This window comes from Lissotriton helveticus, chromosome 10 (genome assembly GCF_964261635.1).
Source record: "Lissotriton helveticus chromosome 10, aLisHel1.1, whole genome shotgun sequence".
Taxonomy (NCBI): Eukaryota; Metazoa; Chordata; class Amphibia; order Caudata; family Salamandridae; genus Lissotriton; species Lissotriton helveticus.
In genome coordinates, this window is record NC_136071.1 from 53,006,308 (window position 1) to 53,150,486 (window position 144,179).

Consider the following 144,179-nt stretch of genomic DNA (forward strand, 5'->3'; position numbering starts at 1 on the left):
ACGGAACGATCTCTTGGCTGCCCCCATCTCCAGAGCGGAAGTGCTTGATGCCATCAAAGCCCTGAAGCTCCATAAAGCACCGGGGCCAGATGGATATACCACCCTTTTTTATCAGACGTTCGCAGCAGAGCTATGTAACTATTTGGTCTCCCTCTTTAACGCAATGGCGGAGACTGGCAGAACTTCCACTTCTATGGCCGAGGCGGTGATCTCCGTTATTCCTAAATTAGGGAAAGACCCGTCTAGCTGCTCCTCCTACCGCCCGGTTGCCCTCCTCAATATCAATGCTAAATTGTACTCTTTCATCATTGCACGTAGGCTCCAGGACTTAATGCCGGTCCTCGTCCATCCGGACCAATCTGGCTTTATCACGGGACGACAGACCCACGATAATATGAGACGAGTGATCCACCTGATAGAAAAGGCCAATAGATTTCGCATACCAGCGGTGCTGGTGTGCCTTGACGCGGAAAAGGCCTTCGACCGCGTGGACTGGGGATTTTTGTTCCACACCCTAGCCGCCTTTGGCTTTTCGGATAAGTTTATCACAATGATACGTGCGAACTATAACGATCCCCGCTCTAGGGTGACGATTAACGGTCACCTATCCGCCTTTTTCTCCCACTCCCGCGGTACCAGGCAGGGCTGTCCTCTTTTCCCCCTACTCATGCGCTGAGCATTGAACCGTTGGCGCTGGCAGTGAGGGGGCACGAGGAGATCCGGGGTCTTCCCTTCACTGGTGAACAACACAAAATTTCCCTATTTGCGGATGACGTTTTGTTATCCATTGGGGATCCTGCTCACTCACTCCCACACGTCCATGCAGTCCTGTCCAGCTTTGAGGAGGTGGCCGGTTTAAAGTCAACTTTGATAAATCATATATCCTCAATCTCACGCTTTCCCCTGCTGAGAAAGAGCGGGTGCGACTATTAACACCTCTGTCTTGGGCGACCACCTCTCTTCTATACCTGGGGGTTCGGCTGACGCCTTCCATAGGGGAATTGTTCTCGCGAACTACCCCCCGCTGCTGGCATCCGTACGGGCAGATTTGGACTGTTGGAAGCCTAAATATATCTCGTGACTGGGTAGAATCCACGCTCTTAAGATGGTCCTCCTCCCCACATTTTTATACCTCTTCCAGGCTCTTCCTATCCCGGTGGACCTGGACTTCTTTCGACGCCTCAAGACTTTGATGCTCCGCTTCACCTGGCAGGGTGGACGGGCGCAGTTTTCCTTCACCACACTACGACGACCGCGGAAGGAGGGGGGGTGGGCTTCCCCGATATGCACCTGTACTATAAAGCAGCGCAACTAAGGGTTCTGGTGGAATGGTCCCAGCAACTCTCGGAAAAACATTGGCTGCACATGGATAGGAGTGTCGCAGGATGGTCCATTTGGGATCTGGCCTGGAAACCTAAGGTAGATAGGCCCAAGAACGCTTACATCAGCACACCCACTAGCACTGTCCTGAAAGTCTGGGACACAGTCTCTGGCGATGATCCCTGGACTACGTTTCCGTCCCCCTTCACGCCAATACACTTCAACCCGGCCTTCCCGCCAGCGATGCAGGAGGGCCCCTTTCGACTGTGGAGAGAGGGGGACTGTAGGGCCCTTACTCACCTGTTCCACGGTTCCACACCGCTCACTTTTGCCAACTGTATGAGGGACTATGGAGTTCCGGCCTCTAAGCGGTTTCACCACATCCAGCTCCTCCACTGGGCTACTTCGGCTGGGGTTGGCGACGCAGCCACGAGACCTCCATCCCCATTTGAGGCCTTCATCCTACGAACCAACACTATGAAAGGGGCTATCTCCTTCCTCTATAACCTGCTACTTACAACTGCTGTGGGACCCCGTCCCCGTTATATGGGGCACTGGGAGGAACTGCTTGGGAGGGACATTACGGATGCGGAATGGTCAGGCCTTTGGCGAGATATTACGGCGCACAACCGCTCTGTGGACCTGCGGGAGGCCCATATTAAGACCCTTATGGAATGGTACTTGTACCCGTCCAAGTTACATCGCATATTCCCGGCCTCCTCGGACCACTGTTGGAGGGGCTGTGGTCTGTTAGGAGACTTCCACCACATCTGGTGGGACTGCCCGATCATCCGCCCTTACTGGGAAGAGATTTTGTCCCATATCAAGGAAATTCTTGGCTACCCAGTAGCTGGCTCAATGGACCAAATCTTGCTGGGTCTTCGGGACCCAGCTCTCGAACATCAAACAAGAGCTGACAAACAGATCTTATGGCTCTGTCTTGGGGCGGCGAAGCTCACCCTGGCGGCGGCCTGGAAGAAACCGGACGCCCCGGCAATTTCCCTATGGCACGCAAGACTGTGGAGATTACTGAGCGTGGAATGAGTGGCGGACATCTTTCTAGGCAACTTCAAGAATTTCATATTTCGATGGGGTCCCCTGGTCCGCTTTCTTTCACGGGGCTTGCCATCAGCAATCTGCCCATCCTCAGTACGCGCGCTCCACCTCTTTCAGATATAACTGTGGCCGTGTGAATGTGTGAATGAATGCATGTGATTGTAACCACCACCTGGGGGGTAGGTAGGGAGGGGGGCTGGGTGGGTTTTGTTGTTGGGTTATTTGTTGCGATACCCACAGAGCACTTGGAGGCTTCAGCGTTCTTCTGCACTGCAGCATTTGCCTTGGTTACACTATTCCTTCTTCACAGGGCTTCTACTCCTCCGGGATTCTGGAGGGGGATTGACTTTGAGTACCCGCCATATTGCCTCCGAGACTGATTTTAGAACGGCGCTGTGGTAACTCTCTATAACACTCTGTCTATAATTTGTGCCTCTTCACCATACCCACTGTGTGGGAAGCATTGCGGGACTGTCGCTTGTTTGCCTTTTTTCCTTGTTTCTCTCCATAAAATCCCAAATAAAAAATTTACAACAAAAAAATCTGTATGCATGTCCAAAAATACACAATCCAGTCAATTTTACACTACAATCGCTCAAAGAGGCACAAAGTCAATAGCATATAATATGCACACTGATCACACAAATTGATAAGGAGATTTGCCTTCATGAAAAATTATTCTTTTCTACTTGATCTTCACAGCCAACGCGTTTCACCCCAAAGGGCTTCATCAGGGCTGACGTGGAAGACTTTATTCCATGTGCCTTGCAAGGCGATGGATAGTCCAACAGAACACAATTCAAGCACAGATACCTTGTCATATTAGACGTTACTGCGCAGTATTAACAATTAGAATTCTTGCTTGATAGTTGGCCGATTTGGGCTCCAGACAGGTTTTGTATAAGTCACTGTCTCCTCAGTTTGTTCTAAAATTCACTATTCTAAATCGTACAGATGTCCCAAAGGTGATGTGATAATCCACCCCGGTTTAGATAACACGAACAAGGTTTGTTTCACCGCCCGTGAGTTTAAATGAGCACCGGCCAATCATGCACGATCCAGTAAATTTCTTTGCTCCTGTTACTTGGTTAGTTGGTTGATTCAGATACCATTGATCATATTGAGTCTTCCAGTTGAAGTTTTCCTTTAATAGTAGCAGGGTGCATCCATGCTAGGATTATGTTGTAAATCGACATGGCCATTTAAATAACAATATTGTAGTGAGTGTTTTTGCTTCCAAAAATCTCTGGGATGTTGGCTCTGGCAAGGCTAGCCGAGTTCTCTCCAAAGCTTAGATTTCCTTACCATAAGAATATATGAAATGCACACCATTTATTACTCGGGTGGGATGCTTTCAGTATAAACATGTGATTTTCATTGAGCCTCTGTATCAGCCATTTTTCAAAGATGGATGTTTCAAGTGTTTGTGAAGATGAAGGAAATGAATTGCCTCTAGTAAGATTTATTAGTGTTTGGTCAGGAGAGAAAAGGCTTGATGGTAGAATTATCCAAATAGAATTTTTTATAATCTTCTGTAGCATTTATAATATGGGGATTGGGGTTAAACCTAAACCTGTGTTAGTTGAAGCTGTTGTGAATGCCTCAGCACCCACAAACAAGAACAAGGTATGGCCCTTCCTTGGACTTTCAGAGTTCAAACCAAAGTGTTTGAAGTATTTTGCTATGAGAAGATTCCACAAGAGCAAAGTTAAATTGAAAAATTTATTTTGATGTTATGAAACTGGAGATTGAGGAGGTTCTCTCCTTAAAGTGGTGTGATCCTACATTTGTTAGCACTATTACCTCAGATGCCAGCTGCAATGAGTCAGGTGTGTTTTTGCTGCAGAGAGACACTAAAGCGAAGGAGGTGATTACTGCTCGCTCACTGCTGCCTTCGGAGGAAAAATACTGCATGATTGAGAAGGAGACTCTTGCCTTTGTTTATGGAAACCTTTCATTCTTTGCAGTGACCCTAAAGCTCGGACAAGTTGATGGTCAAGTTCCTAAGCACAGCGTGCTTTGTGAATAATTCTGCATTCATCACCAGGTTGCCCATGAGGTTGTAAGATTTCACTTATAATGTTATGCATGTTCCTGGTCGGAAGAATGTCATCATGGATATTCTTTCACAGATGACCATGACTATAAAAGAGGAATTTTTTGGGGGGTTTTGAGGAATGGGATGAGTATCAGATTGCCATTATTCATGATAGTGGTATACCAACATTTAAAGGAGTAAGTTCTACTTATGAATATAAAAAAGACTCAGTGTTGTGCGACGTTTAGGTGAATTTGAATATTGTAAGGCTCATTAAAGCTATAAGCAGTTCAGCCTAAAACTATTTTTGGAAGTACAGTATGAGTTGTCTGTTTCTAATGCGATGGTAATGATAGATAACAAAGTTGTACAGTTGAGAACTAGCACTTTTAAACAGTGTCACAAAACACACGTAAGCTTTGTGCAGACAAAGTAGGTGGTGAGGAAATGGTTTTGTGGCTGATTATGGATGTGGTTGTTAAAAGGGTTGTGAGGTATTGCTCTGAGTGCATTGTAGCTGATATGTTATTAAAAGCATTAAGACCACCCATGTGTTACCCGATTATTCCTACTATTGCTTGGCATGTGCTACCAGTGACTTCATAGGTCCAAGGGGGTTCTCTTCTATGTACATAATTTCTCTAAGTTATATTTATTCTTGTCGGCCAGTTAATACCATGTAGATGTCACTGTTTTGGTTCCCGGATTTTTTGATCTAGTTAATATGAACAAAGGAGCACCAGCCCAGTTAATTAGTGACAATGGTGTGCAGTTATCTTCACATAAAGCTAAGACCTATTTGGATAGAGTTGCATGAAAAATTGCACTACCTCTATATAATAATTCTAGTACTGAAAGGTGCCATTCAATTGGCTATGAAGAGTAAGAAGGTTTGGGAATTACAAGTATTGAAGATCGTTTGCAGGTAAAGAACAGCCTTTTATGATGCCACTGCTTTTACTCCTTTTGAAATCATAAGGTGTAGAAGTCTGAGAACTATATGTAATCCAGAATAGATGTTAAAGGTGTGTGTTAGGGATATTCCTGTGTTGGAGCCAAGGGAGAAAATTGAGGATACCCATTTGAAATGTAATTTTTGTTTTGATAATGGATTTGAAATATACATTTTTTTGCTAGTGTGATGTTCTGCTCAGGTTTTGGCTGAGGAAATCCAACTGGTAAAGTTGAAGAAGCTGTGAGAGATGCAGAAGGGGGATCAGTTATTTTTTCAACATTTAAGGGTTGATAAAGTGATAAGGAATGCCATACCTTTCAGAGATGGACAAGGGTGGAAACTTTCCTGCTCCTCCGATACACAAACTGCAAAGCAGTCATAGAAGGATGGCAAAGCCAATACCCACAACACAACCTCTAACACATTCAAATTAATAGGGCAATACACAATTCAGAAATTGCCCATATGAAAAGAGTTATGTAGACTAAGAGACAGAAAATTAAAAAAAAAACATTGACCCATATAAATCAACAATTTGCAACAAAACATTTAATTCAAGCTTAGCAAGACAATTTGTTAAATGTGGTCATTCTAATAGCTAATTAATAGCACTATTAAATTTGTATCCATGCCCAACAGCCATCACAGAGTACATCGACAATAGTACTGGATGCAATTACTCAGTACACAGTCACTGGTGGAGCTCAGTTAAGATATATATATATATTTAAAATAATTCACTAAGATATGATTATTTGAACTTCAATGGATTATGATGTCTTGCATACTATTGGTCTTGGGGATGCACGTCTACCCATTATAATAGCATGAATTAGTATCATATGATTTGTACTGAAAAGGGGAGCAATCCATGTCACAATCTTCATACATTTAGGGCCACCTCACATAGAAAAAAAAAATTCCAATACAGATCTATAGGTGTCTTTGTATTTCTTTTATTAAACTGACACATACAATTATCTTGACATATTCAATTACAGAGAAAAGATATTACAAAATATACTTAGAAGAAGGCTTTCAGATTTATGATTCTATTCAGTAGCTTCCATAGTGCTTAATGCTGGCGTAATATAAATTGTCTACTACAAACACACCCCAGTGCCTTATTCTAAAAATCAATGTAGAGCCAACAGTTGAATCAAATAGTGATACCTTCTACATTCTTGTTCATGACACTATTAAACCTGAGACAGTATTATAGAATTTGTGCATTAGTACATTTGCTCTGTCTATATGTATTTTTTTAAACAACATACTTGTACATCTATGAATCATGAATTTTACACTTCATAAGTCTTGTCATGGGGAGCTAGATAACTGTTAACTTTATGCTTTGAGGGGATTTGGTTTAAAGAGCAATATTTGCATATAGCTAAATACAGCTGTATTATGAACATATTGTATTGTATTGTGGTATTGTGGTATATTTATATAGCGCAAGCCTGTCACCACCAAGGGCATCCTGGCGCTTTGAACCTTGATCCAGCGAATTCAGCAGCTAGCCTGTCCTAGGGAAGAGGTAAGTTTTCAATGCCTTTCTGAAGGCTGAGAGATCTTCGAGACTCCTTAAGGATATTGGCAAGGAGTTCCAGAGTTTGGCCGCCGCTACTCTGAACGAACGACCACCCATCCTCACTCTCTGGAACCGCGGGACTACTAGTAGCCTAGATGAAGAGGACCGAAGAGCTCGAGATGGAAGATACCAGGCAAACATTTTTTGCAGAGGGATCGGGCCCAAGCCGTGGATAGCTCAAATGCACATAGCACTTCATAAATTTGTGAAGAAAGTGACACATGACATCTTTCCACGAATGCATGAAGCACTTTAGGAACTCATGCCTCACAATAGAGGTCATGGAATTTTCAAAGATGTGATATAGTGGTATTGAACGTATGTTTGATAGGTCATTCGACCGTGGATTGATCTACAACTTATGCACTTTATAACAGTATGAATACACTTTATTAAATTAGTGCATGGACACATCTTTTTATGTTCATATTTTGTGTGCGATGATTTGAAAAAACTTTTCCCAAATGCACACAGTCTTTGAATTTATGAAGAAAGGGACACATGTAATCTTTGCATGGCCCTATGAATATATATTTTAGCAATTCTAGATATGCCTCAAGTTAAGGAAAATTAGTTGTGTGATATCAAGATATTGAACCCTTGGAGAAAAGCAACTGAGTCACAACATACCAGCGCCTACAGGAATGCATGTGTCATCAAAGCTAATTGATAATTATCACTTCAGATGACCACTTCTCCACAAATGGCAAGGTGTTGCTTCTTCTAATAAATCCGGGTGCTGGACCCAACTTTATAATCAGGAAATTCCAGCTGGTAAAATGGCATGAGGCTTCAGCTGCAACAGCAGCCAATCCTTGTACCCCCGTCCCTGCAGACCTTTTTAAATGGCAAGGACAGAGCATGTGATGCTCTCCTCCTGCCAACATTTTTTTCTCTTTCCCTGCCCTAACCTCCCAGCTCCCACCATCCACCTCCACTCTCCATAGAAGGCACTGCTCCTGTTTACCCCCTGCGCATAGCATGTGGTAAATGGGAGCGTTAACTCCTAGGAGTAGGTAATACTGCATGAAATGTTTACAGTTATTGAGTTTCCACCCAGGTATTTCCCATTCTGGAGGATTTCACTCTTACTAGATGGTATTCCACATGGTGATACTGGCCATTAATGGCATTTCTGACTGCTGAAAATCTCTGCATTGAATTCTGCTTAACTTATAGTCAGGCCCTTGGTCACATAAGACGTGTCTTAAGTACAAATTTGTTGCAATGATGTGAATATGCTTAAAAAGTCCTACTTTGACACTGTGTCCTTAAAAAATGTATTCACCGCAGCTCACAGTTAACCTGACAATATCTGGTGGGCTAGCGGAGTCAGGTGGTGAGCTTCGATGGGTGAAACAAGGGACTCCTGGCCTCAGGAGGAATTCACAGTACGCTCTTTATTGAAGGGAATATGCCAACATTCACCAATGGGCAAAAAGGTGGAAAATCAGTTTTGTCTCCGTCTTTTTGTTTGACCAGCAGTTGTAATCTTACTCTCATCTCTTGGAACACAAGAATATTATATATGTTCAAGTTGTATATTTGTCTTCTGCCCATGATGTAAACGGCACGTGGAAAATCACTGTATGACCTACATATAGTTGGACCACAAATTATTGAACGAATTGTTATAATATTGATATTTAATTATGGGTGTTGGCACCCCACACATAGCTTTGATAAAGTGTTCTATGGATTTGAATGTCTTACCCAAGCACTAGTACCTGTGGCCTATGACCCTATCCCCATCAGTGTTATTCAATTAATTTGGCTATTAGGTTGGTGCATTCAGATCTGAGGACATTTGATCCAATTATAGAATTATGTTCTGCTACCTTCCATGCAGAAGTTATGACAGATGCTTTCAGGCTACCGGACACTCATAATTTTTAAAACATCTGAATTTGTTGGATAAACAATAACATCTTCCTTTAGATACAGCCAAGTCCCATGATATTACAAATCCAATAACACTCACAATGTTGCTCACTACAGTGCACAGTCAAAATATTGATGTTTAAATATCGACCTACCTTAATATCGAGTTTTTAATATCATAGGGACAGAATATCGAAGTCAAGAATATCGTTGACCAGAATATCGACCTTAAGGTAAGTAATATTGTTTTCTTAAATATCAAAGTAAGTAATATCGAAGTAGTTAATATCGTTAGCAAAAATATTGTTGTCAATAATATCGAGAAAAAAAATGAGTGTTAGTATGTATTTTATATGTATGTTTAACATTTATTTATGTATTTTCATAAATTTTTTAAATATATGTATTAAATGTTTAGAAATTAGTACATTTTTTAAGTACATTTTCGTTTTAGTATCAGAGCAGGTTGTGGGATTATAGGGTGGGAAGTAAATTAATTATAATTGATTAATTAATATGTTTTATGTATTGTTATTGATTATTGATTTATTGTTAATTAATTATTAATTGGTAATTAATTTGTATTAATTGGTTACTTTATAATATTAATTATAATTAAGTAATTGATTTTTATGTATTGTTTTGTTAATTAATGTATTGTTAATTAATTATTAATTGGTAATTTATTTTTATTAATTGATTAATTGATAATTAAATTAATTATGTGATTTTTATGTATAGTGGGTTGTGGGTTTATAGGGGAATAAGGTGGGAAGTAATTAAATGAATTCATTAATATGTTTTTACTTATTGTTATTGATTATGAATTTATTGTTAATTCATTTTTCTTTGGTAAATAATTTTTATTAATTGATTAATTGATAATTAAATTAAATGTTATTTTATGTCTGGCATGTTCTGTGTTAATGGGGGAATAGTGTGGGAAGTCATTTAATGTATTTAAGTAAATACTAATTTAATTTTATTGGTATTTATTGATACTTTTTTGTTAATTAATTATTAATATGTTATTTATTTTACAAACATTATTTAATTGATAAGTATGTTAATTTAACCCCTACGCAATCCTACATTTTCCACACTGTTACACTCACTGGAGTTGGAATAGTAATTTTTACCCCTACGCTATCCAACACTTTCCCTACTGTTGCACTCACTGGAGCGGGAATAGTAATTTTTAAGCCCTACGCTATCCAACAATTTCCCTACTGTTGCACTCACTGGAGTAGGAATAGTAATTTGTACCCCTACGCTAGCCAACACTTTCCCTACTGCTGCACTCACTGGAGTGGGAATAGTAATTTTTACCGCTACGCTAGCCAACACTTTCCCTATTGTTGCACTCACTGGAGTGGGAATAGTAATTTTTACACCTACGCTATCCAACAGTTTCCCTACTGTTGCATTCCCTGGAGTGGGAATAGTAATTTTAACCCCAACGCTATCCAACACTTTCCCTACTGTTGCACTCACTGGAGTGGGAATAGAAATGTTTACGCCTATGCTACCCAACACTTTCCCTACTGTTGCACTCCCTGGAGTTGTGTATTATGTACATTGAAGCTCCTGGCTCAGGGGTTATCCACCAGAGAGATCATTGCTTTGATACTTCTGTGTGTCGACTTGTGAAATGTGAAAATCACTTTTTCATTTAGAGTTGTTTACTGCATCAGTTTTACCCACCTGTCATTCTTTGCAAAGGTAAAATAGAGAAAACAGTAATTAGAAAAGCTCTGTATTGGAGCCGCCGAATGACCACCTGCAGGGTGTGACGTCAGCTGTAGTATGAAGCACCAACCCCATAGAAAATGAAAGCTCAGGGAACTATTCACAAACTACATTTTGCAGTGTGAGAACTAGTACAACTGTAGTACTATTCGCATTCCTACAAATGGCTGTTCACTAACCAGGCGGGTGGACAGTACTATATATTTGGTGCAGAGATCTTCTCAAAAGTAGGCATGTGTTTTTGTAGTAAAAGTGGGAGGGAACAGTCAGAGGGCTGAAAAATGGGGAATGATTATTACTAAATTGGAGGGATTTAATGAAATTTAAGAAGGGGTTTAGGAAGAGGTAATATGGGTTTAGGGAAGGATATTCTAATACAAACGCCAACCTACAAATGTTTAAGGCCATGGCCATTCAAAAACTACTATCATAATGTGCATGTTAAGAAGTGGATAATATGAGAAGATGGCTGCTGGACTAGAAGGTTTTGAAAATTCGTGTGTCCCAAATAAAAAACCCTCATGCACGTGTTAGGAAGGTCGATACAGCGGTATATCTTGGTTCTCCGCTCTTCATACACGTGTGTGCATAATCATAGAGTCAGTTTTGTTATGCAGCCTCCACCCGGAGGATCTTACCCATGGTTAAAAGCAGTAGTGATAAGTGATGTGGACAGTGCTCAATGGGGATTTAAAAATCCGGACAGCCAGATTCTAAACTTTATTTGGTCTGGATTCGGATGATTAACCTCATGCGCGCTAGCGGAATTCTGCTCCTGTGCTGAGATTTTTAAAACCGCATGTTTCATGACGAGCTGGGCTCGTCATGAGCGTGCGAGGAGGCTACCTCATGACGAGCCCAGCTCGTCATGAGCGTCGAAGGGGTTAAGAAAAGTCGTGCGTCCTGTGAATTTCTAGGGATTCATACGCACACAGATAAGTGGTTTAAAAGTGGTCAACGTGTTTTTGCCCTTGATGCCTAGGTAGGTCTAGCGGGCGTTCTTCAGGACCAAGGTGCGTGATGAGAAGTGAGATATTTATAATAGATATTTTCTAATTATATAGAAAAAGCAAAAAATGAAAAAAGAGTGAATTGACCTGTTCTCCTTAGTTTCAAGAGGTTTTCATTGCACCTGAAAAATAAAAATAAACAGTGTATATACATTAGGGGGTGGGGGGGTGGGACACAAACATAAAACTAATCCTGCAACATTATCGCGAGATTAATTGCTGGTTATATCAAAGAACATTATTAAAATGATGCAACTAGAAAATGGCAATACTTCATAGGCCCCACAGTTAATGGCAGTTTCAACTCTCTCATATCTGTCTTTGTGTAATTAGGCTGTTGTGATTTTATCTGAAAGTCGTGATAAATGCAGCCCAATTCATCACTCAAGTTTCCGAGTTTTAAAATATATATTTGGCTCATTCGCACCAATCTTTGGTGCCTTCATTCTTATTAAGGCAGGTGTCTTATTTCTGCTCATATCAACTATCACGTGGTGTCTCTTAGGCTCGGTTTTATCTTAATGGCCGTGCGCACTGTAACACCATGGCGGAGAAACTTGGAATCAGCTACTCAACTGAGGAAATTGATGCGATACTTGCCAGACCCCCACTCTTTTTGGAGAGTGACCTCACTCAGACCCTGTCTAACACCACAGACTGGGATGAATTGACAGAAGTTAAGAGGGAACAAGTTCGAACAGCTGTTCACGGGATCATACGACGGAATACTTGAGGATAAACGCAGCACCCAGAGGACTCTGGGTTACCAATCCACCCCGGATTTTTTTGAAAGACTTGGCGTTCAGAAAAGACTGGTCAGCCATCTCGTGGAAATGTACAAGAGACTATCTAGTCCTGATAATAAAAACAGCGACAAGACTAACAGATGAACTAACTGTGAAAATTGAAATCCTGGAAACCAAACTCAACAACACAGTACACGTAACGGTCTACAAGAAAAGATTAGAAGAAATAAATAAAGAAATGGACGAAACTCAAGAATTTCTTACCCAAACCAAGTTACAGAAATTGGCAAAGGAACTCAAATGATTTACATTGGAACGTGTCCATCCATACAGCAGTAAAGATTATAAAGCTGGCGACAACGCTTCTAATTATGGCTCTAACAGCGGATCCTTAGGAGATGGATCAGACCAGAGTGGAGATTAAACGCCCACGTATGGTATAGGAAGACAACAGAACAGGGGAGGGAATCGTCGAGGTCGCAATACATGGCGACCACCATACTTTCAAATGAATACACAAGGGATGCCATTGCAACCATATAATCCACATTTCCAAGGATGGCTGAATCCTTACTTTCAGGGCCCACCACCCATAAATCCTCACATACAACACCAACAAGGTCAGAACTACCAACAAAGGCTTCCTTTTTTAGGGAATGGCCCAGTAACACAGAGGCCGAGGAGAAGAGGTGTAACATGGTCCGACCAAACTCGACAAGTCCAGACGATCAGTGTGACCAAGGCGAAAACAGGGTTAGGAACAACACCCTCGTTGTCAACCTCACAAGCAAGGTCCTTACCAATGATCAAGAAAGTGTCCTGAACAAAGGCCTCGGATATGTCCCCACCCCGAACCTAAACATCTTCAAATTGAAGTGTGAAGTTGCTGAGTTTTGTCGAAAATTGTATCTAAAAGCTTTTTTCAAGGACCAACCGATTTCCACCATTGATGGCGACACCACTTTGAGGAATAAATCTAACTTTTGCCCATTGAATTCTCAGATCCCAATTGGAATCGTTACATTTGAACAAGCTGTCATGAAAGAGGTTGATGGACTCACTCAAAATCACCATAAACCTTTTCAAAATATAACAAGAGCAGAGCAGCAAGCCCTCAATGAGCTGAAGAATGATGGCCAAATCGTCATAAAACCGGGTGACAAAGGCGGAGGTATAGTCTTTTTGACAGCAGATGGCTACAATAAACAAGGTATGGATTTACTTTCGAAGGAAAAATCTACAACATCCTCACCACAGACCCCACTGCGAGGCTTCAAAGAACTATAGCCTTGATGGTCGAGGAGGCAGAAGTCCACAATTGTATATCGAAAAAAGAAGCGGAATACCTTGAGATCAAGACACCTAGGATTCCCTATTTTTATTCCCTACCCAAAACTCATAAGGCACGAGTAACCCCCCCCGGACAACCAATAGTCTCCGGCATCGGTTCGGTCATAGAACCACTTTCTCAATTTGCTGATCAATACCTAAGACCACTCACCCAACAATGTCCTACGTATCTAAAAGATACTCGAGATCTTCTCAACCGCCTACAACATGTAGAGTTCTCACATGACACCATGTTGTTAGTGGGATTGGATGTTGAAAGCTTATATACAAGCTTACCTCAACAGAAAACTTTAGAGATTTTGGAAACCATCATATTTAACACAGACTGGCCACACAAGACACCCAGACATTTCGTACTCGAGTGCTGCAGAATGGCCCTCATGGAGAATTATTTTCAATACAACGAGACTCTCTATTTACAGTGCCACGGCACATCAATGAGCAGCACATTTGCCCCGAGTGTGGCAGGATTGTATGTCAGCACCATTGTACAGACACACGTCCACAATGAAAATAATCCCTTCCTCCGTCAAATACTGTTCTGGAAACTGTATATTGACAATATTATTCTCATTTGGGAAGGTGATATGGAAAGCCTGAAGAACTTCCATTCATGGATTAACACCAAAGATGAATGCCTAAAATTCACGTACAATGCTGACAACCAAAGCCTAGATTTCCTAGACATCACTATTTATGTTGAGGACAATACCTTGCAAACAAGGACATTCTTCAAACCGACTGCAAAAAACAGTCTGCTGTTGTTTAATAGTTTCCACCCTCGCCCACTGAGGGAGAATCTCCCATATAGTAAATTTTTGAGACTACGGAGAAACTGTAGCAAAACTGAAGAATACAGACCACAGGCTAACGATCTTTGTGAGAAATTAAAAGTGCGAAATTACCCAAAAAGGGTGATCAACAAGTGTAAGAAGAGAGCTCGAAACCAAAATAGGAGTGGCCTTTTGGAGACAACAGAAAAAGCCCCACAAGATGAACTGATCACATGTGTAACAACCTACAGTCCCGTAACTAACAGCTTAAAGAAGATAATCAACAAGAATTGGAGGATTCTCACCTCAGGATCATTGACTTGGCCCAAACCGAGGTTTGCGAACAAGAGGAGCCAGAATCTAAAGGACATACTTGTCCACACGAGACCACCACCCACGAAACCAAAAGAACGCGTGGGTTTTTGGGGCAATCCACCAGTCATCGGACACTTCCCCTGTGGTTCCTGTTCAGTCTGTAACCTAACTCGAACAGTAAAAGAAATACAACTTCTTCCGAACTTGAAATGGACGATAAGGAACCACACAAACTGTAATACCAGTCACGTGGTATACATGAAAACCTGTCCTTGCAATATGCGGTACATCGGAATGACATGCAGGAAGGTCAAGCAGAGGATCTGCGAGCATCGGAGTAATGTAAAATGCAAAAAAAGCGCTACAAAGATGTCCAGCCACTACCTGGAGGCAGCACATACAATTGAGGAGCTGCACTGGGTGGTTCTGGAGACACTGCAGAATAAAGACCATAATGCTGAAAAGATCCTGTTCAAAAAAGAACAGAGATGGATCCATAGATTACATACTGACTCAGTGGGCCTTAATGATAACATTCCATGGCTGAGCCTTAACAAGTGAGTGCACCCTGTCTTCCCAAAAATAATGACCTTAAAAATAATGATCAACAAATGGGGCTCTCCTTAAGCTTTTTCACCTTAACCATCTAAAAAAGCGATAAACAATAAGGCTCCTCAGATGAACAAACAAACTGTCCTTTTTAACTTAAAAACCCAGCAGCTTGATCTGACTCTTTCCCAACGCCAACTTATCTGTCACTTAACTCCCATGAATTCTTATTCTGTGAACGAAAGGTCATTAATCTGACTAAAATTCCTAAAATAACCTATCTGTTACTTAACTCCCAAAACAAACTGATGAATTACATTTTTTTTATTTTATTTCGTGAGAACTCATGAAGCACAATCCCGGCATGCAAATTTATTTTTATCTTTTTTGTTTTTTTCGACCCTTTTTGTACAATAACAATAGCGTTATAATCATTAGCGTCTACTTTGAGATTTATCGTTCACCATATTAATAAATCGATTTGCCCATTAAAAGAAAGACTCGCGTCTACACAAACGAGTCTTTGAGCTGTGTAAATGACTCGAACTTCCTGAAAATACAACCGGAGCTACTCCCTCCCACTTCCGGGTCCTTGGAGGCAGCGTCAGCACAAAAAGTGCTAGAGGAAATTAGGAACACAAGCTCAACTAGCCTTCACGACCAACCGCGAGTATTTATTTACTTATTGTTCCCTTTCCCCACAGTAGGCACCCTCGCCCTTCCCTTGAACCCATTGAAGTGTGGAAATACCATATGTAAGGTACGTCACGAAAGCGCTCGCATTGTGAGATAACGCGCTTTCACCTTCCAGTAAAAGCTATGATAGCGCCGGAATTGTGAACTAACGCGCTTTCATTTTCAAGTTCAAACATGCCCTGATTACAGTGCGCACGGCCATTAAGATAAAACCGAGCCTAAGAGACACCACGTGATAGTTGATATGAGCAGAAATAAGACACCTGCCTTAATAAGAATGAATGCACCAAAGATTGGTGCGAATGAGCCGAATATATATTCTGAAACTCGGAAGCTTGAGTGATGAATTGGGCTACATTTGTCACGACATTCAGATAAAATCACAACAGCCTAATTACACAAAGACAGATATGAGAGAGTTGAAACTGCCATTAACTGTGGGGCCTATGAAGTATTGCCATTTTCTAATTGCATCATTTTAATAATGTTCTTTGATATAACCAGCAATTAATCTCGCGATAATGTTGCAGGATTAGTTTTATGTTTGTGTCCCACCCCCCCACCCCCTAATGTATATACACTGTTTATTTTTATTTTTCAGGTACATAGAAAACCTCTTGAAACTAAGGAGAACAGGTCAATTCACTCTTTTTTCATTTTTTGCTTTTTCTTTATAATTAGAAAATATCTATTATAAATCACTCACTTCTCATCACTCACCTTGGTCCTGAAGAACGCCCGCTAGAACTACCTAGGCATCAAGGGCAGAAACATGTCGACCACTTTTAAACCACTTATCTGTGTGCGTATGAATCCCTAGAAATTCACAGGACGCACGACTTTTCTTAATCATCCGAATCCAGACCAAATAAAGTTTAGAATCTGGCTGTCCGGATTTTTAAATCCCCATTGAGCACTGTCCACATCACTTATCACTACTGCTTTTAACCATGGGTAAGATCCTCTGGGTGGAGGCTGCATAGCAAAACTGACTCTATGATTATGCACACACGTGTATGAAGAGCGGAGAACCAAGATATACTGCTGTATCGACCTTCCCAACACGTGCATGAGGGTTTTTTATTTGGGACACACGAATTTTTAAAACCTGCATACCCTGGTTATGCAGGACCAGTGATCCTTTCCCCCTCTGATCAGTAGATATCTTAGCTCAGGAAGCCGAATGGACCAAGACTTCCTTCTCCCTCACATGATTTAAGTGTGCTGGACTAGAAGTCCACTGAATGTTGCTGTTAAACTCTGACCATGCACATTTTGTCCTGGCTTACCATATGCCTTTCCTCCAATGAACTCTGCAAACTGCCTTTTTTTTGGATATACTTCACTTTTCAGAGGTCCATCCAATCACACAGAATGGGTGCCCACACCCTATCCTCTCATGGTATATATTTAGAGCATCTGCACCTCATTATTTTTAGTATTTCACTGAGTTAGATCAATGGTGGATGTATATAGAGAGGCAATACACAGATGGTGTCCCTGCATGCTCTCCTTTGTACAAGGTGGCCATGAGATTCTACATATCCCAATTGCTCATGACCCCCTCCCTGAAAATTGAATTACTTGTTGGGTTGAGGAAGGTTTCACTAGAGTTTCTATTGCTCCATGGAGGTTTCCTTGCTCAGTGTACTTCCCATGTCCCCTTTTTCTGTGTTGCTGGCCCTCACCTAGCACCATGCCTCTTTCTGCATCATGAGAATGACTTGGGCACCCATTCTGAACATGACCAGCTGTGGGTGGCCTGATACGAGACTACCTATACCAGTAGCCAGTGAAAAGCAAGTGTGAGAAACCAGGCTTTTTGTAGTGTCCTCCCTTTTTTGCCCCCATATTTGACTACCAGAGGCTGGCTTTCCTGACCTCAATGGGCCCTGGGCTGTGCTAACCAGACCAAGGGTCTGTTCTCTGATATAAAACAGGACATGGTAATTAGATATAATTTAAATTGGTAATGAAATCCTAGCTGTAAATCGCTAGTATGTAATAGGGAATTAAAGGTACTTCCAAAGTTTAAAATTACCTTATTTTTACATTTCAACCCTAAGGTCTCCCCTAGGTGCTGCAGTGATAGGGTGCCTTGTAACTATAAGCAGGGACATTATAAAAACATCTTTTATTACCCCTGGTGAAGGAAAAACTGCCAATTTAATGTTCCCCATTGAAGAAAACTAGCTCCACAGCTAACATAGGAATATTATATTTAAGCATAAATATTGACAGGAGCAAGCTGGAAATTTCATTCAAAGACTCAAAATGATAGTTATGATAAAACCAACAACTTGCACCTGTTAGATTTATAATAACGATTACAGAAAATAAGTTATATAACTTTCTTTTCTGTAAGCTAAACCACAGACTTCTAGCTGCCCTATCCCTTATTGGTCAGCCTCTGCCAGGCTGAGCAAAGCTGTCTTAATGTGGTGTTAAGTGGCCTGCTAGAGAGAGAAAGGATTTCCTGTTGGTGGAGAATTCCAGCTACCAATGTAAAAGGCAAGATGGGGGTGGAGTAGCCAAAGTGGCCTTCATAGGGAGAATGACAGCACAGGCTCACCCCCACATCCTGTATCCCCAGCCACACAGGAGTCCCTGTAAATCGATTAGTGAAGGGGTTGGCGGGGAGTGTTCGAGAATCTTAGTCACACCAGTGACTTGGCTTAACCAGATCTAGCCTCCAAGGAGAGACTTCCTCCATTTTGGATTTTGGAAGAGTAGGTCTTTCTGGGGCAAGACTATAGCACACTTTGGATGAAGTGTTCATACACCTGGGTGGCACCCTGCATCCCATTGGTCAGGGGTGTCCCCCTGATTGATGTCCGGGAACACCGCATACATAAGGAAGAGGTGCCAGGCAACTCACATCTACTGGGGGAGAAGGACTTCCCTGCTGGAACCCTGATCTGCACCCAAAAGACTACACTTTGAAGGACTGTACCTGCTGCACAATTTGGTACCACAGCACTAAGGAGTTTGCCTGGCTTCACAAGGATTAAGGAGTGGACTACTTGAAAGCTACATGTTAACAGAGCCCATCTGCTCATCTTCACCAAGAAGTCCCCAGCCTGGAGTGTGTCTCGTGAACTTTTAAGGATTTGGCCAGGTGCAATGTGGGAATTGGAGTCCCACCATCCCACAGACCATTTCAGAGCTTCTGGAGCCCTGGATTGGTGTTGTGGACAATTTGAACCCCCAAGGAGACCTTCTGGAAGAAGATACAGGCATTTGGAGAAATTTGGAGCATCTTTTGTAAAAGGCTTCATAAGTTAACCAGGTGTGTTGTGGGAGTTGTACTCCCAGACCCGGGCAGGAAGACTGGAGAATCTGAACCCTTGGTTGGTGCTTGGGACCACTTCCCAAATCAAAAAACACTTCTGGAAGTAAGTATAAAAACTCTCGACTTGGTCCCGGTCCAGCATGACCTTATTTAACCCTTTGCTTCTAAGCACTAGTTTTACTTGTAATCTTAAAAAATTAATATCTATGGTTCCCTACATTGGATTTTTGTCGGTTTGGTGTCTTTTTATTTATTAAAATATAACCTATTTTTATTGTGGCGTGTGTCTTAATTAATGTACTGTTGTTTTAAATCTTTGCACACCTGTCTCTTAAGTTAAGCCTGCCTGCTCATTACCAACTACCAAGGGTTGAGCAAGGGAATAATTTATTGAGACCTTGACTGAACCTTTTATTGTGATTGCAGCCTTAATACTACTGGTAAGTCCCTACTTATCCCTACCAAAAATCCACTTTCAAACATTTGGTGTTTAGCAGTGAGGATACAGACTTGCTTTTAAATTATACCATACAGTAAATTAAGTTAATATCTTAAAAAATTTGGACTAAACTGATTTTGTTTTGTTTCAATTTTTTTGACTTCTCTAAATTTGTCCTATTTCTGATTTGATAGGTTTTTTGTGGCCTAAAACTAGGGATACTGTGGAGCTAGATCTGGATAACCTGACCAATCTCACAGTGGCTCAGCTTAGGGTTCAGTGTAGGTCATGGGGAATATCTGGTCTCAGTAAGATTAGGAAGGCAGAGTTGATTAGATTCCTTAAGGCCTGGGAATAGACAACTCCAGAGAACGAAGTGAAGAGTGACTTGTCCAACAACCTCCAAGAAGAGGATGATGATGATAACTTTTCCATTGCTTCCAGTACTAGGTTCAGTATTCCAGCTAGGGGAGGGAGGAGAATTCCTTTCACACAAGAACCACAGCTGTCCCTTGCAGAGAGACAGCTAGCTCTAAAAGAGATGAAAGTGACTGTAGCTGAGAAGAAGTGGGCAAGGGAGGAAGAGAGAAGAAATGGTGGTATCGACAATGAGGAAGAGGATGAGATATCCCGGGGTGGTGGGTCTGATCCTAGACTGTCCAAGTGATTAGTTCCCAAGTACCAGGAGGGGGATGCCATAGACAAGGTTCTGGCAACATTTGAAAGAGTCCTTCAGATGAGAAGGGTCCTCTCTAAATACCAGGAGCCTCTTTTATGAGGCCTTGCGTAAGTTGTGCGCTTCCGATGCGTCACTTTTTGGGACGCTTTGGTGGCCTAAAATATGCCCCCTGTTGCGCACTATTTACAAAGTGATGCATCTAAGCAGATGTGTCACTTTGTAAACCCCTGCACTACATTATACCTGCGTCAGGTATAATGTATGCAGGGGAGCATTCCCCCGCAAAAAGCCTCGTAGAAGTGACGCTGTGAAATGAATGAGATTTCATTGCATCACTTTTAGGATGCCATTGCGTCAAAATCTTGCGCCTGGCTCACAGCAGGCGTAAGACTGACGCAGGCCCTTTCACATGGGGCTTGTGAAAGGAGGCATTGCTGGAGCTGCGTCACTTTTGTGACACACTCCAGCAATGCGTCACACTTTTGCGCTTCCAGATACGTCAGAAATACTGACGTATCTGTAACTCTTTACGACATGATGCATCATACATATTAAATATGACGCATCAGGTATGTCGCAGGGAGTGCGCACTGAGAAGTGACACATCGCTGCTTTCACACAGCGATGCGTCATTTCTCATAAATGAGGCCCCAGGTGTCACTCTAGTGGGATTTGATTACAGTAGCTGGGAGGGATAGGCTCTTGACCTTACAGGGGAATGAGGTAGAATCCTATGCACACATGAGCAATGTCTAGGTCAGAAATTTAGTCTGACCCCAGAACTGTAAAGGGTCAAGTTCAGGGACACCCAAAAAGTAAACACACTGCACGGATGGACTTTGTGGACATCTCAGTGAAAATACTAGAGGGCTGGATGGAAGGTAACAAAGCAAGTACTTAGGAGGGGTGCATAACTTAATTTATTGTGCACAAGAAAAATTACACCAGTACCTAGCGGATTCAAAGCTGTCTAGTCCAAGAGAACTAGGAGAGAGCTGATGAGTGGGTCAGTAACCAGGCTTTCAATCAGCACCAGGGAGGAGACTCCAAGAAGGGGAAGGTTAGACACAAAAAACCTAAGGAGGGAGGTGAGAAGACCACCACAGAGACCACCTCAGTATCCCAGAACCCTGAACAAAAGGAGAGGAAACCACATCACAACTGTGATAAGAAGACTCCACCATCAGGCTACTAGGGAAGGACACAGCCACCTACGACTACATGCGTATAGACCTCCGAGGTAGTTGAGGTTCCTGCTGAAACACATTGAGGTGCCACGAGGTACAGGAGAGGCGGGGGTGGGTACACAGCACTTTTGTCACCTGCCTGGAGCCCTTCATGGGCTCCACTCCCTCACCTCAAGCTGGACCACAGTACCTTTTGGGCTGCAGCTGCATACCTGCACTAACAGAGCCACCAATTGGGGCTATCTGTGGACGAGTGCAATGGCTGTAGATAGCCACTGTTCAGTGTGTGCCCTTGTCTTTGCAGAAGTGGCCCAGCATGAGCCACGCCCCGGTTCCCCTCGTTCATCCCATAAACCATAAGCCTGCAGGCCTCTACATCCAAGGGCCTACAGACTGTAAGCCCAGGTAACCCACCTCGCCTGCCAATGTGGACTCGTGCCCTAGGCCTTGCTCAAGTCAAAGCTGGAACTCCCCACTCTATTCCTGCACCGAACCATGCACTTTGCAAGTTTGCTCAGCATCCCCTTAACACTCCCTTCAACCCACAGCTTCCGTAGGCCCCAGAGCTGGAACAAACCAGTCCTGGAGAAGCAGCGAACCCAGGAGACCTTCCAAGAATTGCAGTAATAACTGCTCAAATTCATCACTACATTCCCCCTGCTTCTCAGGCCCCACTCGGTCCACTCCCCCATATCACCTAGACCCATCTCCCTCACGACTAGTGAAACTGTCCACAATCCAGATACAGGAGACCTCTCCATTTCCTTTCATCATAACCTGGAGTTCAAAATATAAAGAACGCTGGTGCTTACTTCAAAATTGTTTAGAAGGCCAGAAGCAACAAGGGAATCACTCCCAGACAAACAAGACACAAACAGGTTGGAGGACTTGCACTCGACTGCCATCGGTTTAGCACAACGCTCCATAACCAGAGCACTGATATGGCAGTCCACAAAAACAGAGCAAATAGACCTCCTCCAGTAGATATTGCAGTGCCTAGTGCACCTGAGCATCCAGATGGAGTATAATGAAAACAAAATTCAAGGCTGCCTGAATGCCAAGATGGGCTTCTGTACAGCATGGCCATTGTGAACAGGTGGGCAACACTCCACAAGGTTTTAAGCGAGCTCATGAACAGAGTGAGAGGCAAAGTTGGCATCCAGCACCAAGCAGTGCGCCCGTCCACTGCCAACAAATCTTGGAGACATCAAACCTCGAGGGGCCTCTCTTCAGCTCAGTCAAAAACCTAACTGACAGCATGCAGCCAAACATGGACACACCTTGCGTCACAACACCGGTCAACCCATCTCCCCTTCCTACGATACCTCGCCCCGCATTATCGCCCAGCAGGTATAACAAGGAGGCACAATCTAGTCTTGTGCCATCAGGAGCAACCCTCTCCAAAATGCCAGGAAAAAGTAGAAAAAACAGCACAAAAAACACAAAAAACGAAACAAGCTGCATCCCTGTCAACCCTGTCAACCACCCAGAACTGGTCCTCTTCAGTTACATATGACCACGCTTTGCTATACTCAATATTCACCTCCAAACTGGGTTCAAATAATCAAACAACAACCAAAGGAATAGGATTTGATCCCAAGACTCCCCTCTCACTAGGAACACACAGTAAAGTGTGGCCCCCAGTATGGCAAAACTACCTCCTGAGCCCACACGCCCCCAATTCAACATCAAGAAGAAGGTGGATGCCAGCACCCAGGCCAAGCATAGATTCCAGTGAGCAGACAGCATGACCCCCCTCCACAACACGCTTTCATTACCTCACAGTTTGCCCAATGCCCTGGTAACCTAGGCATCACACAAAAAGTGCAGTTCAAAACAGCCACTGGGCACCTGTCCATCAAGCTCCTCTCAATTACACAAACTGGAAACAGTAGTGCCAAATGCCGCAAAGGATAAGGTGCGTGCTCAGGAGGTAGCACAACCTCCCAGATACCACGTTAAAGAAACATACAACATCTTAAACAGGAGCAACATATTTTGTCTATCCAAACACCTACTATCCCTTGCCCTCATTCATTCAGAAGGCTTTGCCAGGCTCAGGTTTCAGAGTCTCCAAGGGGACACTCACAGAGAGTCCACTCTGGTAGGATTTCTCCAACAACAAAACAAAATCAAGCTGCTGAGCCCACAGAAGCCCCATAGCTGTCAGAATAGAGAATAGACATCAAGCTCCTCTTGAAGGGAAATATCTTTATGCCCTCTACGCCTCTATCAAGAGGAAAGGGTGCACTATGTCCTGTATAGCACAAATAGCCCCAACAACAACAGGAATCACCAAACCTGGTCCAGGATTTGTAAGGTCCTCAGAATAACATGCACAAATGATCTAAGGGCTGTGTGCCTCTGGCCCCCTGTGGCAGAAAACGCAACTGGGCAAAGTCAACTTCAACAGCATTTCTAACACCAGCTTCAGACCAACACAAGACAATCATTTCCTGGAACGTGGCAGGCCTCAAGAAACTCTCTGAGGATAAATTAGCCCTTGACTACCTTTTCAATGGTGACATACTAGGACTACAGGAGACATGGACTATTGCAACCATGCCCCTTGCAGGGTATTATGTATTCCACATCGCTGCCACAAAACGCTATGTATTTGGTCACCAGTCTGGCGGTTTTTCTATTTTCATCAAGCATGACGGAATAATAGACGCCACTGAAATATCTAGTAACTCGCACGCCAGTCCTTATCATCAAAGTCCTAAAGCTTAACTATCAGGGCCTTCAACTGTTACTAATCACCTGCTACCTTAACCTTGCACAGCAACAGAAGAAAGAGGCACTGGACTTTCTTGTAAGCACGATAGACAAATTGCTGAACAAATATGACTCCTGTGACCACCTCGACCTCGTTGAGTACGGTCGCTCCCTCCTGCCCTCGCTGACTCCTGCCCTGAGCTGCCTGGTATCGTACACATCGCGCTGCTGAGCTTCCTAGACGCCGCTGTTAACTTTCTCTGTTACCTGCATAGCGCTGCTGCCCTCGTTTAGCGCTAGAACGTGCCTGCCTGCTTGTGATAAACTGTGCCTGCATTTACTGATTATTTTGAACTACCTTTGCTGAAACCTGCATTTGCTGACCATTTATCAGCGTTTTTAGCTCATACCTCAGCTCCTTCCTCAAACCGGGTCATAAATCGCGTTATAGCCGCCATTTGCTTCTGTTGTTGTTGTTCTGCCCTGAGACCGCCCCCTCCACCACGCAACCGCCTCCCATCCGATCCTCCCTCCCACTTTGCTTGTAAGCTCACCCCTGTCCACCATAGCGCTGTGACCACCTCGACCTCGTTGAGTACGGTCACTCCCTCCTGCCCTCGCTGACTCCTGCCCTGAGCTGCCTGGTATCGTACACATCGCGCTGCTGAGCTTCCTAGACGCTGCTGTTAACTTTCTCTGTTACCTGCATAGCGCTGCTGCCCTCGTTTAGCGCTAGAACGTGCCTGCCTGCTTGTGATAAACTGTGCCTGCATTTACTGATTATTTTGAACTACCTTTGCTGAAACCTGCATTTGCTGACCATTTATCAGCGTTTTTAGCTCATACCTCAGCTCCTTCCTCAAACCGGGTCAAAAATCGCGTTATAGCCGCCATTTGCTTCTGTTGTTGTTGTTCTGCCCTGAGACCGCCCCCTCCACCACGCAACCGCCTCCCATCCGATCCTCCCTCGCCCCTCCCCCTCCACAACCTCTTATGACAGTTGCTCCCGCGCGCAGCGTTCACGCGCAGCGATCGCGCCCCAGTTGCGCCGAAGGTGCGCCAAAGGTAAGCCTGTCTACGCCCGCCCGCGCCTGGACCGCGCCCAGCGCCAGAGCCCCTGGTCCTCGTAATGTCCACCCCTCCCGCATTACTTACGATGCCACCACCCTCCTAGCCCTTAACCCCGGCCGCACCCCCAACTGCGTCCAAGCCGCTCCTGGACACACCCATGGACCCTTCTCCTGCTACTCCTGCAAGTTCGACAGCACCAAGAACAACTCCTCAGCTACGAACACACAACAGACACCTGACCCCAACCACCTTAATTGCATCCTGCTCAACACCCGCTCGGTCCACAAGCACGCCATTGACCTCTGGAATCTACTAGACACCATCTCTCCGGACGTCGCCTTCCTAACAGAAACATGGATGAACGCCTCCTCAGCCCCAGACATCACCATTGCCATCCCGGAAGGCTACAAGATCATCCGCAAGGACCGCACCGGTCACACAGGAGGAGGCATCGCTATCGCCCATAAGAAATCCATCCGCATCTCAACCAGTTCAGACACCAATCTCGCCAACACTGAACACCTTCACTTCCAGATCCACATCGACCCCAAGTCCACACTCAGAGGCACCCTCCTTTACAGGCCACCAGGACCCCGCGCACAATTTAGTGAAGACATCACGGACTTCATCACCCCACACGCGCTCCCCTCCGAGGAATACATCCTTCTGGGAGACCTCAACTTTCACCTTGAAAAGAACAACGACCGCAACACCACCACCATCTTGGACAACCTCGCCAACCTCGGACTCAAACAACTTGTCACCACCCCCACCCACATCGCGGGTCACACACTCGACCCTATCTTCACCTCCAGCAAACATGTCTCCTTCAGCCACTCCACAGCTCTCTTTTGGACTGACCACAGCTGCGTTCACTTTACCTACAACAAGCCCACATCCAACAACCACCCCCAACCCACTCTGCAAAGAAACTGGAACAAAATCACCATCGACCAGATCTCCTCATCGCTTCTTCTAAACCCCCCAGCCCACTCTTCAAACCCCGACCAAGCAGCCACCAACCTCACCCAATGGTTATCCAACAGCGCCGACATCCTAGCACCACTGAAAAAACGACAAATCAAACTAGGCAGCAAGAAGGCCTCCTGGTTCAACGATGATCTTAAGAAATCCAAGAAACTCTGTCGCTCCCTTGAGAAGGCATGGAAAAAAGACCCATCCACCAACACCAAGGACGCCTTCAAAAATGCCACCCGCATACACCACCGACTGATCCGGAATGCCAAGAAAGCCGCCTTCAAGGACCGACTAGATAACAACGCCCACAACAGCAAGGAATTATTCAACATCGTCAAGGAATTCACCAACCCCTCAGCCAACTCCAACGACATCACCCCCTCTCAAGCCCTCTGCGATTCCCTAGCCTCATTCTTCCACAACAAAATTGCTGACATTCACAACAGCTTCGACAACCGACCCGAAGACCAACCCACCCAACCCCCTGCAGAACCCCCTCCCCCCCTGAACATCCTCAATAACTGGAAGCCAATCTCCACTGAGGACACCATCCGTCTGATGAACTCCATCCACTCAGGATCCCCCACAGACCCATGCCCTCACCACATCTTTAACAAAGCAGACTCCATTATAGCACCGCACCTCCGAGATGTCATCAACTGCTCCCTCAACTCTGCAACCTTCCCGGAAAGCTGGAAACATGCCGAACTCAGCGCCCTCCTGAAGAAACCCACAGCTGACCCCACCGAACTCAAAAACTACCGCCCTATCTCACTCCTTCCATTCCCGGCCAAAGTCATCGAGAAAGCGGTCAACAACCAGCTCGCTGCATTCCTCGAAACCAACAAATCCCTCGACCCCTCACAGTCCGGCTTCCGAGCCAAGCACAGCACTGAAACCGCCCTCATCGCAGCAACAGACGACATTCGAACTCTACTGGACAATGGAGACACAGTCGCCCTCATCCTCCTCGACCTCTACGCAGCCTTCGACACGGTCTGCCATAGCACCCTTCTACAACGCCTCAGAAATATCGGAATCCAAGGAAAAGCACTGGAATGGATCACCTCGTTCCTCACCGGAAGAACCCAGAGAGTGCGCCTCCCACCATTCAAGTCAGAGGCCACTGAAGTCATCTGCGGTGTACCACAAGGATCTTCACTCAGCCCCACCCTCTTCAACGTATACATGAGCCCCCTCGCGGCCATCGCACGCCAACATAACCTCAACATCATCTCCTACGCTGATGACACTCAACTGATCCTCTCACTCACCAAAGACCCTAACACCGCCAAAACCAACCTACATGAAGGAATGAAAGAAGTAGCCGAATGGATGCAGCATAGCCGTCTGAAACTGAACTCAGACAAAACAGAAGTCCTCATCCTAGGCACCTCCCCTTCCGCCTAGGATGATTCTTGGTGGCCAGAGGCCCTTGGAAAAGCACCCATCCCGACGGACCACGCACGGAACCTGGGCGTCATCCTGGATTCCTCACTCTCGATGAACAGACAAGTCAACGCCGTCTCTTCATCTTGCTTCAACATTCTTCGCATGCTCAAAAAAACATTTCGTTGGATCCCCACCGAAACGAGAAAAACAGTCACCCACGCTCTGGTCACGAGCCGTCTGGACTACGGAAACACCCTCTACGCCGGTACCACCGCAAAACTCCAGAAAAAACTCCAACGCATCCAGAATGCTTCAGCCAGGCTTATACTAGACATCCCGCGTAAAGATCACATCTCTGGACACCTGAAAAACCTCCACTGGCTCCCCGTCAATAAAAGGATTACTTTCCGGCTCCTAACCCACGCACACAAAGCGCTCTACGAAATCGGACCCGAATGCCTCAACACAAGACTGTCCTTCTACACCCCCTCCCGCCAGCTACGATCCGCCAACCAAGCCCTTGCCACTGTACCTCGCATCAACAAAACCACCATGGGAGGTAGATCCTTCTCCTATCTGGCAGCTAAGACCTGGAACTCACTTCCCACTCACCTTCGCCTTACTCAGAACCACCTAGCATTCAGAAAGCAACTTAAAACATGGATATTTGACAAGTAACTCCCCACCCTTCTCTAAGCGCCTTGAGACCCTTTGGGTATGTAGCGCGCTATATAAATTTATTGACTTGACTTGACTTGACTTGACCTGTTATCCAATCACAGTTGGGGACTTGGGCAAGCTCTCCAACTCCCACAGTTCATCTGCTGATGTCGAACCCCTAAGAGCTCTCTTTTACAATCACAAAATGATTTCCGCTCAAACCCTAAATGAATCCCATATTCCCCAATGGAACTCCAAACCTACCTTTTGGAATATTTCCACCATTGATTATATCTTCATTAGCAAAGATATGGCCCCTATACTTCAAGACTTTGAAGTCGACAACAGGGACGCAAATGACCATAGACCCTTGCGCACAATTTTGCAATTAATCTCCAAGGACTCACAATTACTATCATCACTCGGGGAGTCACCTGGGGAAGAGCACCACAAGGTCCTTCAAATTATAAAATTATCAGCAAACTTTGGAGGCAAACTTCTAGCCTGGATTAGGAAAAAAGAGTCAGCCATTAAATAGCTCAGTAAATATCTTCCCTGGGACACTGTAAGGAACTCGTTGAAGCTCTCCAACAGGTTTTGGGGAAGGGACAATGAAAACCCCTAAGAAGGAACCCGCCAACTATAACAAATTCCACCATCCATCCAAAGGAGCTCACTGCCAACAAGCACACTCTTTGTAGAGCCATGCAAAATACAATCTGACCAAAACTCTCAACACACTTAGTTCAGACCACAAGCAGAAAGTACAGCAACACAAAAGGGAGCACATTTAAGAGTAGTGGCTTAGGATCTTCTCGCTTTTAAAGGAAAAGAACCTTCCCCATCTCTGGAAATACATAAACCGCCTCTGTAATTTGGCTCAGATATGGTCTGGATCAGCTATGTCAAGCAGCAGTACATAACCGACCACATAGCGCCTCAGATCTCTGGGTCCAACATGCCATCTTTATCACAGAAGCCGCAGTAAAAGCCACCATCAAGACAATGAGGAATGAGGGGGATACCATATCCTAATCCCTGCCTCTGTGTTTAAATCTGGGCAAGATTTCTGGGTCAGGATCCTAACACCACGTTTTAACCACACTTTTGCCAACGCTGCAACACTGATTTCATGGAGGGGGCAATTCTCTTCCCAATTTATTACAAGGGAGGCCGCTCCAGTCTGGCAAACTATCGGCTCACTGCCCTCCTCGATCTGGAAACAAAAGCCTATGTCTGTATCCTTCTGGAGGAGCAGGATTCAGGCCTGAATGCTCCATGATGGACATTATAGTGCATCTATCCGAGGGAGAAGTTAGGAGCAAGCAACCCCATTCTGCTGCTTTTTTGATTACATCACTGCATTCAACAGAATATATCCTCATTTTAAACCTTACACCACTGACTAGGGCACTGCACTGGTAGGTTCTACTTTAATAAAACCAAGGGTGGGACGAGTGCACCTTTCTATCTTGCAGTGTGCAGATGACACAGCAATCATGGATCACTTCAGAGCTGGCTTCCAGAGAGCCCTCAAGGCACTCCACCACTACAATCAAACTACATCTGAACCAAGGGGAAACACGTGTCATCATCTTTGGCAAACACCCACACAAAAAACTGGCTTCTAGAAGACTTACAAACTGCAACAACTTCAAGATATAATTATTTAGGTTTATGGTTTATGGAAGGGGCCAAACTGGCAGCTCACCTAAAGCACATCAGAAACAGTCTATCAGCATCACCCACAGCCGGAAAGGTCTAAGCAACCGCTTACATAGTCCAACCGCTGACCCTATGCTGAAAGTTCTGAGAGAACAATTGATACCGGCCCTTAACTACACCCATTTAGCCATCCCCGGTGCCTTTGATATGCTTATCAAGAACTGTCAGCTCAAGGCGTATAAGAAAATGTTGCTTGCTCCCCAGCAGGCCAGAAGAACAAGGCTGAGATAGGAGCTGGGTCTTTACAGCCCAAACCTTGTGTGTCAGGGGGACTTGAAAAATACTACCTTACAACCCTGTGGGCTCCTGATCTCTCCCTCAAATTTCATCTTGAGTCAGTCTTTGAAGGGGAGCGTACTCCATAGCAAACCTAGTAATCAAAGGCAATCAGCTGTCCGAATACTGTGGCTGCCAACTTGCACTCCCAAGAAATACCATGCATTTCTTGGAAAAAAGCTATGAACAGGCAGGTTGTGCAAACCTCTTTTATGCGGGACAATGAAATGCTAAGGACCATCTCTACTACTGAGTCATTGGACGCATCATACACCCAGGGGAAGGCCCAGACCTACTTTTAACATGCACTCTCGGCCTATGCTCGCAGGAAAATCTTCTACATGAGGCTCATTGCCCTGTCAATCTCCGACTTTAGCCCCACCTGGGCACTGCGAGTTGAGGCAACAACTTGAAGGATACGTAATTATTGCGAGGAATAGTGGCTCCTTTTGCCGTGTTGTTGCCCTAAGCTTGCTTATGATCACCACAGACTGTTACTTCCTCTGTTCTGGGCCAATGGCAGAGAGGCCTTGGATCTGTGCTTCTCAGACAACACCTCTAGGACACTAGCCAGACTAGGAAAATCCACAGATTTTCTCCACATCGCCCTTATCAGCGCTTCCAATGGGGGGCACTGGCTTTGCTGAAGTGTGATGTAGGCCCCTCGCCATCCCCCTACCTGTTAGTTCATTTGGTGTACTGCAATGGCTTCCATGTGCTTCTGAGTGGTGTGTGGGGAGTGCTCCATCCTGCTGTGGTGTGGGACAGGGGGCATGGTGGGAGTAGTGGTACAGGCCTCCCTCCCCCAAAAAGGCTTTCCAGGCAAGATAGCTACCTACCTGTTAGGTGAAGGTGAACAATTCAATGGCTGCCACATGCTTCTGGGTGGTGTGGGGGGAGTGCTCCATCCTGCTGTGGTGTGGGACAGGGTGCATGGTGGGAGTACAGGCCTCCCTCCCCCAAACAGGCCTCCCAGGGAAGATGGCTACCTACATGTTAGTTCGTTTGGTGTACTGCAATGGCTTCCATGTGCTTCTGGGTGGGGTTTGAGGAAGTTTCCATCTTGGTAGGCTGTGGGACAGGTTGCATGGTGGGAGTAGTGGTACAGGCCTCCCTATCCAAACAGGCCTCCCAGGCAAGATGGCTACCTACCTGTTAGTTCGTTTGGTGGACTGCAATGGCGTCCATGTGCTTCTGGGTGGGGTGGGAGGGAGTGCTCAATGTTGGTAGGCTGTGGGACAGGGTTCATGGTGGGAGTAGTGGTACAGGCCTCCCTCCCCCAAACAGACCTCCCAGGGAAGATGGCAACCTACCTGTTAGTTCGTTTGGTGTACTGCAATGGCTTCCATGTGCTTCTGGGTAGTGTGGGGGAGTGCTCCATCCTGCTGTGGTATGGGAGAGGGGGCATGGTGGGAGTAGTGGTACAGGCCTCCCTCCCTCAAACAGGCCTCCCAGGCAAGATAGCTACCTACCTGGTAGGTGAAGGTGAACAATGCAATGACTGGGGGATTGCTACACCATGCTCAGCTGTGGGAGTTGTAGTGCAGGCCTCCCACCACAAAACAGCCCACCCTGGAAAGATGGCTACCTACCCGTTAGGTGAAGGTGAACAATACAATGGCTGCCACATGCTTCTGGGGGAGTGCTACATCCTGCTCAGCTGTGGTACAAGGGGGCCTGGTGGGAGTTGTTGTGCAGGCTGACGGTACATGTGCCACCACTTAAATATTGCTAGGTACATTTGTGCTGAATGAGAGGGGGTTGATTTGGGATCTGTGAGACCTGTTTGGGGGGAGTGTTTTGGACATGAGGACATTTTGTCCTTGGAACAGTTGCTTTATAGTTGTGCAAGATACTACATTGCACTATTATGGCAGGGTTTTGTTGGTACTTACCAGACTCCAATCCACCGTCAATTCCAGTGTAACTCTCTGGGTGCAGTATACCCAGCACCTTCTCCTCCCATGGGTTGAATGTTCTTGGTGGGATGGGAGGTCCACTGCCAGCTCACGGTTCTTGCTGTTCTTCTCCTTGACCTTGCTCTTGAGGTCAGTCCACCTCTTCCTGATCTCCTTCCTGCTGCGTGGAACTTTCCCTACAGCATTGACTCTGTCCACTATCCTTTGCCACATTTGACTTTGACTGGCTGCTGGGGTCTGTTATGCCCTGCTTCCTAACATGTATGGCTCTACTCTTATGATCTCAACAACCATGACTGACAACTCACCATCAGTGAATGTTGCCATTTTCTGTGCCATGATGTGTGATGTGCTGAGTAGTTAGGAGTGCAATTGTGGGTGGGGGTGATGATGATGTGTATGGTGTGGGTGTGGGTGTGTTTGTGATGGGGGATGTGTGCAGGTTTGGCTTTCGTTTGTGTAATACGGTAGGGCCCTTCACTTCTGGAGTTTTGCTGGGGATTGTGGTAAGGCAGGGGCTGGTTTTATGCACAGCTATGTGGGTGTGTTTTAAGGGAGTATTCATGTTAGGTGTGTTGTCTGTGTTGAGCTGGGATTTGTAGTTTATGTGTTCCAGAGCATCTGTCAATGGGATGTGTTACTTGTTTTTACTGGCTGAACCAGTTGCACGGCCACATTAGTTGGTTTTGTGCTGTAGTTGCCTTCGACTGCCATCACTATTTCCAATGCACTGCCGCGGTCGGACCACGCTGGTCCGGTCTCCGGGGCTTAAATTCATCATTGTTGACAATCGCGGCGGTCGGTAACAAGTGGTCGTACCGCAAGCATCACGGTGCCATCATACTTGCACTAGCGGGAATTCCGCTGGTGTATTGGCAGTTTGTGAGCTTGCCGTGGCGAATTGGACCACCGTGGACAGTATTTCAGCTTTTCCGCACGTGCAAGGCGGTGTTTCATGGATTCCGACCGCGGCGGGTATTTTTTTCTCGCAGTCCATCATAATGGGACCGGCGGTGCCGCCGCAAGCCATACGGGCGACCTTTTCCCATTGCCATGATGGTACGGATGATGTTCCACCTGCCATTGTAATCGGCCCCTTTATTTGGTGTGCTACCAGCGTTTTTTTCATTCTAATTTTCCCAGCATCTTCGGCGGATTACCATTAATTTTCGCCTTGGCTGCCGGTGTGCTGCTTTTGATTTGCTTGCTCAAAAATGGCTGCACAGTCTGTGTCACAAGACAGCCTGTCCCGGCTGTTCCAGCTGCACAAACAAAGGCTTGAATATTATGGAACGCAACCTCTGGCCACCTGCCACCTTGAGTGTAGTTTATTGATAATCCTTCCGGTTCTCATACTTTACTTGCGTGCAACCTGTTTTCCATTGCCTGGATTGCTGTTTTGAGTAGGCTCTGGATTTTTGTCTCTGCAATTCGGTGTCTCCTGCCCCGGATTATGACCGACTGATGAGTCCCTTAGTGGTTCATGAGTTGGACTGTTCTGGTGTCGGGATTATGGCCTGCGCGGGGGCGCATGGAGTTCTAGGGAATTGGAATATATGTGCGGCTGCACATGACTTCCTGGCATGAAGTTACATAAAAGAAAACGTAAGTTGCCCTCTGATGGTGCTAGAGGCTCCAGCTATCGAAGAACATGTATGTTCGTTCAAATTATTAAATTGGATGGCTGAATTATTTTCTGATGATAACAATGACTTCCTCTTGGAGGCGGTTGCAACATACTGTGCCTATAGGCTGATGGATTAAATTGGCACACGTCCATTATCTCCGCTTACAGTACTCAATAATTTTTTTTTTACTATTTTTCTCCCCTTGATGGGCTGTAGGCTGCCCTTGCCAGGTTTTTACTTTTTCTTCCTATTTCAGACGTATCACTTCCAATTATTCAGTTTGGCAAAGTTTGAACTTGGTTCTGTCTCACTCGAACTTGAACTCTGCGTTCCTAAAATTGCTTCCCTTTGCGTACGTGGTCCGATCAGGGGAGGGTGTAGTGAAGACAGGGCCCTGCTTGCACACATTGCTATGTTAGCATAAGCTTATTAGAAATTTAAACGCCTTTTTGCCACTTTGCAGCTTTTGTACATGACACTACATGTAACTGTTGTTGTAAGTTAAACTGCTTGATTTTCCCTGCATGAGAAAGGTCAGTTTTTCACATCCCTAAACTTACACCGTGACCTTAGTCTGTACACTGTGTGCAGAAGCCTTCAAGGTCATAATAAGAATGTATGCTGTGATTCAGGTTTATCGGCCCACGCTCTAGAAACACCACGCACACAGCTGCAACCAACTGAAATTCTAGTGACTTTAATACTGCACTGCATGCATGATTTGGGCACGTGGAGAAAAAACCTTTCCAGAGACAGAGAGCTTTGCTGATCCTGAGATGTGATTAATCTCCTCTGATCTTGGAGGTATGGGGTTCCCCATTCAAGTCTAGGAGACCTTCTATTATTATAAAACCTAGGGCATATTAGCAAGAAATAGCGATATTGATCGCTAAATGCGCTTGGCGCATTTTTTTATCGCTGCCTATCGCTGGATATGTTAGCGAGGAAAACCTGCTATTAACAATGTTTTTCTCCATTGTGCAAAAATATCCAGCGATAGTGGCGAAATGCGTGAATATCGCTGGAAATCCAGCGATATTCACGCATTAACACCAATGGGGACTTAACCTGAAGATCCACCTCCCATTGGATAAACATGTTTTTAGCAGGCGTTAGATTATAGCGATTTCTTTTATCGCTTCGCCTGCCTTGCTAATAGGCGATAGCTGTGTTAGCGACTGTTTTCAGTCGCTAACAGTTTGGGTACGCCGACTGTGCATGTCGTTAGCGATAAATATCGCTGACATGCAAAGCGGGCCCCAAACCGCCTAAAAGCTCTCGCTAACTGCTGTTAGCGACAGCTTGCTGATAGGGCGATAAATTATCGCTGGTTTAGCGGCAAAAAGTTCAGCTAAAGCGGCGATATGGCCCTTGTTAATATGCCATCTAGTTCTTAGCAGGGGAGGGTGGTTCACAAGGTGCTGTATGACCTGTTTCCACTATCATTGTAACATGATTTCTCCCTTTGTATTTTATGGAATTGTAACAATGCTGATTGTTTTATTTCTAATCATATGCCTGCTTATGTTAGCCAAAATACTGCATCTTAGAGCACGTAGTTAAAAATAAACATTTTAAACTTTTCTGTGTCTCTGATTACTCATGTTGTGGACTGGTATGAGAATACAATGAAAGAGTGTTCTTGATTCCCACCATTCCTGAGAGTACCCTAAGTTGCATGTTCTGGGTTGTCTAATCATTGGTAGCTTCGCTTTAGGACAGAGAGCTAATGAGACACTGATGCTCATCGGATAGGGGTTCTGGGTACTGAGGTGAGTTTTTTGGTACACCACAATTCACTGAGTTCCTGGTTTCCTGTGCATAGTTCTGCGCATGAGCAGAATCCCGGCAACCAACTTTAAGAAGGAGATGGAAAATAAAATATGACCAAACTGGACACCCAAAATACAAGGCAAATAAATAACTGGGAACCAGCTATGTAAACGAACAGTAAGGAAATAGTTTTATGGGATATGAAAATAGTGCCCAGGATTTGTGCAGCCAACCAAAGGGAAAACAGCCAATGAGTAAAGTGGGCATGACTTTGTTTTAGAAAAACAATAGTCTAGCGAGACAACTAAGGCTATCTTGAAGGCCAAACCTAAAATAAAGACAACCTCAAGACAAACGAGAAACATTGCATGATGTTTGTTGTCTTAGGGTGTCTGAGTCAGTGTAGGAGAGTTTAAGAGGTTGTTTATGAGAGAATATATAAGAGAGACATGTTGGAGATGAGAGATCGTCAATGACTGTCCTTGATCTTCATATAACAAAGAATATCTGTTCTTGGTTTTGTTGTTTGAAATAAAGGGAGGTGTGTAGCAGCCTGTATGTCCCCAAAGCCCGTCTGCGCCCGTCCGCGCCCGGCAGGGACCAGGGACCAGAACCCCTGGTAGTTTTCATAATACTCTTACCTATAGTGCGCAAACACTAATGGCTTTAAGAGCTACCCCAGGCCCTAATTGTTTACACTGTTGTCCCACGGCAATAATTCCTTAAGTTGCCCTCACTGCAACTTTAAACCCCTTTTTTATGGCAAGGAAGTCCCAGCGACCAAAACTCCACTAACATTTTTCCTTTTAAATTTTCCCTCCCTTCCTAAACACTCATTGGAACTGACACTCCTGATGGAGGATCTTAAGCAGGATGCTCTATTCCTGACCGAGACTTGGGTACAGGAGGAAGAGAACCCGGCTACCACCCAGATCCTACAAGTGGGGTACTCACTACATAGAGTGGACCGCAAGTCGGGAAGAGGTGGCGGTCTAGCCATAATTTTTAAAGACAACTTCTGTTGCCGGTCCGCTGCTGAGGAAATACCTGACTGTGAAGGCATGACCTTCTCATTAGAATTTTCACAGACTAGTTCCTCCGGTCTATTACTTTATCAGCCCCCTGGACCCATAGGACAATTTCTGAACACCCTTCCGATGCGTGTTGCAGAATTAGCCCAAATCCATTCAACTTCACGGTTATAGGGGACCTCAATATCCACCTGGATGACCCCTCTAACCATTTGGCCTCTGAACTTCTAGCCAGTCTTTTGGCACTTCAAATCTTGCAGAAGGGCTTTGCCCCTACACACATCAAGGGCGCACCTCCTTGACTCTGTGCTGAGTAATGCTCAGAATCTCCTAGTTGACATGCCTATCCCCCTTCCGTGGACTGACCACTTGCTAGTCCCTCTGGCTTGGGAAGCCGCTGTTTCACCTGCTGTACACAGCGCTGTTCCACTGCTGGAAAGGAAGTGGTCAAACCTTCCCGTTAACCAGTGTTTTTCGCTGTTAGGTGCCTCCACTCAGACTCAGATCCTGATAAGGCTAACAGCAACGTCAATCTCTGGATACAGAAGTCACTTGACTCATTACTCCCAAAGAAACCTTCCTATAAAAACTTCAAACATAAACTGGCACCTTGGTTCGCCCTTAAACTAAGAGAGCTTAAACAAATATGTAGGAAACTGGAAAGGAGCTGGAGATTACATTTAGCAGACGATAGGAAAAGTGCATCAGGGAAGCTATCAGAAATTATAAGGCCAAAAACAAGATCGAGCTATCCTCATTCTATGGTGACAGAATCAGCTCTGCTGCAAACGCTCCTAAGAAAATATTCCATATTGCCAAATCTCTTATTTCCGCTCCGCAGAATCCATCAATCCAGAGGATGCACAAGCCAGATGTTAAAGTCAAGCGGAATATTTCCATCAAAAAAAATTCAGGTCATATCCCAAACCTTTCTATCTGGCCAGACCAGATCTACTATCTCGTACACCGAGAGTTCCTATTCTGATCCACAGTGTTCTATCACGGAGTTTCCCCTGTTAGATGAGAGTTTGCTGAATAGACTCATTGCTCAGGTAACCTCAGGTTCTCCCACGGACCCTGCTCCGCCACAACACCTCACGTTAGTTACCGATGTTATCCGTCCGGTAATCCTGAATACTATTAATACCTCCATCTCCTCAGGAAAGGTGCCCGTGGCATGGAAATGTGCTCAAGTCAGAGCTCTTTTGAAACAACCTAGTTTAGACACGTATAACATGGCCAGTTATCGCCCCATTTCCCTTCTCCCCTGTCTGAGCAGGCTAACTGAGAAACACATAAACTCCATCCTAGTGAAATGAAAGAATGAAAGTGGGTTTTATAAAGCGCAATACTACCCGAAGGCCTCGTAGCGCTGAGGTTGCTTACTTCTAGAAGAATGCCGATCTATGTGGAAAAAAGAAAGGTTTTAAGGGTTTTTCAAAATTTTAAAAGGTTGGGCTCATTCCGGAGCAAGAAGGGTAGAGAGTTCCAGGTAGTGGCCGCATTGAGGGAGAAGGAGCGTCCGCCCCACCTGGCCCGATTCATTTTACGTGTCGATGCTAAAAAAGCTGTGCTTGAACGCAGTGATCTTTGGGGATAGTAAGGTGTGGCTAAAGAGCAGATCATTGCGGGAGCATTTTTCCACATGGCCTTATGCATTATGCACATCGCTTTGAATTTGACTCTGGCTTGGATGGGCAACCAGTGTGATTTTCTTAAGGCAGTGGTGCCTGAAGGACTACGGGGGAGGCCTAGCAGTAGACGTGCTGCTGCGTTCTGGGTGACTTGCAGTATTTTAAGTGTGCTGCTCGGTGCGCCCAAATAAAGGGCATTCCCGTAGTCAAGGCGGGACAGGATAATGGCCTGGACCAATATCCTGCGAGCCTGAAAAGGGAGAAGAGGTAAAATTTTCCGCAGCATGCGCATCAGCCCAAAGCAGGTGGCGGATAGTATGGTGGCTTGCTGATAGAAGGTAAGGGTGTTGTCTAGCCACATACCCAAGCTTTTAATTTGTTTTTTTGGTTCTGGGGGGGGCTATACAGGGTGGCCAAGATAAGGTGGGGCTGGGGTGGGCTGAGTTCCCCAGGAACATCAGTTCAGTTTTATCCCCATTAAGTTTTAGATGGGAGGAGGCCATCCAGTCTGTGACTGCTACCAGACAACTGCTGAGGTTCGAAGAAGTGTGACCTGGCTGATTCAGAGCTAGCACCAGCTGAGTGTCATCAGCGTAGGTCACAATTTCAAAGCCAAAAGGGTGAACAACCTCTGCCAATGGTTGCATATAAACGTTAAAAAGCGTGGGGCTCAGGGAGGAGCCCTGAGGCACACCTTGGTTAAGAGGCCAAGTTTTGGAATGGATGTCCCCCTCCACCACCTGGAATGTTCGGTTTTCCAAAAAGGATTGGAGACATAAAATGGCACTTCCCGTCACTCCGAGATGTTTTAACCGGGAGAGGAGGATGTTACTGTTCACGGTGTCAAAGGCGGCACTTAAGTCTAACAGCATTATTGCTGTGGTGCCACCTTTGTCCATGTGCCTGCGGGCTAATTCAGTCACAGTGAGTAATGCTGCATCTGTCCCCAATTTAGGGCGAAATCCAGCCTGAGAGTCGTGGAGCAGATGGTTCGCTTCCAAATAAGACATGAGACAGATGTTGATATGTTTCTCAAGCAGCTTAGCCACCCAGGGAAGTAGTGAGATGGGACGGTAGTTAGTCAATTTGCTGGGGTCGAGATTGTTTTTTTTTAGCAGAGCCTTAACTTGTGCACATTTCCAAATTTCTGGAACTCTTCCTGAGGTGATTGACCTATTTACAATGTTTAGGATTACTGGTCTAATGGAATCTGCAATTTTCAAGAGCTGTCGTGGGGGAGCCGGGTCTAATGGGGAGCCTGTTGTAACATCCAGCATGAGGGAGTTAAGCCGGTCTTCCTCTAGTAGTGGGAATTCAGCTAGTTGACTACCAGTGTAGGGAGGAGCTGAATCAGTAACCACTAGATGTTGGCTGACCTGAGTGAAAGAAGAGGAAATGATTTGGATTTTTTGATAGAAATACTCTGCTTGAGCGTCGCAACGAGCTTGGGCTTCGCGAGAGGCTTGCAAAGTGGGGGGAGTACTAATTAGGGATTTTACTATCCGAAATAGTTCCCTCGAGGAATTGGCGGAATTAGTAATTTTTTCCTCAAAGAACAAGGCTTGGACTGATATGATCTTAGCTTTATATTTTTTGATGGCCTCTCGATAGCTATTTTTATCTTGTTCATTGAGAGTGAGTCTCCAAGTTCTTTCGAGTTTCCGGCAGATGCGTTTTAGCTCTTTTAACTCTGGAGTAAACCACGGAGATTTTTTGGACTTGGTTTTCTCCTTAAGGGGTTTTTGAGGGGCGACTGTATCTAAGGTGGTCTGTAACCAGTTGGCATAATGGGTGTAGAGAGTATTTACGTCACCCTCCGTAAGTCGAGGGGTAGTGGAGAGCAAGTCCACCCATAGGTCTGTGGGTAACTTCGTCCAGTCCCTACCTCTTAGTGTGGCTCGGTAGGGCGCAGGGCAGGGGCTGGGTATGTGCCAAAGGAGTGGGACCAAGAAGTGATCGGTCCAAGGGAGGGGAATTGGGTTGCTAGTACTGAGTCTCAGGTCATTACTTAGAACCGTGTCCAAAAGGTGACCCTTAATGTGAGTAGGTTCGAAACCCTTCTGAACAATCTGAAGGGCTGCAAGACCACTCAGAAAGGTACTAGCTAGGGGGTCCACGGGGTCATCTAAGTGAATATTCATATCGCCCAAGACTGTAAAATGAGGCGATGAGACAGCCAAGTCAGCGACCATAGAGGGGAGCTGATTCAAAAAGTCGCCTATTTGGCCCGGGGGGCGGTAGATAAGTAGGCCAGATAGGGTTAATGTAGGGGATAGGTCGAGTGCGAAGTTCATGCTTTCGCAAGAAGGAATTGTCGCAGGAGAGGTTCTGCATTGATAGTAGTTCTTGAAGAGTATGCCTAGTCCTCCTCCTCTGCCCTCTACCCTGTCAACCCTTTGTAATCCGTATCCTTTGTGTAATATGGCGGTAATGTCAGGGTTGACTTTGTCTTTTAGCCAGGTTTCCGTAAGGAAAATAGCATCAGGGTTACTGTCCTCAAGGAGAATTGCCATTTCTGCCGAATGTTTGGTCAAGGAGCGACAATTTAAGAGAAACAATTTAAAAGGAGTACCAATCTCAGGTTGCTCCAGTGTAGGACATAGTGTAAATTGACAGTGGGAACACTTTACCTCGGGTTCATCCAGACGCAAGGAGTGGCAGCATAAAGCCTTTATGTCGAGCATAAGAGATTTTAATAAAGCAGGGGCATACCTTATCTGAGTGGGCAGGTCATCTGAGAGTGGAACAGGGGGCCAGGTCCCAGGGCGCTCTAGGGCGCGGACGGGCGCAGACGGGCGCAGACGGGCGCAGACGGGCTTGCCTTAGGCGCGCCGTCGGCGCGCCCGCTGCGCCCGCCCGCTGCGCGGACGGGATGGCCCAATAAATTTAACCATGATCCGGGGGAAAGAAGGAGGGTGGGAGGGAGGACCAGCTCGCCTGGCAGCCTTAACCAACCTAAGATGGCGGCCAAGCTGGATCGAGTAGATAGTTTCAAGCGCCTAGCAACAGCAGCGCTTTGTCAAGGTAGCTCCAGAGCAGCCTCGGAGCGAAGCAATCTCGCGCCGAGGTGAGCAAAGTATTTTAAAACAATACTGTCTAAAATATTTACATAGGTTAAAACGCGTTATTTTTAAATCAATAACGAGTTACATTGCAACACAAAGGGACAGCAAAAAAAACCCGGCTTTCCGCCGACACAGTGTTTCGCTCTAATTAGAGCTCTTCAGAGAGGTATAGCTAGTTCACTATTTAGAGTCTAACAATCTACTTCATGGCTCCCAGACAGGTATCCGTCCCAAGTTAGGGACAGAGACAGCTCTCGTAGCAGTTACAAAGAAGCTAGGAGAATCAGGGCGGCGCAGCAGTAATTATTCTGCTGGACCTTAGTGCCACCTTCGACCCTGTGAACCACAACATCTTAGTTGAGCGACTACAAAATCTTGCAGTAACAGGCCTGGCCATTACCTGGCTTCAGTCCTTTTTACAGGACCGTTTTTTCCAGGTCTCTGAGGGCATGGCCACCTCTATTCATTGGCCTTTGAGCTGTGGGGTTCCTCAGGGCTCCTCCCTGAGCCCCAAGCTCTTCAATATCTATATGATGCCGCTGGCTGGTATAGTGCTTCCATTCGGCATAGAAATTATTACCTACGCGGATGACACCCAGTTGGTGGTTGCATTGAACCACCCGAAGGGTCATTGTGCGACTTAGGCATCTGCTTAGAGGCGGTTGCCGAGTGGATGGCACTATCCCACCTGAAGCTGAATGGCGACAAGACAGAATTCATGTTTCTGGGCAAGTCTCCTTCACCCTCGTCGGCCCTCTCCTGGCCGCCCTGCCTCAGCACAATGCCTGTTCCAAAGCACCAAATTAAGAGCCTTGGTATATGGCTCGACAGCTCCCTTTGCTTTAACTATCAAGCCACCAAGCTCTCTGCTACCTGCTTTAGCCTGATGAGAATGTTGAGGAAAATCCTTCCCTTACTCCCCTTCTTGGCTCGAAGGATTATGGTGCAAGCCATCATCTTGTCCCATCTGGATTACGGGAATGCACTGTATCTGGGAGCCCCGCAGGCCACCATCCAGAAATTTCAGGTAATCCAGAACTGTGCGGCCCGCCTTCTCTTTGAGATTCCACGGAGACAATCAGCGAGACCGGCTTTGAGGAAGCTCCACTGGTTGCCAATCCAGTCCAGAGTATGTTTCAAGGCCATGTGCCTGGCCTACGGATCTATCTGGAAAACTGGACCTGCCATCACCCATTCTCTGGTTACCCCTTATCAACCATCTAGGAGTCTTCGTTCCAGCACTGCCTTCCTCGCAACTACGAGGAGGGTCCGCATATCCAGATGGGGTGGTCGCTCCTTCTCTTGGAATGCCTCCAGTCTCTGGAATTTACTTCCCTCTACTCTCCACAGGGAATCCAATCTACAGATCTTTCGCCGACTTCTCAAAACACATCTCTTCACGAACCCCCTCTAACCGGTCACGCCTTGCCCCTGCTCTGTCCGACCCTAGCGCTATGAGGCCTCAGGATAGTAACACACTTTATAAAACCTGTTTCATTCATTCATTCATTCATTCTATATAAATCTGAGTTGATGTCTTGAATGCTGAGAGTGAGAAATGTACTAACATGTTGGTGTGTAGGGTGGAGTGGAAACTAGGAGATAAGAGATAGGGACGGTTGGAGACAGGATGGAAGCCTGACAAAACCCACCTTTTAATAATGAAATTGTATGAGGACCCTGTCCTTTAACTTCACAAGCACCATAAAATACATCTTTGGATTATAATTTCCCTTAATTTCTAATTCATATCATACATTTTAAACGTAGGCATATGTTAAATATTTGTAGCATGTACCACATCTCTGCAGGTGGTGCTTGGATACTGGTACAGTGCCCAGACATTAGAAGCTGAGAAAACTACAAAAAGAAGTTGCCTAAAATAGGCTGATATTATCATCTGTGGGGAGTGTTTGATTACAAATGTCTCAGCTCATCAGGAAATGAAGGATACCAAACAACATGCTAGCTAACACTTACAATATGAAGTGGATTATGCATCAAGGGGGAATGGGGAATGGCCTTTTAGCAAGACAAATACACCTGCTCCATCTCCATCCAAGCAAACAGTAAAGAAACATCTTCAAGTGAAACCAAAAAGAGCATGTCACACAAACTGTGCAAGCACTAGTGACAATAAGTGAGCCTCTTAAAAGGACTAAGGGGCAGATGTATCATTACCATCATTTGCGATTCCCAAATAGCGATTTCTTAGAAATCGCTATTTGGGAATTGCAAATTGGAATGTATGTAGAAATTCGCAATTTTTTTGCGATTTCTTAAAATTCCTTAATTGCCATTAGCAAATTGCTAATCACAATTAAGGAATAATTTCCCATTCATTTCTATGGGCCAGGAGGCCCATAGGAATAAATGAGAAGTTATTCTCAATTTGCGATTCTCAATTTGCTAATCGCAAATTGAGAATAATTTCAAGGGTGCAGGCGTGTCCAAAGGACACCCTGTTGCACCCCTGAAATATGCATGGGTGCACATGTGGCGCACATACATGCCCTAAGGGCATGTATATGCGTCACATGGCACTTTGAAAAATGCAAACATTTGCATTTTTCAAGGAATTCGCAATAGTTGAATGGCATTTTGCTATTTTTGTTTTGCTACATACATTGCATTTAAGGAATCGCAAAATTTGCGATTCCTTAAATGCAATTGCAAAATAAGGAATTGCAAATTTTACGATTCCTTATTTTGCACCAGATTTTGCTTCATACATTCCATTTAGCAAATTTGCATTCTGCCTTTGCGAATGCGAATTTGCTTGATACATTTGGCCCTAAAAGTAAGCAACAAATAAGCTTTTTGGGTGAGACAAAACTCTGGTTAGTCTAATTTCAATATTAAGTGAAGCAATGACAACTACAAACCATTGACAAGTGAAAGAGTTGTCATATTTACATACTACAGTGTCACATACAGAAAAAGAGAAAACACGTGAAGGGAGAGACGTGAAATTGAGCTAGTGAGTCGTGCACAACAAATTTGAATTAGAAATTTGATGGGAAAAACATGACTGTGTATCAGCAACACACTTTTTATACAAAGACGAGTTTGACTAGGTTAGAATTAAGAGATTGATGAAGAATTCGGTTTGAAGTTAAATAATATCTACCCTAGCTTTGGCTTATAAATCGGAAGCAAAGACACAACTTTTAGAAACTTGCAAAAGAAGATGCATGTACACATACTTTCTTTAACGCTTTTTTCATCTGTTCATTTCTTAGGCTGTATATGAAAGGGTTTAGCACGGGGACAATGATGTACATCACAGTTACTCCATTTTTCTTCTCCAGTGAGTAGTTTGAGCTTGGCTGGAATTCGGTAAATATAATGTTCACATAGTACAAGCTGACAACAATGAGGTGTGAGGAGCAGGTACTGAAGGCTTTACTCCTCCCCTCACTTGAGTGGATACTCAAAACAGTTGAGACGATACGAATGTATGAGAATACTACAGGGACAATGGAGAGCAGGAGTAGGAACGTGCCCATGGTGAAAATCAGGAGCTCAATGATGGTGGTGTCTGAGCAGGAGAGCTTCAGAAGTACAGCCACGTCACAGAAGAAGCCCTGGAGCAGCTTAGATGCACAAAATGACAGTGTCATGATCATCATACTGTATAGCAAAGAATTGAAGAGACCACCTATACAGGCACCCACCACCAATAAAATGCACACATTCTTGCTCATTGCTATTGAATAATGCAAGGGCCTACAGATGGCAACATATCGGTCATAGGCCATTGCCCCAAGTAGCAGATTGTCAGTGGTCTCCACACCAGCAAAGACAAACAACTGTGCAATACAGCGTGAGTATGAGATGATCTTCCTCTGTGAGATGGTGCTGACCAGCAGCTGGGGCACTACGGCTGTCAATACGCAAATGTCCACTAGTGACAGGGTCCAGATTAAGTAATACATAGGGCTGTGAAGCTTTGAATCATTAGCAATGGCTACCATGATGGCACTGTTGCTTACTAAACCAACAAGGTATATTGTAAGGAAGAGGAAAAAGAGTGCAGTCTGATGCTTTGGATTGTCTGATAGGCCCTGGTAAATAAAGTAGATCACTCTGGTCTGGTTCTCCATGTCCATTCTTTTATCTGCAAACATCTGCAGGTGAAAAGTGAAGTCATATTTTAAACAAGAGAGTTAAGAACATTCAGCATTGACACCCTGCCAATATGTGAAACAAAAGTCTAATAACATGATAAAGTCCTAAAAGTGACTTTGCTGTGTCTAAAAATAGAAAAGAAACAGGGCTTATTATGACTTTAGCGGTGTGGTAGCAGGCTGCCATGCCAGCGCCCTGCTGCCACACTGCCAAAGCCATAATGAAACCGCTAGCAATATTCCAACTGGAACCCAGATTGTGTGGTCCTGCAGCAACTGGCCCACAGTGGTTTAGTGGTAAGGCTCAAATGTCAGCCTTAGTACTACAATGGGAAAGCCATTGCACATTCCTGCAGGGTATGAACCGTCAAGTCCATGCCCTGCAGGAACTGGCATGCATGCATACAATGGGGGCACACTAGGTGCTCCCCTGCATGCATCCCCTAATGCAGAGGCGGGCACACTGCTATGAAATCTGTGGTGGTGAGGAAATTCCTAATATGCTTGGTGGTGCTGAAGCTGCATCACAGCATATTAGGGTTCGGAGACAGCTAAAATACTGCCAGGGTTCAGTAGCAGCAGTCCCATTGTGATCCAACCCCTGTACTTGTCATAGGGAGGGTGGACCGCCAGTGACTGCCACTGTGGGCTTGAGGGCCCATCGTACAGCCAAACGCAAAATAAGGCCCACAGTATTAGTAGGGGTAAAAGTTCCCTTGCACATGTATTAAAGCAACAACAACTAATCTACAACTTTTGCTGGAAACCTCTCAAATGTACAAAATATTCAGGAGAGTTGAACTTGCACCTGCAAGTAGCACTGCTCAGCACCCTGTCAAATGACAATAGGAGTGACTAGCTTTGCTGTGCAAATGGTTTATTGAGGGGATACAGTACTAGACATGTGCAGTGCAGCTTCTTCCTTGTAACCAGCTCTATAACTCCACTGCTATCAAACAAAAACATTCTAATATGTGACACTGTAGAATCATGCCATCACTCCAGATCTAATTAAAGAGCCAGAGACATTACATTTTCCCTACGTTTTAGAAACTTACATATACTCTAAACAAACACAGAAAAGAATCAACAAACAGGTTGCTCTTCAAATTATTCCCTGCTACATCAACGCAGTCCTTACCACTTTTAAATTCATGGTTATGTTTCAAAGTGTTTAATTGTCTGGGTCTCACAGCATCTCCTCCATCTCTATATTATCAGGCAGAAGTGTATCTTCTTCAGCTTGATTGGATTCCAGATAACCCCATATTCATTATTGACTTAATTATGAGTTTACCGCCAAATACACGGTGGCGCAGCAGTGGCAGTCCAGCCACCGCTGTATCAGTGGTCTGTCTGCCTGATTACAGCTTGGGTGCCCGGACCGCCATAGCACCGCCGCAACAACCAGGGATCAGAGATCCCTGATGGTGGTACGGTGGTCTGGGGGCCGCAATATGGGCATAATTAACTTAGGTCCTCAATTTTTAATAAATGCCTTCAGGATTTACACCCCCAGCAGGTCTCTTCGCTCGGCATCCAACTATCTTCTTCCTCTTCCTCGCACCAGAACAGTTGCTTGGGGAGACAGATGCTTTTTGGTAGCTACGGCTCTCCCTCTTACCATCAAGACCAGTCCAACCCTTTTAATTTTCCGAAAACAACTGAAAACGTGGCTCTTTGATCAATAATTCATTTTACATTAATTCTGTCATTCTATAATCACCTGCGCCGAGACACCTTCGGGTATTTGTGCGCAATACAAATGTAATAAAGAAACAACAAACAAACAATAATTATGAGTCTTCGACCACTGAGCTCATGGAGGCGCAGTAGTGGCAGTTTGGTAACCGCTGCAGCGGTGGTCTGACCCCAGGATTACAATTTGAGTGGTCGAAGTGCCATGGCATTGCAGCAACCTCCATCCCTGGTGGTTGTGCTGCGGTCAGAGGACAGCAATATGCTTGGTGGTGCCCTGCGTCACTGCCAAGCATATTAAGACTTTCCTCACTGCCAGCATTCTTATTGAGGTTCTTAGTCCATGGAACTGCAGGCCTTGAGAAAAACACTTGTTCCTTTGCACGGGGATGTATGCGGGGGGGCCTATGCTGTGCCCCCCTGTGTGCTTGCACCCCAGTTCCTGAAATTTGGTGTTCCCATAGTGGTGTCAATTTTCAGAGGCGCAGCTGTGGGCCCGCAAAACAACATGTATTTAAGTCATAATCGGACCCTATGCTTGGTGGTGCCCTGCCACATATTATGACTTTCCTTACCATCAGCAATCACATGCAGGTTCTTACTCCATGGAACTGCTGGCAGTAATAAATGAAAGTTGGTCATGTGCACAGGGGTGCATGCACAGGGGTACAGGTTGTGCGCCCCTGTATGTATCCACCCCAGTTCCTGCACAGCATAGACTGCAAGGTCCATGCCGTGCAGGAGCTGCCTTTGGAGCTCCCATTAGAATTCACTTTTTCAGATGCACCGTTGAGGGACCACCAAAGAAATGCCCATCAGACACAAGAAAACTTGTAATCTGGTGGGAGGTGCTCACACAGCTTTGGTAGTGGGGTGATTGCCAAAATCATAATCGGTCCCATAAAATGAGACATGGTTCTTGTTATAGATTTTGACAAACCTGTAGCAGACACCTTATTACCTTTTACCTGAGTGATTAATAGCATGTGATACATTGTGATTGGTCATACTGATAGGTCACCAGACTATAATTTCACCATACTCACCTGGGCCCATAATCATATACACATTTACTTAATCAGGCAACCTTCGCTCTACTACCAGATATTTTACCTACTAGGTCCTATACCATTGACTTACCAATCCTTGTCACTAGTACCTATGACCAATTGGATCAGGGAGTTAGTTTTAAAGTAGATAGCCAATAACATAATAGGTAAAATAACATTTCACTCATATAATAACCACAGACTCAAGGAAGTTTAAAATCTTTATCTAAATTTCATCAAAGGTCATGATCCAAAGATTGAAAGCATAAGACTATCAATAACCAAGATTAGAAATAGTGTATAACTATGCAAAAGATATATTATGCCAATCATTATCAAAAATAAAGGGAAGTTAAGACCAGGGAACATGCTATTTCATTGAAACAGACTTGCACAATTTGACTAAGGGTAGGTAAAGAAAAGGAACATGCTAAATGACGCAGTTTAAGCGATTATCAAGGGGTAGGTGAAAAGAGGGAACATAATATGCAAACTACGAAAACAATTTGAGCATATAACTATAGGGAAGGTAAGAAATGGAACACACTATTAAATCGAATAACCAAACTTGATCACTTTCAAAAGGGAGGGTAAAGAAAGCAAGGAAACATATGATGCTATCATGCGAACTTTTTAGCATTAATCTATAAGGAGGGGAAGAAAGAGGAACACGCTATTAAATCAGCAAATACACAAATTTACCATTTACCAAAGGAAGGGTAAGAAAAAGGAACATATGCAATCAAAACTTTTAAACGATTTCGGGAGGGTAAATAAAAGAACGCAGATTATAATAGCAATTACCCACACAGATTTATATTTACCTAGAATGATGTGAAGACCAACCCTGGCCATGGGTCAGTTAAGGACAGAAAAAACCCCAAAGAATGCAGTCGCCAGTATGCCAGCCGGTGCAGATTAGAAATCAGGATTGTATAAACCAGCTTTGGATCAGGACAGGACCACCAAAGGTTAAGACCAGCACCCGCAGTTCAGTTGCAATGCCTGCGCTACTCCCTCTCTGCAAGGAATCAGCCAAAACCCTGATTGGGTTACAGCATATACCAACAAAGTGCTTTGCCAGCACTTCAGCTTCCCAGAACCCCGATTGGGTCAGCAAATCTTCTGACAGAGTGCTCCGCAGCCCTCTGCTCTTAATCACCTATTGAGTGTGTTGGGTCAGTGACAGGTCAGCTCTTAGGACAAGTCGGACAAATTAACTAGCTGAGCCTACTCTAGTTATACCATTTTCCAGGGCAGTGTACCACCCCCCAATCTTGCAAGTGTAAGGATCCCCAATTTTGATTGGACAAAAGAGGAGGAGAGGTCATCACACCACCCCAAATTCTGTTACTTCAGCGTTGAATATAAATTCTTCGTGGTTGTTCTATTGACAAATACAAATACATTGTATACAATTTTGCTTCTTCTAGCAGGGTCAGAAGTCATCTTCTCAGGCGCATCTTGGCTGTGACTGTCTTTTGGTTCAAATTCAATGACAACGAGTTCAGTTCCTGGCCAGGCTGGGTCATACGCAAAAGGACTTTCAAAATGGAGTAATAGCACCTCCCAGGCCCAAAGATTGCGATACATGAAAAGTAAAAGGAAACAGTTTTAGAACACAGAAATAAATTATTACACTGTATACCATGTATTTCTACTCTATACCCATTATCTTAATTTTAACTGTAGCATTAGGATAAGGCAGAACTAACAGCTTAGCAAAAACAGCAGTGCAAGCTTCTCGCATGTGAGAACATAGAGCAACCATATTAACACTAGTGCGCAGAAGCGACAGATTCCCTCCAAAGAAAAGAGTACGTCATGTCACGTGGGAATGACAGACGCATGCGCAGTCGATACCCTCGCGTAGCAGCAGCGATCTTAGATGCAAGCGTATTATGATTAGTAAACACATAAGCAAGCTTCTCTCGGACACCCGATTTTGATGTAAAAGGTGCAAAATGAATAAGACAAACATGTTGGTTAATTCGTTAACGTTATTCGAGGTTCATGAGTACAAGCAAGTCGCTTCATTTGCGAAACCTTGCTCCATCAATCCCCTCTTTGATGATATTTTATATCATAACACATTATTTATTTATTTATTTATTTGTCAGATTTATAGTGTGCATGGCTGCCCCAGCGACGGGTGTCCCAGCGCAGGTCACAGACTCCAGGACAAGAACCAGAGAAAAGAGCCTAACCTGGAAAGAGCCAGGTCTTTATGGCCCTCCGGCCATAAAGACAGATGCCGGATGAAACAGTTGCCAACTTGTCACATTTCACCCAACTCAATCTCTTCAAACTTTCTATTTTGCTTTTTCTCATTATTACCATGAGAATTCTTCATTTTCTTATATATTTTGCTATTCATTTCTTCTAATTCAAGCTCATCAATATTTCTCTTTACTCCTCGCCTATTTACGGAGTATTTCTTTTTATACTTTCGACATTTGCAACAAATTATTATCACTAAAACTAGTAACCCTATTCCCATCATTGGCATTATTATTTTACCTACAATACTCTTTCCTACATTAGAAAGCCAACTACCTACAGAGGAGAGACCATCAGTAAGCCTCTTCCATGCACTATCAACCTCCGGTGGTTTAAGCACTTTTTCCAAATTAGTAATGCTCCGTCATATACCTTTTAATTTCAACACTTTTGTCAGGTATGTAAGTGCAACAATGTTGCGCCTTCAACATTCGCAGACTTCGCCCTGTTTTGCCAATAATGTATCAAGAGCATGTAAAACCAGTGAGCCGATCGTAATCAATTCGGTATTGACCATCAAGAACCCTCCAGCAGTGTCAGTTGATAACCGATCCACTACTGTTGACAATTTGCAGATTCTGTGTGTATTCAGAGCCACTCCCACTGTAGGTATCAATGCACTAAATATATCACCTACTATTTCACCAAAACGAACGCTTTTACTACGTACTAATCCATTAGTTTCTTCATTGCTTCCAGTGATTTTATCCACATGATATATCTTCGGGAAGACGATTCCAAAATAACAACTCCCATACCAGTGATCTGGTAATTTGTAATAAGCCTTGTTCCCACATATATAATAAATTCCGTGAAACAAAGGTTCGGTCCCATTTTTGAAACCCCAACCCCCAAATTACCTTATAATTGTGTTCACATTCACTGGAACCAATGAATACATTGTTATAATAACTAGTTGTCTCTCTGTGGAGACAGAGTTTCCCCTTCTTTTCAAAATCCAGCAACATAGCAGCATTAGCCCCACCATTTTAGGTGTTCCCTATACTTCCAGCCCATTTAGGAATTTTATGAATCTTATAATTTGCTTTTCTTTGGAAATTCTCTCTCCTTTTCTCAACCATGTTCAAAAATATCTTTTCCCTTTCTTGTAATAAACATGTTAGATTATTCTTGTGTGCGTCAGCTATATCTAATGTACCTATAGTTGGAAAATATTCACTCATGTAACGTGCTACATTTCTTGTAGTATGTACAGGATTCAAGTCTCTACGTATAGGAAGTTCAGAAAATATCACGTCTAGATTAGAATAATAATACTATAAAGGTCCTTTCTTATAGAATAAACTAGCTAAAACACTACAGGAAATTCCATATGTTAGTGGCAAATGGTGGTAGGTTACACCTTCAGCTACTGAAGTAGGCAACTTCATACAAATGTAGCAATCTTCTATTTCCATCGCTTCTACATAGTGTACTAATAGGTTTGCAAATACATTTAAGTAATTGTATTATAATGCAGTCCTTCCTCATCTGGTGCTCCTCAGTCTACCTTCGTTTGTCTAATCCTAAGTGCCTTCTCTTGTGTATCTACTCTTTTTGGTGTATCTCTTGTTTGTAGCTCTTCTGTATCTTTTGGCAATTGCTCATTAGGGTACAATTGTGTGTCTTTACTCATCATGTAAGGAATAGATATTGTTAGTCCTATCCAAACTACAAGTACTATTGCTATACTACACAAACATACTCTGCAGCATGTCTTTAAACAGTTTCTTTTCGGTCTTCCATTAACAGTATGATCAGCCATTTCTGACTAAAGGACATTCAACCCCTCTTTGTTACTTTTACACAGATTTTACCCTGTACGAATTTCAGGTTGGTCTGACTTCTTCGTCAGTTTGATCAGTAATCAATTCTTCATCACTTCCGTCACTGATTTCCAGGTTTTTAAAATCTTCCAAAACAATGTAGGTCCACTCAGGGCCTTTGTATTTAATATTCAGTCTCTTTAATCTGAACTTCTCCTTCTTGGCTGTATCACAGGTGGATTAGTTTTACTTGTTATTTCATTTACTTGTTCAGGTTCTTCATTTATTGTCTTTAAACGCAGTCTCAGGCTTTTGACAAATCTAGGCCACTTGTCTCCTTTTCTGAGTCTTTTAGCTGGCACTGTGCTTTGGCTTTCTTCAAATGCTCTTTTAGTTTCATTCAGTTGTGGCACATCTATTTCAATGCTTTCTTCTGTTTCCCTCTCTATCTGACTAGGTCCAGGTCTTATTTCTGTTTCTTCTGCCTGGTCACTAATCTGGCCTTGTTCAGGTATTTGCTGAATTTGATTTTTGTTTGCTTCACCTTCTTCGTCCTGAACACAATTTTCTACTCCTGTCTGGTCGTGCTCAAGCTCTTCGAACCCTTGATTTTCTTCTGTTCGAACCTCCGCCCTAATCACTGTCTGTCCCTTTTCCGGCTCAGGAGTTCTTGGTGGAGTGTCGATTATTTGACTTTTCCCTATCTGGTCCTCCTCAGAATCACTTATGTCTTGGATTTCTATGATCTGAGTACCTTCTTCTACACCTGTCTCGTCCTCGCTATCACTCTGTCTATCTTGGTAAGTTTGACTTCTGGTTCTCACATATTCTGCAGGTCTGTTGATTACTGGAATCTAATCATCCTGACTGGTGCTCGGTTGTTCGTCTTCAGCTACTTCAGGATCGATTACTTGAGACCCCCTCAGCTGCACAACCTTCAGCCTCAGTTTCTTCAGGTTCAGTCACCTTTTTCGTATGACTCGCATGAATCCAGTGTGGAACTCCTGCACACCTTACAGCTGTGGTGGTAACCAAAATTACTTGTTGTGGTTTTCCCCACCTTGGTGCTAGGCAAGTTTTCCGAGTATGTTTCTTCAGCACCACCCAATCACCTGGTTTCAGGTCATGTGCTGGAGTTGCTGGTCTGGCGACAGCGTCTTCCCCAACCTGGTGAGAGATAGAACGCACCTGGTCAGCCAGTTCTTTGCAATACTCCAGTACTACATCATCAGATATAGTTAGCAGCTTGTGTCCTGGCACCCATGCTTGCCTCATTGCTCTTCCCATCAGTATCTCATGGGGACTCAAGCCTGTGTTCCGGTCTGGAATACTTCTAAGTCCCATCAGAACAAGCGGCAAAGCATCTGGTCACTCCAATCAAGTAGACTCATACATCTTTCCCAGTCTTGATTTGATTGTGCCATTCAATTGTTCTACTACTCCAGAAGCCTCTGGGCGATATGCACAGTGCAGTTTTTGCTTAATTTTGAATGGTTCACAAATTAGACCAATTATTTCATCATTAAAATGGCAGCCTCTGTCTGATTCAATTGTTACTGGAAAACCAAAACGTGGTATCAGGTCTCTAAGTAAAAGTTTGGCTGCAGTGATGCTATCATTCCTACGTGTGGGGTAGGCTTCCACCCATTTTGAAAACAGCCAGACAATGACAAGTACGTATTTTAATCCTCAACAAGGGGGTAACTGAATGAAATTAATCTGTAAACGTAAAAAGGGACCCTCTGCCTTTCATGGTAATACTACTGTTTTCTTTCCTGGGTTCATTTGCTGACATACCAAACACCTCTGGCAGAGTGCCTCTGCTACGTTCCTGAATTTCGTATTAAACCATTACTGTCTGAGCAGACATATCATAGCATCCCTTCCCAAATGAGAATCTCCGTGAATCATCCTAGCCATAGGAGCAAGCAGACAGTCTGGTAACACTGGCATTTCATCAAGATAAACAATGACACCATCCTCAGCCCTTCGCTGACAACCTGTTTTCCTCAATTCTTCCTTTTCTTTTGGTTCTGTGGCATTTTGCAAATCTCTCACTTCCTCCCATGTATTCACCCCTTCTAGCAACATAAGTTGGCAGCTGTTTCCACACACCTCAACTTTCTTGTTAACAGCCATTTTATATTTTGCGCAATGTTGGGCTAACTGGTCAGCATATCGATTACCAGCTGTCACTTTGTCATTTCCAGATTTGTGAGCAGCACACTTGACCACAGCCACTTCTTTTGGCAACTGGATTGCTTCCAGTAAATCCTTTACATATTGACCATTTCTGATTGGAGTACCTGAAGAAGTCAGAAACTCTCTTTGCATCCATAATTGTCCATAGTCATGCCCAACCCCGTAACCATACTGGCTGTCAGTATATATGGTTACTTTCCAATTTTTCCCAAATTTACAGGCCTTTGCCAAGGCAACCAATTCGGCTACTTGTGCAGACTTGACCCCAGGCAAATGGGATGCTTCAACTGGACCTCCCAAGGTGCACACTGCGTAAGCAGCGCTCAGACCTCTATCCTCATGTCTCATACACAAGCCATCCCCAAATAGCTCATAATCTGAATCAATTAAGGGCTCTACTCTTATGTCTGGTTGTGGTTTGGTGCTGTATTCAGTCAGGTCAATGCAGTCATGTTCAACTTCTCCCTTCACTTCTGCAGTATGTGAATTAGGTAGCAGTGTTGCTGGGTTCAGAATATTACACCTAGCAATGGTTACATTTCCTGCACCTACTAGAATTCTCTCGTACTTAGTCAGACGACTAGGTGTGAGATACTGGGTCTTAGTTCTGGTTAGCAAAATTACAACTGCATGTGGAACATACACAGTTACAGGATGTCCCATAATAATGGACTCACTCTGCTCAAGGCTTATGCAAGTTGCAGCTACTGCTTTCAGACATCCGGGCAATGCAGCTGCCACTGGGTCTAATGTGGATGAAAAATATGCCACAGGACGTTGCACTAATCCATGAATCTGAGGCAAAACTGAAAGTGCACAATTATCTCGTGTGTCACAAAAGAGTGCAAAATATTTTGAATAGTCAGGCATTCCTAATGCTGGAGCTGTACACAGACATTCTCGTAATTTTACAAAGGCAGGCATGCTTTCGTCATCTCACTCTACTGGGTCCTTGGCTCTCTTCTTTGTCATTTGTATCAGGGGCTTTGCTAGGACTGCAAATCCCACAATCCATTGCCTGCAATATCCCACAACTCCAAGAAACATTATGATCTCTTTTTGAGTTTGAGGCAATTTCATGTTTCTCAAATATTCTGATTCTTAGAAAGGGGTAACTCTTCTGACAACTTTTTCTCTCTGGTGCCCCAGATAATTCACTGATGTGGTACAAAATTGTATTTCTCTGGTGACACTTTATGTCCTCCTTCACCTAAATGATTCAGTAAAGCAATGGTATCGACAACACAGTCATTCCAAGTTTTAGATGCCACCAATAGGTCATCTATATACTGAACCAGGACTGACTGTCCAGGCAGTACCAAAGACTTTAGGCACTTTTTCAAAATCTGATTAAAAATCGAGGGGCGTTCTGTGTACCCCTGAGGGACACGATTCCAAACATAAACATGACTGTCAAATTCAAATGAGAAAAGAAATTTGCTATCTGGGTGTAATGGAATCGAGAAAAATGTGTGACACAGGTCAATGACAGTGAACCATCCAGCCTCCCAAGGTATCTGATACAGAATCACTGCAGGGTTCGGCACGACTGGACAGCAAGGAACAACAATCTTATTAACTTTTTGGAGGTCTTGTACGACCCTGAACTTGCCACTCAGTTTCTTTATACCAATTATGGGAGAGTAACATGGGATGCTCATTACTTCTTGTAAAATGTCTGCTTCAACCAAACGTTTTATTTCTACTGCAACACCTGCTTTTATTTCTGAACTAATTTTATACTGTCGAGTATTTGGGTAAACTGCATCTTCTTTTATGGTCACTTTTATTGAGTCAAGATTTGCCATTAATCCTACATCTTTTCCAGTAAAGTCCCATACATCTGGTTTTACCGTCTGTTGCAGTTATTTTGGTAAGTCCTTGTTATACTTGTCCCTGCTGCCCAGCATAGAATGTGTGATGCAAGAGCCTGTTAGAATGTTCTGTGGGGATGTCTGGCAGTTGAATGTGGGCTGAGTGGTAGGAGGTCACTCCTGGTGGGGTTTCTCCTTCTACTACTTGACTTACCATCTTACCTAAATAAAGGAGCATCAAGAAAGTATATGGACTAAATAGCATTTATTTATAACATTTTTGGCGACGAGGGTGGGATTCGAACCCACGCGTGGGTTGGCGACATTTTGGAGAATCTACAGCGTGCAGAAAAGAGCCTATCTACAAGAGAAATAAGGAACCTACTAGGAGAAAAGAATTTCAACTTAATGAAAAGAAAAATCAAAGGTAACAAAAAAGAAACAGAGGACTTACAAGACAAGGTAAAACGCTACAGTTTTTACTCTATTTGGCACTACTAAACCCCACCAGTGACCCTGTAATCGGTCGCCCTAAGATCGCCAAATTAAGCATACATGTTTAAGGTGAAGTCATCTTTATTGGCGTTGTAATTAGAGAAGTGTGTCATTTTCTGCTGCCTGCTCGTGTTTGAACTGGAGCTGTGCTGAGGAGTGGAGCGGCAAGCTGTTACTGAGAGCAGCAGATAGAAGTGCGATGTGGCAGAGAGGAGCTGAGAGAAGAGAGGCCTTCGTTTACTGGAGCATAGATCAGCTGGTGTAATCTGAGGAACAGCTGTGTCGAGGTGAGAGCCTGCTGCCAGCCTGTGTGCTTTCTTCAACGTTTATCTGAGTCACTGAGAACAAATGAGTTGCCCAATGTTTTAAAGAATTTTCACCCTGCGTGTCAGAACTTATCTGCATGTAGTGGGCCTATGGACTAGAAACCGGATACCTAACTTCTTTGGAGATCGGGCAGAAACAGCCTCTGTTATTTGTTGCACGCAGCTCAGGATTAATGTTCATTTAAAATTGAGTTTGCGGAAGTTTGTAGGAGGCGGCACACAATTGGATATGTGGACAACCAGCGCTGGAATTAAGTTCTAAATAAACATTGGTTTATAACACAGAGGTTGATACTTTTTATTTTAAGGTGCGCAGTACTTCGCACTTCAACTGTCATTCTATTTTTAAACACAACGCGAGCAATGTAATGCACTTGGAATCTACCTTTTGTCTTCGTTCTTACGTTGTGGGAGGCTGGCGATGTCAATGATGCTTTCTCACATTTGTCAGGCACCTGCGTGCCGAGAGCCACCCGATGCGACGTGGTATGCGTGCCACCATATTGGTACCGACGTCGCATTGCATCGCATTAGTCTTTACAGTCTGTGTAATCATCACCAAGGGAATGTTCTTTCGCGGCAGATACAAGACTTTTGGGATATGCTTTGAACATTGCAACACAAAGGACTGGCAGAAAGTAACCCTTTTAAAACATGCAAGCCGTTTTTGGGAGATGTCGCGAACTTTGGAGTTTGTTCGTTTTCATATGGCTTGTGCTCAGATACCGACTGGACATTGCAAAGAGTTTACAGATACCGGCAGATTAAGGACAGACATCTCTACTTCTATGAAGACCTCGGGTGAGAGATCGCTCATCAGACCACGAGACTGTTTATAACATTAATTTTGCTGGTCATTGTAATGTTATTTTGTGTGTGGGTTTAAGTTTAAATTGGAGTGTAAGGTCTGGACTCATGTATGTTACGCTGAATGCTCATCCTTGAGGAGGTCATATTGTTGGTGTATTTTGTCCTGTGGTGACAGTTAATTCATGGTGTGGTTGGAGTTTCACTTTTAAATATTTTCATGGAGTTTGAGGGAACTTGGATTTCCACTCTTAGATATTTTCATGGAGTTTGAGGGAGCTTGGAGTCCCACTTTTAAATATTTTCATGCAGTTTGAGGGAGCTTGGAGGTTCACTTTTAAATATTTACATGGAGTATGAGGGAGCTTGGAGTTCCACTTTTAAATATTTACATGAAGCTTAGAGTTCCACTTCTGGATGTTTTCACTTCTATGTGGAATATGTGGGAGCTTGGAGCTCCATTTTTTTTGTTGCTTACTAGACTTTATATTTGACATTAGTGATGTGAAGGTTGTCTCTTATCTAAGTGTTGTACTGTTACGCCGTGAGTTGGGACCTTTTTGCCTCTTACTGGCCTGGCCAGTCGGTTTGTTTGGTTTCTGGGTTGAGTATGTGATGCGTGGGCGTGATAGTGTGTTGGTTATTTCGTTGTGTGAGTAATGTTTGTTTAAGGAAGAGAGAAGGTGGTGTGAATGTTATTTATTAGTTTGCGGGATTGGTTTGTGAAATTGCTAATCTTATCTGATTTTACATTTATGTTGAAATTGCGTGATGTGACTTGTGATCTCACTTAATCTCCAGAATTTCTATTCATATCTCTCGTTCGTCAAATTAAAGAAGAGAGATGTGTTATACTTGTCCCTGCTGCCCAGCATAGAATGTGTGATGCAAGAGCCTGTTAGAATGTTCTGTGTGGATGTCTGGCAGTTGAATGTGGGGTGAGTGGCAGGAGGCCACTCCTGGTGGGGTTTTTCCTTCTACTACTTGTCTTACCATCTTACCTAAATAGGGGAGCATCAAGAAAGTATATGGACTAAATAGCATTTATTTAATCTCATGCTACCAGTGCTTTAACAATGTCTATGATGTTGAGCTTGATCTGGCACTCTTGATTCTTAGGGCGACCGATTTCTTGGTCACTGGCGGGGTCTCCTAGTGCCAGTTGGCTAAACACACGCAAACGTAGAAAGTCTTTTACCTTTTTTTAAATCTTCCGTTTCTGTTTTGTGCTCTACTGTCAGTCTATAGTTGCTGTCTCTTGTTTTGCTAACATTAATTTGTAAAGTCCATCTTCGTCTGGGGTTTGAATTTCAACACCATTTGGAGTACAGAAAATGGTGCAATTCATCTTGCACAGTAAGTCTCGACCTAACAGGTTTACTGGACTTGAATCACAGACAACAAATCTATGCATTTCTTTAAAATTACCTATTCTGACTTCCATAGGTTCTGTGACTGGGGTACTAATTTGTTTATTAGAAACGCCCACTACTTGGATCGCTTCTCCCGCGAGGGGTAGGTTTGGAACGTCTGCTGTTCTCACAGTAGAACGGGTAGCACCAGTGTCCAACAGAAAGGTGACATCATTTCCTTCAACATTTCCTTCAATGTATGGCCCTGACTGGTCTACAGGCAAGGAGGCGCCAAGCACAGACTCCTCGTCCTCCCCCCTCAGGCACCGTCAGTACGGTTCTTCACAAATGATATATCGCTCAGAAGAAATTGTGAAGTTGCTGTATCTCTTCTTTCCCTTCCTTCCCAATTTGTGGTATCAACACTCTGTTGTGCTTTGCTGCTGTAATTTGGCATAGGTGCAGGGGGTAACTGATTTTGTATTACCTGCTGCTGGGTCTTCCGTGGTACCTCATTCTGCGTCTGTGGATTAAAATCATTAATTTGCACATTACCACTCTGCACAGCCTTACACTCGTTCTTCCAGTGCCCCAACTTGCCACACCCGTGACATGGAAATTTCCTTTTCGCATCCTCTCTATTGAATTTTCCCCACGGCTTTCCTCCATTTCCATCACCATGATTCTGATTACTATTCATCTGCTTTAACTGTTGTTCTTTTTGCTCTGCTAATTTTACTTGTGCCCACATGACTTTTTCTTTTAACTCTTTCAGTTTATTTTCTAGCTCATCTTCACAATAATTGGCATATTTAAGGACTTCGTCTATGGGCTTAGCCTGCCAACAAATGTTATTATCTTTAATCCATTGTGAAATTTCCGGTCCTAATCCTAACACAACTCGATAAATGAAATGCGTCATATCCTTCATATCTATGTTGTCCAATCCACTGTAATGTTTGAATACCTGCAATAAACTTTCATAATATGCATGCACAGACTCATCTTTATTCTGAGTGGTTCTATCTATTCTTGTCCATTCAGTCTCCTTTGCAGGCACCTTTCCTTTAAGATAAAGTATTACCTGATTGTACTACTTCATGACATCCTCGGAAGGTGCCCCTGTCTTTGGGTCTCTAGGGTACTCATCACTAGGCCAATCAACAGAAATTTTACATTCTGTCCACAAAGCTACTGGAACTACAATGTTGAATAATCCATCTAAGTCTTTCAAAAGACACTTTGAAACTTTTACAAATCTTTTAACTTGTCTGTACCACTCTACAGGTTTTTCTGCGAAGTTTTGGGAAATCATTTGTAAATGACACAGTATCTTGTCGGGACCATGGAACATACACATAACCTCCACCTGGTACCTCTCGCATAGGACATCATTTTTCCACTTTTTCTGCTTCTTTTAAAACATACTCTGAAGTCATTTGTTTTGATCGAACCTCTTCTTTTTTCTTTGCCCACCTGGCTTTCCACTTTTCTAATTCTCCCCATTTTTGTAATAATGCTAGTAGCTCTCTTATCTGCACTTTTCTTCCTGACACATTCATGTTTTCTAAATATTTGTCAGAGAATTCTGCTCGATATTGTTTTTGCAATGCTTTAGAATTACCAATGTCAATTCCCATGCTGGCTGCGGTGTCCATCAATTTTTCATGGAACACCCTTGTATTTCGAGTAATGCTTTTACAAATAAATAATAATTCATCTTCACTAAGAGTATTTAGCCTGTCCAATCCCACATTTCCAGCCATCAGTTCCTCCAATTCAATTCTCAATTTGTATATATCCAATGGCTTTGGCTGTGCCTTCGGTTTCTCTATTTCTCGTGTCCATCTGTCTATCTCTTCAGGAGTTACTACAGTTGCACTTCTCGTACCTGAGGATGTCTCCATCTGCACCTCTCTTAAATTTAAAGGAGTGGTTTTCCTAATTGAACTATCTCTGGTTCCCTAATTGGTAAATCCATTAAGGAGATTACTGACTCGCATTCATTTGCCTGGTCATCAACTATCAATGGTTCTCTTTTTGGCTGCACTACCAATGTAGTTATAACTGGAGCTTTTGGACTGGCTTGTTTATCTCCGTACAAAGGAACAACTGGGCCAATAGTTACTGGTATTGTCAGCGCTTCGGGACTTGTATTTAATTGAGAAATGTTCTGAATTAATTCACTTCTCTGTTTATTTAATGCTTCTCTTTCTCTCTCTTGTAATACCCTTTCGATTGAGGTTTCATGTACCACTTGCGGAATCAAAGGTGGTTTTAAAAACGGGGCATTTGGATTCACTGTACTTGGTCCCTCATTATAAGGCGGTGGATTTTTCATTAATAAATCCTCCATATACTCATCATCTGAATCACCACTAGTCATTAAATGTTTTGTTTTCTCAGTCCTTTTACTTCCAATGAGCTCTTCTAAAGTTAATGCAGGATATAATTCCTTTCACTAACATGTTCTGTCTCCATTGTTCGTTGAACTTTAGGGTAGAATTTACTCAATCCTTTGTCAGTTCTAGGTTTGTCTCGCTCAAGAGCCTCAATCTCCCATTCTTCTAGTGCCTCATATTGCATTAGTCTAGGTCTAGGATGTAAATCATTCATTTGTGTCCTTAAATTTAGCAAAATTCTGCCATTAAATGTGCCATCTAAGGGAAATGCCAAAATTCCGTCATCTTTAGTGTATTCCACCCAGTTCTCTAACCATACACAAGTGTGGTAACCCCTGTCAAATATCATAAATGATGCTGGAGTATTTGGAGGTGGAATAATAACTCCTTCTCTAGTTTTAATCGGTTTATATTTTTTAAAGTAATTCTTAACTCTACTTATGAGTGACATTTTTCTTTCGCTTCCATACATTTTGTAAGGTCTGCCTATTGTCATCTGTTCCCTAGCAAATCCTAAATATCTTCGATCAGGTCGAGTTTCTGGATTATTTAAATGCCACATATATTTTGCAAAAATTCAAAATCGTACACTAACACTCCACTTTTGTTTACAAATTACTTCCAATACTAGTGTGTCTTTTATCGACCAATCAACAATGCAGTTTCAAACAAAATGTAACCAATGATTGCGCAGCTTTTCTCGCGAGACGAGTTCCCACGCTCCTGTGCTCACCTCTCCTTTACAATCACTATTTCAGCTACACGCCTGCTGGCTCAACCAATACCAGCGCAGCTCTGAGTGACGTCTGCGCAGCTCCACAATTGACTCCCTCCTTCACAAGGTAATGAAAAAACTCAAATCTTTTAATTTAAAGTGCAATCCTCTTTTAATCAACAACCACTGTACCCGAGTGACTAGATAGAAAAGATGTGTTTCACTGCAAGTAAATCCCTTCCGTTTACATTTCATATACTATGAGTAGATCCCTTTCGCCTACCCTTCACACAAGCATTAGAGAACGTGCTACTCCTTTGGACTCATCCACTCCGGGATATATACTAAGGCCAAAGTTTCACCAGCGAACCCCTTTGCTATCAACCAAGCTCAGACGAACCTGCTACTCCTTCTGTGTGACCCTTTCTAGGTGATATCACACTAAAAGTTTTGCTACCGAACTCTTTGCTTTCATTTATTCACACATTCATACAGAAATCCCTAAATAATGCTTCCGGTTCTACCTAACCATGCACTAACTTCCTGGGAGTAAGTGACCTCACTGCGATGTGGCTTCCATTTACCACCCGCTATTCTGCCCCCGGGGATTCCAGACAAACATATAACAGGTACGAACGATTTTTGTTAATACATAAAATTCATGAAATATCAACAATTAATAAAATTTCAAAACATTTCAAACAATATCACATTTGATCGATCAATCATAATAATTATAATTTCATAACCTACTAACTACCTATCTTTAACTAAACCCTAACCTTTCCACTGCTACCAAAGAAATATACCGATAGAGCGCGCAGGTCACCCTACTATAATTTCACCATACTCACCTGGGCGCATAATCATATGCACATTTACTTAATCAGGCAACCTTCGCTCTACTACCAGATATTTTACCTACTAGGTCCTATACCATTGACTTACCAATCCTTGTCACTAGTACCTATGACCTACTGGATCAGGTAGTTAGTTTTATAGTAGATAGCCAATAACACAATAGGTAAAATAACATTTGCACTCATATAATAACCACGGACTCAAGGAAGTTTAAAATCTTTATCTAAATTTCATCAAAGGTCATGATCCAAAGATTGAAAGCAATAAGACTATCAATAACCAAGATTAGAAATAGTGTATAACTATGCAAAAGATATATTATGCCAATCATTTAGCAAAAATAAAGGGAAGGTAAGAACAGGGAACATGCTATTTAATTGAAACAGACTTGCACAATTTGACTAAGGGTAGGTAAAGAAAAGGAACATGCTGAATGACGCGGTTTAAGCGATTATCAAGGGGTAGGTAAAAAGAGGGAACATAATATGCATACTACAAAAACAATTTGAGCATATAACTATAGGGAAGGTAAGAAATGGAACACACTATTAAATCGAATAACCAAACTTGATCCCTTTAAAAAGGGAGGGTAAAGAAAACAAGGAAACATATCATGCTATCATGAGAACTTTTCAGCATTAATCTATAAGGAGGGTAAGAAAGAGGAACACGCTATTAAATCAGCAAAAACACAAATTTACCCTTTACCAAAGGAAGGGTAAGAAAAAGGAACATATGCAATCAAAGCTTTCAACGATTTAGGGAGGGTAAAGAAAAGGACGCAGATTATAATAACAATTACCCACACAGATTTATATTTACCTAGAATGGTGTGAAGACCAACCCTGTCCACGGATCAGTTAAGGACAGAAGAAACCCCAAAGAATGCAGTCATCAGTAGGCCAGCTGGTGCAGATTAGAAATCAGGACAGGATAAACCAAATTTGGATCAGGACAGGACCACCAAAGATTAAGACCAGCACCCGCAGTTCAGTTGCAACGCCTGCGCTACTCCCTCTCTGCAAGGAATCAACAAAAACCCCGATTGGGTTACAGCATATACCAACAAAGTGTTTTTCCAGCACTTCAGCTTCCCAGAACGCCGATTAGGTCAGCAAATCTTCTGACAGAGTGCTCCGCAGCCCTCTGCTCTTAATCACCTATTGAGTGCATTGGGTCAGAGACAGGTCAGCTATTTGGACAAGTCGGACAAATTAACTAGCTGAGCCTACTCTAGTTATACCATTTTCCAGGGCAGTGTACCACCCCCAAATCTTGCAAGTGTAAGGATCCCCAATTTCGATTGGACAAAAGAGGAGGAGAGGTCATCACACCACCCCAAAGTCTGTTACTTCAGCGTTGAATATTAATTATTCGTTCCCACCCCATCAATTTACTTTCACATGACATCTGCATTTCACCTAACAATAGTTGTTCTACTGACAAATAGATTGAATACAAGTTTGCTTCTTCTAGCAGGGTCAGAAGTCATCTTCCCAGGCGCATCTTGGCTGTGACTGTCTTTTGGTTCAAATTCAATGACAACGAGTTCAGTTCCTGGCCAGGCTGGGTCATACGCAAAAGGACTTTCAAAATGGAGTAATAGCACCTCCCAGGCCCAAAGATTGCGATACATGAAAAGTAAAAGGAAACAGTTTTAGACCACAGAAATAAATCATTACACTGTATACCATGTATTTCAACTCTATACCCATTATCTAAATTTTAACTATACCATTAGGATTAGGCAGAACGAACAGCTTAGCAAAAACAGCAATGCAAGCTTCTCGCATGTGAGAACATAGAGCAGCCATATTAACACTAGTGCGCAGAAGCGACAGATTCCCTCCAAAGAAAAGACTACGTCATGTCACGTGGGATTGACAGACGCATGCGCAGTAGAAACACTGCGTAGCATCAGCCATCTTAGATGCAAGCGTATCATGATTAGTAAACACATAAACAAGCTTCTCTCGGACACCCGATGTTGATGTAAAAGGTGCAAAATTAATAAGACAAACATGTTGGTTAGTTCGTTAATGTTATTCGAGGTTCATGAGTACAAGCAAGTCGCTTCATGTGCGAATCCTTGCTCCATCAATACAATGCAAGCTTGTGGCATACCTTACTCAAATATTATTATGAGAAAACAATAGCTCCAGTCAAGGAACCTACCATGTCTATTAAGAATGATCCAGGATGTCGCTCACCTTCAGCCTTGGCAGTCTTGTCCTTTAGTTTTTTAGGTCCTGATGCAATTGGGGACATCCAAGGAGCTGTGCCTGAAACTAGTTCTATGATATTTTGTTCATGCAAAATTTTAAATTCTTCTTCAACCTTATGCTGAAGATGTATTGGCACTATCATATCATGGTGTGCTGTGATTATCACTGGTTGATTCATATGAAGAGTTATTAGGAATACTGAATGTTCCTAAACTTTAAAATGACTTAGGGAATTGCTGTGCTATTTGATGATCATCTGTGATTCAATACATTAGGACCACAAGAACAGAGAGTGAGCAGTAACATTACTCAATAGAGATGTGGTGGGAATTTCACTCTTCAGCAGATGTTTTTCCTCTGGGACTCCCATATTATTTCTCAAAACTTTCCAAAATGTACCACAGGATTACATGCTCCCCATTGGAATATAGTAATACTACAGCATTTGAGTGGAAGTGTCTTTTTGTCATATTCAGTTATACAGATTAGGTTGCAGGTACCCCCACTATCTGGCACAAATGTTGAAATGTGTTGCACTAGTTTAAGTTGTATTGTAGCTCTTTATTTTATTCCAGTCAACATAATTTATTCTTTCACCAGTTTTGTATTCCATCATATATAAACATTCTGTGAATTTTCGAGGGATATCTCGTCCATATTTTCTACTTCTAGATTATCCATTCTGCTGACATCTTGCTTATTTTGCTTGCCACCCTTTTCATACACAATATTGTCTCTAGAGTCAAACTATCTTCATTTAGTTGTATAAACAGATTGGACATTGTGTACCCCAAAATTTGTGTCCGGTTTGTTTTTGCTGGCTGTAGAACTCTGTGTACTTTACCTCTACTAACCAGTGGTAAAGTGCCTGTGCTTTTCTTTTCAAGATGATGCTACTGGCATGCCCCTCAGTGACATATGTAATATACCTCAAGTCCCTTGTATATGGTACAAAAGTGTACCCATTGCCTCAAAGTTATATGTCACTAGTAGACTGTAGCACCCATTGTGCCTACCACTAGTGGGAGCATAAATATGACTGCAGGCCTACCATAGCAGCATGGTTGTGGCCGTTTTAAACTGCAAAACCCTTCTGACAGGTCAAAACCTCTATTTTAAATATTGATAAGTAACCCTTAAGTAATCCTAACTGCCCATAATTCAAGGTGCATGGTACGTAAAGGTAGGACATGTAGAAATGTAATGTTACGTTAATCCTTACTGTAAAAAAAGCCTCAAACCCTTTTTTCATGTAGCAAAACTGTCTATTCCATAGGGAGGCATTGGGATGCTATATCAAATGTAACAATGTTATCTCTAAATTGAAAACAGATAGACCTTTCTGGGACTTTTTGAAATATGTTTTCATAGTTCATTACACTTTTGAAGTCGGATTTATAATAAATAATATTGAAAAGGTACTTTTTTAAAGTTACATTTTCCCAACCAAAAGCTTCTGGAGGTAAAGGGGTGGGCGTAATTTGTGTAGTGGTGCTACGCAAGGCTGCGCGAAATGGTAAAAAATCTCTGGGAGTACGCAAAAGTTCCACGCACATGCGGAATTGCTTGTTCCGTACGTTCGCGCTGCCTTTTTCCTGTTCGCGAACACTTTTTGCAAGCTCAGGGAGAAATATTTTGCGAACACGCATTTTGCAAAAAATTCAGCGAAGATGCAAAAGCAAAATTACCCAAATTCCGCAAATTCTGCAAGCGGAACGGAATTTACCACCCAGGCCTAGAGGCTTATTTGCATTAGCCACCGGCTGCCCTGATTAATGTGTCAAAATTGCTACCCGAGCAGGAGACAAAGGCTTGGGTATGGGGAGGTGTTTTTGTTCCTATGGCATGATGACCATTTGGGCAGAGCCCAGGAACTGGATTGGCTTTAAAGAAGGCCTATTCTGTTAAAGGTAAATGTTAGCTGACATGTGGGCAAGTTGTCTTTGTTCATCCAGCCAGGCAAGCTCCTTTTGCCGTGGAAGAGAAACTGTTCCCAGAACTGGTTTAGAGTCAGCGACCACAGAGGAGGGGTGGACATTTTTCTGGCCACACTTCTGGGATGGGTACACAGACTTTGCACAGGAGATGAAATGTTTTGCTACCTTGGATTTACACACAGAGGGGCACAGTGGTATTGTTTGCTGTGTAGGGTACACATGACCTGCTGCAAAAGTAGGTAAGGTTACCCCTGGGAATGTTTACCAGGGAGAGGCCAGGAGTCACTTACATCCACAGATAGGTGCTAGGCATATTTGTAGTATCCATAGCACTCTCTACTCAGAACACTACTTCACCTGCGGAAGATCAGAAGAGGATTGAACCTGTTGTCTGAGACCTGAGAAGACTATGCAACCAATGGAATAAACTCCCGTTCTCTCTCCGCATGATCCAGTCGGAACCTGCATTCCACAGATCCCTTAAAACCTTTCTTTTCTGCTAGGATCCTCTTTCTTGTTCCCACCAGCTGTCTGAGCTTTAGCGCCGGGACACCCCGTTGGGGTAGCTGCGTGCTTTATAAAATACACAAATAATAATAATAATAATAATAATAATAATAATAGGACTAGTCCTCTTTACCCAGGGCAACCCAAGACAAAGAAGTGAACTCCAAGGGTCATAATGCTGACTTTCTGTTCAAGCTTCAGGGACAAAACAAGCTAGAAAATGCCTTTTCCTGCTGCTATTGCCCAGCTGACCAGCGTCAACTGGACCTACCCTGGACCCTGCTGGTTGCCTCTGATGGAGGTAGTAGCCCCCAAATGCTGTTTCTAAGGTCCCGGGACACTTGGCTGTGCCAAACAGTACTGCTCATAACGTTGAAAACCACCTCCCTTTTCAAAAACCTGGGACATGGCAACTTTTTGGCTCCAAAGACATCCAGGATCAACCTGCCAAGCTGGTTCGATGAAGGTACGTTGCGGCAGGACTGAAGATACATATAGCTCTCACACTAAGCTTTTCCACAACAGGAAATTCATTTCAGCAGGACTATGCAGAGAAGATATGTGGCCTTGTCGAACCCTCTTCGGCCACAGTCTGCAACCTTGCCCTGCTGGAAGAATCTAAGCTTCCATAAAGTAAGCCCAAATGTAGAAATTTGAGTGAAGGCGTAAACTCATACAGCTAGCTATACTACAGTCTGGAGCCCCCCTCAGCCACACCCTGCAGCTTTCCCCACTGAGGATTTGTGACTTCCATTCAAGCGACTTAGGGGCTCATTAGGATGGCGGACGGACCTGCGTCCGTCTGCCACCCTAGAGGAGGAGGGACCGTCCGCAGGTGCAGCGGCGGTCCCTCCAGTGCAATTAGGATGTGACCGCCAGCCTGGCGGTCACATCCCCAATATTTAACATTGCGGCGGGTGCTGCTTGAAGCAGCACCCGCCGCAAGGTTAAATATGCATGCTTAGCATTTGCATGTACAAAGCGGCAGGCACCGCGCGGTGCCTGCCGCTTCGAGCACGCAAATGCAGGGGAGTACCATAGGTACCCCCCATGTGCACCCCCCACCCCCCCACTCACCCTGGGGCCCCCCAAAGATTTCACCGTATGCCTTTCCATGGCGGAGAATCCGCCGCGGAAAGGCATCTGTTTTCCGCCATCCTAATATGGCTGGCGGTGTCTGATACACACCGCCAGCCATGTTAGAGCTTTTCCGCCGCGGTCGGAAGGTCGGAAGGTCGGAAGATTTTGAGACCCACCGCCATCCTCATTGGGGGTGGGTCTTTTGTGCCTCCCCAGCGGTTTTCCCGCATCCTCCGGGCCAGCGGTGGCTTCCGTCGGCATGGAGGATGCGGGAAAACCGCGATCCTAATCGGCCACTTAGGGCCTGATTTAGATCTTTCAAGATGGGCTATTCGGTGATGGATATCCTGTCCGCCAAAATTAAATCTTATTGGATATACTTGGATTTATACTTCTGTGGATGGGAAATCAGTTATAAGTTCAAAGGTAAGACTTCTGAATTGGTTGATTCTGGTTTCTGATTATTGGAACCGTGCACCATAGTTTTGGCCTTAACTTGTGCCTAGTCATTGGTCAAGTGCAACTAGATGATCACAGTTGGAGGTTAATAGTTCTTGGAATTCTTTTAACCTTAAACTTTAAAAACGTATAGCTCTAGTTTCCCTAATTGGATTTTTGTCATTTTGCGGTAATTTGTTTTACTAACTGTTAGAACTGGGGGTCTCTAGTTGGCAATAGTATAATCCTTTGACCAAATAGGGACCCTTGCTTCTAAATCAGGGAAAGGGGATTACACTCCTGGATAACCCCTGCTCACCCCTTCATAGCTTGGCACAAGCAGATAGGCATATCTCAGAGGCAGTGTGTTAGCATTTCTGAATACATACGGTAATACAGTGAAAACACTACAAATAGATACCACACAGGTTTTATAAAAATAAGTATTCTTTATATAGACTTATCACAAGACCATAAATGACAAAAATCTACAATACTGTAATCAATAATAATTCTTCAAGATGGTAGGAATGGTTTCAAAATAGTTTATTTACTTAAAAATAGTCTTTAGCAGCTAATAACCCCAACGGGAGTTATCATGCCATCAAGGTCAAAGAAATTCCAAAGTACAGCACTGACCGCGAGGTGCACGGCGGCAGGCCCAGATTCATAGCAGACCCACAAAGAACAGTACCTTGGAAAAGCGAAAACAGCTCACAGCGTCGGGGAGATACGGCGTCGTTGGCGCATTGCACTGTCGGTTCCTTGCTTAGGGGGAGTTGATGCTTCGGGACCTGGATTCTTGCGCAGGCAGGTGAGGCGTCGGTTCCTGACCGGAGACAGGGTGAGGTCACGATGGGGCTGAAACCACAGTTCAGTACGATGTCACGATGCCGATGGGTTCTTGAACACCCACGTCGACGATCGGCACCGCACTGATGTTGGTTTCAGAGTCGATGCGGCACAGCAGCAAGCATCGGGCCTAGTACACAAGTTGAAGCAGTGCTGACGGCTATGGCAGGCTTATGATGTCATTCGCTGGCGTCGATGTGGCATGGCGACCGTCGTCGAGTCTACGTTGCAAGTCGGAGCAAAGCTCACAACTTCATTGCAGATTACGGTGTTGCTCGCCGGTGTCGGTTTTGCAGATTTCTTCTGTAGCACTAGAACAGCAAGTTCCAGATGGAAGCAAACAGAAGGGCTGAAGTCTGGTATCCCTGAGACTTCGGTCAGGAGGCAAGCTCAAATCAAGCCCTTGGAGTAATATTCTGCAAGATGATGAAAGTTCCTTCTCCTTTCCTTGGAAATGAAGAGACCACTGCAGGCCAACCCAGCAAACAGCACATTGGCAGATTGCAGTCCAAACTCCTGCAGCTTCCTTGGTTCTTCTCCTTGGCAAAAAGTCCATCTTGTTCCCTGAAGTGATCTAAAGTCTTGGGGTCTGGGTCCCCATATTTATACTCAAATTCTCTTTGTTCTCTGAAGTCAGAGAGGCCTCCGCCTAGTCCAAACCAGTCCTTGTCAGCCCTGGGGCACTTTGTTGACAATACTCATTGTTTCCTTTCACAGTGTAGGCCAGGGTCATAAGACACACCACAGGAGGTAGAACCAGCATTGTGGAGGGAAGGCACAGCCCTATTCAGGTCCCAGGTGCAACTCCTCTCCCCCATCTACATGCTGGTCTCTCTATTCAGCCTTGTGCTGACTCACCCTGTCTCCTGGAATCCCCCAACCCCTGTCACACAAATTCCAGACAAGGAATACACAACCTAGCAGAGGCAGGCTCGATAGTTAGGCAAGAAAATACCTACTTTCTAAACACAGAATGTTACAACCAACTTCACTAAAAGATGTATTTTATCATTCTGATTTCAGGCATACTAAACTCGAATTGCTAACTCGTTCCCTGAGCCAATTAGGATCATAAGATGTAATAATCAAACTGCCCATTCTGGCCTATGGGGAAAAGGTTGCCTTGCAATAGTGAAAAGCGAAAATTGCTGTAATTCACTATTAGGACCTGCCACACACACCAGGGCATGTCCTACCTTATACTTACAATGCACCCTGCCCTTGGGCCTACCAAAGGAGTGTCTGATATGAAGAAAAGGGAAGGTTTAGGGACTGGCAAATGGTTGCACTTGCCAAGTCGACATGGCAGTCACAGACTACACACAGGCTCTGCAATGGCAGGCCTGAGACACACTTTACAAGCTGCTTCTGTGGGTGGCACAACTAGTGCTGCAAGCCCACCAGCAGCATTTGATTTACAAGCCCCGGGCACACATGGTGCACTGTACTAGGGTCTGACAAGTAAATCAAATAACCCAATCATGGATTCACTAATTAGTACATCAATTTAACATAGGGAGCACTTGCACTATGGCACTGAATAGCAGTGGCACAGTGCCCAAAGCATCTAAAACCAGCAAACAGAAATTAAAAACAGAGGAGGCAATGAGAAAAAATGGAAGGGAGACTCACACCAATGATACCAGGTCTAACATTAACATATTCTCTTTTTTTTCTAAATTGTTTTGTGATTTTTTTGTGTTGTATTGTGACTATTTTACAGTTTTTTTACAACATAAATACTTTACACATTGCCTCCAAGTCAATCCTGTCTGCTATGTGCCATAGCTACCAGAGGGTTGAGCTCATGTTAATTTATTTAGTTCAGTGCTGGTTATTGCTTAAGGTAGAAAATTCCCCCCTCTGACTAAAAGCCCCAATTTCTTACAGAGGTGATTATACTTTCCACACTACAGCAATTTCGTCTTTCCTGGACATACTTCTGGCTGCCGAAATGTCAAACTCCGTTTACAACATGTCTCAAGTATATTTTCTTGTCAGACTTTCCATGAAACCTCTGGACTTTCCCTGTCTCTTATTTGCATCTTTCATTTTTGCTCTGCAATTCTATTTTGCTTTACCTCCCTTCTTGTTGAATGTTGTAAATTTTCTGGTATATTCGTTGCCTCTTTCAGTAATTGTACTCTAAAATCAGTTCAGTAACATCCTTCTATTGCCTGCAGTCTTAGGGCTTCTTTTTTATCAAACTTATGGAAATAAAAGTAGATGATTTGTTTGCAGAGGTCTGTTTCAAAATTATCGATCATTTCATTTTCTTTGTGGCATGCCACACTTTCATAGTCAATTTTCCTGGTGATGCACCGTTACATCGCAACTTTTACAACGGGAGTCTTTTACAACGGAACTATTACAACGCAGGATCCATTACATCGGATGCCATTACAACGCATGGCATTACATAGCAGATGCTATTACAACGCATGACATTACATCGTAAGTATAGGTAAGTATTTAATTTTTTTTAATTTTATTAATATTAATTATAATTAAATATATTTATTTATGTTTTTTAATATTATTAATTTATTATTTATTATATTAATTAAAGTAATTTTTTAAATAAGTACAGGTGTACAGGGGTGTTTTTAGGTTTCAGGGTAGGGTTTGGGTTTTGGGGTACAGGGGTGTTTTTAGGTTTCAGGGTAGGGTTTGGGTTTTGGGGTACAGGGGTGTTTTTAGGTTTCAGGGTAGGGTTTGGGTTTTGGGGCTACAGGGGTGTTTTTAGGTTTCAGGGCAGGGTTTGGGTTTTGGGGTACAGGGGTGTTTTTAGGTTTCAGGGCAGGGTTTGGGTTTTGGGGTACAGGGGTGTTTTTAGGTTTCAGGGCAGGGTTTGGGTTTTGGGGTACAGGTGTGTTTTTAGGTTTCAGGGCAGGGTTTGGGTTTTGGGGTACAGGGGTGTTTTTAGGTTTCAGGGCAGGGTTTGGGTTTTGGGGTACACGGGTGTTTTTAGGTTTCAGGGTAGGGTTTGGGTTTTGGGGTACAGGGGTGTTTTTAGGTTTCAGGGTAGGGTTTGGGTTTTGGGGTACAGGGGTGTTTTTAGGTTTCAGGGTAGGGTTTGGGTTTTGGGGTACAGGGGTGTTTTTAGGTTAAATTAAATTAATTATATTATATTAATTACATTTCTTAATTAAAATAATTAAATTAAATACATTATTTTAATTAATTTAATTTAATTACAATTAAAAAAATATTTAAATTAAATTAATTTCATTATATTAATTAAATAAAATTACAATTTTTATTAAAATTAATTTAAATAAATAGATTTAAATTTATTAAATACAATTAATTACTATTTTAAAACGTATTTTAATTCAATTAATTAAATTAAATTAATTAAATTAACTTAATTACATTTTTTATACTTACCTATACTTACGATGTAATGCCATGCGTTGTAATAGCATCTGCTATGTAATGCCATGCGTTGTAATGGCATCCGATGTAATGGATCCTGCGTTGTAAAAATTCCGATGTAACGGAATGCGTTGTAAAAAACCGCGATGTAGTGACACCAATCCAATTTTCCTCAGTGGGAAACACCATTCTGTTAGACATTTTATTTTTCCTTCAAAATAATCTGAATGTTCAGTAGGATCTGTAATTAAAACTTCTTCAACTTCATCTCCTACTAACTAAATAAAAAGATCTACTGCTTCATCATCAGTACACCTTTTATATGTTGCTTGCAAATAGTGCCGAAAGTATGATTGCATTGAAAAATGTGTTTATGGACTACACTCGTGGGAAACCATTTCACCTAAACTGTTTATTCGAAATTTGCTGGATGAATAGCATTTACCATTTCATAGGAACTAATACATAGAATGTATGTTCTTTAAAAATGCCATCTGCATGTTTATGTTCTTTAAGGCATAAAAGCAAAAGTTGCAGGTCTTACTTGACCAGGAACAACTTCTGAGACACAGCAATAAAAGGCTTATAGTGCCCCATGGCCCATAGGGAAAACATTTTTCTCAAAGTTAGCATGAGCACGCTGCAGCTTGCCTGCTACTTTGCCCATGTTACTGCACAACTTTATTTTTGAAATAATTTTTAGGACGTGGTGATGGAGATAACGAATCACTCACATAATATCGGAAGACACATTATCGACCTCCAAAAATCTCGATACAAAAATATCTATTACATTAATATCGAATTCCTATACTTAACTAAAAAATTACAAAAATATCGGATACACAATATCGACATACAAAAATATTGAAATCACTAATATCGACAACATAAATATCGAAATAACAAAATATCGACCACCATTAAAAAATATACACCAAGTAAAAAATATCGGAAACAACATTATCGACAACATTAATATCACAAATTAGAAAATATCGACGACATACAATCTAAAATAATACAAATATAAAACTACAAAAATATTCTCTCATTACTATGAATAACAAAGATAAATATTAATTTATAAAAACAATAATACTCCATCAAAAAATAAGTAACACACAAATAATAAAGTATCACTAAAAACACTACTACAATAAATATTATTAACATTATAGGGTCGATTCCGATCTGTTAAAATGCACTCCGAATAGCTGTACGGAGCGTATTACCCGTACGATCTGTACACCTTCAGCGTCCCCGTACGTACGAGCAAGTACGATCCAAAACCAAAGCATATCTCCCTATGATTCGTACCTAACACCGTACGACACAAAAATACATACAATTTGTATCCGGGTCACGCAGTACGCTACGACGGTACGTAAACAAGCAGCAGTTTCTGGCCCAGCAAGTACGATTCGTCACTGTGACACTCCGTATGACCCTTTTCCTACGGGACCCGAAAACAGCCGTAAAAGCAGAGTCCGGCTCGAACCGCACCCTGGTACGCGACATACACACCATAAACCCCATTGTCCGTGTCATCCCAGTCCTGTACGCCTACAACCTGGTGCATAGAAACCGACAAAGGCACAGACGGTAAGAACAACGTACCGCAACAACGGAAGTGAACATGTACGGTGCCTCATACACACTCGCATATACCACCATTGCAATAGTGATAATACCCGCACACACGCCATGGATGTTGGGGTACGGTGCGTTACACATGAGGTGTTTGTGGATATGACTCCCAGCAGTGCCCTACAGTATGGGGGGGTGTGGATATGACTCCCAGCAGTGCCCAGACAGTATGGGGGTGTGTGCAGAGGACTCCCTGCAGTGCCCAGACATAAGAGGGGTGGGTGCAGAGGACTCCCAGCAGTGCCTAGACATAAGAGGGGTGGGTGCAGAGGACTCCCAGCAGTGCCCAGACATATGAGTGGTGGGTGGATATAACTCCCAGCAGTGCCCAGACATATGAGGGGTGGTTGGATATGACTCCCAGCAGTGCCCAGACATATGAGTGGTGGGTGGATATGACTCCCAGCAGTGTCCAGACAGTATGGGGTGGGTGCAGAGGACTCCAGCAGTGCCCAGACATATGAGGGTTGGTTGAATATGCTTCTCAGCAGTGCCCAGACATAAGAGGGGTGGGTGCAGAGGACTCCCAGCAGTGCCCAGACATATGAGTGGTGGGTGGATATGACTCCCAGCAGGTCCCAGACAGTATGGGGGTGGGTGCAGAGGACTCCCAGCAGTGTCCAGACCTATGGGGTGTGTGGATATGACTCCCAACAGTGCCCAGACAGTATGGGGGTGTGTGCAGAGGACTCCCAGCAGTGCCCAGACATAAGAGGGGTGGGTGCAGAGGACTTCCAGCAGTGCCTGGACAGTATGTGGATGTGTGGATATGACTCCCAGTAGTGCCCGGACATATGAGTGGTGGGTGGATATGACTCCCAGCAGTGCCCAGACATAAGAGGGGTGGGTGCCGAGGACTCCCAGCAGTGCCCAGACATATGAGTGGTGGGTGGATATGACTCCCAGCAGGGCCCAGGCAGTATGGGGGTGGGTGCAGAGGACTCCCAGCAGTGTCCAGACCTATTGGGGTGTGTGGATATGACTCCCAACAGTGCCCAGACAGTATGGGGGTGTGTGCAGAGGACTCCCAGCAGTGCCCAGACATAAGAGTGGTGGGTGCAGAGGACTTCCAGCAGTGCCCGGACAGTGTGTGGATGTGTGGATATGACTCCCAGCAGTGCCCTGACATATGAGTGGTGGGTGGATATGACTCCCAGCAGTGCCCAGAAATAAGAGGGGTGGGTGCCAAGGACTCCCAGCAGTGCCCAGACATATGAGTGGTGGGTGGATATGACTCCCAGCAGGGCCCAGGCAGTATGGGGGTGGGTGCCGTGGACTCCCAGCAGTGCCTAGACATATGAGTGGTGGGTGGATATGAATTCCAGCAGTGCCCAGACATAAGAGGGGTTGGTGCAGAGGACTCCCAGCAGTGCCCTGACATATGAGTGATGGGTGGATATGACTCCGGCATACTTTGACATATCCCCACATATATGTTTTTGAATCCTGGTAAATAACTTCAACATCAATTTCACTTGCGTTGATTTTGTTTATTTATCGTTCTTGTGCGGTAAACTTGAGTTAGTGATGGGTGCTGCACAAAAAGGGGGGAATCCAAAGTTCACAGAGGGAGATGTGATGCCTTGCAGTTTGAGTCAACAGAGTCCAGACCGCAGTGCTTGCCATCATTGGTCAGACTGCAATTAGCAAGTCCATGTGGGAGAGTAGGACAGTCAATGAGGTGATGCTGTTGCACACAGACTCCATATGCCAGACAAGGTGATCTGAGAGATGCGCATGGCCCGCTGCTTCTCAGTGTCTCTTCCGTGGACGACCCACCTTCCTTGGGGGACCCTCATATGCAGGCCTTGACGATGCATGGGATGCTCCGTCAGACGATTCCTCCTCCTCCTCCCTCCCTGTGCCTGGTGGCAGTCTTTGCCTTGAAGTGTCTTGCCTGGTGACACAGGGAGGGTGCTGCATGTTGTCAGCTATCCGACGGAGTGAATGGCTTATGTTCCTTTGCACCGCCAGGAGCTCAGCCAGTCTTGCCTCCATCCGTCCTTGGTGTTGTTGTTGACTGGCGTGTTGCTCGGCCTGCAGGTTTTTGATCTCTGTGAAGGCCTCCACTACCTGGCTGCCCTCCCTGGTGTCCCGCCGGTATGCCTCCATGATGTTGCTGAGTTCAGACATACCGGGCCATGCAGCTGGCTGGTCAGGTTCCCGCCTCCGCCTGCTGCCACTCCCACCACCCCTGCCCACATGAGCCTGGCATGCCCTTGTGGGAACATCGGCTCGACAGGACCCCTGAGTGCCCGCCGAACCTTGTCCCTCATTGACTGGCTCAGTTCTTGAGTGTGGGATGGGCTCCGAGCTGTCTGCTGGGATGTGGCAGGAATGGTGGTGGTGGTTGGCGCAGATGTCCCTGGTGCAGGTGCTGCAGGGGTTGGGGCACCAGAGGTGCCAGGTCGGTCGGGGTCATCCGTGAAGTGGTGAGAGGCGTCGCTGTTGGTGGGATCAGGGTCCGGCAGAGCCTGGGACTGTGAATCGTCTTCCACATCGTTGGGGTTCCATCCCGCACGTTGCCATGTGGGTGTGAGAGACAGACAATGTTAATGCCATTTAATGCAACATACATTTTTCATACAGATTGTACTTGGCACTGTTCCACCTAGTAGTTGTCCATTCTTTGGATTGTCCTCTATGTTCACTTGTGGATGGGTATGTTGTGTGGTACGATTGATATGTGCTCCAGAGTCATTGACATCGGTGGGCATATTTACAATGACTGGTACAGCCCTGCATATCAGCAGGGATTCACCAGTCATTGTGCACCACAGTAATGCCAGCATGGATGCAACACATTCACATTGTGGAGCACCATGGTGGAAAAATGGCACAGCTGCATCACACATCTGTGTCGTATGAGTAGGCGCATTGCTGGAGTTGCGTCACCAGCACAACACAGCTCCAGCAATGGTCTGTGGGGTCCTATCTGCACAATGTTGCTTCAATCCTTACACCTCCATCAGACATGCACAAAGTTTTGACGCAGCATGTGCTTAACAGTGACAGAGTGGAATCTTGCAGATTTGACAGAGCCACTTTTGGGAGGCGTGGCTGAGCCGTAACGCCCACCACCTCCCTCCCTCCCGTGCCAGAACACCTACTTTTGGCGCAGGGCTTTAGACCGTGACACATCTCCACAATGCGTCACCTTGCCAATTGCCAACACCATGGCGCCTCTTTGGTGCCGCCTCTGTGTCACAAAGGTGACGCAACGGGGGCGTGAAAGAAGTGCAAGGGGCTTGTGAATGTGCACCGTGCATTTGTTGCTTGGATGCTGGCCCAGGAAGGTATGTTTGTGTAAGGGGTGTGTGTGACAGGCCGTGCTGGTAGTTGGAGTCTGAGTTGGCACTGGGCCTCCCTCGTGGTGTAGCTGTCCCCCCATGGAGCATGCTGCCATGACAGTGGTTGTGAGTTCCTGCCCAAGATATCTGACCTAGTTGTCCTGGTGTTTGTGTTTGCACTGGTCACAGGAGGGCCTTGTGCTGCCTACGCCAGGGCCCAGTGTCAGCTATGTTGTCAGTACATTCACACTCCATGTGCATTGAGCATGGTGCATGGTTGTGTACCTGGGCCATATGGGATGAGTGCAATTGGACATGGGCATCCACAGAGATGTTTTTAGGGGTGGGCAACTTTTTAGCTTCATCACCATCCCCCTTGCACCCTTCTCACCCTCCCCCTTGCACCCTTCTCACCCTCCCCCTTGCACCCTTCTCACCCCCCTTTGCACCCTCCTCCCTTCTGTCTTGCACCCTCCTACCCTCTGCCTTGCATAATTCTCGGCAACCCCCTTGCACCCTTCCCACCCAATGGAGGGTGTTGCTACCTGGGACAATGGGACTATTTAAACAGCATGATGGACCAGGGCCGGCCCTTATTGGGCCCACACCAGAAACACTTGCGATCCAGGGTGGGCCAAGAGCCCCCCTTGCCCCCCCTGTGGACGCACATGCAATTGGGTCTGATTTGGTGACCCACAATGCATTTCGTAACACCCACCATCCCAGAATACTGGACGTCTATTCTTGGGTCTGTGCTTCCTGTAGCATGGGACATGGCAAGGCCTTGGTTTGTCAATGGGGCATACACATGTTAGTGGCATTTGCCTAGTTTTTGCCTGTAGTTATGGGCAGCTGGCGCTTGGTGCTTGTAGCATGCATTTTTAGTACTTGGAGTGTAGATGCCATGAACCCCATGTTACATGAGTTGTTTGTATGCTCACCAGGCTCTACGACTCCTTCAATGCCATGTACTCCCACCGGTGGTAGCAGGGCCATGACCTTCTCCTCCCAGGGCTGGTAATTTCCTGGTCTGCGACGACCACCACTTCCAGTGCCCTGGCTCTGTTGGTAGTCGTCGACCAGCTTCTTCTTCACCATCCTCCGCAGATCGTACCACCTGGCCTGGCAATCCCTCCTGGTGCATCTGATGGGTGCAACAGCATTCACCTTATTGACGATCCTCTCCCACAGGCATGTTTTGACAGCTATGCTGGTTTGTCTGACCAATGCGCCAAATAGCTGTGGCTCGCCTCTGATGACTTCATCTACAAGGATCTTCATCTCCTCCTTTGAGAACTTTGGATTCTTCGGTGCGGACACGGTGTGGGCTGAATGTGATTGGGGGTGAGGGTGTGTATGGATGTGGGTGTGTGGGTATGGATGTGAATGGGGTGTGTGGGTGTGAATGTGATTGGAGGTATGTGTGAAGGAGGATGTGTGCAGTTGTTGGTGTGTTGTCAGTCTCTGTAGCTAAATGGGTATGTTACAAAGGATCATGGTTTGTGTTTGTGGGCCCTTTTATTGGTCCATTTGTGGGTGTGGCTTAGTTTGAATTTTTGGTGGGTGTGTTATAAGGGGTGGTTCTGAGTTAGGCCCTGTGTTTGCCTGTTTGGATGTGGCCAGGACATTCATTTCCTATGGTTTGGACACAGGAGACATGTTTTGTGGTGTTGTGCGAGTCGTTTGCATCCTCCTAGTGCTGTTTTCATGGGTTCCCGTGCGCTTAGTTCAGGGGGGTTCGAATCGTATTTGTTTTGTGGCTCGCTAATATGCAACGTTTATAGGGGTTCGCATACGGTTGGTTCAGGGGGGGTTCAAATCGTATTTGTTTTGTGGCTCGCTCATACACGACGTTTATATGGGGTTTGCGTGCGCTTGGTTCAGGGAGGGTTCGAATAGTATTTGTTTTGTGGCTTGCTTATACGCGACATTTATACGGGGTTCGCGTGCGCTTGGTTCAGGGGGGGTTCGAATTATTTTTGATTTTTTGGCTCGCTCAATCGCAATTTTTACCGTACGAATCGTAGTTCATACGCGAAGACGTTTTCCCATACGAATTGCGTTCTCGCTCCCCAGTCTGGATCGTACTTGTCAGGTCTTACAGCATGTTTATGATTTGTACGGTTTATTTCCCGAGTCCGTATCGTACGGAATATCGCTACATTTTCGTACGGTTCGCATGGATTCAGACGTATTTTCTGCAAACGGATCTTACTACGCGATTCGTACGGATTAGTACGAATCGTACGGAAATGGCTACGAATACGAATCGTCGTATGGTTTCGTTTCCCGAATCGGAATCGGCCCCTATATATCACAATAGCAAAGAATTTAATTATATAATTTATAACAAAATGTTTTTTAATAAAAAATTTAAGCTATACATATCATACTACTAATTAGCGTTTTCCTTTTTAGGACCACCCCAAAAAAAAACAAATATACAAACTAACCAATAAAAATACTGCAAATTCAAATTCACCAATAATACACTAATTGCAACTTCAAAAACACTATATAAACAGTTAAGGATCAAAAACAATCCACACCCAAAAAAAAGAAAACTACAGATGAGAAAACTCTGAAGGACTTCAAATACACATAGAAGAAAAGCAACATATAACAGAAAAAAACTGCATTAAAAGTAAATAATTAAATTAAACAAAATAATACTAACAGTTTAAAAAGCACAATAATTATTTAAATAGTAATAAATGTTTTATTTTTATTTTCTCTTCCCACTACAGCACAATCTACAAACAACAAACAACAAACAGAAAACGCAAAAAAGGATACAAAGAACAAAGTAAGTATTTACCAAACGATTATAAAATAATATATAAAATAAGCCAACGTTAATAGTAAAACCAAAAAACGCTGTCAACCATTACATATATAAGAACAAGTAAAACAAACAAATATACTTTTATTTATACAGAACGAAATACAACAACTGAAAAAGAAACACCAGCAAATCCAAAAAGAGAATTACCAACAATGTAAGTATATAATATAAGAATGTTTTTATATTTAAATTTAAATGCCTAGAACTACATTTTAAATAACTATAATATATATTTTTTATAGATTAACATACAGCACAATGACTTAAGAATCTCAATTCATAAAAAGCCAGAAGGGAAAAATGTTACTGTGCTATATGGGGTACACTTATACACAAGAAAAACTATTTGGGCTAAAAGTGAACTGGAAATGTTGTAAATATTACTCAAATAAATGTTACCGGAGAGCAACAACTAGGGAAACAACTGTACTTTACACTAGGGAGCACAACCACCCACCAAACATAACAGAAATTGAAGTAATATCTACCTTAGAAAATATAATAGAAGCTAGCACATGTTCCCAAAAGCCAACACGTGTCATTTTAAAAGAGCAGATTCCACAAATACCAAAGACAGCCACCACACAAATGCCAAGTGTAGCTTCACCTAAAAGAACTATTTCATGCACCAAAAAAACTACTACCACTACCACTCCAATTCCCAGAACATATAGTGAAATAATTCTAAGTCCTCAACAAAGTATAAGTTTAAATAAACAACCATTTGGCATTTATGATAATGAAAGTAATGACAAAGGACTAATCAAATGTGGCACTTCTAATAATTTAATAAAACTACAGGAGAGCCAACATTGGATGATGGATGGGACTTTTAATATTTGTCTCAAACCTTTTTACCAATTATGTACTATACACAGCCTATACCAAAATTGCAACATACCATTACTTTACGCACTAATACCAAATAAAAATAATGCCACATACATGGAATTATTAAACACAATAAAACAGAAAATAAATGATTATTCCCCTGAAAAAATAATACTAGATTTGGAACAATCAATGCTAAACACAATCTTAAATATACATCCCCATACCTGCATCCAGGGCTGTTATTACCATTTCAACCAGTGCCTAATGAGAAATTTGCAAAAAACAACACTAAGCATAGACTATGCCACAAATGCATCTTTTGCTTAACAAATAAAAAAATTAACTGCACTTGCTTATGTCCCAGAAATAGACGTTATAGAACACTACAATATCTTAATTGACAGTAACTTTTATAAACAAAATGAAGATAAACTAAGTCCACTATTGGACTATTTTGAGGACCCATGGGAAGGGAGACTCCACAGATCTGGACACAGAAGAAATCCTACATGTTTAATACCCTGGTGGAATGTATATAGAAGTACATTAAATGGAGAATCCAAAACAAACAATGCAGTCGAAGGATGGCATAATGCCTTCCTTCAATCAACAGACAGAACAAAACCAAGTTTAGAAAAATATATACAATGCCTACAAAAGGAACAAAGCTACGAAGAGTTCCGAATGGAACAATCCATGACTCATTTAACTCCCAAAACATCCAAACAAACAAAACAAATGCATAAATATTTGGAACAACAGGTAAAATTGTACCCTGGTACAAAAGGCATGGAATACTTAAACATAATTGCCCAAACTCTCCTTTAAATAAACATCACCTACAAATTCCTAATAAAATACATCCAACAACGAAATGCAAATAAAAGGAATGTATTTTATCACAAAAATAGTTATTATGTACAATATATTTTTAATAATTTATAAATATATATACACACATTAATAATATTTGTAATTAAATAACAATTAATAACAATAAAAACAGTACCCACCCACAATAAATAAAAATAAATAACTTACCAAATGTATTCCAAAGACTGCAAAATCCATGTTCTGCCAACATAATCCATTGATGAAAAATAAAAATGCCCCCCAAAAAAATGAAAAAATACAACTGTCCCAAAAAAGAATAATCCACATAATCATAATTCCTTCCGAAATCCATAAAAACCCCAAAAATATATAAAAGAGTAAAAAAACGCTCCAGAAAAACCGAATAATATGAAGAAGTGTTAAAAATATATTAGTTAATAAAACTAACATACACTTCTTTAAAAAAAAAAATCTTTCCAATACGAGGAACTCCTGAAAGTAAAAACACGCAAAACAAAATAACATACATTCCCACCCTCATAAAACAACACATAAACACTTACTCACAATAATATCAACTTTACATTTCATTAAAATATACTTTAAACACGGAAATACTAACTCTAAAACCAGGCCTATACAACGGTATCGATACGTAAAAACACCACACGTAATTGCGACATATAACAAAGACAAATTCGAACAACTAACTTATAACTACACTAAACAGTATCAAACTCATATCAAAATTAATATAAAACACACTTAAAACATATAAAACAAACCTTACCTTTAGCGACATGAAGTGTCTCCCAACCACGAGCTTCTCTTCGAACCAATTAAAACACAAAACGACCTAACGCGGTTACAAAATAAAAGACCCAAAACATAATAACAAGGTTAACATAAAAAATATATAATTTAATTTATTTAAATGTTATTTGACAAATAAAAATTATAATACTATGTCAATAAAATTGTACTAATTGTTGTACTATTATTAAAATATGTAACAAAATATACTTATGCTGTAAAATTATAAAAATAAATATTATGAAAATAATAATATTTATTATTATAATAAAAAAAGTAATAAAAATGTACAGAAAACTTTAGAAATGTTTTTTCTGAAATTATATAATTAAACATCTGATAAAAATTGTGTTAAAAATTAATAGTAATATTTAAAATATTAATATTATTATTTAAAAATTCATATGTACACAAAAAATATATTCAAAATTTAAACATTTACATTTCATTTTATAAAAATATACTTTCTTTTCAAAACTGTATACAATATAATACTGTATTAAATATAATTTGTTAATAAATTGTACAATTTACTTTACAATTTATAAAAGAAATTCCAGTATATATACTAACTCCTTTTTATAGGTGTTGAACACTAATTAAATATAATTTACTATTCCCACTCTAGTCTACATTAAATTGGGGTAGGTGCTGGACACTAATTAAATATAATTTACTTTTGTTGAGTGGAGTAGTGTGGCTCACTGGTTAGAGGCGGCAGGCCCGAGAGCAGAATTCGGCCTGGGACCAGGGTTCAATTCCTGACGCGGCAGGGTCGTGGACCTTGGGCAGCGGACTCGATAATTCTCGCTTTGGTGTTTACTCTAATCAGGGGTTCAACTCAGCAACTCTGGGCATCAGCTTGCCTAATCTCCACAACGGCCCCACCTTGGGGACTCCCAGCAAGGGACCTGGCTCCACCTTGGGGACTCCCAGCAAGGGACCATCCCACAGGGAAAGACAGGACGGGTTCCCCAGAGTTATACAGCGCCAGGAGATCTATGGACGGGTAGCAGTGCACTTTACAAGCTCAAAAACATTTACATTTACATTTCCCACTCCAGTGTACGTTAAATTGGGGTGGGTGTAGGACACTAATTAAATATAATTTACTATTCCCACTCCAGTCTATATTAATTTGGGGTGGGTGCTGGACACTAATTAAATATAACTTACTATTCCAACTCCAGTCTACATTAAGGGGCCGATTCCGATTCGGTAAAATCCCGTACAAATAGCCATACGGAGCATTTTTTCCGTACTAATCGTACCCTTAAACAATATTTTGACTACTCACCGGAAATTACAACTGAGTTTTGCAAAGTGTCAGGGTATGATATTAACGAGGGCAAGACAGAAGTGATGAGTTGGAATATGGGGTGTCTGGGATCGATACTTAGAGCGAAATGAGATATCTGGGAGTTAGGGTCACTCAGAATATTGCTACCCTCACTAAGGTTAATTTCGATCGGGTTAGAAAGGAGATTTGTGCTCATATACAGGGGTGGATGCATCTTTCTTTAACTTTGTTTGGCAGAGTGAACTTAGTAAAGATGATCGTGCTGCCGAAACTGACCTTGTTTGATTCAATTCCGTTATCTTTTAGGAAAGAGTGGTTTGTTAAGCTACAGAGTGATATAAGTTCATTTATTTGGGCAGCAAAAGGGCCGGAAACATCATCGCTCAAACTTAGAAGAAAGTTGATGAAGGGTGGGTTAGCTCTTCCAGATTTCATGTTTTATTCCTGGGCCTTTCTGCAAAAAAATGGCAGAATTCTACTGGACATCCCTATAGATTCAGAGATAGGGAGAATGTTTAGAGTAATGCTGACAAAGGAAAAGGGAGCTGCCGTGGGTTTTATGTATACAATTGCTGATCCGAAATACTTTAAGAAGGTTAGGCATATTTACAAAGTGACGCATCTAAATAGATGCATCACCTTGTAAATCCCTGCGCTACATTATACCTGCGCCAGGTATAATGTATGCAGGGGGGCGTTCTGACGCAAGAAAGGGTCATAGAAGTGACGCAGTGAAATCTATTACCTTTGGCGCACCTTCGGCGCGCCATCGTCGCGCCCGCTGCGCTCGACCGCTGCGCTTCCGGGAGCTGTTGCAATTTGAATCTAAACCCCACCCCCAACTAGACCGCAGCGCGCAGAACCGCCGGGGACCAGGTCCTCACGTAAGATGGCGCCTGCCCTCCACAACAAGCGGCACGTCAGCCGAGATGGACCAGGGCAGGGAGGCTCACCCTACTGAGGGAACGAGTATTAGATCACCCGCTAACTGGCCCGGATAAAATCAAGTAAGAGCGATGAGGGGAGTGAGGGGAATGAATTTAATAAAAATATTGAGCGATAAACGCTGATTAAAAAGTAGCAGGGCGGAATAGGGGACGGGTGGCAGAAGAGCTCCACGCTGTTTCCCTAGCTCGCATTCTGCTCCCAGCGCTCAGCGGACCTTCAGAAGTGCTGCCACCACACCTTCAAGCACCGTGAGCAAGGTCGAACAACAATGCCCCTTGTAATTTTGTTCTGGCCAGGCCTTAGCCCTTAGACAAAACATACCTATGCAGCTGTTGTTTTGACAACGTATTTCATTCTTATTAGAATACAGAAATAGGTAGCGTACACTTGGAGAGGGAAATTTCCAGGGAGAAGAGAAAGACAGCACCTGTGATGTAGATCGTCCATCTATAGGCTGAGGCATGGGTTCTGTTGACAAAACCCAGAGATCTTCTCATATATAATAATACGGCTTCTTGGCAAGGAGAGGGGGTTAGGCTCTATTTTCCTTTCATGATCACATCTCCCTTCATGATTTATGGACTAACTGCTATGCTAAATGTATTTGTCCTATGCATTTTCCTGCCTGTTGTGGCACGTATACTGCATGTTAGGACACGTTAGTTAAAATAAATATTTTAAACTGTTTGGTGTCTCCGTCAATTCTTATTGTGGACAAGTGCAAGAGTGCGAGCAAAAGGGTGTGTCTTGTTACCTCGATTCTTGAGAGATCTGGGAGTATTGTGTTCGGGGTGTCTTCATTGGTTTCTCTTAGTAGAAGAGCAAGTGAGACATTATAGCTAGTCGGTCCTGGGATCATGGGTACTAAGGTGGTAGGATGACTCAGTCCATATACACCAAGGTCCTATAATCCTGCGCTTAGTTCTGTGTTTGTGCAGAATCCCTGCAACAATAGATACAGTTGACATCATGAAAAGTGTAGTAGTCAAAACTCCAGGAATTGCCAGAAGTACAAACATCAACCAATAAAGTTTGTACCATCAAAGAAATGTTTTTTTGCAGAAAAACAACCATTACAAAGATAAGATTGCATCTAGTACACATTTTAATTGCAAATGTTACAGAGGTGGTTCATGTTCTCACTCAGCCTATTGTGAAACCTATCTGCCTATTGGGAAAGAAGGCTTCAAATGCAAAAAATAGACAATTTTATATTGCTTGCATCAGTTCCACGAGAGAAATAAATATGCTTCAGGTTCTCAAAAAGGATATCATTGATCCTAAAATTAACATGGTTCTCAATATCACTGATGTTCTCATCCTTCTGATCCTGATGCAGGTCTGAAATCAGTTGGTCTACAGCGAACTGATAAATGACCCTATTTGCCACTTGCCAGAAAACATTACATCTACAATGAATATCTGGCTGATAAAAATTGTCCATATACGGAAATTGACAAATTGTTCAAAGAAGAATGGTACATAAGGAACTCCAGGAAACAGATATCAAAACCTTTTTAGATGTCTTCTACTCGAATGATTGCAAGCCTGAGCTGTTTTTTTGAGTTTTCCAAATTGCCTGTTTTTTTCACTGAAAGTGAAAGAAGAACCTTTGCTATTGCATGTTAAATCAATGCTAGTTTCCTTGTCAATCGAGTCACCTCCTGCTTGGGGTTAGAGCCAGCTGGATTGAGGACCAACTGGCATACAATTTCACTCAAAGTAAAACATCTAATACCTCTTCTAGGTCATTCTGCTGCACCTCTAGAACTGGTCTTTTTAAAATTCTTTTTATGAAAGAGAAAACAAGAAAAACCAATAACAGGTGCCTTACATCACGGAACAAACAACAATTATACCATCATAGAACGGAATAGACGGGTGACCCCTGAGGCAAAAACAGAGTCATGAATTGTAGCTGGCGTGCGGTCGCATAGTATGCAGGAGATATGTTGTTCTGTTCAACCAGTACCAATCACAAACCCCACCACCCATAGAAACCGAAGTGTAAGAATAGGATAATTTCAAGTGGCAGGAGAGCGTAGCACAGTTAAACAGTAAACGAAACAATTATAGAGGTCAATGTAAACAATATCATCCCCAGGACCCGTCTACCCATCGAGCAGGATTACCCCTCAGGAAGGCACCTAATAACAGGATACTAATAGGATTTTGGACATATAAACAAAACATAAACAATACAAAAACCCCTTCCCCCCACCCTGCACCCCTGCATATGGCATTCGCCTAACCCCAACAAGCAGTGTGCCTGTCGCCCCATCTAACTAGGTACTAAAAGTAGAAAAGTGGAGGAGGATATCTTCATATAAGCTCCCGGTCGCCCCTCCCCACCGCCAGAAACAAGCAACCCCTGTAGAATAGCTAGAAAAGTTTAGAAAACATCGGCAAAACAAACAGGGGACGCTGTGAACACCGCCCAACCTCCCGTAATCATAATGGTGACAAATCCCACATCTGTTGAGGCTATGATATTAAACCCAGTCAATCAATCTCATCCTTGGCCCTTACGATCTTTCATGCGAACCCTTTCCTGTTGAACCACCACATTCACAGGAGAATCAAAGTGCGTCAAGAGTTCAAAAAAGTTAAATCTGGAATGAGTCAAAAATGTTAAATCCTTGTGAACTCCATCGCACTGAAGGTCTCCCTCACCCAGTTTAATTCCCAATGTTGTTTCCTTCTCGACCGTGATAAAGCTGCCGGGGAGGGAGAAGATGGTATTTCAATCCGGGAACGAGCACCAACAGTCTCCAGGAATGGAGGACCGATAGGTCTTCCTTCGGTCGGCAGCGATGTTAAGGGTAGCGATCTTTCCGAAACCCCGGGCTCGCTATTATTTATCGGCACACTAACCAAGGGCTTCAATACTACTTTCTGCACAAGGCCCTCATCCTTTGTTAAGATGTTCACCATGGGAGTCTTAGCGCGCTGTAGATCTCGCAATGGAGCAGAGTCCGGTCTCACACGTCCTGTCACTAGTGTACCAGCGATCATTTTGTGGACCATAGTTTCCACATGCAGGTGTATTGTCCCGATGGCGGCCAGTACGGTCCTCAGCGACGGCTCACACTCCGTCCAATCCATCCCCTCTCGATCAATATCGAACATAGTGACTTTCCCCAGAGAGCCTGGTCTCTCCGGGGGAACAGGCAAGAGCGGAACGGACGGCCGCGGAGGGTGACTTATCGATTACCACAGCAACGATCCGTACTCGACTACCGCGAGCGAAGATCCCAACCCATCGAAACCCGGCGGCGGCAAACCGGGCCTCCGGGACAGAGACCTCCGCCCACAGCCTCAGACGTGCCTCGTCACCACTCCTGCGATGTTAATCAGACCAAGTGACCGCCATCAAAATCGGGCAAGGACAACCTCCACAGCGACAGACAGGACCCCACCAGGGTCCCCCGGCCGATGTTGTTCAACTGAAACCCGCTTGGGCCAGTACTCGAGGCCCCGGCTTACAATCTGGGTTAGGCCGCAAATTAAATCACAACGTATCTCCGTCAATCAAACTGGTAAATTTCTCGGGATTGCACCATCAGACTCTGCACCGGTTCATACACACGAAGGCTGGGCGTAAACTCAGGATATTTAACAGGATCGTCCGGCTGGAGACGGAGGTCGGCGGAGCCGGGAGCCTACGCGGCCATCTTGGTTGCTAGCGTAGCTCCTCCCTGTCTAGAACTGGTCTTGATTCCCTTTTACTATGCATGTCTCCTGGATTGTCCCATATCAGTAGGCATTATTTTCAATTTGACTACCAGGAACGGCCCGTGCAGGAAAGAGCGGTGTGGCAGTGGGGCATGGTGGAGGGGAACTCAACAGACGACGAGGCAAAATTAAGTAAATATATTATTTTCCCTCGTCATCGTCTTTCAAGTTCCCCTCACCCTGACCCACCACTCTTCCCTGGAGGGGCCGTTCTTGTTGACCACCATATCTTGCTGTTGAACAACATATTTTTCTAACCTGCCCCCTAACTACTTGGGCAGGTTCTTGTATATCCATGATTCCATTGGCCAGCAAGGGCTCCAATTTAACTAGTATGAGTCTAATCTCCTCAATGATATCATCCACCCTTGAGAACGAGAGATGTTTTTTCACCAAATCAGAGAGGGTGGACATAGACTTAGCACGTAATCCAAAGATGGCTTGCTTTTGTGTAAAGTATCTGCTATCTTCTTCGGCTGTACAGCATGTGTGCTTACCTCCTGAGTCTGTGTCAATAGCTTAGAAGATATAGTGGCCAGAGTTTTTTAAATAGTTTTGAGAACTGGATGAGCAGGAGAAGAGCCATCTATCATATGACTTATTAATTCATTTAAGAAAAGGTGTAGCATCAAGACCTTTCTCGGATGTAGTTAATGAAAGGACCATCAAAATTACCAATACATCACGTCCTTCTAAATCTCCCTTTATACATTCTGTGAGGCCCTGTATGCCCTGTAAGGACTCAAGTAACTTGGCAGTAACAATTACTGTAATATGCCATGAGTTATATTTGCATCATTGAAGGTCCAGTCTTTCTCTCGCTCAAGTCTGAACTACTATCATGGGTAGAAGTCTGTTGGGCAATGTGGGATCTGAGGTGCCCGTGGACGTTTCATTAAACACTGAGGGGCAGATTTACAAGCCCGTTGCGTCATTTTTGCGCCACAGTATTGTCACTTTTTGTGATGCGCAACAAGGGGAAAACCTGGTATCCTAATTAATTATGACTTCTTTTTTACAACAACCACACTATATTCTTTTACTGATTGGATTATTTATTCACCCTATTTTTCTCAACTCTTTTTTTATGAAAGGACCTCATATCCTTTTAGTGGAACACATATAAAGTAACATATACATATTTACATACATGCCAATTTACATAACATTTATCACAATGTACAATACCAACGCTTTTTACAAACACCAATTTGACGTTATTTCACATCAACATGAATACATCACAAAACCAATGTGCCATATGCACTCCAAAATGACACCATAACATTTCCTTAGGTGTTTTTATAATTCAGTCAAAATTATTTCCTGAATCAATTAAGTTTCCTTTGATATTTTATCCACATTTGCCAACTTAATAGCAATTGAGGACGCATTTCAAGCCACACAGATTCTCAATGGGCTCTCAAGAGGGAATGTCAAAGACAAAATGATACCTTAGATCCAGACTGTGTGTATTTCCTTATCCACTGGGTGCTGTGAGTTCATAAGCACCATCATTTGATTTTTGCAGTCTGCAAATATTTGTGCCTCAGAATGCAGTGAGTTTGCATTAATTTGTGAAACAATAACTGGGGATCTTGGTTTTGGAAAGTGCTATGCTACTCTAACATTATTGTGTTTGGCTCGGATTTCAAAATTGGACACTCCTCAGAATAATCTTTTGTGCAACCAGCCCTCAAGGCTATGTCATGACCCAGGTCCATGCCTGCACAGTTGAACGCAATAGCCTTTGCGCATATTTAAGAAGAAATGGCACTCTTTACAATACATGAGATCTCATGTGAGTGCGGAGTCAGCTCAGTGGCAGTAGCTCATAAACATGGAATGGTTGTGGCTGTCCACCTTTCAAAGCTGCGATATGCAGAGTGATCAAATTTGCCAGGGCAGGATGTAGAGCCAATTATCTGTATTTGAAGGAAGACGTGGATGTTCTTCTAAAAATGTCTAAGAAGTAGATTACATTGTATGCTAGAAATATCCACATATCAATGCCCATTGGATTCCCCATGTTAGACTAATGTTTTGGTTTGTTACCTTTGCCTCGAATTGAAAAGCCAGCTGATATCCTTCGGGATCAAGTTCGCGCTATATAAAACTTTATAAATAAATAAATCCACATCCAGATCCAGAGCTGCAGTTGAATATCTCTAATTTCAAAATGTTAAATCATCATATTCTGTGATAACCATATGGAACTGTACACATAAATGATTTGGCAAATATGCATATTTATCAGGATCTTGTTTTCCAGTTTATCCTTGTCACAGAAACAAAGAATACAAATATTGTATCAGTAAGTATTTGATAATGGTTCATAGCCTGTTTAGAGAAAAATAAAATGTTATTAAGAGCAAGGAGGCATATTTTATTTCCAATTCTTCTTTAAATGCAGTTCTCAGTAAAAAATCATCTGTAAGCCTCTCTAATGTCACTGAAGAAAAAATAAACAAGACACACATATCATTTAAATTAATGGAACAAGGTGAGAAGGTAGACACTGAATACAGAAATACGAATAACAAAGTTAAGCCACAGGTTGAGATCTGCTTGAATCCATTACAGTCCAACAAAAAAGTTGAGGAGGTCGTCAACAGTTTAGCAAAGAATATTAACAGCAGGAAAGAGTTTCCACAGCAAGGGGACCACTAAGGCATTGTCATCTACAATGAACAAGCAAGATCCATTCAAGGCAAGTTCACATCATTCAGGCTTACAAAGGCCAGTCCAGTCAGCCTATCAAGGGGAAAAAGGAGGTAGGTTGAAAGTCTAATGACAGGAGAAGTAAATAACAGAGCACGAAAAAGAGAACAGCATACATGGCATGGTAACAACATGGCATAAATACTCTGAATACTTAATGATAATAAAAAGAGGGAGAACAGATACCACCTTCAAGGGGCGGGGTCCGTTTCCTGTCTTAAGAAGGTTAACCATACAATGGTGAAGGTGTGATAAACTATATCGACCTCATTGTTTTAGTGACATTTTGATTTTCTAAGCATAAGCTAAGTAAATGTCCATTTTGTTTGAATACCTCCATTGCACTATATGTAATTTGCAATTCCTCTCAAGCACTGAGGTAGCTGAACGCGACCTGGGTTTGAGGAAGAAGGGTTTGTAGCTAGGGGTTCTGGAACAGTTGGCTATCCTTAGGATGTCAGCAAGGCTGCATACCTAAAATGAGGCTTTAGAGGCCTATGTGCCATCCAATCCAAGTTTTGGGTCAAACGTAGCTATCTGAAACTCTGCTTTCGCCAAAAGCCAACTGAGAGCAATGTGCAAAAGTAGATTCAGAGATGGTTATGTCATGTTTCCTGAAAGAGACCAGGACAAATGGAGTTGGTAAGTCAAGGGGGATTGTAAAAAACTGTTGCCCTTCAAAGTCCTTAAGACAGTGTGCCACATGTAATTTGGGACAGTCCTGGAGAGACAAAACATCATTCTGTATTGGTTCTCTTACAGATATAGAAAAGAAAACCTTCACAAGTGTAATGATAGTCTCTAGTAGAAAGTAGAGAATTGGTTTCTTGATCAAGCAGGAATAATTGCACCTTCCCTCTTCCACCACAGTTGGAGCCTCTTAAGTTAAAAAATGTCAGATTGGAATGAAGGTCACAGATGTCGAATCGACCTTATCTGTCAGTGAAGCATCTCTTCTGGGACTAGTAGAGGCAAAAACCTTTCTCTTATAGGAGACATGCTCTGTTGAGACAAAGGCCAAGGCAAAACTGAGTCAGCCTGGGCAAATTTAAATCACAGTAGTGCCATTCACATAAAATTCCAAAAGTTATACTGTCATGCCGCATAAGTAATTACGTGTTCCAAAATAATAAGAATGGGCAAAATGTGAGCTGCGGTTGCTCATGTCACTTAGGTTTTTGTGCTATTTTTTTACCATTAAATGCACCCTCACATCAAAAAGTGATACGACACAATCTGTGCTATATATAGCACTAAATGATTGATTCGCATTTTCCATAAATGCGCTGATTTCCCATAATTTTCTTGAAACTTTTGCGTAATTATGCAAAAGAAAATTGGGCAAATTGATAACACCCCTAACACTAAGTAAATTAAGCCATCTGTTGATTAGGCACCATTCCTATACTTAGGGTAATTCAACTCATTTTGTTTGAATATCTTTTATTGCATTTCTTATATGAGATTACATGAAAAAAAAACAGCGGTTGTTACAGGATAAACATGTTTTTCCGTATCCGTCCCCTATACATAATAAAAGGAAGAATATGGCAAGAATGTCACACACAGCTGTACAGGGTTATATACATAATCAACAACAGTTCGCTAAGGTAACAAGTTTTTGCCACATGTGTCCGGCAAATCAAAAATCTGGGTTGGGGCACCTTTGTCAATAAACAAACAGTCCAGGAATAATTGGGGCCACTTGAAGACAATTAGGGTTACTTCCAGCAAACCAAGTCAGGTGCATTCTGACTAATGGGTGCCATCCCGGTTGGAAGGTGTATTATGTAAGAGGAGGTCAGGACATTCTGAGTGTTTCGGTGTGTCAGGTCATGTGCATCGTTCGTCAATGTCCCCATTTCTAAGGTGTGCCTCCTGCTCCGTTCCCAAAAGAAGCGCGCTCATCCCTGGGGGTTGCAGTGTCTGCATACTCAAATCCGCGTTTGCGGTCGCTGGGTGAGGCCCAAAGGGATCCGCAGGTCAATCAATATTCAATACCTTATACTCATGGTAATAAACGTTGAGCAAGAACTTGTTAAAATAGGAACTGAAAACTAAATAAAATAAAATCTAATGGGAAGTAACACGGGCAAGGGTAGGTGCGTGTGTTGCTCCGTCAGCAATGTGAGTCGTCCGGCGTGGTGTGTAATTGTTTCAGAGGGGGGTTCAGTAAAGTTCTGGACCCAGAGGAGGCAGGGGAGAGAAGAGTGCAGGCAGAGGGGGAGGGGTGGGGGGAAAGAGGGGTGCCGCGGATGGGGAGCTAAAGGGGGCAGCCATGGCTTCCTCTCCAGTGCCGCGGAGGTCGCATCCCTCGGGACACTGCAGGTGTGCCCATTGGGTGCGTTCCGACAGAGTCTACCTTCCCATGGAGCTGTAAACGCAGGATCGCCGCACTGGACAGCCTCCGGCTCTGGTGTTACTGCCAGGGCAGTGATCAAAGGGGAGTGTGTCTAAGTAATACCTCCCTGCAGACACACCTGGTGAAAAACAGCCAAAGTGTCATCCCAGGCCTGGGCTATGGGATACATGCGGAGCCCTGCTGTTTCTTCCCTGTGTAAAGCTACACTCTCCGCTCTCGCCCAATTATCAAAGAAGTTGCGCCAGTGTATTGCCTGGGGAGGCTCGCCGTTCTTCCAGCGCTTAGTAATAAGTCTTTTCGCTGTTATTAAACCAAGGTCCCAAAATCTGGCAGGGACCTTCGTCTGCTTTGTCCGCTTATAAAGGCCCAGTAGACAAGCATCCCACGTGTGTGGTAAACCTCTTACCGCCCCTGCCATCAGGGAGGTCGATACCGCCTTCCAGTAGTCATGTAGCGAAGGGCAAGACCAGAGCATATGTAAGAAACATGCATCTACTAGTCCACATCTGGGGCATGCCGTTGTGGCGAGTCCAAAATAGCGGTTTATCCGTCCCCTGTCTTCAGTCCATTTGTCTCGTAAGTGCTGTGAGGAAAACTGTGTATGCGTGTGTAGGGCTGCGCGAGCCAATGCACCACGTGGGACCCGTTCCCCATCACATGTAAGTATTGTATTGGCAAGTGGGTCGGCAGTTCTTCCGCAAGGTCACCCCAGGCCTGTGTTAGCGTGTGTATGAGCGCTGCGTGCGTTAGGAATTGTCCAACAGGTAGTCCCGTGTCTGCAGCTAGCACCTCGAATGGAATTAAGGCACCCTCTGCAAATAAGTCCCCCAGTGCATCTAATTTAGCCCGTGCCCTACTGCTCAATGCCGCCTCCGTGAGCGCGCCGGCTTCCCAGGGCGTCCCCAGTAATTGCAGATTCTGGGCATACGGCTTGGTGGGGCTTGTGACTTTCAAACTTCTCACGTAGCACTTCCGCGCCACCACCAGCTGCAGCTGCTCGGGCAGCGGATTTTAGCTAATGGATGAAAAAGTGCGTGCACTTGTGCAGCTGTCATGACCGCAATGTCTGTGGCAGTTTTTTCCCGCTCAACCAGTAGGTCACCCACTGCAGCTGCGCAGCTAGGTAGAAGAGCTCCTGGTTAGGGACAGCCAGTCCTCCAGTTTCCGCCGATGCATACAGCATCTTCAGCGCAACGCTGGGCTGCCCCGCATTCCATATCAGCCTTCTGATCAGGGTCTCCAACTCACAAAATATTCGGGTAGGGACATAGACTGGAAGGTTGGCATAGAAATACAGCAATTTAGGCAACGCTATAATTTTCGTCAGAGTTACTCGACTCGGAACATTGAGTGGGAGAGAGTTCCAGAAAGTTACCTGCGCCGTGACCGATGAGATTGCCCTTATTAAATTGCCTTCTAATACGTCGGTGGGGTCTCGATACATGTATATCCCCAGATAGCGAAAAGTGGTTGGATACCAGACAAGTTGTTCGCCCAGAACCGTGATGGCACATTCCGGCGTGGCAGTGTCAAAGGAATACACTCCAGACTTTGCCCAATTAACTCTAAGTCCCGACATCTCTCCAAATGCACAGAATATGTCAGTAAGTACCGGTGGGAAGCAAGTCAGGTCCCTGATATAGAGTAGTAAGTCGTCGGCATATAGCGAGACCGCATGAATCCTATCGGCCAAAGGGATGCCCCAGTCCGCGCCGGAGGCTCGGAGTTGAGCCGCCAAGGGCTCCATCATGAGAGCGAAGATTAGGGGGGAGTGGGGGCACCCCGCCTGGTACCTCTGCATACCCGAATCGGGTCTGAGAGCAGCCTGCTCGTGCGAACGCGCACTATGGGCCTCTGGTACAGGAGTTCCACCATCTGGAGAAAGTCGTCGCTCAAGTCATATTTCCGCAGCACCGACACCAGGTAGGGCCATTCCACAGAGTCGAATGCCTTCTCGAGATCGAGTATCAGGCACCCTGAATAAGGCCATCGGGGTGTAGCTAGACTCTGTACCCTAAACAGTCGTCTGATGTTATACGACGTGCTGCGAGTTGGTACAAAACCGTTTTGGTCGGTATGAACAAGAGCAGGCACCAGGGGTGCCAGTCGCTGGGCTAACGTGGATGCCAGAATCTTGTAATCAGTGTTGAGGAGGGCCAGCGGCCTATACGAGCCCATACTGATCTCGTCTCTGCCCGGCTTTAGGAGAGATATTAGGTTTGCCTCGTTCAGTGTAGGCGGGAGAGCAGAATCAGTGATTGCCGCCCCAAACATACGCAGTAGTTCAGGATAGAATAGGCTTTGTAAAACTCCGCGGGTAGCCCGTCAGGCCCCGGGGATTTACCGTTGGAGAGGGAAAAAATGGCTGTTCGTAGTTCCTCTGACGTAAGCGGTGCTCCCAAGTCCTCGCGCTGCGTGTCATTGATCTCTGGCAGGGGCAAGGCAAATAGATATGCCGAGACGTCGGCAGTGGAGTCCCGCAGACGAGAACGATAAAGGCCCTCGTAGTGTGTCGCGAAGGCTTCATGGATAGCCCTCTGTGTGTATACAGTGGTGCCTTGAGCTGTGCAAATGGACGTTACAGGGGTGGTCTGGGTGTCTCGCCTGATCAACTACGATAGTATTTTACCAGGCTTGTCCCCAAGGTGATGAGTACGCGCCGAGTGGGCAGCGTAGTTTAAATTTTTCAGCCTGTCAAGTAACTGTGTATGTTGCTCCCTGGCCGCCATCAAAGTACCGTCATCTCCCTCCGCCGCCTCCTGCTCCCCAGTCAGCATGTCAGATTCAACCCGCGTCAACTCTCCCTCTATTTGCTTCCGCATACCCGCCTGCATGCCCAGACAGTGGCCTCTTGTGAGGACCTTAAATGCATCCCATTCTAATTGCGGGGTGGAAGCAGTGTGGTTGTTTTCTTCGAAATATTGCAAGAGGTGGGTCGAAAGCGCTTCTCTGAATGGGGCGTCCAGCAGCACGTCTGGTTGGAGTCTCCAAGTGGGCACCGGTGGGTGTGGGCGCTCCCAAGCTAAGTCTAGAATGTGGGGTTTGTGGTCAGAGTGAGTTCGGCCCAGGAAATAAGTGTCCGTAACATGGGGAAGCAGGTCGCTTGTCAGCATGTACCTGTCTAACTTGACATGCAATGTGTGGGCGCCTGAGTAGTATGATTATACCTTTGCATGTGGATTGCGACCTCGCCAGGAGTCATGCAAATCCCATTCTGTCACCCAGTCCATGAGAGCCCACATGGCCCCATTCACCGGTGCGCTGGCCAGGGGGGGGAATGACCGGTCTAAGGTGGTGTCCAAAACACAGTTGTAGTCACCCCCGAGCAAGAATTAAACACCATGCCATGGTGCTAGCACTGATGACAACCGTGTGAGGAAGTGGCCCTGTTCAGTATTAGGGGCATAGAGGGAAGCGAGGACAATGAGCTGTCCATCCAATTTACCATAAATTACTACATATCTGCCCTCCGTGTCCACCCTGTAGTGGGAGAGTGCAAAGGGGACCCCGGGGCGCCCCCTGATCAGCTCCCCTTGCCCATAAGCCAAAAACCCAGTAGCATACAGTTGTCCACTCCATCTGCGGTGTAGCGTTAGCGTCTCTGGGCCAGTCAAATGGGTCTCTTGCAGCAGTGCTATGTGTACATGGTGTCTTTTGAGGTATGAGTAGATCTAGTAACGGCGTGATGGCGTGTGCACACCACGCACGTTCCATGTGCAGAATTTAATCGCAGCCATAGTACATCCGGTCCTCCGTCGCTCCCTTCGTCCGCCCACCACCAGTGGCCAACACGACTGTTTGACAGGTTAAACACCCACCTTCATCATCAAAATACATTTGCACACACCTGTGATATGTGAGGAAAATGTGGGGGAAGAAAAAAGAGTCAACCAACCCTGAAAACAAGGAAAACAAAAATACAATACCAAAAGGTCGACAGCAGAACATGTTATCGTCCAAACGCTCTAGTGAGCTGAAGAAACCGTAAGTTCAGGGGGGTGTTGCTGAGCGCTTGGCTCTGTCTTTACAGGCGCATTGTGTAATCAGGTTATGGGTGCTTCCCCCCCACAGGCATCACATGTCATTCGGCCCAGTTCCAGTGGGTGTTCCTGCAGTGCGGGGTCCCGGGCACCCCAGGCCCAGTGCTCCGCGGCCTGACAGCTCCCCAGGGTGGCCCCCAACATGTCACTCACCTCCAGGGGTCAGATCGCCCTCGCAATGCTGCTCCGTGGCCAGTGGGCAATATCTGTTCTCGCTCCATGCCTAGACTGGCAGAGCTATACTCACAGTGCCACGTCAGCCAGATATGAGCGCCCTACTGGGGCAGGGCGGCCTTGCCAGTGTCCCAGTGATGTTCCATGGAAGTAAAAACCCAAGTGGTAATAAAAGTCCTCGGAGTCAAATGTTCTGGACTGTCTTCAGTGAATGAGGTCGGCAGTTTGCGGGGTGATATCTGGCAGATCCGTTGATACTTGCGAGTCTGGCAGTCCATAAATATGTTCGTCATCGCTTGGGATGTCGCGGGGGCTGGCCTCTAGAGTGGGGTCCGCTTCCAAAGAGCCGCTGATTTCCGCCACCGTCCGAAGGTCTTCCTGTTGCTCGCTGTGTATGAGCTCGGCCGGGGGGGCCATGTCCATCTCTGTGCGTGTCCGTCCTGTCGGCGAGGGTCTTCGCCTGCGACGGTGCCGGGGTACCCGGTTGCACCGCATGGTCGATGTCGATGGCGTCGCACTGGGTTCCGTATCAATGCCCGAGTCCAGCCAGGCTTCAACCGCCTCAGGAGTATTGAAAAATTGAGTCTTGTCCTGGACCACCATATGCAGACGGGCCGGAAAGAGAAGAGAGTATTTCAGGGCTAGGTGGCAGAGTTGCTGTTTCACTGCCAGGAAAGAGTGCCGCTGGCGTTGTACCTGAATAGTGTAATCAGGGAATAACATGATCTTGGCGTTTTCAACCCTGACGTCCGACAGTTTCCTAGTCTCTTGTAGTATGATATCGCGGTCCCGATAGTTCAAGACGCAAATAAGCATGGGTCTTGGGTTGGAGCCCGCAGGAGTGGGCCGCGCTGGCACCCAGTGGGCCCGTTCCACCACAAAATGCTGAGAGAGGGTGCCCTCAGGAAGTAAGTCCGTAAGCCAGCGTTCCATGTGTCCCTCCGGCTCCCTACCTTCCCACCGCTCCGGCAGTCCTATAATGCGGACGTTATTTCTCCTCACCCTTCCTTCCGCATCCTCCACGCGGTCCTCAGGGAATTCCACTCGGTTGAGGAGGTCTTGGACTGTCCGTCTGTGCGACCTTAGGCGTGACATCAGCCATGGTGGCCTCTAGGGCAGTTGTGCACTCCGATAGTTTCCTGTGGTCAGCCCGCAGGTGCGTGAGGTCTATGGCAACGCTATCTATTTTCGTTTCCAGAGATGTACGGGTCAGCTGCATTGATTCCTTTAGCCGCTCCATCGCCACCAGCATCGTGTCCAGTTTGGAGGTAGTCTGGTCTTGTTCGGCCGATGTTGCCATCTTCCCCAACACCTGTGTGCCGCTAGCACCGGCTCTCGTCTTGGGTCCCCCAGACATGGGCGGCGCGATGTGGTTTGATGTGCGAGCGCGTCCGGGGAACCCCCCCAAGGCCCTGGAGAGGGTGCGGTCCACTGCGGGGTCAAAAGAGTCCAGCTCCGAGGGGGCGTGGGACAACAGCACCACCAAGCCGTGTGGGTGGCCCCGTCATACACCAGGACGAGTGGCCACGACTGGGCAGGAGCAGAGAGGGATGTGAGGTACCTCCCCCACGCGTGACCAATGCTTACCGGTGCACCCAGGCAGCAGGTGTCCCTCCGCTATGGGAGTCCGAAGTGGGAGCCGCGGTCTTCTGGCTGCCCCCAGCAGATCATCCAGCCCGGCTCGCCACCTGGATGGTTCAGATCACCCCAGTGAGCACCTCAGGTCCAATGGCAACTACTGTGTGCCTTCCCAGCACCTCGCACAGTTCTCTCAGTTCCCTCCAGGGGGGTGGTTCCCCCAGTGATGGGGCGGCTAAGTCCAGGGCCCCAATAAGGCAGGTGACGCTGCCCACCACTCACCCCAGGCACCGTGCAAATGTCCACCTCGTGGCCGGAGGATGAACGGCAAACGTGTGGAATATTGCCCTCGCTCCAATGGGGGGTGTCCCCTGCCTATGGGTGGAGGCGAACCCACCCAGGCCCAGGGAGGCCGACCACCTTGTGAGTGTTCCGCAGGCGGCCGTCTTATTGTCCAGCACGAGGGCCCTCGAGCATAGTTGTCAGTAGAGGGTCCCACCGGGCGCTGCTCGACCCTGGCCACGCGCAAACAAGTACAACAGCCAGAGGAGCCAGTCAGGAGGGCAGCCTCCCCCGTTGCTGACCAGGCAGTTAATGGGCGTCGCAACTGCCTCCAGGGATGCCTGACCGTATAGGGCCTCCCCGTGTGGCACCAGCGTCAGCAGGGGCAAGGTCCGTGATGTCATATCGCAGCCACTGGGTCTCTTACTGTGAGCCTCTCACGGCCAGGCCCCGAGATCACGGCCCGACCCCGGTTGCGCGCCAACTCACGCGCCGGCCGGGAGGGCCAGCAGAGGGGGCTATCCAACCACGCCGCCTCCGGAGCGGTCAGCAGTCTCCATCCCACCCCACAAGTGGCAGGGGCCTGGGCTGTGCCCCAATTCGGCTTTGTTGGTAGCCGGGGTTGCAGTCTGTAGGCCCCACACCGTGACTCGCAGCAGCCGGGCCTCGCAGTCGCAGCTCGACCCCGGTCTCGCGCTGACACACACGCTGGCCGGGAGAGCCTGCTGGAGGGGCGCCTATTCTTCGTCACCGTTGGAGCTGTCAAAAACCTTCTCTCGGCCCCAAAGTTGGCAGGGGCATGGAAGATGGTCTCACACGGCTCTGTTGATAGTTAGGGCCGAATCCAAGCAAGTTTCACGGAGAATTGGCCTGTGGCAGGGGAGCTCAGCACAGAGCTCTACCCGGGCACGTCCGCCGCCATTGCGTACTTAGCCACCCCCCCCTAGGGTAATTCAACTCATAAGGTTCACAAAGAGGTTCACCACTGAGATTCAGCAAGTGGAGAATAAGCTTGCGAGGACATTTCCATCACAGGAAATACTCTCCAGTGCCATCAATGGATCATCATCACAGGAAGCAACTTCATCCACCACCTTCATAAATGTTTGGTGCGAGGAAGTTCGTTTTTCTCAAAAGTGGGCCCGATTCACAAAGGTAAAGTTAGACCAAAAGTCTTACTTAGACCAAAAGTCTAACTTTACTTACTTTCGATATTCACAAAGTAAGTTACTACTAGTAACTTTTCCACTATTAAACTTACTGCAAGTATACTAGTAATCCTACTACCAGTAAAATTACTTAGGTCTTAGGTTTAGATGGCTGATATATCGACTTTTCAAATGCTTTTTGGCATCAACATGTGAACGCATGCATGAAGATATATGCTCGCACATAACCAGCAGCTTGTTAATAGAATCCCATGTTGAGATGTTCACCATGCGTCATGACGCATGAGTGATGACGTGGTCATTTTAAATGTACTATTCTAACATGGAAAGAAGATCATGCTTGAATGCTATCTATTAAATGAAAAAAAAGTATGCACAGAACCTGGAAAAGTAATCAAGTGGATGGCAGTACTTGGCAACTGCTAGGCATTTATCCCCCCCCCAAAAAAAATACATGAAAAAGGTATTTAGTGAAAATGGGACAAGATGTGAGCAAGAAGCATCAGGGAGTTAGAGGGTTGTGAAAAAGAGCACGCAGGCTGCGGTGTATTATAACCAGGGAAAGGGAAGAGTGTACGGGAACACATGCACTCTAATGAAATGCCCAAAATAAAATAAAAAAGGTCCTCATATATGCGGTGGATACAACTCAGAACACTGTGAGACAGAAATGCTCCTTGGTGGGACAAACATAAGAACAGGGAGAAACACCATCAAATCAGAAGCAGAATACTGAGAGAGACAAAAGGATCAAACAACCACCCACAAGGGGCTCACCCAAACACCATTTTATGTATATGAAATCTATTGTAAACCATAGGTTTGCCAAACAACAGCTACTCCTGTTTGTAACATATACCTTAAACAGGATGAAGGTTGTTGTTTTGCTAAAGTATCATGCAGCTAGCATGCAACAATTTTAGATACCATTTTCTGAGTCATCATTTAATGCCACATGTGTCTCAATGTACAAAAAAAGTAAGAATACATTTGGAATCAGCATAAACGCATAATAGGCACTATAGACTACAATTAGTTAAGGATCCCAATGCTAAAGAAAGTCATAAAAGTGCCCTGGTAGATACACACCCTTGAATAGTGCACATACTCAATAATTCAGAAGGATTTAGTTAAGACACAGTTGCAGATATCCAGCTGAGCTGCAAAGAAAAGTGAGCTTCACATGAGTTCCAAAAATCCCTATCTCGCAATCTGAGGGTCATCAAAACCTGTGATCATGAATGAAACATCAGGCCCTCAAAAGGGTCCACTGATGTCTAATGGAATCTCCTGGCAACCCAAGACAAACCCGTCCTAAATGCAGAAGACTACAATCTCTCATAACATATTCAGCAACGGGACGTTCAGGAAGAATCTAAAAACTCTCCTGTTTGATAAAGAAACATCTCCAAGTGGTGCCCTCTTATGGTTTGGAGCACTTGAAAAGATGACGAGAACAAATATTATCTTCTGATATTTACTAGCTTCCAACTTCCATATTTCTACACTCAGTCATTCTCATCACTCTCTCGCCCTTATGCCTCTTGGAACCATCTCACTAGGCAGGGTAGACAAACAACAAAAGACAACATTTGAAATAGGATGAGCAGAAATTTGTTTAAATTATGGTTCAATATTTATTATGCTTTTCTGGAATTTGGTGTGTCCAGGATCCCCACAAGGTGATTCTTAGGCCATGAATATCAATTAAACAGATCAAATAGGAGTGAATAAATGCAATTGTTCCCGATGCCGTGGGGAGGAGTGGGCATGGGTTCAGCGGTTCACATTTACCAGTCTTCCCAGCAAAGGTCCCGAATCCTATTTTACAAACTGATAGTAGACCCCTTGAAGTGCTACCTGCAGGGATTTGTGGGTAAGTGAGTTCAAGAATGTGCAGTAACATACTGTCTTTTTACTCAGAGTTTGCTAGCTTGATGGATACTCATCAGAAGGTCTCAGATTTCAAAAAATGTTGAAGCCAGTTTATTTATTTTTTATTTTATTTATTTGATTTATATAGCGCGTTATAACCCAGGGGTCTCTAAGCGCTTTGTCAGGATCAACACACCGAGTACAGAACAAAAAAAACAGCTGGTCATAGATTACAGGCCACCCCACGCTTGCTGAAAGAGCACTGTTTTTATTTTCTTTCGGAAGGACAACAAATCGGTTTCTTTCCGCAGTTCCATTGGCAACTTGTTCCAAAATGCTGGGTGAGTATAGGAAAAGGCACGACCACCCACAGTGGCCAATCTACAGCATGGTTGAGTAAGAAGGGTAGCTTCTGCAGATCGAAGCACCCTACCCGGCCTGTAGGGAGTAAGGCGGGATTTCATGTAGCTTGGCGCCTTACCATAAAGGGCTTTGTGCACAATGCAAAGCCCTTTAAACATTACCCTCTGCTTAATTGGCAGCCAACGCAGTTCTCGCAAGAGGGGGGATGCATGCGTGTTCCTCGACTTTTTAAAAATAAGTCTAGCAGGTTGTCATTCATGACAACCTGCATCTTGTTCAAGAGTTTTTGCAGCAGCCCTATGTATAACGAATTGCCGTAATCCAGCCTGGCTAGGATCGTGGCAGAGATCTCCCGCCTCAAGGTGGAAAAAGACAACAGCGGGGAAACTTTCCTAAGTTGTCGAAGGAGGCCGACACAAGTCCCCACAACAGCCATAACTTGTTTCTGCATGTACAGCTTGCCGTCCACATGGATGCCCAAGCTTTTAACCACGGCCGCAGGTTCCGGAGGTGACCCTAATTCTTTTGGCTAGAATTGATTGTTCCATGGGTTGCCCGCGATGGTGATAGGCAACACCTCGGTCTTGTCCGGGTTGATCTTTAGTGAGTTCATGGACATCCAATTGGCTGTGTACTTCAAGATGTTTTGCAATCTTGCGAAAGCACCCGGACCATCATCCAATTGGATGACGATCTGGGTGTCATCCGCATAATTGTACACCAGGCAATCCATCTGGTTGAGCAGTCGAGTCGAGTCGATAAGTCTTTATTTCGAATAAAAGATTCATAAAAGACAATATACAACCATACACAATGTATAAAAGGATCAATCAATAAAAATAAAGTACACAAGTTATTCCTTAAAACAATAGGATACAATACACTAGTTGTATCTTGGGACAAATAGGACACAAACAACATGCACATGAATTAGTACTACTAATAACCATATTCAGCTACAGAACAATATATACATCTAGGTAAAACGTTCAACGCAAAGGGATGCCCAGTTTCTTGGTTCGAATCAGCCAGGCCCATCCCAAAAATTTAGCAACACAGACCACTACAGTTTCAGATCTAATAACTCGGAGTTTGGTAAGTGCATCTCGGTGACCACCACTATTCAGGGATAAGCATATGGGTTTTAGCCACTTACTTCTGGGCGCTCGGTAAACGGGACAACCAAAGAAGAAGTGGCCAACACTTTCTTCCCGGTCGGGACACCAGTGGCATTTATTTCCTGTCATCGTGTCCCATTTTGCTGTAAAAGAATTGACAGGCAAGGTGCCAGTGCGAAACTGATGGTATAGTTTACGATCTAACACACTTGTGATCAAATCCCAATACTGCTCCAGAGAGGGAATAACCTTATGCACTAAAAATAGACCAGTTAGGTTTGTGTCCAAGGATTGGGTTACAAGAATAGATTTTTTCCACGCCCAAAAGAGCGCCTTGAACTCAAGTTTTGATGGAAAAGTTTCTCCCCCTGGGTTGGACCAAAGCTCTGGAAGACCCATCATATACAGTACATTTTTAACTTCCCTAAGCCAGGGTATTTTATGCGCACCCCACATAAGTTTTACCTCCTCCAGTTCTCGGATAAACAGACCAAGCTCGGGAGTGGTCCAGAGACGGCGCCAAAATGCCACCAGGCGAAACTGGGCCATCTCGTCGATCGGTCTGCAACCAAGATCTAACAACAAGGGTTTTGTAGGAGCGGACTGCGGAAGACTTACCAGGTTCCGTAGGAACCTGTTCTGCGCAGTGGACAAGCATGAGAGATCCTTGTGACCCCAAACTTCGGCTCCATAAAGGGTTGCTGAAATGACCTTAGCCTCATAGATTTTTAGGGCAGGAGTAATACGCTTTGTTAGGGAGTTCTTTTGTTCACGGACCAGACAACCAGCCAACCTATTAAATTTGAGTTTAGACGTCTCCAGTTGGGGGTTCCAATTGAGTTGGTGATCTAGGGTCACACCGAGGTATGTCATGACCCTAACCTGCTCAATTTGAACGCCGTTTAGGGAGACTACACACTTAGGGGGGGTTTTCTTGCAAAAAACCATAAATTTGGTTTTATCTACATTTATTTGCAAGTCATTCATAATACAAAACTCAGAAAATCTATTCAGGGCTACCTGAAGCCCAGCTCTAGTTTTAGAAAGGAGGAGGGTATCATCTGCGAAGATTAGCATGGGGTACTTTCGACCACCCAGCGTTGGTGCATCAGACTGTGTATTAATAAAATGTTGGGCAACCTGATTAATAAACAGGAGGAACAAGGTGGGGGCCAGGACACAGCCTTGGCGTACCCCGCGTTGTACAGGGAAGCTTTTGGTCACCTGCCCCTGGCTACCCCACCTTACCTGGGCATAATTGTCCTCATGTAGTCGCTGGACTAGGCTCAAGAGCTCAGGTGGAAAGCCCATATGTCTAAGGGCCTCCCATAGCTTCTTCCTTGGGACTAAATCAAAGGCCGACTTAAGGTCGACAAATGCAGCGTATAACATACCGCCGCCCAAAAGAACCACCTTCCAAAAAAGTAATGTGAACCGGAAGACCTGATCAACAGTGCTAGTGCCGAACCTAAATCCTGCCTGCATAGGGGAAAGTATGTTATTTGAATCGATCCAACCCTGAATTCTTGCTAAAATCATTATCGACACAATTATCTGGATCGAATCGATCAAACTAATGGGCCGATAGTTATTTGGGAGGGAGCGATCACCCTTCTTATATACTGGCAAAATTTCTGCCCCCTTCCATGAGATAGGAATCTCAGCCCCTGCAGCTATATTATTTGCCAGTAACGTAATATAAGGAATCCAAAGGTCAGGTTTAAGCTTGAAAAGGTCAGCGGGAATAGCATCTAGGCCAGGAGCTTTACCTGTCTGAACAGACTCGAGGGCATGTGCAGTATCGGATTCCAGGAATATGAGTCTGTCTCCTATTTGTGGGAGGGGACACGATGGCATAGTTGTCATCATCAGTTCCTCCGTTTTAATTGGGTCGTTGAATTGTGCCGTAAAAAATTTCACCCAAGATTGGGCGGAGACATGGTTTTCTGGATTCTGGGCAACTGAATCCCTTCCCCTCCTTACAATCAGCCAAAAATCAGTTAGGTTGGGGGATTCACAGGCTCTAAGGAGATCAAGCCAGTAAGAGTCATCCCAGTCCCGCTTGGCGGCCCAAAGGGTACGCTTATAGCACTGCCTTGCTGTCCTTATATCGTCTGTATTCCGGGCCTTCACAGCAGCTAATAGGTTGCTGTGAGCATCTCTGCAGCTCTTATTGTACCATTTTTTGTGCACTCTAGTGTTAACAGGCTTCGAGGGTTTCATGAGAAGGTTTTTAAGGCCCAAAAAACACTCCTCATGGAGATTAGTGATTGTGGAATCAGCATCGCCAGAAGGAGATAACGGAGGCATCCTACTCCACACACCCCGCACCTTTTCCTCAATCTTGGAGATAAGCGCTGGGTCATCCAGAATCCTGAGCCATTTTACTCGACGCCTGTTGTCGCACAAAACTACGTCAGACGTTAAGCAATTAGTTCCCCTGGCTGGAGCCCCCAAGCCTGGGACCAAAATCTCGAGTGAAAGGGGATTGTGATCGCTCTCTGGACGGGGCTCTACCACCATGTCTTGTACAATAGACCAACACTCAATATTAATCAGTATATAATCGATGCGGCTGGAACTCAAACCGTTATCGAAGGTGTTGGTCCCAAGGCTATCAGAGCGTGTACGCCCATTTACGGCCCGTAGACCCCAATCTAAACAGAAGCCCAACCAATGTAAAGCTGCCTCGGTGCCCCTAACTCCCTTGGTGATAGTAAGCGGGGGGATGGTCCAGACAGTGTCCTCTTCAGAACCCACATCCTCTGCCAAGGAAAAAATGGGCTCAATGGAGGTATTCATATCTCCCGCTACAATAACAGTCTGATTGGTTTTAGAATTCTTAAATAGTAGATCAAGGTCGTCCAGGACAATTTGTTTTCTCCCACCCTGGCAGCCACGGGCGTAGACATCGACCAAGAGGAGATCTGTAGTGTTGGGTTTACTCAAAATGATTCATAAGAGGTCCACACTCTCTACCAATATTTCCTTGCCATGGAAGCCCAGATTATTTTTAATCCAGATGGTAAGGCCACCAGAGGCCCTACCCTTAGGACTCTTGATAGCAGGTTTTGAAAAATTAAGATAACCCAGCCTGTGTAAGGGGACTATTGACCATGTTTCCTGGAAAACGACGATATCATATGAGTCAATGAAATTGGCCCAATCGTCGTTGTCCAAGCGTCCCCGTAGCCCTGCAATATTCCAAGAGGCTACTCTTAGTGGATAATCCGTACTGTGGTCAGAGGGTGACCGTACCACACCCATTACATCTATCATAGCCGTAACAGGAATATTTACAAGATCTAAGGGTACACCCGCGTTTTTAGGCGAGGATAGACCGTTAGGAGATGGATTTGGTGGTGCAAACCTCCGTGAGTGAGGAGAAATCGTTATGGGCGATATATCGCCAGACCCCCCAAGTCAATCCACCTCCTCCAGGCAACCAAACCTATTGGAGGTGGGAGCCCCATGCCACCAATTATGTTGACTATGTCCATCAAACCTATGGGTCGGTCGTCTAGCATTCTGAACAATTGACCATGACCCCTCACTCGCAAGTTGTTGTCTAGGAGGATAGAAAAAAGTGAGAGGTCTCACCACTATTGTGGAATTGACTTCAAAGGATGGCCATGCACATAGATGCTGAGCTGTGTGGGGATCAGAAAAAGATACCACCACACAGTCACCAGCTATGGACTTATGCGTGGGGCCAATCCAAGGGACTCTCCGAACCATTAATACACTACTTTTTTGGTGGTCGGGGAGCTGTTTATTGGAGTTAAGCCAGTGAATGACTTTGTTTTTCAAGGAAAGATCATTCTCCTGGGAATGCTGATCCAACTCTGGGACGCCGGCTAAAATAATAACGTAAGGCCCCGCTTCTGGCGGAAGGTCAATAAACCCTCCACGGAAGTTGGGGCGACTGGCCTGTCGTGATCGGTTATGCACCGATTGTGGCCTTCAGGAATGGTGGGCTGTTGCTCTTGAGTCAAGGTTCTGCCTATAAGCTGGTTTATGCGGGGGAAAGGGTTTTGGTACAACTGAGCTAGGGGAAGGTACAATAGTGTTTGCAATGGTGGTGCGGGGCTTTGGTATGGGTTTGGATATTGGTAGGGTCACAGGGATACTTTGAGGTAGCTGTGAGGGGGGTTGTACAAGTTCTGTTACTTTGGGCTGGGGGGTGGATTCGGTCTCGCGTGAAAGCTTGGCATCCATTTCCTTTAGGCTCAAGCTGGCCAGGGTGACTATGGTCCTATCCATTTCAAGGAGGTTATTCTCTATACGAGAAAGCCTCAATTCCAAAGGGGAAAGTAGCTGCTTTAGCGTACCCCAAACTATTTTAAGGAATTCGCTATCACCCTCCCTATCGTGCACAGGTCCACTCAACCGACCCTCCGGATTGTTCACGCTATTCTTACTCTTACTTGGGGAGGTAATGGGGATGTCATCTTCCACCAGACTATGTATATCAGGAGCGACTTCCCCATTCAAAATACTGTGAGTGGTTTTAGAGCTATCATCTTTCACCCCAAGAGAACCCATGGCCCGTCTACTGTTAAAAAACTGTGATCTTGCAATTCTAGCTTTTTTCCTAGCGTAAATGGATCTCGCAAGGCATTTCTTTTTATAGGTTGCTGCTTTCTTGGCACTACAAGGTCTTGCGGCTAGATTTATTTTGGGAGGGGGGAAAAAGCCTGCAGTACTAATTAGTGGAGCAGGGCCCATGTTTTGTTGCACTAGAGTGGGTTGGGGGTTAGGAGGGGGGTTTAAAGGAATAGTTGGGGGTGCGGGATGAATAGCTGCCGTTATTAACAGGGGCCGAGGAGCGGCTGTACGATCAGGGGTACGGGCAGAAGCAATATTCCCCAGGGAGGATTTTTTTGTACTAGCAATGTGCTCTGACAGCCTTCTTGCAGCATCAAGTTCTAAGGAAACCTTGTGCTGCATTTTACTGATTTCCTCGTCAATAGCCAAATTAGTTTTGACTAGGAAATCATCCAAGGTTCTATTGGAATTGCTAGCAGCCATGATGGTTTTGCTCCGACTACCCCGTGAGCACATTTTACAGAATACAAGTGAATAAATAACAATACAAACAACAATAAAACTGTATAATGTACCAACAAAGGGGGGTGGCCCAGCCCAGCCCTCTTAGTCCTCGAACGGCCCGCTCTTTGCCCGGTCTTCGCCCCGGGCTGCGTCCCGCGCTGCGGGAGTGCTGGGTCAATAAGTAGGAGGTCGTATTAAACAGGGGGGCGTGGCAGCAGGGAGAGCGGACCGGAAGTTAGGAAATGGTCTTGCAGGGACTCCTGGGCAATGGAGTCCCCTGCACGCTCGCAGCCCCGCTGACCGCACTCACCCGGTAGCCTGCAGTCCGTCACCAGATATCCCGGTGTCCAAGGCGGCGAAGCGGCACCCGCGGAGCGGGTGCGGCGAGTTATGGTTCTGGGTCCTGGAAATGCCGCTGTGTTTAAAGGTCAGTGACCAAAGTGCCTCCGTGTGCAGAAATGCGTCCCGCCGATAAGAGGATGGAAAAGGTTTTTAAGACCGCTGGGGGCGGGGGGCGGCAGCAGGGAGAGCGGACCGGAAGTTAGGAAATGGTCTTGCAGGGACTCCTGGGCAATGGAGTCCCCTGCACGCTCGCAGCCCCGCTGACCGCACTCACCCGGTAGCCTGCAGTCCGTCACCAGATATCCCGGTGTCCAAGGCGGCGAAGCGGCACCCGCGGAGCGGGTGCGGCGAGTTATGGTTCTGGGTCCTGGAAATGCCGCTGTGTTTAAAGGTCAGTGACCAAAGTGCCTCCGTGAGCAGTCTAATCAAAGGCTGTAGATAGATGTTGAATAAAAGCGGCGACAGGGCAGACCCTTGCGGCACTCCGCAGGTGATCGATGTTGTGGTGAAAAGAAGGTCACCAAGCTGCAATCTCTGTGACCTCCCTTGGAGGAAAGAGGAGAACCAGGCATGTGCTGTGCCCTGAATGTCGAAGTCCATCAACCGCGACAATAGTTGTTTATGACAAACGGTGTCAAATGCCGCGGAGAGGTCCAACAGCACCAGGGCACCTGGAATTTTCTTATCTGCCCTGTTCCTCAATTCGTCCCGAATAGACAGCATAACGAGCTCCGTGCTGTGATTCGCACGGAACCCAGCCTGATTCGACTCAAGCAGGACGTTACTTTCCAGATGTTCCGACAGGATGGTGAGTACATGTTGCTCCACCACCTTCGCCAAAAACGGTAGCTGAGATATAGGCCTGAAATTTTTCAGACATTTCACGTCCGCCCCCGTTTTTTTCAGCAGGGGAATCAGCCGGGCCTCCTTAAAGGAAGACGGTACTTGTCCTGTTTGTAAAGATGTATTCAGAAGGCTCAACACGTCTTCCTCTATACCTGGCAGTGCCAGTTTGAACACTTCTGGTGGGCACGGATCTGCCTGGGAGCCCGATTTGACCCGCCCCATGAGAACTGTCAACCTCTCCTTCGTAATCAAGGGAAAGGCAGTTAATGGGGTAGTCACTGGGATTCTAGCAGGCATAATCTGCGAAGGGCAGTCAATCTTGGAGGTCGCAACAATTTCGGATACAAGATCCGAAATCTTGTTAGCAAAGAAGTCTTGCAATTTTTGGCAGTCCTCCTGCAAGAACTCTGTGGTCTGCTCCTTGTTTTTCCTAAGTTCCGTAAGGACTCTGAAGATTTCTTTCTGGGGGTTCCTAGCCAGTTTATCAGTTATTAACTTAGCCAAAGGCACAACATTCATTACACGATCCTTGTAATATGACTAAATTAACAACACAATGTCCTTCTTTGAATGGCAACACTGGTGGAGAATTATGTTGGAGGTGGATTATAATGTGTTGCAAGAACTCTGAAATGCAGTGTAATACCCTTATATGGTATGATCTGGTGATGCATGAATGAGTTAACGTGTATTTACAGTTTTTTAGTACTTATTTTCTGTGCCTTCAAGGGCAAACTGGTAGATGACATTTTTATTCTAGGATAGGAAAACTCATTTTTAGAATTTGGGTTGTAGGTTGACTGGGGGATGTGCCCTAGTCAAGGAGCAACCACAATCCTAGTCAGAAGAAGAAGCAGGCAAACCCTAAATTAACCTGTACTGACCCTCTGTTAGATTGGTTCAGAGAAGCCAGGCTAAACTCAGAGACAATGTTTAAAGTATTTGTACAACACTTCTAACAGTCAAACAGTGAAAACACCACACATAAAGATTCCACACCAGGTTAGAAAATAGCTCTCAATTTATTTATTTATTAAATAAAACATGACCAAAATTACAAAAGTTCAATAAGTAGAACTTAAGATATGGAACTAGCGCTTAGAAGCAATAATTGCTTAATTAAGATATCTGGTCGATCCGGACTGGGACACAGTCAAAATTTCAGTCCGACCGCAATGGAAATGTACCTTCATCCTCGGCAGCTGAAGTGATGCAAAGGTGTCGATCCATGCAGTGAAGGTGATGCACCTGTCCTGATCTGCACATCAGTGACTATGCGTCGACTCCAATGCGCAAAGAGCTGCGATGCAAAGATTCATCATTATCATAAAGGATGCTGTCGAGGGAGATGCAGAGACCTTGTGCAGTGGTGTTCCGAAGACATGACATTAGAGGCAATCTACCCATCAGAGGCAATGCTTCGTTTCTAGTCATGCAACAGGAGTGATGCACTGTTTCAGATCCACACAACAGGACTGATGCGCTGGTTCCGATCTATGCAACAAAAGCGATGTGCCAGTTCCAAACCACACATCAGGAGTGATGCGCTGGTTCTGATCCACGAGCTGATGTGCAGGTTCAAAAGTGGCTACATTGATTTTGCTGAAGCAATTCACTTAGACCTCACTTCCAAGAGTCCAGGACTGTGTGGCATCACATAGCAGGGCACCCTCACAGATGGCAGAGTTAGGTGCAGAAGCAGGTAAGTAGGAAGTCTTTTATGTCCCTGAGACTTCAGATCAGGAGGCCAGCCAGCTAGCCCTTGGAGTCACTCTGGGTTCAAGTGATGCAAGTCCAGTCCTTCTCACCCAGGCAGGGGAACATCAGGCAGCAGGGCAGCACTGTAAAGTAGCAGTCCAGCAGATAGGAAATCCTTCAGCAGCACAACAGTCCTCTTGCCTGACTGACTCTTCACAGGTCAAGAAGTGTTGGCATCAGAGGTCCAGTACTTAGTCCCAGTTGGGCCTTTGAAGTGGGGGAGACTTCAAAGACAGGCCCTTTAAGTGCGCAGAGGTTCTTTCTTCCTGCCCTGGTTCCAGACTCACTACAGGGCAATATGCAGCCCTTCGTGTGTGGACAGAACACAGCCTATTCATGTATGAGTGAGGTTTGCCCAGCTCCACCCTCCCATCCTACCAGGATGGTGCATCAAGTCACACCTAAGCTCCCATTGTGTGTGTCTGTCTAGGGGGAATACACAACTCCCAGCTGTCACCCACCCAAAACATGTGGTCAGAGACAGGCAGCAGGCACCAAATGGCTAAAGTAAAAAAATACAAACTTTCTAAAAATGACATTTTCAGAATTGTAATTTTAAATCCGAATTCACTATAAGTTAGGATTTTAAATTAGGATTCCAGATACACCAGACTTAAAGGTTCTATCTCTTCCCAATTGGAAATTACACTTATAAAATGTAATAAGAGAATCCCATTGTTATCCTATGGGAGAGATAGACCTTGCTATAGTAAAGAAATGACTTTGGGATTTATTTCACTACAAGGACAGGTAAAACTTAAAAGTATATGTTTTGCCTTTTATATACCCTTTGCCCTGTCCTCTGGGTTGTCTAGGGCCTGCCTTAGGGGTGGAATATGTATAAACAGGGAAGATTTGGACCTGCCAACAGGTTTATTGAGCCAGGTCAACATGGCACTGTAAACTGCAAAAACAGGATCTGCAATGGCAGACCTGAGACATGGTTAAAGGGCTACTTAAGTATGTGGCTCAAGCAGTACAGCAGGCTCTCTAGAAACATTTAATTTGCAGGCCCTGGGCACATGTAGAGCCCTTTACTAAGGACTTCTAAGTACATTAAAATTAGCTAATTGGATATGCGCCAATATTACCATGTTTAGAGGAGAGAGCACATGCACTTTAGCACTGGTTAGCAGTGGTAAAGTGCTCAGAGACGTAAGACCAACAAACAAAAGTTCAGAAAAAAGTGAAGGAGGAAGGCAAAACGTTTGGGGGTGACCCTGCAGAAAGGGCCATTTTCTAACACTAATGCCTGTCCAATCCTTCATAGTGCGATGGGTGGAAAATATGGTCTATTCCACTGACATAATGTGGAAGAGACCGTGCTGTGACAAAGCCAATAGGTCTCACCCGTTAAACCAATTGGCTTTGCCAAAGCTTATGTGTTTTCCAAATGTTAACCCTGCATGCAAATACAGATGTGATGGCCTTTTTGGAATGACATTTCTTCAAACAAAAGATAAATCATCCTAAAATGCCTATTGTGCATGCACACACATACATGGTAGCTTTTTCTGCAAGTTTTTACTTAATCTTTAAGAACATTTATTCAAAGATGGCCAGGGCCGGACTGGGAACCGAAACCGGCCCTGGCAAAGTGCTCCGCCAGCCACCCCACCCCCCGGGGGGGGGTTGGGGGGGGTGCGACCACGCTCTTTGCTAGGGCCGGTTTTCGGCCGATTTTGTTACAGTGCCGTTTTTGCAGCTATGCTGCAAAAACCGACCCTGTAACAAAACCGGCCCCCTGGGGCCCAAAACCGGCCCCCACCCTCGCGGCCGACCGGGGGATTGCCCGGTGCCTGCAAAGGCCAGTCCGGGCCTGAAGATGGCTGCGGTCTATGTTTGCAGGCGACATATTTGAATACATTGTCTTAAGGCATATAAAAAGGCAGTCAAAGATGGCTCTCGTGCAAATGTACACAGTTGCACGCATAGGCAGCTAAATTAGAATGGTTCAAAAACATTTTGAGGTTGTTGCTTTCTATAAATCAGCATTGGCACTCAGATCATAGAGGTCTGCATGGGCAAGTGGGTGCTGGAGGGGCCTCATTTTTGATAAAGAAAGTGAGTAGGACAGGGTGAGAAGGAGTAAAAATGATGTGAAAAGAAAATAGCCCCCATGCACTCAAGATCCAGGTCTGATGTCACACAGAATCTTTACTCCCATTCAAAGAAATCACGGTTAGAACCAAATGCTTCATGGGGTAGAGGGGGTTGGGGTTGGACAAACACAAGGATGGTGAAGGCAGCCATGGAACCGGAAGAAGGTTGTTTTTTTCTAGCTTTTGGAGTTTGTTTCCAGACAACTACAAACATTGGCACGTGGGTGTATCAAACATGGTCACCCCCTACCAAGGATGGGTGCCAACTGCTCATCTGAAGAGGGGATCTCTGAATGTAGGAGGCCTTCGGCAAAGGGAGCGCAGGTCATAACCTCTGCTGACCTAACCAGCTGCTGGCCTGACTAATTTGCTCTAAATTAGCGCATAATATGTTAATAATTATGCAGCAGAGTTTTCAACAACATCACAAGTCTAGATAACAATCTTTAATCCATGGTTAATACAAAAATTGCAAGTCTCCATGGATACGATTAAGTGTTGAATTAAATAGAGTAATACAGTAAAATACAAGATTAAAACAATTTCAATTAAAAATATAATTAATTTTGAAATATTGTCTCCGAAAACTTTACTAAACAGTTTCGTCTGCTTTTAGCAGTGCCCAGATCCAAGCTTTGGAAGAAAATTAAAGCTTGGGGAGCCCCCAGCAAACTATTAGAGACAATCATTATTCTTTAATTACAAACGTGGGTCCAAATATAAAAAAGGGACGGGCAAAGTCTAAGCAATAAAATTCCAACCATTAATGGCTTAAAACAGGGGTGCGAGCTGGCTCCCTGTATTTAACATCTATACAGCTGTCTTAGAGGAAAATCTTCGTTTAACACAAGGCGACCCTCCAAAATTGGGTTACGTCCCAATAGTAAGTCTTCAATATGCGGACGACATCGTCCTACTCTCTTAAACACATCGAGGTCTGCAGCGGCTGATCTTCCAACTAGCAGCATATACTACCTCAACTCAATTAGTAACTAACCTTCAAAAATCAAAGGTTGTTTGCTTTTCCAGCTCCCACAAAAAATTACCCAAAATTCATCTGGACGCTAAATGAAAACCCTTTGTCCCAGGTGTACACATACAAATATTTGGAGGTACATCAAGATCACCAGCTCAACTACATGCAACATCTGGACCTATGGCCAGTAAAAGCCAAACAACTACTTTTCACATTTAAAATCATGAAGAAAAAACTCAACAGTTGTTCAAGAAACCATTTACTAAAGGTCGGAGCAGCAGAATTCCCGCCATCCATTTCGTATGGATCGGAAATGTTAAACACAAAGGACAAGACAGTTTTGAATACAGTATAATCTAGCCTCATCAAGTCACTGTTCTAAATCCCACGTCTTATTTAAAGTACGTCAAGCACAGATAAGATTAGGATACGGAATAAAAACCAGATACCAGCAAGACCAGGAGCTCTGGTCAAATACCATTGGATAATGAGGGCAGCAGAAGAAAACACTCAAGCCCACCACTGTGAGGAGACCGAACAATAATCCAGGCTAAGTATATCAGTATTCCCAGTCTTGCAAAGAATCGCTTTCTGCACTAAAGCTAGACATGACTTGGCTTAAATTAACAACCTATTCTGAATGTAAACATGCAGCCAACAAAGCCATTAAGCAACATTCACTGTTAACCCCTTCACTGCAGGGGTTATTCCCTCGCTGTGCTGGGGGGGAGGGGGGCGCGCACAGCGCTCCCATGCTCATGACGAGCTCGTCATGAGCTACGGCGCTCCGGTGCTCATGACGAGCTCAGCTCGTCACAGGTGTATTATCTCCCGTGGAACACTCAGCACAGGAGGAGAATTCTCCCCGCACCTAAGCATTCCACGGCTCATGACGAGCTGAGCTCGTCATGAGCACCGGAGCACTGTGGCTCATGACGAGCTGAGCTCGTAATGAGCCTCGAAGAGGTTAATAGACAAACCTGCCTTTACTCACAAAACTCACACATGGGCGGTGATGTCATCTTATAAATCATTGAAACCTCAACTGTATTTGTCAGAACACTTTTCAAACCAATACAATCGGAACTTGACCCTATTGAGGCTGGGATCTTTCCCCTTGAAAGACCTCACTCCAAAATGAAAACAGACTTGGATGACAAAAGAGTGCCGCCTCTGTGGACATGGAGACGAATCCCTACTACACCTTCTAGGCATCTGTCCTGCGCTACTAGACACTCGGAAAACTCTCCTTCAGGAATACTAAGGAGAGACAAATAAGGTCCTGCAGAGCGGCTGTTATAAAATGTCTTGGAGGCTCGTCTGTCCAATTGTCCTGTAAGGCAATAAAACGTTGGAACTTAGTGGCCAAAGAATTAGACAAGAATGACTGACGAACAGAACTTGACAATACAGAATCGCTTTGTTCATCTATTTTAAATTCCGCTGTCCCTATTCCCTCAGCAATTGCACTTAATCATACCATGGAGAAGCATTCAAGCCTCTGTATCCAGAAGTTTGCTTCCTTTCACACAAACAATGGGGGTCATTATGGTGGTGGAAGGATCGCCACTGCCAGCGGTGACAATCCATCTGCCATCAAATGTGGATTTACCGCCCGCCAGATTAGGATGGCGGGTGGATCCAGACTGCGACAGTGGCAGACGCAAAGAGCGTCCTCCACGGAACCGCCACAGGCAATCATACGGATTCCCTAGCAGAGCAGTCTGCATCCATAAAAATTATATTATACGCAGATGACGCCATTTTATTGGGTATGATGGCCAATGCTCTTAACAAGCTTCTTGATGGATTTGTCTCTTACATAGACAAAATGGCGGTTACAAAACCTTAAAAAGACATTCAACTTAGAGTATGGAAATAAATAGGCAAAGTCTAGAGATTTTATGATAAAGAGTTATCAACTTGAAAAGATTAAGGCCTTTTCTAAGTTAGGCCTGGCATTCGACAATCGTTTATCATGGTAGGAGGTGTTAAGAAGCAAAAAGAGATTCTTTGTCCACTTATTTTTAGTCGTCCTTAATTGTGCATCAAAACACGGAAAACATATTCTATCTGTGCTTGCTTTATATCAGTTGAAATGTGTTTCTCTTGCCTACCCAGGAAGAGGAATCGAGGGCTATGTAGACTCCAGTCTCCTTCAAGTGAAAGAAAACTATTTTTGCGGATGTTTTTTGTCTATTCCCCAGTCTTGTTCACAATGTTCTTGTCATGAAGAGGTAGGGATGCCCTATCAGATAGATAGAATCCAACTTGCACCCCTGATATAGTGGATTTCTGTCTGGTTGAAATCTGTGTGCATCTTTGAACAGACTAATTGTTAACGATCTATTGAGTATGGAGGAGCTTGGAAAGTCTAAAAGAGTCAGATATATTAAAGCTTTATGTATCTACTCAGGGAAATCTGATATGTTTAACTCACCAGAGTTATTAAATTACAAGGATAAACCCTGGGCAAAAGAAGCCATCCTACAATTAAGGAGACAGGACAGAGGAAATTATGAGTTGACCAAACCACAAATGGTCAAATCACATCTAATGATAAAAATTACTTGTACTTTAGACCCGTATCTGTTAAACTGGTATGACACTTGTGACCTGCATTTGTTAACTGGGTTCAGGTTTCGGATACAGCACTATTACTTTTTCGTTCCCTCTGGGCCGAAGTTCTAAGGGTATTTTCTGTCCTTGTGACAATGAACCAAGCCCATGTACTAAACATTTTATGTTTCTCTGTGCATTTTATATGGCACATTGAAGAAAGCATCTCATTCCTATTTTAATAGGAGTAAATTGTATGCAATGTAGATTGGCATTACTATATATATAAAGATGGTTGACTGCTCTTAGGTCTGTATTTCGGTGAGTCGATTTTTATCTCTTGCTATCAGTATTTGGAAAAAAAAATCTTTCCCTAAATTATAATATCTGATGTGCACTGAAACATCTCAATTGTAAGTCCATGTAAGGTTGTTTAAGGGTCCAACGATTAAACATCTATTTATTTATTGACGTTAATGTTAATTGTAGTAGCATAAATTATATAGGTAGTTTGTAATACATTTTTTATATGCTAGCTTAAAATGTAAATTGATACTTGTATAGCGCACTACTCACCCGCAAGGGTCTCAAGGCGCTTGTACGAATACTGCTGTGGAACCCATCCTGGCTTTCCCTGTGAGGTGTCCACTCCTGGGCACCCCCAAGGTGGAGGCCAGGCATCCTTAGCATTGTGGGGGCTGTTGTGGAGATTAAGCAAGCTACTGCCCAGAGTTGCACTCCATGATTGGAATAGGCACCGAGGCGAGAATTATCAAGTCCGTGGAATTTTTGAGCCCTAGACCCGCCGAGGCTGGGAATTGAACCCTGGTCACAGGCTAGACCTCTGCATCAGGGTCTGCCGCTCTAACCATTGAACCACACTTCTCCATGGATTTATAATCATATAAAGATAGTGACAATGATTTTAGTCACTGCATAAACTATAAAAAAGTGCAAATGGTTGCCATAAGTTTCACAATTCACCAATATTTCTTGAGATGCTAAATGATTAGGTTAGTGAAAGTCCAGGAAAACAAAGATACACCTAGCACATCAAATGCTATATTGGTATCATTTAGGTTTGGGGACCACCACAGACCATGGTATTTGCCTCTGATCTGAAATCAGTACTGTGACAATTTGCACCCTCTTCTTAAAGAAACACTCAATCCTTATAATGGTTATTTCTCCATTATCCACTGCTGCAAGTGAGATAAGAAGAATGTCACGATCAATAGTGACAAAGACAGTAGAAAGGCCTAATGGGACCCGAACACCTTTGTCATCAAACTCTCTGGATAGGTTATTAAATATTGAAGTTACCTTCATCGTAGTGCTTTGTTTAGGGCAGGATGCTGCCTTGAAAGAATCCATTTTGGATCTGGTTTTATTTTACTATACAGAGGACTTAGCCTCCAGGAGCATACAAGTGAGGCCAAACCAGAGCCACTCCATGTGCTGCCAACGAACTATTATCCATCAATGAAACTTCTCTTAAACAACTCACTGACACGTAAAGAAAATATTAAAAATTTCAACAAAGTACGCAGCTCTGTACAAAGTACCCATTAACCAAACTTGTTAACGAAAGGGACCCTATACATATGGGGGCATATTATCAAGAACGGCGTTAAAAATTATCGCCGGTTTAGTTTTGCTGCTCTATGTACATGCAGTAGAAATGGATGTAGCTCAAAGTGAAGTGTGTCTTGAAAATGGTGGTATCACACATGCTGTAGCCTTTCCTGCTGTTGTCACAGCTAGCTTCCACAAACAGAAAACTGTGGCAGGATAAGTGGGTGGTTGATCCTCTAGTAGAACGTTAAAACAAAATGGGAAACACAACATAGTGATAGATGGCATGCTTGAATTAATTTCAGTCACTTGCTGCATTCCAGTCCATCGTTTTTCACCCACCATGCCACTCTAGACAAAGGTCTGCATTATGCAAACTAGTACCCATATTGCTCCTCATAGGAACAGTTCATCCCAAACTGCCGGAAGAGTCACCCTCCAGAAGGAACCAAAAACAACATCAGGAAAGTTTTGACCTACTTAGGTCTCTTTAGTGGAGTATGGTTTGAGTCCTAAGGTACAGTGAGCATGGACCCATGCCTGGGCATACCTGTTGTACCTAGGAGGGAAATTGCAACAACAACAAGGTGATGGATGGAATGCTTGAATTATTCTCAGCCAATGGCAATTGCTCAGGCTGCATTCCAGTGCATCGACTTTTATAAACCACACAGTGTGTGATATTATTGTTAAATATATATGTGTACCTAACATACATGTTCAGCTTACCGGTGTGGTAGTTTGTGGGTATACAGGGTTTGTCACAGCAAACTGCACTCACATCACTCTGTAAATAGGTGCCAGATGGTGAGTAGGACAGAAAGGCTTTTAACACAACATCCTGAAGGCTCTGCTGTCCAACAAAGTTATGCATACAACTCTACCATACTTTAGGAATAACGAGAACTCCCACCCTTTGAAATACAAGCTATCAAATGTAGCAAGTATTGTAACAGGTCTGTGCAACTTACCAAGAAGTGAAAGGTTCGCTGGTGGCACAACAAGGCTTTATTACTTTAGAGCAAGAACACTCTTACAGGCTTCTCCCCACAGCTGACAAGGCACTTGTAATATTCACAAGAGACAGATCTGACAAAAAGAGAAATTATCTCATCCACAGTGATAACAGTGAAGCTTATATAGAAAACCTCTGATGCTGCTCTAGGCTGAGAAATGCCCAGGGGGGCTCAGACAAGATTCACATGGGTGAGAAGGTGTGCTGCTGCCAATTCCAGGCTTTTGCATTCAAACTAATTTTGTTGCCTTTTAACAAGATCCCATGGGTTGGTGGGGCACTTTTCCAGTGGTAAAACATTGATGGGACACAGGATATATGAGTCTTAAAGGTGATAATGCACATTCAAAAAATGGCAACCATTGTCAATGGAAAGTGACTTTCTCTGTAAATTGGTGAGGTTCGATTGATGTGAACTGAAGACATCTACTTTGAAAGAGGCCAACGTTTGTCTTCACACAATGCACAATAGAGCTTTCTCCTATTAGGCCACTGTTAGACCTGTCTGCCTTTGGGTAGTCCCTCCTATTAATTATTTATTTTGTCCCCTTTTTTTGCCCTTCATTCCCTTTCTATCTTTTTGTGTCCACTGGACTATTTTTATGGAGTTGGCCTGGGGGATAGATGCTCTTTGGCCCTCATAGTTTTTCACCTCAGGCCTAGGTGCCTTTTCTGACTGGGATTCACCCAGATCAACAAAATGGTGGATATTAACTGCCACAACTGTCAACTCTGGAACTGGGCCCATAGGATAGAATAGGCAGCTTCCAGAACCTTCTGGCTGGTTCTGGACCTTAGGGGCTAAGGGTATAAATAGGACACCTGTAGGGCGACCATTTTGTCATTCAGAGAGAGTCAGCTGGAGTACAGGCTGTAGCATAAGGCGGGGGTAGGATATCCAGAGGGTTGACTTCTTATATAAGGGTTGCTTCCTTACTGCTTCACCACCCTTCTACCCTTGTAGCTTCTGACCTGGCCCTGCCTCGGTGGGATCCTGATGACCCTGGACACCTGACCCAACCCAAAACCTAGCATAAGTATAGGAGTGGTCGAGGGAGACTGATCCGGAAGATAGATCTGTCCGTTGTCCAGTGAGGGAGTCTTGATAGAGACTTTGAGAGTAATTATTTGGAAAGAAGAAAGGACCGAAGCAGAGAAGCCTAGTTCTTTACCCTTTCCTTGCGAGCACTGCTTCAAACCAAGGCCCTACTTGTGCCACCGGCATACTACTAACCCTCCCCCCCTCCTTTTCCGTACCTGCGGTAGAAACTGCCAAGCTGAGAGTAGCGGGTCACCCGGGAGTGGAGGCTGGGGCGGTACCAGCGGGTAGTGTGGCCGTGAGGTGGGGAGTGGCCATCAAGCTGCCTGGGCCGGTGAAAGAAGTGTAGAGACACTGTGAGGTAAAAGTGTGTCCCAAGCTGCGCAGGCTCGGCGGAGCGAACGCTCGTCCCAGAAGAGGGGCGGAGCGACGACAGGAGATCGGCCGGAACTGAACAGGCTCAGTCCTAGAGCCACTAGTCTCGGCGCCTGGTGCCACTGATCCCTGGCGCTTTCCCGGAAGTGCCGCTTACCTCAGTAAGGCGGAGGCAGTGCGCGGTGAGGAAGCGAGTGTGGCGCGAACGCCGAATCTCCTCAGTCCGTGAAGCCTTTCCACAGCGCCAGCTCGGCACCCGAGTGGCTGGTTCTGTGGGCGAGGTTTGGCTGAGGACTGACAGGAACCTACAGGTACCGTTGGTACTCCGCAGCGGTTCGAGACTTTGGCCCCAGTGGCCCAACACCTGAAGTAAGGAGTGAGCTGGGGGTTTCTAAGAGCGGGGATCTACCGAACTGGGGTCCCAAAAAGGGTAGTCCCTTTCCTATTTCCTGACTGGAGGAGTGTATAATTAATTCAGGAAACCCTTGAGACGCTTGGAAATGCCTTGATACTCTAAGTACATGAAGGTTTTGAACGACTGAGTTGGTGCTTAAACCTTTCATTCTAGGGGTGGAGGAGGAAGACTTCGAGAGAGTCGCTCTGATCAATAACTGTTGATCCTTTGTGCAGCCGGAGCGTTATCTTTAAACCCTTCTCTAGGAATCCAGAGAATGCTTGAACTCTTATAGCGGACTAACTCTATTCCTTGAGAGCCCTTGCACTTGTCCTTATTTATATTGACCGAAAATTAATTGATTGTATCTAACTTTGAGTAGGGTGTTGTTCCAATATTTGATGTGAAATGTATCCGTTTGAACTAATGATCTAAAGCAAAAGCAGAGTATATTATTTTTATAAACCAGTCCATATTTTTCCACAAAAAGATTGGTGTAGTGTCATTTTTGTGTGGAAGTGCATTAAGTTACTGCATGGTGGTGCGCAACCTTTACACTTGTGCTTCTGAAAGTTGACTGTCTTACCCTAGGCCAGGCTACCCTAGATGACCTGACAACTCTAGGTCCAACATATTGGTGTCTAGCGATGGGATGCTGACTGTGGTTGCGACTACTCTGCAGTAACTAAGTGTAATCCACTAACCTACACCTGGAGTTTTCTCCTGGCGGACTTCCTAATTTTTTTTACTTTTGCTTTTTCCAAATGTATTCCTGGTGGTGGGGTGGAGGTAGCTTCAGGTTGCCCTTGTAACTTTATTCTTTTTGTGTGCTTAACCTTGAATTGCCTTTAGCAAAATGGAATTTGCACTGGAAGAACTGGACACTTATTCAGTGGCCCAGCTAAAAGACTTCTGTCAACAAATGGGAGTGTTCTTTAAGCGTGGTGCCAAGAAGGGGGAACTCCAGACCAGTTTGAGGGCTTGGGTGGAAGCGCACAGAGAAGGGAAGGAGGAGGATGAGGGGACAGACCGGGACATGGTCATAGAGGTAGAGGGATTATTCCACCCTGAGGTGGGAAACCTACTCCCAGGACCAATGACCTCCTCTAGGGGGGGCAGTAGTGTCTCCGGGGGAAGCTTGACCGAAGCGGAACTCACAGACAGGAGGGAAAAGAGGCAACTGAAATGGGAGTTGGCCAAGTTAGATCAGGGGAGGGAGGAACAGAGGATGACTCATGAGCTTAGACTAAAAGAGCTAGAACTCAAGGCTCTACAGTTAGGACTCGCCAACTCTCCAAATGGTGGCAGCGAAATTAGAGAACCAACCAGGGAGTCCAGGCCCTACCTGCCTAAGGATATAGTTGCCAGCTATAGTCAGGGGGATGACATAGCCACGTGTCTGGCTGCCTATGAGGTCTCCTTAAGAGCCCATTGGGATCTAGGAGAAACACTGGGGGGGTGGGTTGTACAAGTACATGCCTCCTACTGGTCGGGACACCTTGTTAGCCTTAGAACCAAAGGAACAGACCAACTACCCCACTATGAAGTTAGCGTTGATCAGAAAGTTTGGGCTAACCCCGGAAAAGTATCGCCAAAAGTTCAGGGGAAGCCACAAGTTAAGCACCCAGAACTGGGTGGATTTCCTGGATTATGCAAGGAAGGCATTGGAGCGCTGGGTACAGGGCAGTGAGGTGAAGGATTATGAGGGGTTGTATGATCTTTTTCTTAAAGAGCATCTACTCGAGAAATGTTTTCCCGAGCTGCGCCAACACCTGGTGGACAGCAATGTGACCAACCCCCGGAAGCTTGCAGAGGAGGCGGACATCTGGGCAAGTACCCGGGTGTCCTCAAAGGGGACTGGAGGGGATTCCCAAAAGGCCGGACAGGGCGCCCCTCAGAAGAAGGAGGTGGGAGATAAAAAGCGGGAGTTCTCTAAAGGTCCCCAAAACAGTTTCCAGGGAAAGGGAACAGGTTTCACCCCTAAGGCTAACCCGCCCAGAAACCCTCATCCTGGCCAAAGCCAGCAGCCAAGGGTTGTCCACTGTTTTGAGTGTGGTGGTGTTGGACATTATAAGGGAGATGTCAGATACCCAAAGAGACCACCCCCTCCCACCGGAGGAAAAGCCCCGGGAGTAGCTAGTGTAGCGCTCGGGAGGAATTGCCCTTAGATAAGGGGGTGAGTGGGCGGGTGTCACCTTAGTGTCCCTGGGAGAACGGGAGATGGTTCCTAAGATCCAGGTGCCCCCAAATACTACCAAGTATGGGCAGTGGATCACCATCAATGGCCAGAGAGGGGAGGCTCTAAGAGATACAGGAGCCAGTATGACTATGGTGAGAAGTCATCTGGTGTCTCCAGAGCAGGTGATTCCCAATGTACTCCACCCCGCCGCGATGGCTGACGGCAGAATGGGCCACTACCCCGTGGCCGAGGTTCCCTTTGAGTGGGAAGGGGTTGCAGGTTCACTTCGAGTTGCCGTAAGCCCTGCCGTGCCAGTTGATTGTCTGCTGGGGAATGACATGGAGCACAATGCTTGGAGAGAGGTGGAATACCGGACGCATTCAGAGATGCTAGGTACACCTGACTGGGCCTGTGTAAGCACAAGGTCTGCGACTGCCTGGAGAGGGAGTTCGCCTGGGTTGGAGCCTGGAACAATGGCCCAACCCGCTGCCAAAAAGGGACAGACCCGAAGACAGGAGAAGCCTGCTTCGGCTTCCACACCCCATGTGACAGATCGGCCACCTGCGGTGGTGGACCAGGAGTCCGTGGGGGGGGAGTAGTTTCTCTGGAGGACCTGCCCATCCCTGCTGAGTGGCATGTGGAGGGAGGGCCTACCAGAGAAGAGTTCTGTAAGGGTCAGAAGGAGTGCCCTACCCTTGAGGGACTGAGGCGACAGGCTGAAGCCCAGGCAGCAGGGGACGTTGCGGGACACTACCACATTTACTGGGAGGATGGACTCCTCTACAGTGAACCCAAGGTACCCTTACCTGGTTCATCAAGGGCCTTGGTAGTCCCGCAACGGTACCAAGCCTTTCTGCTGGAATTGGCTCATGAAATTCCCTTGGCAGGACACTTAGGTCAGGACAAGACCTTTGCTCGGCTTGTCCCCCACTTTTACTGGCCTCAGATGAAAGTGGCGTCTAACACCTACTGTCGGACGTGTGTAACCTGCCAAGCCAGTGGGAAAACAGGGGTGAAGCTGAAAGCTCCCCTAGAACCACTTCCTGTCGTTAGCACCCCCTTTGAAAGGGTGGGCATCGACATTGTAGGGCCATTGGATCCACCAACAACAGCTGGTCACAGGTTCATCCTGGTTCTGGTGGATCATGCCACACGGTACCCAGAGGCAATTCCTTTGAGGACTGTCACTGCACCTGTGGTGGCTAGGGCCCTGATGGGGATCTTTACCCGAGTGGGATTCCCCAAGGAAGTTGTGTCCGACAGGGGGACCAACTTTATGTCAGCGTACATGCGGGCAATGTGGAAGGAGTGTGGAGTGACCTACCGGTTCACCACTCCCTATCACCCCCAGTCCAATGGACTGGTAGAAAGGTTCAACAAGACCTTGAAGGGCATGATCAGAAGTCTGCCTGAAAGCCTGCGGAGGAAATGGGACGTCCTCCTACCCTGTTTGCTATTCTCCTACAGGGAAGTGCCACAGAAGGGAGTGGGCTTCAGCCCCTTTGAGCTGCTGTATGGGCACCCTGTACGCGGTCCTCTCAGCCTGGTGAAGGATGGATGGGAAAAGTCTCCCAGGAAACCCCCCCAGGATGTGGTGAGCTACATGCTGGCCTTCAGGAGCCAAATGGCGAAGTTGTGGAAGCAAGCTTCTGACAATTTGGAGGCCAGTCAGGCAGTAATGAAGGAGTGGTATGACCACAACGCTCACCCGGTGGAGTTGGAGCCTGGCCAGAAAGTGTGGGTGATGGAGCCTGGAGAGCTAAGTGCCCTCCAGGATCGCTGGACAGGCCCCTTTGAGGTGTTAGAAAAGAAGGGTAAGGCCACATACCTGGTGGACCTTAAGACCCCTCGACAACCCCTACGGGTGCTACATGCTAACCGACTCAAACCCCACCATGAGAGGCCCGAGGTCATCTTAATGATGGTGACTGATGGAGGAGAGGAAGCGGAAAGCGAACCTCTCCCAGACTTGTTCTCGTCTCAAGAAAAGGATGGGTCAGTGGAGGGAGTGATTCTCTCCCCATCCCTAACTCCTGAACAGCGGGTGGACTGCCGCCAGATACTGGAGCAGTACTCTACGTTGTTCTCCCTCGTCCCGGGAAGGACCCACCTGTGTACCCATGATGTGGACACAGGAGACAGCCCACCAGTGAAGTCAAAGACCTACCGGCTGTCAGACAAGGTGAAGGCTAGCATCCATAGAGAGGTTACCAAGATGCTGGAGCTAGGAGTTATAGAACCTTCCAGCAGCCCCTGGTCCAGTCCGGTGGTTCTAGTGCCAAAAGCCGCTCCACCAGGCACCACTCCAGAACTGAGGTTCTGTGTGGATTACCGGGGACTGAACTCAGTTACCAAAACTGATGCTCATCCGATCCCTAGGGCGGATGAATTAATTGACCGGCTAGGAGCTACCCAATATCTCAGTACCTTTGACCTCACTTCAGGGTACTGGCAGATCTCCTTGACAGATGGAGCAAAGGAAAGGTCAGCCTTCTCCACGCCTGAGGGACACTTCCAATTTTGTGTGATGCCCTTTGGACTCAAGAATGCCCCTGCTACATTTCAGCGGCTGGTGAACCAGGTCCTCTCCAGAATGGAGGGTTTCTCCGCTGCTTACCTGGATGACATTGCTGTCTTCAGCAGCAGTTGGAAGGACCATTTGCAACATTTGCAAGCAGTTCTCCAGGCCCTGAAACAAGCTGGCTTGACAATCAAAGCCAGCAAATGTCATATTGGGTAGGGGTCGGTTGTGTACCTTGGACACTTGGTGGGTAGGGGAACAGTGCAGCCCCTCCAGGCAAAGATTGAGGCAATCATGGCCTGGGAACCCCCCAAGACCCAGACTGAGGTCCGAGCTTTCCTGGGCCTCACAGGTTACTACCGTCGCTTTGTGAAGGGGTATGGCACTATTGTAGCGCCCCTCACAGAGCTTACCTCAAAGAAACAACCTCGACGGGTAATTTGGACAGAGGCTTGTCAGCAAGCCTTTGCAAAGTTGAAGCAGGCAATGTGTGCAGCACCGGTCCTGAGGGCCCCAGACTTCTCCAAGGAGTTCATTGTCCAGACAGACGCATCAGAACATGGCATTGGGGCAGTGTTATCGCAACTTAATGAAGAGGGTCTGGATCAGCCTGTAGTTTTCCTATCCAGGAGACTACTTCCCCGGGAACAGAAGTGGAGTGCAATTGAGCGTGAGGCTTTTGCGGTGGTGTGGGCTCTGAAGAAGCTGCGGCCATACCTGTTTGGCTCGCACTTCCTGGTTCAGACTGACCACCGCCCCCTTCGTTGGCTGATGCAGATGAAGGGGGAAAATCCCAAGCTGTTGAGATGGTCCATCTCCCTACAGGGAATGGACTTCCGGGTGGAACATCGGCCTGGAGTGGACCACGCCAATGCAGACGGTCTCTCCAGGTATTTCCGCCTTAGTGATGAGGACTCCCAAGGGGTTGGGTAGCTCTCCCCACTTTCAGCTGGGGGGGACGTGTGTTAGACCTGTCTGCCTTTGGGTAGTCCCTCCTATTAATTATTTATTTTGTCCCCTTTTTTTGCCCCTCATTCCCTTTCTATCTTTTTGTGTCCACTGGACTATTTTTATGGAGTTGGCCTGGGGGATAGATGCTCTTTGGCCCTCATAGTTTTTCACCTCAGGCCTAGGTGCCTTTTCTGACTGGGATTCACCCAGATCAACAAAATGGTGGATATTAACTGCCACAACTGTCAACTCTGGAACTGGGCCCATAGGATAGAATAGGCAGCTTCCAGAACCTTCTGGCTGGTTCTGGACCTTAGGAGCTAAGGGTATAAATAGGACACCTGTAGGTCGACCTTTTTGTCATTCAGTGAGAGTCAGCTGGAGTACAGGCTGTAGCATAAGGCGGGGTAGGATATCCAGAGGGTTGACTTCTTATATAAGGGTTGCTTCCTTACTGCTTCACCACCCTTCTACCCTTGTAGCTTCTGACCTGGCCCTGCCTCGGTGGGATCCTGATGACCCTGGACACCTGACCCAACCCAAAACCTAGCATAAGGATAGGAGTGGTTAAGGGAGACTGATCCGGAAGATAGATCTGTCCGTTGTCCATTGAGGGAGTCTTGATAGAGACTTTGAGAGTAATTATTTGGAAAGAAGAAAGGACCGAAGCTGAGAAGCCTAGTTCTTTACCCTTTCCTTGGGAGCACTGCTTCAAACCAAGGCCCTACTTGTGCCACCGGCATACTACTAACCCTCCCCCCCTCCTTTTCCGTACCTGCGGTAGAAACTGCCAAGCTGAGAGTAGCGGTTCACCCGGGAGTGGAGGCTGGGGCGGTACCAGTGCGTAGTGTGGCCGTGAGGTGGGGAGTGGCCATCCAGCTGCCTGGGCCGGTGAAAGAAGTGTAGAGACACTGTGAGGTAAAAGTGTGTCCCAAGCTGCGCAGGCTCGGCGGAGCGAACGCTCGTCCCAGAAGAGGGGCGGAGCGACGACAGGAGATCGGCCGGAACTGAACAGGCTCAGTCCTAGAGCCACTAGTCTCGGCGCCTGGTGCCACTGATCCCTGGCGCTTGCCCGGAAGTGCCGCTTACCTCAGTAAGGCGGAGGCAGTGCGCGGTGAGGAAGCGAGTGTGGCGCGAACGCCGAATCTCCTCAGTCCGTGAAGCCTTTCCACAGCGCCGGCTCGGCACCCGAGTGGCTGGTTCTGTGGGCGAGGTTTGGCTGAGGACTGACAGGAACCTACAGGTACCGTTGGTACTCCGCAGCAGTTCGAGACTTTGGCCCCAGTGGCCCAACACCTGAAGTAAGGAGTGAGCTGGGGGTTTCTAAGAGCGGGGATCTACCGAACTGGGGTCCCAAAAAGGGTAGTCCCTTTCCTATTTCCTGACTGGAGGAGTGTATAATTAATTCAGGAAACCCTTGAGACGCTTGCAAATGCCTTGATACTCTAAGTACATGAAGGTTTTGAACGACTGAGTTGGTGCTTAAACCTTTCATTCTAGGGGTGGAGGAGGAAGACTTCGAGAGAGTCGCTCTGATCAATAACTGTTGATCCTTTGTGCAGCCGGAGCGTTATCTTTAAACCCTTCTCTAGGAATCCAGAGAATGCTTGAACTCTTATAGCGGACTAACTCTATTCCTTGAGAGCCCTTGCACTTGTCCTTATTTATATTGACCGAAAAGTAATTGATTGTATCTAACTTTGAGTAGGGTGTTGTTCCAATATTTGATGTGAAATGTATCCGTTTGAACTAATGATCTAAAGCAAAAGCAGAGTATATTATTTTTTATAAACCAGTCCATATTTTTCCACAAAAAGATTGGTGTAGTGTAATTTTTGTGTGGAAGTGCATTAAGTTACTGCATGGTGGTGCGCAACCTTTACACTTGTGCTTCTGAAAATTGACTGTCTTACCCTAGGCCAGGCTACCCTAGATGACCTGACAACTCTAGGTCCAACAGCCACCATATGCAAACAGGATGAATTCCCCTCCGAAACTCCAGAGTACAATTGCAAGGTAATTTTGTCCACAAACTCCTATCAGTGTATGGCGGATGAGTGTCGCCTCCCCGCCAGCTGCCTCTAAATGGCAAGAAAGGAAAAAAACTACAATAAACACATTTTATTATTGTTTTATTTTTCCTTTCCTCCCGAGTATTTTGGAATGGGGCCATGCGGAGGACAGGATGCAGAAGGAGTGGTACGTGCACTGTGATCAGTGCTCATGGCGGATTGGCGGGCTGTCTCCGGCCGGCCACACCGTCATGTGCACTGAAGCTATTTTCCACCCAAGCTGCGTTGCCAGGTTGGAGAAAGCAGGCACAGGCTCCCAGTCGCTCTGGGAGCACAAATTCAGAGCGCTCAAATTTAGAGCACTCAGGCCAGTCCTGAAGCTGCTTTCAGCAGCATCGGGATTGTGCCTGCAGAGGATAGGACCAGTAGAGGCGGCCAGCTTCAGGTATTCTTTTTTGTTTGTGATTTGTCATCCATCGTCCGCTGACCCCTCCTCCCCTGCCCCGCCACTCTTCGACAACACCAGCCGCTAATGAGTGCATGACAGGTGATCATTACATCTAACATTTGAGTTTATCGACAGCCAAAACCTGCCAAATTGTGAATGCAAATTTTATACAGTTCTGGTTTCTGCATGCTGGACTTTGGACACGCTAAAACAGTGAACTATGTGCAAATTTGCATGCATTCACTTGAATCATTTGAATGTATGCATAGTTTGCAGGTAGTTTCCCATTTCTGTGTGCATGTGTAATCAGTAACTAACGTGTGCACCCTTTACACCCACAATTGCGGCTTCCATGTAATTGAGCCCTAAGTGGGGAAATACCCTTGGGTGTTTCACAAAGGTCTTCACTCTCTCCTTCTTCCTGATGTGCACACAAGCCTCATTTATGAAAAGTGTTGCATCACTGTGTGAAAACAGCGGTGCAACACTTTTCAGTGCTCCCCTCTTGAGACACAATGGATGCGCCATATTTACTGTATGGAGCTCCATGTCGCAAGGATTTACAGATACCTCAGTATTCCTGAAGTATCTGTAGGCACAAAAGTGGCACATTGTTGGGGTATGTCTGAAAACAGAAGCAACTCCAGCAATGTGTCCTTACATATGGGGCAAGCCCCATGTGAAAGGACCTGCATCAGAATTAAACCAGCTGTGAGGCAGGCATACGATTTTGATGCAGTGGCGTCCTAGAAGTGTTGCAGTGAAAACTCATAGATTTCACTGAAACACTTCTACGAACCTTTTCTGCAGGGGAGCACCAACCCAGCATACATTATACTTGATGCAGGCTTTACAGAGTGATGCATCTGCTTAGATGCATCACTTTGTAAATATGGCACAATGTGGTGCATTTTTTACGCTGCTGCAGCGTCACACAAAAAGCGATGCAACAGTGGTGCAAAGCGCTCATTTATAAGCCCAACAGGTTTTTTTTCGCATGTACACATTTGCACCTTTGATTAAGCCAAATGCCATCACTTATAGGGCAATAGAGCCAATTGCTGGTGAGCTCAAACATTGCCCAATGTTAAATGCCATAATTGAAGGATGTGACGGCTGACCCAAATCCACACTGTGTATGTACATGTCTGAGTCTGATGTTTATGACTTTTAAATTAAAAGAGCTAATAGTAAAAAGCACTGTAATACACATGAGCTAAATACTACATATGAAATTACAAATATGTACAACACAAAAACTAGATGTACACAACCTCTGACCAATCAGATTCTGGAGGAAGTAAGAGTAAGACTTGGGCAGTGCTAAAGCCCCTCTTTAGTTGTGTTTCTTAAAGCTCTCTTACTATTGATCACAGAAGGACAAAAAACTGCCAGACTGTGAAGCCAGACCTAACGGGCCATATGTAGGTGGCCAAATACTGGTCGGTAAAGCCGAAATTCGGTAAATTTTGGCTTTACTGACCGGTATTTAGCCCTGTGAGATGTACGCATCGGTAATAACGAATCGGTAAATATTTACCGATTCCTTATTTACCAATCGGTGAACACCGAAACAATGAATACCGATTCAGTAAATAACGAATCGGTAAAAATCCCAAAATGCGATGTAGCAAAAATCGGTATTACCGAATTTGATCAAATTCGGTATTAACGATTCGGTATTTACCACTGATCCTGAGCAGGTGGTAATCAGGTGCAGTGCCTAAAAACAGCCCCAAAATGCAACAGTGTGAACACAATGGGGGGCCTCTACCTCATAGCAAGGTGGCTACGCTTAAGAGCAGCAGGAGTGAGGATCTGGAGACGGGAAGGGCGGGTGTACAGATTGCGCATCACATTGTTTCAATTGACTGAACCAGACATCCATGAAAGGTACAGGCTACACCCACACACAATCCTTGACCTAATACGGGACCTCAAACCATATCTTGAGCATCAGACACCAAGGGCGCACGCAATACCCACCCATGTCCAGGTACTCTGTTGCCTGCACCTCCTGTCATCAGGAAGTTATCAGGGTGTGATAGCCGCAGTAGGTGGTGTGTCACAGAGCTGTCTATCCCGTTTTTTCAACACCTCCCTGGATGCCATGATGGACAGAATGGATCATTACATAACCTTCCCCAGTACACAGGCGGAGCTGCAGAAGACCAAGCTGGATTTCTACCAACTGGCGCAGTTCCCACACGTCATTGGCTGCGTCGATGGGACCCATATACCAATCTGCCCACCTGCAGCAACTGAATACTTTTACCGCAACCGCAAATCCACCCACTCCATTAATGTGCAGGTGATATGTGATGCCAAGTTCATCATAACTGACATTGTGGCCAAATTCCCAGGGAGTACCCATGACTCGTACACATTCCTGAACAGTGGCATCCACACACGTCTGGCCGCTGGTGACTTTGGAGAAGGATACCTACTAGGTAAATCAATGTGACCTTTGCTCAAGCTATTGGTGACACAAATTAATGGCACATTCTTTTGCATTTAGGTGACAGCGCATATGCCCTCCGGCCTTACCTACTCACACCATATCTCAACCCATCCACCCCAAGGGAGAGGAGATACAATGTGGCACATAAGAGCACACGCAACGTGGTGGAGCACACCTTTGGACTGTTTAAAAGCAGATTCCGTTGCCTACACAAAAGTGGAGGTGCACGTCAGTACAGCCTCATCAAATGTTGCAAAATAATTGCTACATGTGCAATGCTACACAATCTGGCCACAAAAAAAGGAACAGCAGTGGAACTAACTGACTCTGAGGACAAGGACGAGGACAACCCCCAGCCAGAGCCCTGCGCAGCTGGTGTTGCAGTTGAACATGATGGGAGACAGAGACGGGCAGAGATAACGTCAAACTATTTCTGAGTGAGTAATGAGACAGAGGCAGTAACAGTTTTTTGCAATGGTGTTTAATAAGCACACTACCAGTATTGTAAGCAGTGTCCATTTAGACATGGGTTACATCACCATCCAATGTTTGCCAATTGGCAGTAGTACCTATTTCCTGCGTCCAAGCGCTGCATGTGCACGTTCCCTGCCAACACTGTCTGTAGTGTCAGACTGTTCTTGAGCAGCGCTGTGGCGTTCGCTGCGCCTCCTGCCCTCGGTGGGAGAGGGCGTAATGCTACCATGGCTGGTAGCCACTTCACTGTCCCCCCCGCTTCCATTGTGGCCGCCTTCACATTCTGCAGCAGTTCTAATGCAGAGGTCATTGATACGATGCCCCTGGCCACATCCCTGCTACAATGCGCCATCTCCTCCTGCATGGCGATGGACCTTCGACACATTAGGAAGGTTGCAGTGGCCAGCCGGTTCACTGCCTTGGTATAGGCCTGGAGTCTCTGCCTCTCCCTGCGCCTGCCAGGACGGTCCTGCTCCAACTGGCTGCAGAGGTTGTCCACAGAGGTTGCAACTCTCTGCATTCTCTCACACATGTTGTCTCCCATTGCACTGATGCCCTTTTCCATCCTGTGCATGTGTTTGTTAATGTGTGCCACCTCCCTATGCAGTGATCGCATCTCTCTCCATTGCAGGTGCTGACCCTTGAGCAGGTTGCCTTCCAGTCCAGCAAACACACTTTCACCCTGTTTGGATGCTTCAGGACTGGCCGGGCTTGCCCTGCGGCGTCTTGATGAACTGTGGGCGCCCTCAGATGGAGTACCAGCCCTCTCTCTGTTGCCCTCCTCATGGACTGGAGACTGTTGGCCCCCTGTGCCCTCCTCCTCCTCCGACTCCTCCATCTTCTGGAGGGTGGCCACGGCATGCCTCCTGCCTGACTGTGGTGGTGGTGGTAGTGGTGGTGTTGGTGATCGTCGCAGTGGGGACTGGGTATGAGGGGATGGCGGCGTTCCCTGGTGATGTGGTAATGCCTGTGATGGAGTAGTTGGTGGTGGTGGTTGTGCGGAGCTTGTGGTCCCTGCAGGCATACTCTCTTCCTCATGTCGCCTCCCCTCTGGCCTGGCTGTCTTTGCTCTGCTCCCCTCTGCAGCACTGCGAGATGTCTCGCCTGTAATGACACAATGTAGATATACTCACTGCTCTGTCTGCATTTGAATTGCATTAAACATCATGCCTAGAGATCACAGTGACTGTCCTGAGAGTGCCAATTACTTTCACATGCTATTGTGTTTGCTAGCCTGACTGTCCTATACATCAGTTCCCTCGAACTACATCTCCCACAATGCGTAGCAGGTAATGAGTAAGACATGGAGTGGAGTGGGAGCCCCTATGCCACTATGGGGATTAGGGTTGGGGAGGGGGTAGCACAGCATGCTGGGCAGCCATCTTACCTTGTTTCATTGCTGCTCTGGCAGAGCTGTCTGCGTCTCCCACGCCACTCACACTCTCCGGCTGGAGGGCGGACTCTACCATCAGTTCCAGTGGTGTTGGTGCTGGTGCTCTGTTCTTTCCTCTGTCAGTTTTGCCAGCCTGCCTCTGCCTCTCTGCCATCCTTGCCTTTGCCGTCTTCCTGAGGTCGTACCACCTCTTCTTGATGTCCTCAATGGTACGCTGGGTCACACCAATGGCATTAATTTTGTCCTGTATCCCAATCCAGATCTGTCTCTTTTGAGACTCGGGCACATGGTGGGACTGCTTACCAAAAAGCCTGTCATGGTCCTGACTCACATCCTGGATCAGTACCTCCAGCTCCTTTTCGCTGAACTTTAGCTTTCTTTTCCTTTCACTTCCCTCCTTGTCTCTGTCCTGGCTTGTCATTTCCAAACAGTTTTTTTTTTGGTTGTAGCTGTGGGGCTCTGTTGCTCTTGGCTCCTCAGCTCACCTGACTGCCTCACAGTAAGCTCCTGGTTCTGTGCAGCTGCCTGGGTGTCGTCACTTCCTGTTTGGGAGGTGATTGGGTAACACAGGATTGGCTGATTCATCAAATTACGATTTTTTTAATTACCGAATCGGTATTGAATTCGGTAATTCCCTAATCAGTATTGGTGTTTCGGTGATTTTTTACCGATTTTTTAACAAATCGGTAAAATTTACTGATTTTTTATCTACATCGCATTTTCCGATTCCTTAATACCGAATCTGTACAATTCTGTATTAAGGAATCGGTATTCATGTTTACCTACATATGGCCCAACAAGTCTTAGTTATTTAAAGCCTTTCTTCAAACTAAGGGCCTTATTATGAGTTTGGCAGTCCAGCCACCTGAAAACGGCTTCCATGCCCGTCAGTAGCCCACAGTGCTGGCGGTCTTTAGACCTCTGTATTAGGAGTTGACCATGGTACCAGCGTTGTGACTGCCGAGATCTTGTGGTGCTGGTGAGTATTTTCTTAAATGTATCGATGTCTGTTTGAACATTTCAACTGCATATGTGTCGAATGTAAACATATGCATGGTACATGTGGAAAAATACCATCTACCCATTGCCAGAGTCAAGCCCATATATGAGCAGTCCTGGCAAAGGTATATGGTACAAAAAGACTCACCTGTAGATCGCCGCAAACAGGGTCGTAATCCAAGGGGTAAAGGTGCTGCTGTAAAGGAGGGACCTGAACAAAGGGATCCACATCGAACTCTAACTGGAAGAACAAGAAAGGGGAGAGTACGCAACCCAAATCCTCTGTTTCTGCCATATTGAAGCAGGTGGTCAGACTACAGCGGTCTGCTTGTCGAAGAGCCAACTCGTAATACAAACGGTGGTGGAGATCCTCAGTACACCCTATGGGCAGCTACCTCTCCCCAGCCGCGAGGCCAGCAGTAGGCGGTCTGCCGGTGGTTTTGTTGATTCAGCCATAGTCTCCTGAAACGCAATCTGCCCAACTTGTAATACGTGGATTGGATCGCTGCGATTGCCATGGTCGGACCGTCAACACCGGTACATCGGTCCAAGGACCTCCGAACTCACAATAAGGCCCTGAATGATGTCAAGTTTAATCACATATACAGCCTGAAATGCCCCCATTTATGCTTGTTTGATCCTCATTAGCATTGGATATTTACAGAAAAAGTTTCCACTAAAACAGACAGAGCACTTTAAGTGATACTGTTCAATGATAGCTGGCCTCACATGCCATGGTATCATGGAGTGCTGGTCAACATTTGTTTTTTCCAAAACAAACCCCCCCCACAAAGTGAGGTTTATTTCTGGAAAACCCAAAAAACCAATGACCCTGAAGCTCTGGTGTGTCCTACCCATTGCACAGAATTCAATGCTGGCCTCTTCCTGCCAGTGTCATTTTCTAATGCCATTTCAACATGTGCACCTTTGGCTGTGCAGAGTTTTTCTCCCACTTTAAAATGAGGCAAGGACACGAGCAGCTTGATTAACCCCTTGGGCGCGGCCGCGATTCTGTGCCTGTGCGGCCGTTTTTAAGAGTGGGCCGGTTCATGACGGCCCCCAGCCGTCATCAGCACACGAGCCCCGTGATGCATGACGGCTGGGGGCCGTCATCAGCATGGAATGGGTTAATGGGCTATGTGCATATTTTTACCAGACACACACACACACACACACACACACATACACACTCACCTGACTCTAAATAAGACCAAGCATTTTATTGGTGATATTTACCATTTCGAACACACACTCTTAAAAGAGAAATAAGCATTTAGGAACAGGGCTGAAAACATAGTGGACTAGTTAGCACATAAATGCTGATTCCAGTGTGACTGAATTTCACACATATACCTTATCATTTTTCCTAGATACTATAATACCTCGCACAGAATGAAATCGAGGCTCTAGGACTCCCTGCTCATGGGCCAGGGCTTAGGGTTGCACGTGTTTCCTGTTTCCACTCTTAAAATAACAAGCAACTTTCCTCACTCCTACACTGAGAGGAAAAGAAAACCAGCCACTCTATAGCTGGCAATTGCTTTGAAAACTAATATGACGTATTGTAATACCTCTTGCATCTCAGAGGCAAATGTATAATGACAAGATTGCTACAGGGTGAACTTTTGGGAGGATAAAGCAGTGATAGAAGTTACTAAACAAACAAAAAGTGCCATCCTGCTTCCTGAAAATTAGTAAATACTTGAAGGCAGAAGGTATGGGAAGAGGAAAGTTACATTTGCATTGCACAATAGACACTGTCTGGGCAAACTGTTTGCTAAGGTTTTTTTTAATATTAAGTTTGCATTGAATTTCTAGCCACATGCTTCTCTTTGGCGAGAAAGATGGGATCACTGGTGGTTTAAATTAGGGGTAGCCCTCATCTGTATTCTGCTTTGTGTTCAAGTGTGCAAATTCACTGAAATATTACTACTAATGGAAGATTCCTGAGGCAGGGCTAAGCTTAGCTCAAGATGGGTGGCTGACTCAGGAGTTCTGACTTGCTTCTTTATACTGCAACATCACTGACAAGGGCATAGCTTGGTCAGTAGGATTGTGGGGGGAGGTGAAGATCCCTGCATTTCTAAGCTGAAGGGCAAAATCTCTAGCCCTGGGAAAACTTAGAAACACCAATTACTTTTCCTGGAAAAATTGGATTATCTTTGTTAGTATTTGTGGGAATCTGCTGGATTTTCTGCAGCCCCTACAACACTAAAAATCAGGGTGGCTTGATTCTTATGAACTATTTTTTTTAATTAGTGGAAGTGAAATTCTTGAATATGTGGGATTCTGTGACCGAATTTATTAAGTGCAGTATTTACCAGAGAAAGGTATCCGGTTGAGATTGTGACCAATTGTAAATCTGTCTCACCTATTGAATGTTGTCCCCCTAACATTCTCAAATTATTCATGCTGCTTGTCAATCCTATTCTGAACAAGCTGAAGAATTCCTCCTTGGAGTCTGCCATAGTACAGAGGAGTTGGAAACAGGCCCTTCTGCTTTCCTTGCTAAAGAAACCTAATGTCGATCCCAGGTGCTCAGTAACTTCAGATCAATCTCTCTCTCTCTTACCTCCAGTAGCAAACATGTTGGAGAAATTGGCCAATAGACAACTTACCCTTTTTGAGGAGTCAAACCATCTCCTTCATGATACATAATCTTTCTTTCGGGCAGGGTATACAACATAGTCTGCCTTGTTGGAGGTCTCTGAATTCATAAAGGTCAATCTTGATCAGAATGCTAAGGCAATGGTAGTCCTATTGGATTTATCTTCAATATTCAAAGCGATAGCTACCCTATTATTTTAAAAATGCTGAAGAGTATTGGGGTTCAACGACAAGCCTTCGCATGGCTCAAATCATATCTTGAAGGCAGGTCTCAAGTGGTATTTCTCTTCCCTTTCTCTTCCCTGTTACCTCTGCCTTGAAGACACTTGATTGTGGGGTACCTCAGGGCTCAGCCTTGAGTTCTACCTGGAGCCTTAGGCAATCCTTGTGGAATCCTGGGGACTGCAGGTGATTTCTGTGCTGATGATACCCAGCTCCTCCTGACCTTTTATGACAAAGAGGTGGAGGCTTTCAAGCCTTTTAAGCTGTGTCTGATGGGAAACAACCTTTACAACGGAGTCATTACATCGCACTACCTTTACATAGCAGTCATTACATCGCAACATCCCTTACAACGCAGCCATTACATTACATGTCACTACAACGAATGTCATTACAATGCATGTTACTACAACGCAGGCATTACATAGCAAGTCATTACAACGCATAGTACCTTTACTCTATCCGACACTTACCCTACTGTTGCACTCGCTGGAGTTAGAATCGTAATTTGTATCCCTACACTATCCAACACTTACCCTACTTTTGCACTCACTGGAGTTAGAATAGTAATTTTTACCCCTACACTATCCAACACTTACCCTTCTGTTGCACTCACTGGAGTTCGAATAGTAATTATTACCCATATACTATCCAACACTTACCTTAAATGCAATGTAATGGTATGCATTGTAACGGATGCGTTGTGGAAAACGAGGCAGTTTCAGAAGCCGGCAAGATGGCGGCTGTGTGAGTCTTGCAGTTAGCTGTCTCCCGACCACGGCCCCACTTTATGACTCTGGAATATTTGTTTACTGCCTAATTATGCTGGAAATCGCTTGAAAATTGCCTACAAGTCATGCTGCGAGATATCGGATAACGGAACACCCATTAAGAATACTTTTCTAACCCAGCCTCTGACGGATGCGGCTCAGTCTTTTTCTGGCGGTGTTGACTCTTGCCATCAAAGCGCTCCGATCTTGGAGAGGAGCTGTGACCGCCGTGTTCAGTAGTATGGAGCAGAGGGGGAATCAGAGATACTCTGTTGTATCACCGGTGAGCCCAATTTACTCCGGAATGCCTCCGAAGGGAAAGCCGGTGAAGGATGCGAGCGGAGCGAGTGTCAATCAGGCATCCCTACCTGCATCCACTTCTCGACGTGCCGGTGAGAGCAGAGCCCCTGACTCCAACGCGGATGCTCGCCTCTCTGGTCTGCACGGGGACGGCGCACAGAGGGTGAGAACAACTCCAGGAGAGCGGAAAGGGGAGAAAGGAGCCCGCAGCAAGGCACCAACTGTGCCGGGGATGTTTGCTGGCAGAGGTGCCAGCAATTCTTCTTCTGTACAAACAGTCCCAGGAATTACCAAAGGTAAAAACGCTAGCAACAGTAACGCTAATGGCAATATTCTTAAAGACAAAGATGCTGGGCTAAAAGATTTTGGGCCGAAAAAGCAAATAGCCAACAAGATTGCCGATAAAGCTGCTGCCAAGGGGACTGACAAAGGGCCACTAGACAATGTATCTACCACCACCACTACTCAGGGCCTGGTGTCAAGTGCAGAGGTGATCAATGGTCTTGCTGACGACCTGGCAAATATCTTTACTACGGCTCCCCAAGCACAAAACAGTCTGTAGTAGTAGAAACTACAGTGGACATGGCGGCAGCTGAAAGAAAGACTGGAGGCTCGGATATCAGAACCCCCCAAACCCCGTCTAAAAACTTACTGGACGCAACGGGCCATGTACTTATGGCAGGTGCAGGCGCTGGGACCCCTGAGGAGGACAATTTTTATTCCATGACAGATGAATCTGATGCATCAGAAGAGAGCTGGCAGAGCAGTCCCGATGAGCTCTCCTCAGATAGTAGCGACCCTGCTCTTAAGCCTGACACACAGAAGCGCTTGCCTGCCCGCAGTAGGAAGAAAACCCACGTAGACTCTGGGAAAGATCTCGGATTCATATCTGATGCTAGCCAGTCAAACCAGTTGGTTTGGGACTACTCCGCCTCACACGGGAGCATTGGAGCCAGACACCGCAACTGGGCAGCATATCATCAAAGGCATAGACACGGGTCAGGGGCGAAGGGCAGCCCTGCTTCGATGGATTTAATCTATGCCACCCTAAAGCAAATCCAGACAGAAGCCCAATAGGACCACAAGAGGGCATACGCCCCCACCAGAAAGCTTCAGGGGCGGTCAAGAAGGTCAACAAGGCTTGCTCCGAGATCAACGACGGCACGACGGCACTGGAAGAGCACGTAGTCCAGCTGGAGGCAACTGTGGAGAGCTCCGACCAAGCAAACCACCTCGCAAGAAAGTAGATTAACGGACGTTCTTTGGAAGTTCGAGGACTTCGAAAACAGACAGCGGCGGAATAACCTACGGCTGCTAGGGTTTGCGGAAAAGGAGGAAGGAGACGATATCCGAGGTTTTGTTTTGAGACTTTTTCGTGAGGCCTTTCCAGAACTGTCTCACTGGGATTGGGATGCAGAAGTACAAAGGGTGCACAGGTTTCCTTTAATGCTAAAGAAGAGATCAGGCCAGGAAGACAAACCGAGGGCCATGCTAATATTTTTTGGTAACTTCCTACTGCGTCAAGCCATCTTCGAAAAAGCCTGGCCCGATGCAAAAAGAACTGCAGCAGGACATTCTTTCTTTGCCCGCCCCGACCTCTGCCACACCACGGTAGAGCAGAGATGGAAACTTCGCTCTCTGATCTCCCCCTTCCAGCAGCAAGGGTGTGAAGTTTTTCTGATGAGCCCAGCTAGGCTTAAAGTGATTTTTAAAGGCATGGCTAGAGTGTTTACCTCTGAGATCCAATCGCAGGAATACTTGAATGAGCTTAAGGATAGGGGTACCAGGAAATGAGAGCGTTTTTTTCTTCTGTTTGGTTAATTGAGCAGTTTCACGTAACGGTTGGGGTGTGTGGTCTGGGTCGGGGGGCAGTTGGGGGGCGCAAACACATGCAGGAGGCATCACAAGGGTCTCAGGACCTTTTTTGCCATATTGAAGGGAGGGGGAGAGAGGAGTCAGGAGGGGGGGGCTGGGACCACGGGTGAAGTAGTAATATGTCACAGGAGATGGTGTATAAAATGCGGTGCTTACCATTTTCTCCAGGTGTCTGACCGCATTTATTCGATCCTATCTATCTGTTATCTTTTTTACTCCATAAATGGGGAGGAAAATTAGAATTGCTTCTGTAAATATCTGCGGTTTAAATGATTCCCAGAAAAGGAGGCAGACCAGTATTGAAGTGCAAGTGCTGAGAGCCGATATCCTATGCCTCCAAGAAAAGCACATTGAGGGCAGTAGGAAAAGACTTCTGGAACTGTCTGGGTACTATATTGTTGCAAATACGTCCTAAGAATGTCGCACAAAAGGGGTTGCTGTTCTGGCAAAGAATGGGACAAGGGGCTTCCTTAGCTTCCCCGATATCAGGCGGACAGCCTGGGAAGATGGGTGATTGTTCAGGGGTGGATTGAAAATAAAATTTTTACTCTATGCTCGGTATATGGGTCAGTATTGGATGACCCGGCTCCGCTAGATTGGCTTAAGACAGAACTCGTAGGTTGGACCGTACCGTTGATTCTTTGCGGGAATCTAAATATAAATCTGAACTGTAAAGTCGCCTTAAGGAAGATTCCCTATCAGGGCTGGAAGCGCAAAGTGTTTAATTCCTTATTCCCAAAGGTGATGTCAGACCATAACCCCCTAGTGGTTGAGCTAGATATGGAGCTACCTTTCAGGCAGACACCGTGGTCTTTCAACAGGGCTTACTTAAGTGAGGCAGATTACATGCGGCAGGTTGACGAATGGATCCCCAGGTTCATAGAAGAAAACTACGGTAGCACTAGTTCAAGTGTCGTGTGGGATACACTGAAAGCAGGGCTAAGGGGCGAAACAAACAGATTTGGGTGGGAATCTCAGAGGGAAGAGACAAACTGGCTACAAGCATTATATCAAGAACTAGCCGCAGCTGAAACCCAACTGATAGAGGTCTTGTCTGCTGGTATAGATTAAGAGGCGGCGCTGATAAAAGTCACTATCGTAAAATCTGCTATCACTCAAATATCAGTTAAGAAGGCAGCTGGTAAATATGAGGCATGGAAATCCCGGGTGTATGAGAGCAGTGAAAAAAT